Source organism: Achroia grisella, unplaced genomic scaffold, assembly GCF_030625045.1.
Source record: "Achroia grisella isolate CSIRO2021 unplaced genomic scaffold, CSIRO_AGI_Agris_v1 utg18268, whole genome shotgun sequence".
Taxonomy (NCBI): Eukaryota; Metazoa; Arthropoda; class Insecta; order Lepidoptera; family Pyralidae; genus Achroia; species Achroia grisella.
The window spans coordinates 1-138,831 of record NW_026712685.1 but is presented as its reverse complement, the minus strand read 5'-3'; the positions used below and the strand labels follow the sequence as shown (position 1 = coordinate 138,831).

Below are 138,831 nucleotides of genomic sequence, written 5' to 3'. Positions count from 1 at the left end.
TCATATTATAAAGACTAAAGAAATAATAATAATATTTCAGGACAATTCACACAGCGCCATCTAATCCCAAGCTAAGCAGAGCTTGTTTATGGGTACTTTGTTGGCCAGTATAAAAACATGGATACATTTTTTTTTAAATAATTAAATATTATACATAGAAAACACCCAGACCGATATAAACAATCATACTCATGAATACAAATGTTTATGCCGTGCGAGGAATCGAACCCACGACCATCGGATAGTAAAGCGGTGTGCTAAACCACTAGACCACCGGGCTGTCAAAAATATAATATAATATTAATTTTAATCATTGTATCACGACCATTTTATTTATTAATATAGTGAGATAATAATAATTTATTTTATTTCATGCGAGAAACAGTTTAAGTATACATGTGCCCTTAAAGTATATACTTTGACCTAAAATATATAATATTATTTTATAGGTACCTACGTAAAACATAACAAGTGACCTTTCAGAAATAAGCAATATAATGTTTGAATTTTGTGAAGTACAAGTACAGGAGTTAAATTTCCTGCATAAACACTCTTTATTATTTTCGCAACTCTATAACTGAATTTAATGTATATAATATTGTTATTATATAATAAACAACATGGAATAATAGAATACACAAACGAAGAAATAAAACATCCATGGAAAAAATATATGGTTGTATGAATAAAATCTTATGTTATTATTATTATTTATTAGGATTTTCTTACTAGTTTGCACTAACATTGCAACGAAAGTGTATACGTGAGTTATTTTATATATAGGGTAATCTCTGGATTTTATCATCATCATACATTACATATATTGAAAAAAGCACCAGTAGAGTAATACATAATTACATATGGACAACAGGACTAAGACGAAATAAAAATAATGATGATGATATATTATCAGTAACACAGGACGATTTACACAGCGCCATCTGGTCCCAAGCTAAGCAGAGCTGTAATATCTACAAACAAGCTTATGTTATGGATACTAAATACAAAATATCTATTGTCCATAACACGAGCTAGCTTATACAAATACTAAAATGCATTTTTATAAATGTCTATACATTCATAAAAATGCATTTTAGTACATTTACAAAAACCCAGATATATACAAACATAGTATAAAATAAAAATATACTGCCTCGGTTCCTCGCACGCATGCTCACATATGTTTGCATCGTGCGACAAAAAAATATAAAAAAAAAAGTATAGAAATTACTAGAAAATTTTACGTCTTCAACGTAATGTAATGTGTATCTAACTATATATGTAGTTACAGATTTGCACACAAAGACTTATACCATCGCACTCCAGTTTGCCAACTAACCTAACGAGATTTAGAAAGGTGGTAGCTTTTATGAAAAGAACTTCCTTTGAGACGTGATTTTCCATATTATTAAATATTTTACATCTATGAGTATTATACAATATATGATGTAGATACTCATAAAATAACAAAATAATGTTATAGTATAATATTTCGAAATGAAAATAGAAAAATTATAATTAATAATATATATATATTAATTACCATGTATTGCAAAAGAAACTGTGTTTGTATCATACAGTGGTCGGTGAACTTATAGATTGGCTATTTTAATTTCACCCGCTTCTTTACCTCCCCCTTTTCATTTCCTTATCAATACAGAACAAAAAAGGCTTTTCCCAGATATTTTATAAAGATTCGACTGATGAAACTATTACACAAAATGCATTTTAAAGCATTTATACTCTAGTCAGTCAGCGGGTCACTGATGTCACAATAGCAATTCAGCCACTCAGGATATTTCTTTAACATACATATACATAGATTTGATCAAGATAGTATTTTCTTGCTGTTTGGCAATTTGTAATTCTCATTATATTAGTGTAAATTTGTACACATTTGTTTAAAAGAGCAACAGGCAAGTTTTTGTTCCATTGATCTTGACTGATCAAGATAAGAAATGAATTGAATCGACCTAGAATAAAGATTGTTTCCATTTCTATAACTTCTATAATATAATTCCTTTAGGCATCTGTCAATCTGTTTAAGCATTATTTTAATATTGCTTTATTTATGTGAACGTAGAACATAACTTCAACACTTTTCGTCTTACACTTGGATGATTATATAAAATAAGACAATCGTGTTCCATCTCAGAAAGAAACAATATTTTACAAATTCAGACAATCCACATTCCCGAGAAGTTATCATTAGGGTTTGTTAAAATTAGATTTATTTCCCCTCAAAGTCGCGCCGGCTGAAGGTGAACAGTGGCGACTTTTTAATTCGTTTCGTTTTCTGTGGCCCTTCCTAATAATAAAGAATCTAATTAAGGCAAATTTAATAACATTCCCTGTCTATTGTACAAAAAATATTCACATTTTATATCCGACGTTTTAATGTGTTGTGAATATTTGTTTTCTTTATCAAAACGTAACAATGGGTATTCATACTAATATTATAAATTCCAATGTGTGTATGTCTCTGTTTGCTACATTTCAAACTTGTCTGGGCCGACTATAATATTGTTAAAAAGTGGGTTTTTAAAAACAAATTAAATATAATAAATAGTTTTTAATAATACTAATTATAGTATATAATATTTATTTTATAAAGAAAAACAGTTGACATAAGACACAAACTTTACAAGCATTGATCTTAACCTATGACAATTAAACAAAGTCATCAGTTATGTTTATTTACAACGGTCTCTGCACTAAGAGTAACTTATTTTGCAAGGGCTTACTATGTTTTACCTATTACTTTACTCTTTTAGGACGGTCAGTTCTGATGTAATTTAAATTTTAATCTAATAATAATAATATAATATCCCTGAACAATTCACACAGCGCCATCTAATCCCATGGCAGGTAAGCAGAGCTTGTTATATGGGGACTGGATATAAATACTTAGATGTATATTTTTTTGCCGATATCAATCATACTCATGGTTACAAATATTCTCTGACAATCGGAAGTAAAGCAGTGTGCTAAACCGCTAGACCACTGCCATTAATCTAACTGCAAAAAGTTTAAATCTGTTTTTAGATTTAGTGGTAATTTATTCATTAATATAAAGAAAAACATATCGCATATTTACGTATAACAGTATATACAATAATAATAATCTACATATGTATTATCAAACTATCTAATTATCACATAATATGTATATACACAGCAAACTCAGTAGGTAAGTGTTACAATAAGTTTAGGGTCTGGACTGACAATTAAGCTAAATGAGGGCTATTGTGCCCAGTACATTCTCTGTATACATATATACAGAGAATGTGATCTCTCTTTGATACATAGTAGGCTACATGCTTTGAATTCAGCGCCTGTTTCTACACTACAACGACTATTATATATGTCTTAACAAACAGATTGTTAAATACGTAAATCTACGTAATGTTGAATTATAGTAAATAATGCCTTAATTTTTATACGGAGTTACGTACGTATAGTTAGTATAAGCACAGATAACATAATATTACATAGTATAAGTACGTAAAAACCAAACGTACGTAATGTATAAGATATAGGTACCAAGGTAAAACCTAGTTAGGTAAATAATGAAACCTAGAAAATCTGAATATTAATTTTGAACTTATCATCCGCAATCGTTAGATACAAACAATGGCCACATGACTGTTCTTTTCATATAATTATAAAAAATATAGATATATATATATTATATATTTTTAATTTTTACATCTTATTTCAATATCGATTTCATACTATCACTAGCCTCCTGTTTAGTATACACATCTACAATTGACTCTACATGTATATATACATTCGGTACTCGTTTGTTAATCTATTTTAAGATCTATACCAAAATATCAAAAATATAGCATATGTATGTACCATATATGTAATGCATCTCATGCAAATTACAAATATTGTAAAATAATCGCAAAAGTTTTAAATTTAAAAATTTATTTCAAAAATTTGTAATTTTTGAGTTATTGTAATATTGTACTTAAGACTACGAAATATATCTAAATGATGTTTACCTAATGGTAATGAAAATATAATCTTACAGGTGTAATCTGAACCATAAATAAATATTGCCTATTCGTCTTAGCTATCGACATATATTATAGAAACACAAATTTAGAATTGAAAGGCTCGTTTCAAATATTTGTAATGTTTGAGTTAATGCAATGTTATGAATGCGAAAAATGGCTGAAGGATAAATATTTACCTAATCATTTTAGATGCCCATTATCATTACCTAGGTATGTATTTCCTATACAAAATAAATATTTTTTTACCGTTCGCATACCTATTATAAAAAATTATTAGTGATTATACTGAACTAATATAAAATATTTTTGTACTTATAATAATTGTTATTTCATTTAGATATTTTTAATATCTTCGTGTAAGTTGAGCAAGATATTTATGATTTAAAAAATTATATTTTAATACTTTCAAAGCACATGAGACAAAATTCTAAAAAGTAGTTCAAGTGAATGTAGATTTTAGTTTAATACCTATTCATATTTCACTGGTTATAGTACAATAACAATATAGTATAACAGTGCCTCCCTCTAAGAGTGTCTCCGTGTTGTATGACTATATTAAACACAATTTCGATTAATTGAAAATAAATTATATTTATATGTTGGCAAAAAGAAAAAAATATGTTAATATTTAATAATTTATTTAACAACTGAAATTATATGATTTCTGAAAATAAAAAAGCTATTGTAAAAATTCAACAAAGTACCTTCAGGGCAGAAACAGTCCGTAAACTTTAAGCGCCTTGATAAAATACTGTCTCTATTTCCTTGGCAAGTATCAGAATAAACACAACATCTACTCTAGTCACAAAACTTTTTTCTATTCCGACACGAATTTATTTGTATTTAACAGACAGAAAGCACGTACTCCCTATTCGGATACCGTGCGAGACTGATTTGCTCGAGCTGCCAGTTTGTAGAATCCATTTTCCCTACCCTTTCCCTCATTCGCCTCGACTTTTACAAGCAATAACATTTCTGGGTTCGTTCGGTACCACTAGATAAGTCCCCGTGATAATCGAGCAATGAACGCGAGACAATACAATCTTTTCATGCGACATTTTCGTCAAGTGATGTTTAGTAAATGTATCGGCCTGATTTCTTACTACCATCCTATGTTAGTCCTCTTTATTCCATCATGCTGAAATTTGTATTGCAGGTTTGCAAGGTGAGCTTTTCAATCAAACAGCCTTTCGATTCTATAGAAATTGCCTAGACGCCATTAATATCAGGCGTTAATTAACTCTTGATGGCCGGCCACTATTCATTTACCATTAATAGCATAGAATCAAAACACTGTTTACTTACTGTTCTATAGTTCGGTATTCATTAATACAGATAGTAATACTCGACTACCTACAGCCGACTTCAAAATGAGGGAATTGTAATTTATAGTAACAGTTTATTTTTTGTAAGTATTAACTGCATTTTATTTGTATTGGTCCTACGTTATATATGGTACATTCATCAATTTTGATATTCTTTAAAGAAAATTCTACTTGCCTTTGTAAGACAGTAGGTACATTGTGTTAATTGCCGACGTAATAAAGCAATAACGAACACTTTAGACTTTTAATAAATACTTATTATTAGCCTCATTAAAGTAATTACCCATTACTATTTATTTATATTTACCATTAGTATAAATGTAAATTTCAATAGTGATGGTCTCCATAGTGAAACTGTTTACCTCACCGCTTTACTTCCCATTATTGCCGGTTCGATTCCTCGCGCAATATACGTAGGTATGTATAAAAATTTATCCGTTTACAAAAAAAAATACTTGGGACTGAATGGTACTGCGTGAACTGTTACTAGTTTATTCTGGAAATTATCATGATTACCTAATTTATAATGGATTTGTTGTGTTAGGATTGGGATGAAATCAGGTACATCATCTTAAATTCTTAATCCCATCATCTTCCACTGGTATCTATCACCACATACCACACTATTATCGTTCTATAAAAAAGGTACATGGATTTTAAAAAGGTAGGTATAATACTGATACAGTTAATAGGAATATTGATTACCAATAGATATACCTACCGCTGTTTTTGTAAACTATCGATTAAAAAAAAACTTTTTTTGTAGAAATAAAAGACAACGAAGTCTTTTATGTCTACAAAAAAAGATACATTCGTTATGAATATTATTTTTTTACTTAATCTCTTTCATGTATATCTGTGGCAGATTTTTTACGTACGTGTTAAATAAAACAAAATCATTAAAAGGTTTGTCGTTTACAAAAATGTCCATTAGAACCCTCCTCAAATTCTATCTAAGCTAGCGGATCAAGGCTTTGTCTTTTGCGATATTTTTTCGAGGCTCTTTTTGGGCCCGTCGACTCCTGTTACCCTCCTCTTTTGTAAAGCGACGCATGGAAATAAGTACATACACATTTTGTGAACCTTCTACATGTTTTGTTATGTACAGTCATCTACGAGGGTAGGATTTGGACAACCTAAAGTTAACTAAGTCTGTCTATTTTATTTTTACGGTTAGAATGCTGACCCATTATTACGTTAACAAGAAAAATATTTACAATTAATTTGGCTCTATAATTGAGATAAGGTGTAGTTTCTAATTAATGTTTTATTATGTTTTATGAATTCAAATTACTAAGTTTTAAAGGTACCTAAATGAAACAAAAATAATTTACGGTGAATGTTATCTGAAAAAGCCAGAAGGTTGTGGTACTTATTTTTGGACGGCATAAAGTTCTTACTTATTTTAAGATGATTTTTAAATAATCGAATTAGTTTGAATTTATATTAATACAAAGTAAGTAAACGTATAAAACAGCGTATATAATCTAATTTTTTAATGTTCTATAAAATATATGTACATACAATAAATTAATCCGTAGGCGATATAATAAACTCAAGAAAAACATAAACAAATAATAAATAATTACTGGCCGCGTCATTATTGTATAAATTAGAGAGCCGTATCCACGTAATTTAATTAGATTTAAAACGAACCTTTAATTTTTAACGTCGAAACAGGATTTCACCGCATCACCCGTCCCGTCCGGCTTGAAAATATTGTCTGATGGCCGTACCCAAAAAGCTATTTTCGTAAATCGTTAATCAGTCGTCGGAGCGGAAAACTGATAAGGCAGACCTTTCGCCAATTAACTTAATGGTGATTCTTTTTCGGCCTTGGCGTAAATGGCCAGTTTATTTGGTGGCCAGTGTAACCGATCGGCAGATGTCACTGAGGTTTATATATATAGGTAATGTAATTGATTTATGTTAAACCCTATATCTATTAACCTATGCAAATCGTGATGATATTGTGGCACCAATTTTTTCATTTACAGTCATTTAAAATGCAGTGATACCTAACAACATCGTTCAATGGTTATGCATAATTGCTTGAATTAATTAATATGACTTGCAAAAATAGTATTTTCTCGTTTACATTTATAAAAATGTGACGCAGTAGTAATGAGAAGTAGGTAAGAGCGGAATATCTGCAAAGTCAGACTATCAATATTTATGTTGTGTGTTGCTCACAGATAAAATATATTTCAACTTACAAATAAATTAAAATGAAGCGTCTGTTTGTAATTTCAAATTAACAGCTTTTCACTAAATGGATATGAAAGCATATAAGATACTTACATAAAAAATTAATTTAAATATAAATTATCTGTCTGTCTGTTTATCTTTTTGTTCTAGCTAATGTTACAAGAAGTAACTTTAGTTACTTTATTTTTTAAAAGAAGTTAAATTTCACGCAGATAAACTATCGGCTAACAGCAAGTAATAAATAAATTTAATGAAAACTACTACTACTAGATAATATTGGGATTTTAATTTTGAATAAGGCAACAACATTTTTCTAAGAGACTCACAGCCTTTTTTTTCAAATAATAAGCTTTCTTTATATATATAAATATAAATATATGGCATTAAAATAATAAGGAGTTCTATATCTAACAGATAACTTCAAGATTTTAATTATTTCTTTATACAGTTGAGAAATATTTTAGGTTTCCACCTACGCAAACGCAAATTTCTGTTGACACGCTTTTCTAAATTTAGATGACATCAAAGTTTCTTGTTCATTATATGTCGTACCCATTAAGAATATTTAATGTGGTATGTAGCTACACCACATACTCGTAATTACTGAACTGTACTTAACTATAGATTTAACCTTAATCAAAATGGTTTAAAATACATATTAAAGTTTATAGTGTATTAAAGATTTTATTAACTGAAAAATAATGAAAATAAATGACGATTTTAAGGTCAATATTACTAAAAACAAGATTTAAGTGTCCGTCATTCTCATTTCAATTTAGGTTTATCAAAGTTGAGCTCCCAAATTTGTTGCGGAAGGGAAATATAAATTTTCACAAAATTAGATTGTTTTGCTCGAGAGTTTTTAAAGCTACAAGGCACTTTAAAAATAATTGGTAATTTTATTTTAATTATGTATAATATAGTAGCAATTATTGTGAAATAAAAAAATGTTTTCGTTTCATAAAAACGTAACGATGTTTCTAAAATCTTTTACAATATTTAATACTTTTATTATTATAAATAGTCGCAATCAATGTAATCATCAAAATACATAATAAAAAATATTCAATTTTGTAATAAATTTCCTGATGTTCTGCTTGGTATATCCATATTGGTCTTCCAACTTATTAAGGTATACTTAATTTACTTTTCATTGGTTTGGTTTTGCAAATATATAAATGAAACATATAAATAAATTAAGCAAGGTTTACCTGTTTGCGTTGGGATCATGCCTATAGTAGTCAGTATGGGAACTGCTTGCCGTTTTTTAACACTGCAATAAAACAAGAATTATACATATACACCTAGTCATATGTAATTTGTTGTATGTACAAAATAACGCTTTTTTTTCCAATCGCTATGTTCCGTCAAATACATTGCCTGCTAGGAATGGAGAGAAAATAGTCAATAGGATGCACTAGGTCCTCAAAGACCTATCTTTGAGGACCTTATATATTTTGAATCAAAATTGACATACGGTCTATGAGACCCAATAAAAAGACCGTCCAGTCAATTAATTACTATATATAACTTAAGTGGATATGTAATATTTATTTATACGTATTTAACTAATACAGTTATTACGTGTCTGGAAAAAACTCCTTAAGGACTCCGTATAGGTAAATTTGAAACGTTTTAATAAAAGGTAAAAGAATATAGAAACTCAGACTTCATGATTCCACCATAAATATCCACAAACTAAGCTCGATTTAAGGCAATGGATAATATATTCTTTATATCCAACAGTTTTAGTAGTTTAAGCAGTAGTTTTATTGTCTAGGTAAGTAGTGTCGACAGCTTTATGACTGTGGAAGGAACATAAATAATATTCCCGATGTCATTTCAACCAAATGCGAACATTAAGTTCAAATAAATGCACGAAAATTGTAATGATAAAACGTTTCGGTGCTTCTAGTATTGATATTTATTGATTAAATATTACTACATATAATAAGTTTATAAAACCAAAGTTAAACTCAAAATTTTAATAATAATTAGTTCATATTACATGATGGTTTAGTTAAAGATAAAGTTGCCTGCGGAATACCTATATTAAAATCTTCCCATACCAAAATAATAATACTTGTAGTAATGGAAAATTTCATCACTATGTACGCAGAAGTTTCAGGTCAATATTAATTAATTATTTAAGGATCAAACTCTACATATATCACGATTAAGTCTAATGTCTCGCCTATTTTTAAATTCCATTTTTTTCTAGTAACGACGTTATAAATATTACGTCTGTTTCCAAAAGTAATACATTTGGGAGACTAAATTATGATATAATATATAATTTAGTATCCCGAGAAAATTCGAGAAAAAATATGTAAATTTACAGATAGTGAGTTCTTACAGAAGTTGTTGGTTAAGCTCATATTGTGGTAACAAATAATGCTAGGCTAGACATGTGCACATTTTAATTATATTTTAAAAAAATACACAGGGTGAGTAAAGCTGTCTCTAGAATGATTATATTATGTTATCAGTATTTTTCATAATCACTCATGAAAATTCCCGAATAAAAAATTGGTGACATAAGCTTACCTGAAGAAGTATATATGTAAAAACTATATTGTTATCAAGTATGTTTACCGTCGGTTATATTAGGTTCAAAACCCGCATTTATTTTTGTATAATATTTTGTTATATACAAACAGTATTATAACAAAATATTATGTAAAAATATAAACCTCTTTTTATATTATTATTACTTATCTTAACAATGCTGATTTTTATCTGGATAAATATGTATAATATAAACAGGTACATTTTAAATCCAGCACCCGCTTTTTATTGCGAATATCATCTTAATTTTAAATATCTAATGATGACCACAAATACAATACATATCTATCTAACAATTATTTGTATAATTTCTAGTGTAAGAACTGAAATGACTGGGTATATTATTATTTAATTTAATACGTTATTAATATTAATTTATTATTAATTATTAATTTATTATTATTTAATTCTATTCACATTTTTATATTATATTTTTAAATATCAGTAAACTTTTATAAACTTCTCTCTTAAAAATAGCTTCTAGTGACGAGTATTATAAAATGAAAAGAGTATAAAAAATATTGATATTATAAAAAACATTGTAAACTTTTGTATTGGAGACATGGATACGACATAAAATTATTTAATCGCTTTCATCCTATCCCTTTTAATATCATTTTTATGACACAATATTTTAGCAGTAAATTATATCCGATGCTATACGTAACAAAAACGCCTGACACGGTAATAAAAGTGTCAATTATTAGTACCCTCATCAAACTGTCCATAAACTTAAATACTTTATTACGGAGTACTTTATACAACTTAATGAACTCCTTTACTGAAATATATTGTCTCTACGCAAATAAAGCAACATTTCATAGAAGGAAGGAAGTTTTCATATTTTTATAGTCGTCCCATGATTTTTTCTTAATGAATGTAAAATATTTGAGTTTGCTTCGACGTTTCATTGTTTATTTTTGAACGATGATGTTAAACTGTTTATATACATATATATTATGAAGTGCATATAAAATATTCATTTTTTTATTTAGATTCATCTGGAGTCAAATTGTTCAGACGCTATTCAGACGTTGTCTTATATTTCCGTAAACGGTATTCTGTTCATCTTTGAACCAAATGTATCGGGTGTACTGGTAAAAGAAGCTGTCATTGAGTTGAATTGCTTCCTTAACAGAAGAATTGTCAATAAATGTTGCATTTGCAATTTATTCTTATATATTAGACATAAGCAGTGAGTAAAACCTAGCGATAAATAAATACGATACATTAAAAGAGTTTAATAATAAAAATTTAATCAAAAGATCTTTCGAACTTCTAAAAGCAAAAAACCCAACATCCGAAATAAATGGGACTTGTTTGATTCAGTACAGTGCGCTAACCGCAACCGTTTTACTAAGTTAAAACAAAATAAAGGCTCCACTGCAAAATCAGTAGCCTTGCGGTCTAACTTCGCCGTTTGTCTACTTCAGTTCGAATAAACGTGGTGGTTTTTAATTAAAACCGAGTCGCAATGGAAAAGTCTGTTCGACTTCTTGCTATGCCGTCATTAGAGCCATGGTCAGGGACTAACTGAGGGTGCGATATTCTTATAACACAAGATAATGTTCTATCTTTCCACATAACCAGAAAAAATGTTTAATACAAAGATATAGTTCTACAATATACAATTCATTAATCAGTTCAGATAATTTTAAGTCACCAAAAAGAAGGATTCCATATATGACTTTTATTTATGTGATTTTTAGTTATTTACATGTCATCTCATATCATCACTGTCTATATATAATTGAAACTGAATGCACTCATTGTAATACATATAGTTGTTGACATCAATTGACGTTATGAAAGCACTGGTAGGTAGAAACATTTACCGGTACGTGTACTGTATATGAAAATAAATGTTTTATTTTTTTGTGTTTTTTAATGGTATTAACCAATATTTATTACTAGTATTTACATAACCTAATTGTACAACTAAGAACCTAAAATTAAAAAGCTTAAAAAAAATATAATATGATGACTGAAATATATTATTAAATAATGTTATTTATTCATATTTACATATAAATATCCATAAATGTTTTAACAATATGGAAGAGTTTTGTCCTATCCACTATATACTATACTTAAGTGTGTTCTTAACCTTAGTCTTGTTACGAATTGTCAATTTTAGCATATATAGATATAAGAATATATATGTATACAGCAACAAAGCAAGAGCTATCAGTAATAATTAGGATTTTCGCGGCTAAACATGTTAAACATGTTTTACTAAATATATTATCTTGAATGTCAAATACGTCTCTGGTATTTTCCAATCTGAATTCAATACCAACTTGTGATACAAAGAACTTAAACAAGCACAATTCATTAAGTTAGCATTAAAGGATATCGCAAATCGGTTATTAAGTACCGAAGTTTATTTCATGCACTCCCAGGAAGCGTTAATAGTTAGCGCTAGTAATGTTTAAATAAAAGGTTACCAATATTGTGAAAAAGTTTAAAAAGTCGATAATCCAAGTGCTTCAGTAAATATCTAAACGCGATTTGAATTAGAACGAGTCCCCATTGGATTAAACGGCAAAGTATCGAATTTACTTATGTAAATCTTACGTGACTCGGGAGACAACTCTATTTCGGTTCTAATTAACTTTCGCTTAGAAAACCTGTTTTATTTACTTTAGGTACAATATAGGAAAAAACCTACACAAGGTGTATATTAATCATGCTATGTGACATAAAAATACATTTGACTTCAACTGTAAATATAGTAATAAATCTTACTTAGTCGAATATTTTTTTAATTAATTAGAATATTAATTATTAAATCGATTGAAGTCACTAGGTCTTACAAATTTTATTTTTTAATTTAGTTTCACAGTAATTTTCCAAATTAAGTACTAGGTAAATCGGGGGCACATACATATATACTACTGAATTTTAAATAAATAATAATTTTTAATTATTAATGTATTACAATATTTTATGTACCTTCAATAGTTGCAACTAAATATACGTACATGGCTTCGATTTGGTATTTTTTATTTATTAGTATATATACGCAAAAGTTATTGAGAGTAAATTATTTACGTTGGATAATTTTAGATTTTTTTCTTTTTATTTGATTCTCGTTTCTAAATACTCAGAACAAATTATAATTAATGTTTATTTGGAGAAAATAAGTTTGTCAAGAATGCATTAGTTGTCCAAACATGAGAATATCAATTTTGCACGCCTAATGGAATATCACTTACACATATGTATGTACCTATGACATTTGTCCCATAAAGTCTATAGATACATTTAGTATCCTGATACAAACGTTGTTATATTATTTTTATGTCAAATGGTAGATTGTAAATTTTATAATATTTTTAACAGAATCGAAAACAGAAAGGAAAAAATAGGAAATAAATACACATAAGATATAGAATACAGTATTCTTCTCTAGTATCTCGAATACAAGTATTATGACATAATATGTAATCAGTGGAGTAATAAAATTAAAATTATTTACATATTTAATGTTATTTTTTTAACAAATTTTAACTTTAATTGTATTATTGTAGTAAATAATAACAAATTTACAATGGATTTTTTTTACCAGAATAAGGACTAAAATCTATTAAAAATTGTATCAAAAAGAAAAATAGGGATCTACATTACTCAGTTCTAAGAAATCGCTAAAGAATAACGTGAAAACTGTGAAAACAACCCAAACAAAAAGTGAAAGATGACGCCACCTTATCTCTGTAAACCTCATTTGTTCGAACAGATGTTCCTAATCCATCAAAATGCCATTTTCGAGGCGTATCGTGCTTAGTTTAAAAAATACATTTCGCCACAGTTGGCTAGCGTGATTTTTTCATATTTTATGTTATGATAATGCAGACGTAAGGAAATGTAAATCAGTTAGGTTGCAAAAAATGTATATACCGATGTATATTTAAATTTGCAAAATACATATCTTTATATAATACATTATAGATTTTTCCAGTATATGATGTTATTTTTTGTGTTTAATTTTTTACTCCGAAGTAAGTACTTCCTTCAGCTATCTGCTACTTGTACCTCTACAAAAAGTACTCAATGGTATCACAGAAAATAAGTATAGTAAGAATAGCTATTGGAATAGTGACGGGCTATTAGCTATCCCTTGTCTATCTCACAGTTTTGAACATGAATTCGCTAAATATCTCCTAATGTAAAGGATTGTCATTAATGTACCATGTTTAAGTAACCTCCACGTAATAATTGTTCACGCTTAGTAACCAAACTTCATCTACATACGAATCATCTTCTACTGGTTCCCAAGCTATTATCCTAGAAAAAAAAAACAAAAAATCGAACTATTTACTAAATTTACACAGAAAAAAAAACAACATTCACTGCTTTTTTATACGCAACAGGCATTAGAGACAGTGTTTGACGACAAAAATACGACCACCACATAATCTTAGAATACTTAGATATATCCTCCTGGAGCACCTTGGAACAGTATTAGCATCACGGTGAGGAAGATTACGTAGACACTTAGACTCCTGCCATCAAATAGTTTGCATATTTATAAATACTACTACTACTCATATAGTATTCAAAGTCAATTCATATAAAAAAACTAGGTTTTTTAATATCACTCTGCTATATATGTTACTAATATTATAAACGCGAAAGTTTCTGAGTATGTTTGTTAGTCTTTCACGCAAAAACTATTGAATCGATTTTGATTAAACTTTATGGTGACGTCGCTTATAAATCACATATAGGCTATAATTTAAATATTATATTATGTAAATTAGGCGAAATATAATGATCTCAAGTAAGTGATGAAGTTGCGCGAATCAGCTAGTATTAAATATGCTATAAATAAATATATCAGATATTCTAAACGGTAATAGACATCTGATATGATTTGAATACCATTTTGTAAGATATTAAAAAAAAATATTTAGCAACCGTTCTCATTCATTTATAAGTATTTTTTATACATAAGTAAGTAGCTCTAATTATTCTATCGAAAAGGAAAATTTGAAAACTTACATCTTACGTAACTAATGAACCAATATTCACGGTTTGCCGTAATTCAAATCGAGCTGAGCTACGAATAGCTACGCTCTTCCGTTTCGCTGCCGCTACAGACAGTTTAATTCAATTCTCATTATTTTCACCCTAATAATAATATTCCAATCATTTTGTATACACTTAAAGTGTGCATAATAAATAAAATAAAATAAAATAAAAAAGCCTTTTATTTTCCAAAATAATGATATTACATGCATTTCTTTAATTATATTACTATTTAACTTATATTATTCTGATAATTTTTATTCACTTTATTTATATATTTTTGTTAACTTATTATTAGCATGCAATAATTATTAGAATTACACCAATTATCCATTTCTCTTTTTTATTTGGGTATCCATTTAAGGATATAGGCCTCTTCCGACCTTTTCCATTTTACCATTGGCAATTTTTTTTTTTTTTTTTAATTTTAATAGTCGCACACAAGTGACTATAGACATAAAATCTTATATGTACAGACATTAAATCATTTGTTTTCATTTTTTTTTTTCATATTATTATTATTATTATTATTACTATTTATTTATGTTTTCTGTCCAATTTTTGCATATTGGGGTGCGTAAATATTTACAATTTATTATCTTAAAATAGTTACTTTGCTTAAGGTTGGAAGGTTTTGGTCTACTATTCCCACGGGGACCGGCCGTATTGGGAAAGAACTTGTGGTTCTATAAGTGTCTGTTTGTGTTCCGGTTAGAGGAGGCGCTGCTGGATGCTATGTTATATATCTATATCTCTATCCGAGTCCTGTGAATCTGTAGCTTGCTGTCTATTCCTAGTTTGATATGAGATAAATTGAGTTATATTTCTATTTTCATTTGTTATTTTATGTTTTTTAGTCATTCTACGTGTTACTTCTTTTGCATTTTTATTATACGTAGTACCATAAGATGATTGATCTAACGTCCGCTTTTTGCTTTGGTTTTGAGTCATTAAACTATCATGGGTATTGTCTTTATTAGGTAGGATAATTAATTTGTTATATTTTATGATAGCTTTATTTCCTTTTTCTAGTTCACATCTCAATTCTTCTTGTAATCTTTTCCTTTCGTTTAATATTTTTTTCGGATAATCTTCTTTTACATACATAGTGGTACTAACAAGTTTAGATTTATTTTTTAATATTTGTACCTTTTTTCCTAAAGTGGTTAAACTAATGTTAATTGGTCTTATTTTATTTTCATCTTTCTTGCCAATGCGTCTTGCATATTGAATTTCTTCTCTCGTACAATTTATGTTTATATTACTATTTATAATATTTAGTATTGTATCCTCCAGTTCAGAATATGACCGTTCTTTCTCTTCAATACCGAAGAAAACAAGATTCCGAAGCCGTATATCTCTCTCTAATTGGTCTAATCGTACTTCTTGATTTTCAGATCGTCTAACTCAATCTTGTACTCGATTAATTTTTCGTTCAACTTGTCGATTTTCAATGATAATTTGGTGTCAATTTTATTCAGCTGTTCTCCAACATTTTTAATAGCTGTTAGTATTTCATCCATTTTAACTCTGATTTGTTTTTATGAGTCGTTATTAACAAATATAAGTGGCGTGTAAGTGACGCTCTTCGGAAAGACAAATAATACTACGCAATGTTGGGTCAAATTCACAGTGTTAGGATATGATATACGGTACAGTAATTATTATGTAAACAATTACAGAAAATATGCAGTTAGTTATGTACATATGTATGTATGTATACTCATAATATTTCTTCCATCGCTTGTTTACTTTTTCTCATACAAAGATAAACATCCACACAAATCGCTTTCTGTCTACCCTACAAGGGATCGAGAGCAATATATTATTTTTGATGTACTTAATTTAATATTATTCTATTATCAATTTCGATTATTTTTAATGCGAGCACTTTGTAATAGATGTTTTGTTTATTGCTTACTTGTGTTTACATTGCAAATTCCCACAGTTTTCACAACACAATCTTCTAAATCACTTTTCTCTGTTAATGATTTATTTCGACTTCGTAATTTTAATCATTATTCATTACTTTAAGAGTCACTAACACTGTCACATTATAATTGTATGAGGATACATATATTTAGCCTATAATTCATAAGTTTTACTAATAATTAATATTTTTAAAACAATATTGTTTACGAGCTTGTTGTTTACTGCGGAGGCAGCGCCGCATAACTCCATAATACGCAATCGATATTATGTCTAAGTTCAGTACAAGCAATCTGTAGCTGATGTAAATACTTAAATTCATTTTTTGTTAATACATACATCATTACATAGTATAAAACAAAGTCGCTGTCGCTGTCTGTCTGTCCCTATGTATGCTTAAATCTCTAAAACTACGCAACGGATTTTGAAGCGGTTTTTTTTTAATAGATAGAGTGATTGTAGAGGAAGGTTTTGTATGTATAATACATTATTATATATTATACACTCGGGCGAAGCCGGGGCGAGTAGCTAGTAATATATATAGAAAACGCCCAGGCCGATAGAAACACTCAAACTCATGAATACAGAAGCATGTACGGTGCGAGAAATCGAATTCGCGATCATCGGAAGTAAAGCGGTGTGCTAAGTTGCTAGACCTCCGAGGCCGTCGCTTAGCTTCTTCGCTTTAAAATTTCATGTAAGTACTTTTTATTAGTTATAGTATGTAATATTATGTTATTATAGTATATGTGGTTATAGTATTTGTGCAGGTTATATACAGTGAACATAAAAACTGTTAATGCAGCAAACAAATTATTTTTTTCTATTTATTTGCTATAAAAGAACCTTCGTTATGAAGACACAAAATACCTTTAAACATCAAAGCAAATTCGTTCGTATCTTTCATAGAAATAAAGTTACTATAGGTATTTTAAGTTTGAATTGTTAAGAATTTTGCTTATTTATTCAAAAGCGGGAGCTGAGTTTAGTTCAAGAAAACTTTAAGATAGTTAAAACACTTCAGAAAACTTGGTAGCGTTTGAAATGAAACAGAGGCCATGAATGTATTTTGAAATAAAGGCATTTAGAATATAAAATTTATTTACACTACACATTTATATAATAAAAACGTACATGGAATATGAAGAAACTATGGCAATATAACTTACATAACAGAACTCAAATCATCCACCACCTTCTGTGTTTTCTCCTGGTTGTAAGGAAGAAATCGCTTAAACGATAAGACCGTTTATTGTTCCTACATACTCTAAATATTCTGATTTCTTTTGTATTTTCTTTAAGGTGCAATAAAAAGTAATAAATAAAAAACACATTATTAAGTTTTTTCGTTTGTTTGACTGTGTATTATAACGCGGTTACCTCAAAAAATCTTAACCAATTTGTATGCGGTTGGTATTCACTAATAAAGTGTGGTGGCTTATTCTAAAATTTTATATTTAGTCTATTTCAAACGATTTACATATAAAAATGTTGTAAACTATTCTTACTCCAAATACAACGAGCAACACGTCATGATAGGTGGTGAGCTCAGCCTAATGTGTTACAAGAAATAGTAAGAGCAAGTCTACACAAATAATAATACATACCTAACATCAAATCTTTCAAAATTCATATTAAAAATTTATTTAAAAAAAATGTTTAATGTTTATTACAAAGTAGATGTTACACGGAGGCGTAATTACAATACTTGCCGTAGGTTGTGATATTTAGATTCATAAGCTCAGAACATTTACTTAGGCCTTGATTAGATCGTGATCTTACTTACTGATTAATGGTTGTAAACTCCATTGTATATTAATTTATATAACTTTCATTAATAATATAAAAACTTAAATAGGGGAATGTTGTTACCACCTACATCTTTACCTGAATAATGAAATTAGGGCCGATAGGTAATTTGGACGGTAATTTAATTAAATATTATGTCATGCATATAAAGATCTATTCGTCTGTCTGTCTGTCTCTCTGTCTCTCACTGTTTGTTACCTATCACGACTTAATGTATGAACGTATCTTAATGAAAATTACCGTGAAGATAGATTGTATCAAGAAGATAATCTTTTATCTCATAAAAAGTAGAAGAAGTTGCGCGAAACAGCTAGTTCACAATAAATAACAAACCACTGCTGTACGTTACTAGATGAAACAAGTATGTTGTACATAATTTAATATTTTCGACAACAATCTGCCTAAGCTGAATGCGTTAACAATATAATTATGAGACCGCGAGACTCCCAAAGAGATTTATGAGGCCTCGCCTATCGCTTAATCGCATTATATCCGGAACAGAAGCAAATTTACTTTACTAATACCGAGTTAGAGGTTATTTTTCGTCAGTCCCTGTAGAGTAGGGCTAGCCTTAGGCTCAAGTAATAATAATACGACTACATAATTATTAAACTCCCAAAAAGCCTACTGGTAAAACTTATGTTTTACCAGTAAGCTTTACTAAAACTTACTTTATACTGTCGTGAATATTAGTGCGCGCTAGTGTACTTTCTGTCGAGTGGCATAGTCATATACTATTTATTGAACCTTTAGTTCTTCACTAATGTCAAAAATTCTACGACCGATACAAGATGCAAGTAAAATAAGATATTTTAAAAATAAAATAATACTATAGTTGCAGATTGTTACAGTTTTTGTTGAAACTTTAAGAATAAAATTAACAAATAGACGTTTACTGTTGTTACAAAATCATGATATTCAGAAATAAAAAATAAGTTAGATAAGATATGAATATACAGTTAGTGTATGAATAGAATTGTTGGATATATGTATTACAACTTCTAAGTTCAAAGACACACAAAGCTTTGTAAAACAATACCAATAGTGCGTCGCACTCCTATTCGTTAAGCAATGTCATTAATTAAAAGTTAGGTGATTAACGAATACTTATTCGGCAGCTCAAAACCCTTTGTCAACTGTCTTTGAACTTCTTACCTACTTTATATTATGAAAACATACATAGTAATATTACTACAAATAAACGCAGGACGCTATCAAATGCGATGTGTTTACTATTTCCATATATATGCAATAAAAATAGAATTGAATCGTGTGTTTGTAATTTCAAATTAACAGCTTTTCACTAAATGAATGATAGTATATACGCAGATACAAAAAAAAAAATTTAGTAAGTTTGTCTGTCTGTCTGTCTTGATATTTGTTTGTTCTTTATATTCTCTGAAACGGTTGGACCAACATTGATGCGATTTTTATTCGCAGGTAACTAATGTTATAAAGAATAACTTGGCTACTTTTATTCTAGAAATTTTATATATTTAATTCAACTATTCACTGATTAAAATTTTATAAATTTTAAGTAATAAATAGTAGAAATCCATACGTATATGATGGCAGGTAAAAGCTAGTATAGTAGCTAAAATATTCCTTTAAGATGTTTGATAAGATGAACTTTTATTTAAAAAATATTATTATCTAACAGTTTACATAGTTGCACATAAAATTATGCATAAAGTTAGTGTAACACAAAAAAAATTGTGTGACAATTTTTAATTCTAACTATGTAATATTATGTTATCTGTGATTCTAACTGACTCACCTGTGATAAAACCACTAGATTCGCCCACATGAGCTTACGTTCACACTATGTCGACTTGACTACCCTATGTTCTGAATTTATAAAGTAACGTTCAATGTAATATTTACGGATACTATTTTAAAGATATTTAAGTAATAGTTTAAAATTAATCTTATTACTTACTAAAAATTGTAACGTATAAATAAAAGTAGATAAAATCAGAATTAACATATTAATCAGCTAAGATTCAGCGTAGAGTCCTCCGTACAATTTTCGATCATAAATTAAAGTAGCGACAGAGTATTAACTAGCCGAAGTACATGGCAGCTAAAATACAATTAATTTTACTATGCGTTGAGAGGAATGAACATCGTCGTAACGTCGTTCAGGGTAGATAAAAAATAAAAGCAAAGCAATATTTAATTTAGAATGTTCCATAAGAATTGTGCTTATAAGTCGTGAATATTATATCTTCTACTTGAAAAGCCAGTTCTGTCAAAATAGACTCTAGAAAAACCATTATTCCTTTACTCTATATTTTTATCTCGTCTATCCAGGCACGAAAAAAAATCTTCACATAATATTTTATCATGAAATTTACAATTTCCAAGTTACTGCTCTATTTCACAGCATTGAGTTAAATCATGGTTCATTTCTGTGAAATTGAATGCCTTTCGAATGCTTATGAAAGAAAAATTTACAAAAGGCTATATTATTTCCTGAAAGAAACGCTGTAATTGGTCTAAACCAGGAAACCGTACCAATTAGCAGAATCGCTGACGTGAAAAAAAGTCTCTCCCGCCGAAGTGCGACCCTACCTGTAGCTTACTTTTTTTCTACCAGAATTCCCTTCACGGGGAATGGATATGATCACGTTAAGTACGGTATTTTTCCCGCATTCATTAAACGCGGATTATTTTTTTCAACAAATTAAATTTCCTGGGATAATAAACTGACTTTAAAAAATGCGTTACATTTTGTACGTACTACTGCCTCTCCAACTTTGTTCCCGTTAAACACTGTATGCGTATAATATTTTAAAAAAAGTTTAAATGTTCAAAAGAAATAAGCAAAAAACCAGACAGATACAGACAGCGACTTTTTTCTTCCTCAATAATTTATAATTTTCAATGCATTCCAAATTATAAATTAATGAAATAAAATGAATTTGTTTAAATAGTAGGTAATCTTAAACTTATGTAATTATTAAATATATACTTTAGATACTATTCTTAGAGCAATTAGACTAAAACAGAAAAAGCATTCGTCTGAAAGAAATAGTTTGTTATGCAAAACTTCGATCGTTTGTACAAACAGGGCGCAATAGTTATATCTACAAGAGAAGCCAAGTAATGCCACATTTTGTAAACACTTTTTATTAACTCTCCTTTATATGTATAGCATTGTATAGGTTCATTATTATTAATAGATAATAATAATAGCTTATTGTCAGACAACATAGTAAATTTTATTATTATTAACTATATTTTAGTGGAAACAATTTTTTCAGAATCGATATAACATTTTGTCGCTAGTTGTCATAAAATATTTATAAATACTCTACACATAAATATTACAACTGTATATTATATTATAGCATCAAATTAAGTTTTATTATTTTGGTTTTGTCGATATACATTGTTTAGTGTAATCCCAAACAAAGTATGAGTATGTCTTTGTGGATGTCGTTTCTCATACACTCGATTTGCTACTACCACAGATAACATAATATTACATACTACTACTAATAATACAATAACTACACAACAGAGCTAAACACAAAAATGTATTTAAAACTCATAGTTAAAAAATAGCGACGATCTAATGTGTGTATATGTTATATTTAGAGGCTTATTAATTGAGTTATATTTGTAAATACATATATAGAAAAGCCAGCTTAAATAGGTATCATTCACAGTATTCCTAGCATTAGCGATGTCCCACTTCTACTCGTATTTCAAACTGCAATAAGTTGTGCGAGAATTGCAATGTTTACTTTCCTCCCACTTGCTAAGTCCTAGACCAAGATAAATTCCTTGTTTCCCTCTGTGGGATTAAAATTTTACATCTCATTGTTTGTGTACAAATTCGCTGTTGCAAACCATTTTCATCCTCGACATGATTTTATTTTCAACCAAATGTCTATTTGTCATTCTAGTATTTATATACATTACTATTAAATGTTTAAGACCTTATAATAAGATCTTAAATATGAATTAAGTAGGATTCTTTCAAGAGTTTGTTTTTTAATATTTTTAATGCACAGACTGATGGTCTGAACTCTTATAGATTTATATTGTCTTTTTAATTTATTTTTACTATATCTCTATCATTGTATTATGCTTCTCATGAAAGTTTCCTATTTTTTTGTTGGGCAAGTTCTTTGTCCAAGAGTTTAGTCGTGAAAAAGTAACATATTAATATACAGATAGACATACATAGTTTTGAATTATATTCAACTAGATTCCAATGGTTTCCATTTAGGAATCAATGACTGATATTTATCAGGAAGGTTATAATGAAAAACACTTCATTACGACTCGTCGAACAACGCAGGTACATAGTGACTATGGAGAATTTTTCCCCAACGCCTTATTTAACGATAGGTATCTTGCTATCACGCAAGCTCTACCGTGAGTTGAATTTCACACGTTATAAATCATTATGTTCTGACAGGAACGTACGTTGTAAGGTTATTTATTGTACAATAGTACTTCACCATTATTCGACTGCAACGGAAAAAAATATGTATAAAAAAATATAAACTTTCAACATTTTCGAGAAATTCTACAACAGAGTATACTCATATAGATTTATTAAAGTCTATGTTTTGGTTTAAAGAGTGAGATTTGAAAGTGAAAATATAGGATTCAGGAATTCCAACGCATAAGGAGTATGTAAAACAGGCATTATGACGACGCGTGCAATCTGTTCCAGTATATAGACAACAGCTGCCACTGTGTTTAATATAAAAGAAGTTATACGAAGTTATGATAGTTGTACAGAAATATTACGAACTAATGTCGATATCGCCATTCAAGTCTAGAGAGTGGTGATGTGCACAATATTCTTCGTATTTTTCAAGCAATTCAAGTTTTCACGCTGTTCTTTTATTCTACTTTCTATTAATATTATAAATGTGATGTAAAATCTAATGTATAACTTTTATTAAATATTTAATTTCATAGGTGACAAACGAGTTTGCGGCTCATTTGGAGAAGGAATAAGCACTTTTCTTAAATGTTTAAATTTCATACTGATTATGAAATGCCACTGTGAGAAGGTGATTATACAATGTGGATTGGCATGCCAATTTTTGTGATCAATTAGTTTTAATTTATAGAACAGTAGAAGTAGAATTACTTCATTAAATAAAAGAAAATTAAAGGTCTGTAATAGAGCCGTCTGAGTTAAATTATTTATATGACATTTTAATCTGACATTTAAGAATGGAATAACTTTTAAATACTTTTAATAGTAGGTATTCAATTACTTTTTGGGGAAATAAGTATAGTGGGCATCGTTATGCATACAGTGATAAAAAAATTAACTATATTTTTATATATTTAATCAAACAGCGTGGGGTGTGGACTCAATAACGGTCGGAATTTGATCGCCACTGGAGAAGGTCGTAGCGCTGGTTAGGTTTCCACACTGAATATTTGTACTACATATGTTAATTGTAGCGGAATTAAACAAAATAATATAAATCCATCGAGTAGTATGTTTTTATATACATTCATAAACTATAATTAAAACTGTTGATGAAATTACGAAAAAATGCTCAGTGTGTAACGTTATGAATTAGTGGAGTTGTAAACTGTAGGTTAGCCACAGATGGCGCCATCTGTCGGAGATAGCTCTGAGGTTTCATTCCGTTTTTTTGCGTTAAGTCATCCCACCCCTCCGTGACATATGACGGTGCTTATCCCTCCAAACTACTGTAATTTCTGAAATCCAATTCAGGGATTGTAGTAAAGACCAGTATCACCGAAATCACTTTCATCTCATCGTTTCCAATACCGATTACAATATGATTTCGGACATTGCAGTAATAAGTACAAGAGGGGTACTTATCCTCTAAAATTCATTAATAACTATAATTTACAATTTTACAGAGTAATAATGATACCATTTCTAAACTCACTGTATTTCTATGTCAAACTGTGATTTTAGATTACATGCAATCAATTGTCATTCTTCTACATTGATATAAAAAGGACATGGGCACATTAGTATGAAATCTATATCCACGGCCTACAGGAAATAATAGAGTAGCAAGTTTAGATAAACATGTCTAGTTACATATATATTATTTCGTATTAATGCAGATAATGGGATTCAGGCCAAAAATAAAAATGTAAAATAATATGTAAGGTTAATTATAATAAGACACTACATGATGCTAAGTTCCTAGTAAATGGCAAAATTATATTGTAGAAGAACCGTACGGTCTTACTACCGATAGTCGCGAGTACTGCATGGTTCCTAAAACAATGTAAACATTTGTATTCGTGAGAATGATTGTTTGTATTGGTTTTGGTGTTTTCTATGTATATTATGTATATATTTACAAAAGAAAATGAATGTAAGTATTTCTATTAGTTGTCTAATATCCATAATATTCAGGGTAACATCCAAGGTCATTCACTCTATTTTATTTTAGTAGTATCTATAGATAATTTAGCTATATACTTGTCTAAATAAGATGAGCCAATTCTTTTCCGCTTTAATTTACTTGATTTCATATTCATAATGTAAATCAGAAACCTAATAAGAATATTCATTGAATTCACATGAATTAGTCTTCATCTCAGTTACTTAGCGTATAATTTATAATGATAAGTGAAAGTTAATTAATCCGTCTCGAGTTAGGTAAGGATAGTATATATCAATATTATATTAGTATTATCACATCAACCCATTACCATTACATCATCATTATCAGAACTGCAATATACTTGTAATTAAAAAAATAACTTTTAGTGACTACTACTAGTGAAGGGTTCTTATTATGTCTTAATAAACTATTTTCCCAAGGTAGTATTGTACAAAATCCTTCAGTATCACCAATTTTTTCAAAGAAAATTGCATAAATTCCATTACTGAAAGAATTTATAAAATTGGTCTCTAATAATTAATAATTCATTACAAACTTAACAAAATCAAATGTTCCCTCTTTATAATATTAGTATAGATGACAGTAATTAAACAATTATGAGTTTTATTTTCAAATTCACAATAATTGTGCGAAATAATATATCCAGTTTGTCAACTGATGCTATCAAAATGAAAAGAAGCTAAGTGGAAAGGCACACATTTCTTGTGGCTCAAATCAAACATTTAATTTCACTTTGGTGGGCACATATGTATATAATGTAAGCGCGTTATAAGTAGAAAGAGCTGTAAAAATTGAATAGATTTCCACAAGATTCAATATTTCCTTCTTTCAATAAAGTCTTGTCGCTGATACGACTGTCACTTGGTAACATATTGACTATGACAGTTTTATTGAAATGCTATCAAATGGAAAAACGAAGTTATCCCACCTAAAGGAATATACATTTCCATGAATTTAAGTAAAAATGTTATTTATACATACATTAAGATTATTTTTGTTATATTTATTAGTCATGGTATAATTTAATTTAACACTCACGAAATTACAAAATGAATTCCTTTTCTACATAATAGAATAGCGAGATGTCGTTACCTATTCTTGCTTTTCAATCTTGTAAATCTAATTTCGGGAAACGCTGAAAATGTGACAAAAGCTTTCAATATTTAATCGTATTTTTCGTACCTCCAATGTGTGAAAAGGTAAATGAATTAAAAATAAAGTAACAAATACCTACCACAAAGAAAAGAAACAACTAAAAATTGCCTTTGTTTTTCACGTATCTTTTTCTTTATGTCTAAATACCAATTTGTAATTTTAGGACAGAAAAATAAACTGTTAAATTGAATAATCTTGTACACCCAGTCGGAATATTTTATAAATATACTCGTAAGTAAATTAAGTTAATGTAAGATTTCCATTAATATTTCCAAAAAATTATCAACTTCATAAGCAGTAGGTACATCTTAGTATACAGAATGACACTTCAGATCATTAAATATAATAAGTAATTTAAATTTTATTAAATATAATAGTAATAAACAATTTATTTATTTCACACCAAATATACATTAATATTCTTTCAACTATTTTCTACTTTTGTTTACTTGTTGTATACATTGCAGAGTTTTTTACGACTAGTATCTAAACTAGCCCATTGAAACATTGAAGAATCAAATCAAATCAAATTATATTTATTAATGTAAGTCTATTCCTCAACCTGCTCAGATCCAGAAAGGCGGGAGAATAAACCGGGACCAAGCCCAGTGCAGCAAGCAGCACTTGAGCAATATATAAAGTTATTTTTCGAACTATTCTATTGTTGTTGGCCATACCTGGCCTTTACGGCTATGTCGAACGAGAGCAGAGTACTTCTTCTAAGATCTTTTTCCAAGCGATTATTTTTTGATGATATATTGCCAATATTTTTTATTGTATAAAGTCTCTGTTAACGATTATTTTGATGATAACCTTATGATAAGAGAAGAAATACCAAGAATGCTAATAAGACGCCGAAAGGTCTTATATATAATTTAAACAATATTTAATAAAATCTAAATCTAATATCATTTATAAGTATATAAATGATACTACTACTAATATATTGTTCTAAAATGTTTCCCAACGTTAATTATGATGAAATTTGTATAGAACATGCATTTGTAAATTATTTGCTGTAAAAAAAAAATTAGGATTCGATCTAAAGTAACTGAAGATAGTATAGTGGAATTAGGCGCCCTCTTTTAGTCTATGCGTTTAAAATTTTGTATAGAATTAAAGAAGATATCCATAAAGGAACATAAAAAAGTAGTATAAAAACAGATCCCTACCCCTCGTCGATACCTATAACCGTTGCTAGTAGACTACGACCGTAATCAAACTCCGACTATTATTCAGTCTACATCCATATTGCGGCACCAGTTTCGTCACTGAAGTTTCGTCACTAAAAATAAATAAATAATGTTTAACAAACTAGAAAAACAATTGTAACAAGATTATTACAATTGTTGCAAATTTATTTTTACATTATTAATAACATAAAAAAGGTAAATATTGTGGCAGACCACATAAAGAAGAGAAGAGTTCTCTTCTTTAAAAACATATTAATGAAAGTTGATTTTTTATTCCCAGTACTCTGTTTAAGATACTGTATCAATATTGACTACAAAAAGAGATCAAGGAGTTAAAATATTCAAATAGTGATCCATCAGCACCTTTTCAAGCTTAAACATGAAAGAGCAGTTTGCTTACGAGAGCACCAGGCTGCTTCGGCAAATGGCGTCGGATCCATTAATTACCAAAACAGTCTGGCTTTATACTTAAAAGAGCTCGTAACCAAAAACCGCATCATGGGCGTAGGCAGGGTAAAACATACTGGGGCACTTAAATTTTATCTCGATTATTTATTAATTTCATAAGATGAGAAAATGCAGATAACGACTTCATTGCAAATAATACAAAAATGACCCCTGCAATGTTCCGAATTAGACTTTGTTCTTAGTCTCACCTATTTTAGCAGGCAAGCAGCTTCCTTTATAAGGAGTATTTTTTAAGTGTAAAAGTTAAGTGTAAAAGATAAGACAATGTAATCAAAGGATAGGAGGCATAACGTGATGTCCGTAGTTTATTTTATTTGTGTACAGATGGTAGTTAGTTAGTTATAGTGTGTCTATATGTAACTAGCACAAGTGATAATTATTTTTACTCTATACCCTTCAAAATTTTGTTAATTTTAATTGGAATAAACTATTCTATTTATAAAATATTTTTGAAATTTATTTCAAAATTAATCATTATACATTAATAATCATTCTGTGCAGTGAATTCCAATTATAACTTCATTATATAACCTGCAGTAACTGTAATTTCAGGCCCCCTAACTTGCCCTAAGTCATATCCTGTCTACGTCCATAACCACAATTAAGTATAGGAATAAATAAATTTAGAAGAGCGTCACGTCAGAAATATAATCTGAGGTTGATAAATTGCCCCCAGCGATGCCGATGCCTTAAGGAAGGGTTTCCGTTGGGAGTAATACTTTGTTTGTTTCGAAAATTTATAGGCATCTTATGTTGAAACTGTATGTAACACTTTATTTTGCACTTTACCATTCTAATTTGTTTACAAGGACCTAATATTAATGGGTATGATTATTTGTATATGGTATTTTCTATATATATTATGTATATAATATTAAATTAAAAGAATTTTACAATATTTTTAAACATATCTATAAACTTTTGGAAACTGTTGCAATGATGGTCTAGCTGTTTAGCAGTCCGCTAACTTCGAATAGTTGCAGGTTCTATTTTTACAATTGGAAAACGAATTGCAGTTCAAACTATCATACTCATGCACAACCATACCTATATGCTTGAGTATGATTGTTTGGTATACATGTATAATAAAAAAACTAAAATATAATACCTTAATTATGACTTCTAATTGGACTGGACCTAGATAGCGCTGTGTTAATTGGGGTTTTTATTTTTAGTATAATAAATGTGAAACTGAAATCAGTGAACATGAAAAACGCTTCAATCATGAAATTGATACTAATTAATGCTGGTATTAATAAAAATCTCTAATAATGTTAAATAATTTTTCGCTTTAATATAGATACCTATCTATAGAGCAAAATGGGTATATAACGCGCCGACCGCAAAGTTATTATGAACATTTATTTCTCCGAAAAACCAGGCCACGTAAATTACTTTAGTATCTTCCGAAGCAAAAACATAATTAATGTTGTTTGTAATCAAACAGCTAAGTGGTACAGTAAACAGATGGTTCCTCCTTATTTCTTACACCATTTGTTTCGCCACTCTTGAACGGGGATGTTTTACCTATATTAGTCATATTGGTTATGAATAGAATATAATTAATGTCTTAATGAGTTAATTCGTAGGATTCCGAAAAATAATATAAAAAGAAATACAATGCATATTGTGTGGGTTGCTCTATTTTTCCTTCTATAGTTCGTTCTACAATTACTTTACTATACCTACATATTTCAAAACCTACCAATGCTAACGACCGGACTTTAGAATATAGGTACGTTAATTATATACCTACTGTTGATCCCATCTTGGAACCCAAAATATACAAGCCAGAATATACTAGCCGACTCGGCATGTATATAACGTATTTCTACAATGAAAATTAATAAAATTTTATATATTATAGAAATATTGTAAGTATAAAATGAGAACACTACATTTAGAAAATTATATAAAAGTTGCGCTATTTTTCTCAAATTAGTTTTTATTCTTGTATGCCTCATATTTGGAATAAAAATACAATAAAAGAAATATATACATGGACATAACAATTGTTTTATTGTCCTTAAGCTATAAAAAACAAGGTCTTCCAGTGCTGATCAGGCTCAACTAGAGATAAACGAATGTGTTTATACCCTTGGCGAGCAAATTGACGCATACCCGAACGGATATCTCCATGTCGTCCAAATTGAAATGCCAATCATTGTCCCCTCGAAGAATACTATCGGTATTTACACACAACGTTGTTCTAAAAGAATATTGGGATTCTTTTAAATTACATGTTTGCAACAATTTGTAAGATGGACTTTGATGATTTCGTTTTGAGACAAATTGAGATTGGTTCCCTATATTTATCTTACAACTTTAAACTAGCCATGTGCTGAATTACATTATAATTGGTCCAGTAATTAAATTTTCAAATTTTATTTCAACATACTTGCATAAAATAGTTTTGGTTTACATTAGTTTTCGTTAATCCTATTTTACTATAAGGTAGTAATCACTTTAGAATTGTACACTGTACCTTATTGAAAGTGGATTTTTTTGATAACATCGTTACAGCACAGGGGCTGTCATCATTACAGTTTTTCTGAGAAAATATAGTTCAATGAGAGACTTCAAACGAACAACGAATGTAATTCGATATTTTCAAAGACATTCAAGTCACGTAGTTATTTATGTTCGGTCAGCACCTAATTTGGAAACTCGGTCGTCTAGAATCTGAATTGGACTATAAAAACATATTCTTCATTCGATAAGAATAATATATTCTTTTTCTTAATGATCATGATTTAATTTATATAGAAATAGTTGAATGATATATTCTGTGTACTGTAATGCCAAATGTCAAAAATATTGAATAACTCATTTAGAGGTAAATAAGTAGTAAATAGTAAATACCAAGGTATTATATTTATTCTTGAGTCTCCCTAGTCTTTGCATTGTCAGTAAACCTTTTAATCATTTTTAAATGATGAAATCAAAATATACTCTTACTCTTATTAAAAACTATTTTGATCCCATTTATATTATTAAAATGTGTAAAGTATTTTTTTTAATATGGTTGATAATTAACCATATTAACAAATTGAGAAATATGAACGTTTGTTACTTAATCGCGCTAACACGGCTGGATATATTTGAATAAAAATTGATATACCTATACATATACATATCTACATTAATACATGCCTGTGATTAAAACTCGCATGTATATTTCATACTGTAAGTTTGAAAACAAATACTCCTAATGGTAATATAAAGGCATTATCGATATGGTCAAAAATGCTTGTGTATGTATATGTACATATTCCTATAGATAGATTTGCCACGTTCATAAATAATCAATTTTTATCTAACTGTTTTAATCGATCTTATTAACAACTAAATATTTAACTAATTACGCAAAATACCTTTACCGTCAGAGTTTAGAAGTTTCAAGAACTTTGAAAATCGTTTAAGTCATCTCATTAATAAGATTGAGGTTAGTTTCAGGTCGAGTTGACAACTTCCTCACACAAGTTTGGTGATACCTTGTCGCTGCAGAAACTGTCTTCAAGGATTTATTGAGATTCACCCAACTTTATCAAGCTTGTCTTATACATTTATCAAATTATTGTGTGTGAGTACAAACAATTCGTCTTTACTAGTTTACATTTTATTATAAAAAGTATTAAATTAACCCAGAAGATTAAAATAATATATATATATATATATTAATAGCACGGCATGTTGGTGATAAATTTAATTTTAATAATTGCCACATACATGAGTGTACTAGAAATCGACATGATATTTTTCTTCCTTAATTTTTGTTGCTAACTTACTCGTTCACAAAACATAACCAAATCATAACTTACAAAATATACTAAAGTTTTTACGAACATAGTCATTATACATGTATTTTTTAAGTATTTTCAATAATAAAGATAAATATTAACTGAAAATTTAAACCTAATTATTTCAACTATAATATTAAGTAGGTAAAAGACAGACAAGCACTTTGTTTATGTGTTTTAACAATCTACTTTATAATTTACAACAATTAGAAATCGTCATCTTATCTACAAGTATCGAATGAAAACAACTCAAATTTCTTAAATTAGGTACTTTATTGGATAGAAATGTTCAACAAGCATTGAGCTACCATCAATAAACTCGTTGAAACCAATTAAAGCCGATATTTTAATGGGAATCAGTGTAATAAACGATTTAATTTGAAAAGTCTAGAATGGGCTCGCTAAAACTCTATTAAAAGCTAATAGAAGGAATTCCAACATTTCAAAATAATTAACTCAGGAACATCTAATTAATAATTGAAATTTAGATTAAGTACACTTTATTTTGTTTATTGCGTACGTAAGACTGGGTTTGATTGTAAATTTATAGAACAATATTTTTTCTATCATCATTGTAATTATAAGGATTTATTTTTTCCGTCCCACTATTTGTCATAGGTTGGCAGCAATGTAAGTCAGATAATAATTATATATTTGTAAAGGCGAAACTTCCTTATTTTAATAGAAAGTATTAATAAATAACCCTGGACAATTAACACAGCACCAACTAGTCACAAGATAAGCAGAGCTCGTGTTATGGGTACTAGACAACTGATATAAATACTGAGATATATATTTTTTGTAAATATATATGTATAATTAATATACAATACATAGAAAATCTGATACAAGCAAAGTCTGATACAAGCAATCATACTCATAAATACAAATTTTTGCATAGGAATCGAACCCGCGACTATCGCAAGTGAAGCAGTATGCTAAATTAGACCACCAAGGCCGTCATGTTTAAGACAAACGTTCGAATTACAACTCATACTTCAATAGCTTGTTATATACGCTGCATTACAATAACCTACACTACTATACAAAATAGTAGTACCTATAGTAGGAGAGAAAATGACGCTTTTTGTCCAACCACCCGGTGCCAAGACCACTAATTACTGAACGTATTTAGTATAAACTCTTCCGAAACCATTATACATTAATGAACTTCTATTTATAAACATTGATAGAGCCAAAATGTTAAGTATAAAAATGGTTTTAAGTATTTATAATATCTAGTTTTTATAATATTAATATATTTATAATATTATATTTCTATAAAATTTAATCAAAACACTAACTATAGTTTAGGATATTCTCTTATCTGTGATTTCGGTGTCAATTTCTGTGTAACTAACCGTGGTTTAAAAATTTAAAATTACAATCTTTGTAATAAACTATGTACCTACTATTTAACTCTGGAACGCTAAAGATCGCTACTTTTATTACTATGGCTGAATGTTTTTAATTACATTAGTAATTATATGCTATTATTTATTTCAATATCAACTCATTACTCCTAATGAGACTGCGTGAAAAAGTATGGTCTTGGAGATCAAATTTCAGCGGCAAAACAAAGGTCACAATTTTATTATCTTAACTCTAGCGGGACGTAAAGGCCAAGATAAACAATTCGTACAAAATTTTATTATGATAAACGTATTAGCTTGCTTCATTATACGGTTGCTCGTAAATCTCCGACTTTCATAAGCAAGATAAAATGCGGTGATAACAGAAGATGTTTTCTACGGCAGTAAATTGCCTCAACCCTCCTATGGACCATCCGATGAGTCTTATCATGCCGTTGTTTATGCTATCAGGGTTTTAAAGGGTATCTCTAAATTAAAATGTGGGTAATGAAGTCTCATTATAACATAAAGTAATGTTTGTTCCAGCAATCACCCATACAAATTTTACAGCATGTTTTATATATTATGAAACTATTAAACTGGTTTATCTATAAGTTGCATACATTTAGATGAAAATTTATGCATATTATTGACGAGAATAAATTATTTTTTTATAATGTATTTCCCTCGATACATGTAATAAAAGTAAATATAGGTAACGCGATGATATACATGTAATAATTACTATAACTTGGTAAGCATGATATATTGTATAAGCATAGATTCTTTAGCCTGCCCCGGTGCAGAACCTAACATTCTGATCATGCACCACTCCTAAGAGCCTTCCGTATGCTTAATGAGGCATCTGTATTTTTCCACTTGACATATTTAACTGAACTGCCACAGAGTTTCACAAAGCAGTAACAATTTTTTTGGTGGCATAGTATTAGAGAAGTATTAGGATCTAGATTATTATATTCATTGTAATTTGTTGTTGTTGTTTTCTATTTTTTTATGTGTACCTTTGTTCCTTGGTGAGTGCATTTGTATTATACATAAAAATATAAGAGAAATTCGTCAACGTAAATCTTTGTAAATTAGGGTGATGTACTACAATAAAAAATACTACCCAAACATATTACCTATGTTAGAGATACTCTTTTTAGTATTCGTTACGCTCATGCTCAACGGTATTCACAAGAATCTTCCTGCCTCAATGTGGAAATTTAATTAAACTGAATACCACAGGCGCCTCTACTGGACTTAATATTCCAAAAGCGTCTAACTACTTCCAGATTTACCTATAATACTTATATAGAGGAAGTAATTCGCAAGATAGAGAATTTTAGTTTGGTTGACGAGCGTATTATTTCAAATAATAGACTTTATTACTGGTATCTTATTTATAAACTCATTATTTTGCGAATTGAAATATTTACACAAATCCAATTTATAATAGTCCCACTTATAAAATGTACTTAATATAGTTTTCAATATACCTAACACATAATTACAATTAGATACGGGTATAATCATATGACGGCCTTGGGGGTTTAGCGGTTTATATTAATTTGGATATTTCTATATATTATGTAAGTATGTATGTATTTACAAAAATAATATATTTAAGTATTTCTATCAATTGCCTAATATCCATAACATAATTTTTGCCTTGCAATATATTATTGATTACCAGAATCTCACCACCAACGGAATGACAACCTAGAATAATAAAGAAAAGAAAGTAAACATGAGTTAACCTCCAATACAAATTGTACCGAAAATCCTGTCGCATATACATACGTATATATATATATATATCTTATAAGCTGTATGAAATTACACTGTGTATGCTGAAACTAGGTATGTTAAAAAATTATATACATCACCTTTACGATCATACACCTCCTTGATCATACGATACGATAAATGGTCATAGTATATTGCACTTATCTAATCACTTGACTTATTATACAGATATATCGGTTCATAGATTATGATCAAGGCTATATAATTGTTAATATTTGATATTAGTACAATAAATATATGTTAAAAATTTTAGAATTTAAACCAAATTGGATTGAAATACTTGAAATAGTTGAAATCTGTGCATCTCTATAACTTCAAAGCGCGTCCTGATTGGAAGTACGGCTGAGTGCTGTAATTGCATTGGAGGGCTTGCATTAAGAAAAGGAAGCTATAGGCCTGAGAGAAGTCAGAGTTTAGGTTGAACCTATATATGTCAATAATTAATTATGCAGATATTAAAAACAAATTTTATATATTAGCTTAAATTAATTAAACTAATGAATTATATTATTTGAAGTTATTCCTATGATCTCTTTAAAATGAAAGAATGATAAGTAGAATATTCCGCTTAATGAAATTCTGGAAAATAGGTTTACGTTAGCAAATGCAGCCCAAATGAGCGAGGAATCTCATTTAGGACAGCACAGAGACTTTGACTAGCCTAACGTGACAAGATTTTTTTTCATTAAGAAAATACGCTCGCACGTTCCTACATACGTAACATTTTTCGACTCGACTTAAAAACCAAAGAATTAAATAACGTTTTCATTGTGTAACTCAATGATATAGTAAGATCAATTTAGAAATTACTAAGTTTTAATTAAAATTATTTTATTATTTGCCATTGTTTTTCTTTTGTCGTGGACGAAGCAAGAGCACCGCTCTTTTTTCATTTCTACGGTATCGTAAGAAGAATCAAAGCCAAGCGAAACAAATTACAGTTGTTAAGTTATTCAGCTACCGGGTAGTAAACAAGAATTATCATTTCGTAATATGCCAGTATCTACTGGCAAAAATAAATATTTTTTTATTTCAAATCATGATAAAATATACAATTCGTTTTACTAAAATTGTCAAAAACCAAGATGAATATGCGAATACCTAAATGTAGATGTTTATTAAACAACGACTAAATGTTAAACTCGCAATTTCGCAGATGCGATATTCATATAGGTATGTTATATACGAATAAGTTTTTTTTTGTAACCTGATTGGAAGCACAAATAAGGTAATATTATTACACATTGGAATGAAACAATCACTAAATGTTGCAAGAAACTCCTGAGATGATCCTGCACAAATGTATAGGTAAATAGATATAAACGCTATATATGTTTTGTTAACTCGTTAACGTAAGTACTACGTTTTTTGAAAAAAAAATCAATGTAGGTAAAATGCTTCTTGAGTACGTATTAATAACATGACCTAATTCAATAATGATATGGCATTTTTATAAGGCAAGAGCTGTACCAATAAGTGACTTGAAGTATATTCAATCCATACTTCAAGTCACTTATGGTATATTACAATATCGTATATTAGTGAGTGTATCTAAAATAGATAAACTAAAAGTACTTTGCTTTTATCATTTTACTCTCATGATAACAATAGTGAAAGCCCATAATCCCTTTGTCCCAGCAAGAGATCGAAAAATCCTTTATCCCTCAAAGTAGCTAAGCCCTTTTATTCAGGCCATCTGCGGGTCGACTAGAAAAAACATCCGATCACTCTTTACTTACGTTGATTGAGATATTCTATTGTTGATTTTATGTACGTAACTGTTGTTCCATATTACAATACTTTATATTTTTGTATTTCATACGTTAAAAAGCATTCAAAATTCATTATCTGGTATGTAAACGGACAATGAATTTTATTTATTTATTTAATTTGAATCATTATTATTTAAATTCTTAAAAATCTGATTACATACCATTTCCTGATTTATGGCATTACAAGTACCTTCTTAATTTATACTTCACGTCCGTCCGTCCATTCGTATGGTTGTCTGTCTCTCTATTAATACGTTTTCAAAATAAACAGTAGAAGATGTGGTCACATATAACAATTAGTGATAATATAATATTTTAATGTACAAAAACATAAATCTTTCAATAAGAATTACATAAAAGTAAAGATCAGTAAAATAAAATATCAGGAGATATCTTAGTTTATTGGATCTTTATATACGTGAGAATTTTCTGAAATCATTTCAAAGGCTTCAGATCCGTTACAGTGTCGTTGTGAAAAGTGCAAGGGGAGGATTATTCTGAGCACGCAGTTACCTTTTTTTACACAAGACCATCACTGTCACCAAAGGAGCATGTGCACAGAACGTTTGTTCACTGCATTTGCATTGCAGATTCGTAGAGCATCGCTATCTCGTACCACTCACATACGACGTGCAGGATTTAGCACTCAGATTATAGTACCAAATTAGCATGAAACCTAAACAAGCTTGACAATAGTGCAAATGGAGTGAGCTAAGCTCCCGTTAGTCAAATTTATTCATATACATTAATATACTACTTCAACTAAATGGTACTTTATATGTAAATTTAATCTAAGTCTAAATAATGGCTAGATATTTGCAAATTTAATATTATTGTTGACTAAAGTTTATACAATATATTTAATGTCAAGTATTTTATTTTAGTTACAAAATTTGTCTACAGGCTTCACAAGTTAACAACATCGTTATCGTTTCCAAGGCTATTGAGATTGGAATCTATGTATATTATGGCTATTTTAGCTTGTCATTTACAGCACACTTGAATTCAGCAGTCACCTAGTCTCAGTAGTCTTAGACAGATTACAATTAATTTATTATCATTATGTTACGAGTATTTTATCTGTGTAGTTAGCTCACATTTACAATTTATTTTTATTAGTTACTAACCTATTTACCGGCCTATGTGTCCGATGTTGTCCGTTGATGCCATAAGTGTTTTATATGATAGTTTATTATTTTTTAAACAGAATGTATGTAGTTGTTGTTTGTTTTTAAACAAAATGTTAAAGTTCTAACCCAAAAGTTTGTGCTATGATTGACTGATCAGTCTAGTCTGTAAGAAGTTATAAGGAATCTGAAACTACTACTTGTTTGCTACCTTTTCACGACCAAATAGTTCAACGTAACTTAAATTCGATGTGCTAATATATGATGATATGTTGAGGACGGATATAGGCTATCTTTTATCTTTTTTATTGTTTATAGATACCAAATCTATTTTTATATAATTCATCATCGTCATCATCTCAGCCCGGAAGACGTCCACTGCTGAACTAAGGCCTCCCCCAAAGATATCCACGACGATCGGTCCTGCGCTGCTTGCCCCAATGCCTTCCAGCGATCTTAACCAGATCATCGGTCCACCTTGCTGGAGGCCTTCCCACGCTGCGTCTTCCGGTCCGTGGTCGCCACTCGAGGACTTTACTGCCCCAACTAATTAAATTATATATATTAATATACCTATATTGATTTACTCTTTATTGCACCGGAAGTATTTTACAAAGAAAATTAATAAAATAGACTTGTTTGCTGGAGGAATATTGCAGTGGTTGATTTGTTTAAATTGAAATTAATTGAAATAAATTAAAAGAATATTTTAAATGTATTGTACGTTGATTTTAATAATGACGCCACGGAAATTTGAAATTTGATATTTTATTTTTAAATAAAGTAAAGGGCTATTTGCGATCACAAACATGCTCCCGGCCTAACGAAGTTCCCTTAGCACTACTTAATGTTAATCGTCAAGCACAGATTACATTAGCTTATAATAGACTTATAAAGAATACAAATAGCTGCATAATAAAAAGAAATTACAATTATTGTGTGGACTGTATTTACATAAACTTAATGTTAAAAATTATAACTATAAGTTACAAAAACAACTACTGTTCTACTAATAATACAAGCTTCTATATAGGACGGTGATATTCCCCAGTGGCAGTTTTTATAATTGCAGACCGAACTAAGTTATCGCTACTATTTTTGTAGACATTAATAATTATGCCAAGCGGCAACAGGCAGGTGGAGTATTCTCGTCCTTAATTAAAACAACACTTCCTACTTCTAGATTATTACACTTCTGCCTAACCACATAGATCTAATCTGTAGTTCAGACATCTGTTTGAAGCGAGTAATCCTTTGAAACAATGACACTCTGTTTTCGTTAACATTACATATATTTGGTTCTGTAAGTCCACAATAGGCGTCCCTATGAGAAAGTGTGCCGGAGTTAGCACGGCATATCATAATGTGATAAAAGAATGCGTGGAGAGATTACCAACAAGTTCCAAATGAATAGCACGCGTAGCCAAACAGATTATTAGACATATGTATCCCTTAGTGTATTTACAATTGCGTTGCATATTACTCCTAATATTAATGGCACCACTAAAATCAATGCCGACCTGCGTGAACGCACTCACTAGAAACACCCTGGGACTCGGCAGCGAAGACATTTGTTGCTCACAAGTTTGCGCTTTAAACCTTATGCACCGTACACAGCGGTGAATCACCTTTTTAACTTCGACTCTACCATTTATAGGCCAGTATCGCAGTCTTACATTGGCAAGAGTGTTTTGGATGCCCGAGGGGAAAGGTCTGTAGTAATACTGTTCTATGATCAAGGATATAATGTGTGACTGTGGATGTAAAATGATCGGGTGTGTATGATTATATTGAAAAGTTGAATGTTTAATCCTTTCCGTTAAAACTAATAATACTTACGTCGTCTAGAAAATATTTGAGCTTTCGTAATGAACTAGTTTTAAAAGTAAATGTGTATTTATTTGTGTTTATACTTTCCAAGGTTACTAATTCTTTCGTTTTTTTACTAAAGTAATGTTCTTGTAACATTCGAATAATAAAATTATGCGAAAAATCTATCAGACACTGAAAGATAGTGACGGTCCTTTTCTTTAATGCAGGAATATTTGATAAATCTAAATAAGTATGACATAACTCTATTAAGTTTAGTAAAATTAGAATACTTACAAAGATAATCTAAATATAGTGTAGAAGGTATAGTTACTGTATGCGCGGTTTGTGCTTAAACTTCAATTAATTCTAAGTTTCTGTCCTGTTCTGAAAGTAACTGTGGCGTAGAAATGGGCCACTCATTGCTATTGTAGTAGATCCAATTGGGTCTATGCCACGACAAAAAAGGTGACAATAACTCATTTGTTCTAATGACATGTGTGAGTAAATTTTTATATTTTTTGTATAAATTAGAATATTTGAGAAACCTTGCCTCTAATTGTAATAAACAACGGTATGCCGTAATCAATGAGTTCCCTAGATTATTATCAATTAAACTTTCATTGATTGGCATGTTAACGGTGTATCGGCCTCTGTTATCGACAGTTGTGGTGTTTAGAAACAACTGCTCACAGTAGAGTTGGTCAGGAGTAAATACTGGCTTACTATTAACAATCTCTTCTTGTTTCCAAAAACGTGATAGTATCTTATTATAACTATTATTAATTGAAAGTAGACTTATTCGTTGATAGTTGTGCATGTACGATAGGCTGCTTGTTTATCAAGAACTAAAGTGCCAGAAATAATCCAACCGAATACAGAATAAATTAAATGTGGTAAATTTGTACCTAGAGTCATGTGACCTTGTGTAATGATGGAATAAAATAAAATTGACAACCTATAAGTATATCGATTTCACTAGATATGTGAAAAGTCGGATCTGCCAGTGTGCGAGCTTGTAGTTTAGGTATGTTCCAATTGTCAGTATGGATGTAAAAGTGAGGTTGAGATACGGTAATCTTGTCCATAACTAAGCATGTGATATTGGCTATAAAATTACTCGTGCGTGATGCAATGTTTGTTTTAATACAAACATTTGATTGTTGGTGAGATGCACCAATACCTAAAATAGAATTCAGAGTATTATCCAGTTTACACTTAAGTTTGAGCGCTAACCTGCTTGTAATGAGGTTTACCTCGCTGCCGGAATCCAAGAGGTCTCGAACAGTGTGCCACTGTCCAGTCGCATCTTGAATCCTTATGATAGCTGTAGATAACAGTACATGTATGTCACTGTTAGTACTCGTATGAGTTGTGTGAACAACAGGAGGCCTGTTGTCAACGTGGTCACTGTATGTCGGCATCAGTTGAGGGGTTAAGTTACAGTTGAGGGCAGGCACAGTGGGCACGGAGGCCGTCGGCGCGCCTGTCATAGTGGGTGCTGCAGATGCGAGCGGTAAAATTGCTACAGGTGCAGGCGTAGATGGTTGTTCAATATTATTAGATTGAGAAATTAATGAGTTAACTAACATCGGACGGCTTTGCATATGCAACATAGTATGATGTCGGCCACGACAAGTAAGACATTTATGTTTTGAACATCTATGATTAAACTTATAAGGCTTTAAACAATTGAAGCAAAGAGTATTAGTTTTAACAAACTCGTTACGTTGCACCGGAGACAATTCCATGAACTGTGGACATTTATATAGAAAGTGTTCACCTTTACACATAACACACACACTATCGCAGGTAATGACAGATGCGTTATACGATACCTTAGTGTGCACGACGCACCTTTTTAGACTTTTATTATATTTTTTTATATATATATTTAAATATTTTATGCTTCGTTCGATTTTTATTGTCAATTTGAAATATATGTCTTTTACCATCAGCGACCATAGTTTCTCTTAAAACTAAAATTATAATATAAAATATATACAGTCCTTAAGAAACTATTAATAATTAAAATATTGGTCCTCTCGCCAACAAAGAACCCCTTTCCCACCATTCAACACGGAAGCCCTAACATCCCCACACCGACTGCAATCGCTAACATGTAACATCGCTGAAATCGTCAGCGACACCGCTAGTTCCGTTTCAGTTAGAAGGTACCATAAATAGGCAAACTTTAAAAATTGAAGCAGATGCGCAAAAACTTGCAATGTTGGAACGCACTATTTTGGAACGTCTCGTTATGGAACATGAGCGCGCTGCCTTGGAACTTCGCAAGCAAGCACAGATCGCCGCTTTAGAGGAAAAAGCTAGCGTACGTACATATTAGCCGACGCTCTAACAATTATATTTCTGACAGGGAGGTACGAAAATGGTTTGACACAGTTTTAGATGCAGCTATAACTGCAGTAGAAGTAGATACAACGCAGAACGTTAAAATAAATTTCTCTTGTGTAGAAATCGCTAATGTATAATAAATCGTTCTGCGGCATCTTCGGCACCTTTACAGATACATAATAGCATCTACTGCTATGCCTGCACGAATTCTCAATATTATTTTCGTCCTATCTGAAAAGAACATAATATAACTAATGATTTAGTTAATAAAAGGTCTTCTGTTGATAAGACTTGACAGAGCATTATCAACATAGACAATTCTGCTTCAATATCAAACGATAATAAACTGAAGACAAAATCTGGAGATGGGCGTTTTTCATTCTTTGATGGAAGCCCTCATACTGGTTTTTCGCCAAATGTGTCTACGACAACGCAAAACAACATACTCAGCTGCTGGCAACAACTGGAAGTGGGATGGCGCTGCGAGGGAGCTGCACATGATTCTGAAGGCATTGCTGTTAGCTTCTGTTCGAGATCTCATTAAAGTAATGCTGATTTCTGTAATAACAGCACCAGCTTTGTGGGTGTACATAGAGAGCTAAGGATATTGTATTAAAAGACGACCTCAGGTCTTATTGTTGCACCAGTTATCTGCACTGCGTACTCAGCTAGTCCCTATTTGCTAAAACGGGAGCATGTGCACGACGCGCACCTTTTTAGATATTTTTATATATATATATTTAAATATTTTATGTTTCGTTCGATGTTTATTGTCAATTTGAAATATATGTCTTTTACCATCAGCGACCGTAGTTTCTCTTGAAATAAAATTATAATATAAAATATATACAGTCCTTAAGAAACTATTAATAATTAAAACTTAGGTTTTGAAGTAGTTTGAGGCTTGCTATCACTTCCTTTGTCATTAATAAGACCATATGACGTCATTCGCAAATTCAAGAATTGTAGCAGCTCCTTAAGTGTAGGTATATTGCTATCATTTCTGCTCAGTTCCCACGATGGACTTAATGAACTGTCCAGCTTCTGAGTGATTAAGAAGACTAACAGGACATCCCAGCTATCCGTGTTAACATTCAGAGCAATTAGAGAATCTAGGTTTTGTTGTAAGATGTTAAGGAACTCTTTTAAATTATTTCGAGTGATAGTTGCGTGATTGAGAAATGACTTTAAATGTGTTTTACTACGATAACTTTATTGTCATACCTGGTAATCAATATGTCCATAGCTTTTTGAAAATTGTCGTCGGAAATAAGCAATGCGCTTACTAACTTGGCAGAAAACCGGCGTTAAGCGTTATTGCGTTTCGCATGGTGAGCTGTAGGTTCCGGATGCCCCTCCCCCTCCCCCTATCCCTTTCCTACTTCCTTCCCCTACCCACCCCTTTCTTACATACCATGGCAGCGGAATATAAGAGATTTTTACCCCAGGGTGGTACCAGTAACCGTGTTACTGGAGAATCCACCCCTGAGATATCAAACTCAGGCTGCCCTGCGTATTCTGGGGTGGGCAATACTCCGCTCAATTTGACCAACAGGAAACCGAGCAAATCTCCATCGACATTTCCCTTGCTCAGAGTCAGTTTTTGCAACATCAGGGGAATTCATTCCAATCTCAACGCCGTCCACCACCACCTAGAGACGGCGAGGCCGGCTTTGCTCTTCCTTACGGAGACGCAAATATCCTGTCCCGACGAAATTTCGTACCTGACCTACCCTGGATATAGATTGGAACACCATTTTATTCCATGGACCGATGTGTGCGCTTATGTCAGATTGGATTTTTGCTGTCGCCGTCTTGGTACACTTGAAGGTACTGACCTGTCCATTTTATGGTTGCGTGTAGATTGCTATGACCACCGCATCTATGCATGCTTATACAGGTCCCATAGCGGTAACACCGAAACTGACCGACTCATTGAACACGTCCAAATGGCTACAGATTTTTGCTCCAACAGATTCCCTCCGCTGAGGTCGTGATTCTTGGTGACTTTAACGCCCATCACGCTGAATGGATCGGTTCACGTACCACCGACTATGCGGGGAGATCTGTTCATGGCTTTGCTTTGGCATATGGTTTGACGCAACTGGTATCCACGCCAACGCGAATACCTGATATTGCTGACCATATTCACTGTTGACACCTTCACTGTTGGACCTTCTGCTGACTTCTCATCTGGACGGCTATCAGTTCTCTGTGGAAGCCCCATTGGGATCCTCTGATCATTGTCTGATACGGAGCGAAGTGCCTCTCACGCGTCCTTCTTTGCCGCGATCTACTGGTCGACGTCGTGTTTGGCATTTTTAGTCGGCAGATTGGGATGAGATGCGTAGTTTTTTGCATCTTACCCATGGGGGCGAGTTAGCTTCGCACTGGACGATCCTGATGTAATAGCTGAATCTGTCACCGATGTAGTACTTCAGGGAATGGAGATGTTTATTCCAAATTCCCTGGTACCTGTTGGTGGTAGATCTCAGTCCTGGTATGGCGGATCCTGTAGATCGGCGTCTCGCCATAAGCAGGAATGCTTCCGTGCCTGGATTGCAGCTGTGAAGTCGAGTGATCCAGATACCAGTGCCCATAAAAGGAAGTATAACTCTGCTTCCAGGTCCTTCAAAAGAGTTATTGCCACAGCAAAGTCGGAGCACATCAGTAGAATTGGTAAGAGACTAAACAGTCTTCCATCTGGATCCCGGGCTTTTTGGTCTCTTGCCAAAGCTGCTCAGGGAAATTTCTTTCAGCCGTTTTTCCACCAATGCGCAAAGAGGATAACTCGTTGGCCCAACATGCTAAAGAGAAGGCCGATCTCCTTGGGTCTCTTTTTGCATCCAACTCAACACTGGACGATAGGGAGTAATCACCGCCGGTCATCTCGTGGTGTGTCTTTTATGCCAGAGGTAAAATATACCCAAAAGCGTAAGTCTCTTTTCTCCCTTGATATCCACACGTCGAGTGGGCCTGATGGTATTCCTGCAATTGTACTCAGGACGTGTGCACCTGAATTGGCTCCGGTACTAACGCGTCTTTTCCGGTACTGCTACTCTACAGGTGTAGTCCCGAAACTTTGGAAGACGGCTTTGGTTCATCCGATCCCTAAGAAGGGAGATCGCTCAGATCCAGCTAACTATAGGCCCATAGCCATCACCTCCTTATTCACAAAGACCATGGAGTAAATTGTCAACCGTCAACTCCTACGATACCTAGAAGTGAACCAGTTGATTTCTGATCGTCAGTATATGAAGTCGCTCAGCTGGTGATCTTCTAGTGTATTTAACACATCGATAGAGGCTATTGAGAGTAAGGAGGCCCTTACTCTCAATAGCCGTAAATAAATACACTAGAAGATCACCAGCTGAGCGACCCTGGCGAAGCTGTTAGTCTGGATATTGCGAAGGCCTTTGATCGGGTTTGGCACAAAGCTCTTCTTTCAAAGCTACCATCCTTCGGGTTATCTGCGAAGTTATGCAAATGGGTCGCCAGCTCGCTGATCGGAGCATCAAGATCGTTGTCGATGGTGCTTGCTCCGACCCACATTCTGTGAATGCTGGTGTTCCACAAGGTTGTGTGCTGTCTCCGACTCTGTTCCTTCTGCTTATCAATGACATGTTACAAATCAACAACATTCATTGCTATGCGGATGACAGTACCGGAGATGCCTTGTACAGCGGCCATGCTAATATGTCGCAGGCAAAAGTTATAGAGTACCGGAACAAACTTGTGTCCGAAATCGAAACTTCACTCCATCAAGTTTCGGTTTGGGGTCTGAAAAATTGTGTTCAATTCAACCCCAAGAAGACACAAGTTTGCGTGTTTACCGCTAAAAGAATCCATTTATCGGTCTCTCAGTTTCAAAACACTCTCCTGATGTGAAGCCAAATCTCGAGGTCCTTGGCGTTGATATATCCAGTGACGTTCAGTTTTGCGGTCATTTGGAGGACAAGGCTAAAATAGCCTCCAAAAAGCTTGGTGTGCTCAGTAGAGTGAGACGGTATTTCACGGCGGCCCATCGCTTGCAATTATACAAGGCGCAGATCCGGCCGCACATGGAATACTGTTCTCACCTCTGGGCGGGAGCAACACAATACCAGCTATTTCCATTTGACCGCATTCAGAACCGAGCAGCCAGAATCATTGGTAATCAACGTCTATGTGACAGACCCGACCCATTGGCTTTGCGGCGAGATATTGCATCTTTGTGCATTTTCTACTGCATACATCACGGGGAGTGTTCTGAGCAATTGTTCGGATTAATACCAGCTGCTGAGTTTCACCACCGTACCACCCGCCAGAAACCTGATCATCTGGATGAATGGCGGTCTTCCACAGTGCGGTTTTCAGAAACTTTTTGCCTCGCACAACCACATTATAGAACACCTTCCAGCAATGGTATTTCCGAACCGATACGATATTGAAACCTTCAAGAAAAGAGCTTATTCCTTTTTAAAAGGCCGACAACGTACTTGCAATTCCCCTGGTGTTGCGGGTGCTCATGGGCGGCGGTAATCACTTACAATTTTATAACACAGGACAAACGAGCCGCATGCTCGTTTGTCCCCTGTGTTATAAAAAAAAAAAACTAAGCCAGCTGCCTCTCCTTTAAGCACCGTTTTCAGGAATTGAAGTTTTCTCGCTGGTAACATGTTGCTGTTACCAATTGTCGTCATGAAGATGTTCTTGAAGGTCGGCCATTCGGATATCTTGTTTTCGAAGGTGGGTAAGGAGAGCTTGGGAAGAAGTACGTCATTACTGATGTGGCGGTCACATGATGGGGCACTTGAAAAGCTTGATCCGCTTGTAGGCAATCGGTGAGCATCAATAACTTTTTGTAGCGCCGCTCTTGTTGTATAATACCTAGTCTCAACCGCGCTCCGGTCCTCTTCATTTGCAGCTGACTGGTCGCCATCCTGGCTTCCATCGTCCTTCATCTCAATTAATGTCTGAAGTTCATCATACCTTTCTATTAACTTCTCAGTTCCGCGTTGCGTGTAATATATTCATTGATATCGAATCCTTCCTTTTGTTGTTGTACAAAATTATATATTCTAGTTATTCGTCCTTTTATTGCGTTGCGTTGTGCTTTTATTCTAGAATATTCCTCCGCCATTTTATTACGTAATGACGATCGTATTGCAGATATATTGAATAAATATTAATTATTGTAGATATATATGTATTTCACAGAATGCACTAGTTAATTCGACTCCTTGAGACCAAAATGTTTGCTGGAGGAATATTGCAGTGGTTGATTTGTTTTAAATTTAAATAAAAAGAATATTTTGAATGTATAGTACGTTGATTTTAATAATGACGCCACGGAATGTTCGAGAAGGAGTGCAAAATTGTATATAAAATATCATCGATGTTCTGTGCCTGACGTTCGAAATTTGAAATTTTATTTTTAAATAAAGTAAAGGGCTATTTGCGATCGCAAACAAGACTGTAAAATAAGAAAAAGTAACAAAAGTACAAACGTCTTATAATCTCCCATAAGCATTCTTTTCAACACAACCTACATGTAGATGGAACATGAATGAACTAGAGAGATATAAGAAGGCATAAGAATAATATATAAATACTACATGCTACTTGCATACAAATACCATACAGATTATACCTATAACAATAAATTAAAATAATAATGCAAAACGCGGTTAGGAATGAGCTAAGAGGGAAGAAGGGTATCAGAATAAGCATAGTTTACATGGAAACGTGTGATTTAATAAAGTTCTTGTAAAGGAGTAGCATAGAGTATACTAGAGTAGTACATTGTATCAGGTACATTCAGGGCGAAACACTTAAGAGTTTATGGAAACTAACACCTCACTACTCACTCCTTACCCTCTAAGCTGATTATTTACTTTGAACGGAAAGCTTTGTTTTCCTTTTGTCCGAAAGCGGGAACCTTTGTCTATTATAAGAAATTTAAGTAGCTCCCAAAGTTGTAGACGTATAATCTGTTTTATTGAAACTTAGTATCTTTTGTTGGCTTGTATTACCTAGATTTTTTAAGTTGAAAAAAACCTTTAATGTTTTCTTATTAATTGAGTTTAAAACTTACTTAGCCAAAAAAGTAGATAGATCTTTACTGTTTCAAAAGAAATAGAAGACAGTTGAAAGTCGAAAGACAAAAATTGAAACAGTCTTTTAAAACCTTCATACAATTCGCAGCGGTCACGTGACCTTCAATAATTTATTTTCAAATTTCCACATTGTTTTTTTAGCGAATATGATTAAGTTTCAAGCGTGTTCTACCTGGCTTTTGTCTTGGTATAGCTTTTTTATGGTTAACTAAGTATATACTATACTAACAGGTCGACCTACACACAGTACTTTCTTAAACGTAAACATCGTATCTTTAAACCATAGAAATATTTGCATGTATTTCGTTGTTTCGCACTCACATTGAGCTAAGTGATTTCGTCCTCAATTAACCTTAACAACAACAATTTAGTCAGTAGACTTACAAATCTATGATCATACACAAAAAAAAAAACATTTATATACCTACAACAATCTGTGTAATTATTATATTTTTTTATATAAGTCTTTACAGTTACAGAACATATATAAATAAGGATGTATTTAAAAAAAACAGTACGTTACAACTTTTTCAAAATAAACAACAGTTCAGAACAAGAAATTTATTGTTAACGTCGAACGAAAATGAAATTCATTGTATTCAAAAATCGTTTTCTGTGCGTCCCGTAAATCACGGGATTAAAAAGCTGAAAACGGCACTGGGATCGGGTCAGCAATATATTATCATGGCAAGGTACTTGATCGGTCGTCGAAAAACAAAAGTGAGTTCTGCAGTTGTCTTAAAGCGTCATGAGGCGGCACAATTTTATTAAAGTTTTCTACATTTTAACCGTTCTTATCATCTTGCATTTTATACATCATAACTTTGTTTTATCTATAATTGAATTCTCATGATATGGTGTTAGTAGGAATTTATATGTCGCCTGATTAAGGTGAAATATTCGAAATTTCTACGTTAACAGATGCTTATGGTATAAAATAAACCTATTTTTCCAATTCTTTCTTTCTATATTTAAGATATCAGGTATTTTTTTATATATTTTTTTCACCTTACAAAATCTAATACAAGTCATTAAAAACTAAGTTTCAATAAAACAGATTATATGTCTACAACTTTGGGAGCTACTTAAATTTCTTATAATAGACAAAGGTTCCCGCTTTCGGACAAAAGGAAAACAAAGCTTTCCGTTCAAAGTAAATAATCAGCTTAGAGGGTAAGGAGTGAGTGTGAGGTGTTAGTTTCCATAAACTCTTAAGTGTTTCGCCCTGAATGTACCTGATATACATATATATTTTATAAGTATAGAGTACCATACTACATATACAAATATTTACTAACAAAGGTTAAGCAGATACTTAATGTATATTAAACCTATTGTTATGAAATACTACTTTATACAGTTACATTTAAATATATATTTTGTTTACAAATCGAAACGAAATAGTTATAGCCTACCAAAAGCACGCATGTAACAAACTTATTTGGTTACACAAAGGTTATTCACATAACATTAGAAGTTTTTCTTTGGGAAATCCCACGGGAACAATTGTCCGCAGGCAAAGCCGTAAGTACTTCTAATAATAGTAATTTATTTATTTCTTCAGGGTCAGCAACGTGCACCTGACATCCCTAATTTGCTAGTGTCCTTTAGGCATAGAATCATATTAATATTATTAACTATCTGATCAGTGAAACTTCGTCACTTTTTTGCAATATTTTTTATTGTGGCACCATTCCTATTAGTCAGTTCGTGATATTATATTCCCTCTATAAATAGGCTATCAAACTCTAAAAGTTTTTCAAAATCAGACAAGTAATACTAGAGAATACCCTGAAAATCACAAACTTTACCTCTTTATTTTATAAGTATGGATGGAAAGTTTATGTCCTTAGACATGAATTTCATGAGTATATATAATAGTCATGAGTTATACTCACAAAATAGAGACATTAACCATCACTAGGAATTCATATTTCCTAGTGTTTTTAATTTAAATGGCAAATAAGTTGATATGGTACTATATATACATTTTATCATCACGCGTCCAGCCAGTGAAATAACACATTTGCATTTCTGTAGTATCACTGTCTTTTCGCACTCTACAACCAAAAGACAACTTAGGAAACTGATAAGTAAGATCGAAGTATCTACGTAGCGACCTTTAAAAAGTCTACCTCGGTGCTAGCAATATACCATGTCCAGTCGACGTCCACGTTATCCCCTTTGGAAAACATTGGGTTTCCAATCCAATCTTAATTCCTGTAGAATTTGGGCTAACTGGTATAACCTTATGATCATTTTATCATCTACCGCTGGCACACCGCCAGGGTAACCGTTTTTATAGTGGGTCGTTAAAAAATACATACAACCCTAAATTTTCACCTTCCTATCACCCACCCCTATTTTTGTAAATAGCAATTTTAATTTATATGGCCAAACAACGTTTGCTTGGGCAGCTATAATATATATACATATATTATAGTATTATCTAGGTCCACTCAGAGAGTCTGTTCTAAATATTGGAAAAATTATTATTATCTAATATTGAGTGAATACTTTTAAAAATTTTTGAACTCAAAACTAGATACATATTAAAATTGACTTTAAATTCAGTTTTCAGTTGAATTTTTCTATTTATGCAGACTTGTTTATATTTATATGTAATATTTTATTATTACGTAATGCGTATTCATTTAATTTCTGTATCTATATCCTTGTGATAATAGATAGATGATAGATATCAATAGCCTGCCTACCCACCTGCCAAAATAGAAAAGATTTATAGGTTTTTTTTCTCATTTCAATCTTGACTAATGAGTTAATTCTCAAAGGCTACAGGTGAGAAAGCAATCAGAAAAGGTAATTTTTCACAAAATTTTATATTCTATACTCTCTCTATATGTACTTACTAAATAAACTTTATTGAATTATAATTTATATCTGGTAACTATATGATAAAGTTTACTATATATTAAATAAAGACTTATCTATCTCATTACCGGTAGACATCTGTTGATTTGATAATCAATAGATTAATTAAATAACTATTGCCTAATGGTGATCTGTAGGTATACGATATTCAAAAACTTTTTTAATGTAATAAGTAATAGTAGTAGTATAGTAATAAGGATCTACCTTATGTTTTTATTGGATACTGTGGTGTCTATACAAGTCATATATAAAAACTAAACTGTACAGTAACGTTTATTTAATTATAATTTGGCCACTTTTTATCGCAATCTAGCAACTCGTCGGTACGAGCCGTCTGACTCTTATCGTAAATGTGTGGCCTTCATACTTAGAATGAGTTGACATGACATAACCTTCAAAATGTACTATTGCAAAGTACACAAATTATAAATTAATCAGTTTTTGAATTTATCAATAATAATTTTATAATACGAAAGTTAAGAATGTATAAGCAATCTTGGATAAAAATAAACCGTTATCATTCTAAATTTAAAATGGTAATATAACATATTAATGTTTCCTCGTAATAATAATAATAACAAAAATCAAAGGAAAGTTCCTAAATTACAACTATCTCATTTATCAGAGACCAAAACGAGGCATCCAATAGTTTCCCTTTGAAAGTATAACACACGAGTACGCACCTAATCATTTGGGCCGATGCGGGTGTAATTCAGTAGGTATCGCAGGGTACCATTATTGTGTGACCTCTCACATAGCTATCAAAGGGATGCTGTGAAAGAAAATAATAAAGAAGGCAGGGGTTCAACCATGAATAGACATGTTGCGTCTTTGTTTCACAGGCCATAAGTATGTAACAACCACTTTTTATTGCAAGCCCATAAAGTAAAACAAAACATCTGGCCCACAAATTACTAAAACTCGTAAATAGCAATGCAAATAAAATTTATATTAACATCGTACTACGTTATTTCAACCATTAGATTTATTATTACAAATTATGATAGAATATACTTATTTAATAAAGTCAGACTGTGAATGAATTACCTAATAATAAAAATATGGTATGTGTTTTCAACAACAGTAGTTACTCAGTAAAGAATTTTATAATTGACTTATATTTTTATTGTGACTAAGGAAGTACTAAACTTAATACTCTTATTGTAAAAAATAAACAGTAAAGCTCATAATATCTACCTGAGTACAGAATATATGTAAAAAATACTGCAAAGAAGCATAATTATTAGTCCATTGACATTAATCGAGTAGTGTTGTTTATGAGATTACATCACTGAAAAATTTAGAATTAATGTATAATGTATTGTTTTCTTTAATGACTATGGTATGGCTTTGTACTATGGCACCTGTATGATACTTGTACGGCATGAGATTGACATGACAGGATCTGTTGTACACTTTCTGTTCCTAAAATGATGAAATCAAAAATAATGTTATACCTATTGTATTATGTAGAAGAATTACACAACAAGTGAAACTGTGCCGACAAGTAGGTAACAAACTTCAAAACTCAAATTTTGCAAATCGCTCCAACGAATACGCACGGCTTGAAACTCCGTGAAAAGTTTATATGAATTGCGTTTTAATGCCCTCTTAGTACAAAATTGATCGCAAACGTTTGAGTTTATTTTAGGTACAAGAAAATGTACATTACCTTTAGAAATCACTTGCATAAAAAGTTTTATCACATTATATTCAAATCAAAATATCTTTATTCATGTAGGCCTATTATAGACTCTTATGATATGTCAACTCGAAGTGTTTTCTCTTATTAATTCTCTCTGCTTCTTCTACTTATGAAAGTGGAAAAAGATAAAAGAGATATAAAATCTCTCCTTTAAATAAATAATAGCAGACTCCTAGATCTCTACCTACCTGCGCTTTCAGTTTTATTGATTGTTAGTATATTACCAAAATTAAACTATAGATATTGTAGCGCGGTGTAGCTACATAATTTATTGTTTATTTAGCTACACCGCGCTACATTATCTATAGTTTAGTAGTGTAGTACAAACTCACTCACTTACTCTATAAAGGAGTCTGTATACAGGTAAAATAATTGTACTGTTTATTGTACATGAGTAAGTTCATTTGGTAGTGTGGTTCATGGCTTATTAATAGGTAACGCGTACTTTGGACGTGTAGTCGTAATGTGGACTAACTATTAACTGAATTTAAACCTATATTCTCTATATATATAAACGAATGGAATGGTCTTGAGTGTTGACAGAAATATTACGAGTGTAGGCATATCGCCAATAGTCCATTTTTTATGTTATTGAAATGGCAAGGAAGCTGACACGAACAGCACTACGTATATCAGGATTTGTCATGTGACGCAAGCGATACATACATGTGTTGTTATTGCGGAGGTCTAATATATTGTACCTCTAAATTTGATAGCCTTATCTCGTCCTTCAACAGAAACATAGCTTACAAAGCAAGCTGATTGACCGCTGTATGTAGACAGGGTTACCTACGCACAAACTTTCTACACATTGTAACTCAGTGAACATGCGCATGAAAAAAGTATAGAAACATGCATTAATTAATATTAATAAAATAAAGAATGTAAAAATTTTATTATTAAGTTCCATTTCTCACGTACAAATGAATAAACTAACAACTCATGATAGAGTTGATGGAATAAGTGATTAACTCATTCCAACAACTGATTAAAACAAACTTTGCGAAGCTGAAAATACGAAAATAATTGAAAATGAAGATTTCAAAACGGAATGTTATAATGAAGTGCAGGTGAAGTTACAATTAATTTTATGAACTCCAATACCTAACTCGTTAGTGATATTCTTGATGCATAATAATATTATTATCCTTCACTGTCAATATAATAATGTATTGTATACCATACTTATTTGTATACCTTTTCTTTTTTGCATAACTCAATATAGATTTTTTTTTAAATTACAATTCTGTGCTTTAAATTAAAAAATAAAAATAAAATTTCACAACCATTATCTTGAGCTATAGTGCGACGCTCGATTAATTACTAAATCGGTGTTTAATTTAAAACAGCAATGAACATTTTTTATGATAGGGGAGACAATACATAGGTAGCGCACGTAGAGCTATTAACACAGATATATATTATCTGTGTATATAGTATCTCTACGTGCTCGTATATTCCCATCAGTATACATACACTGATTTTCCAATTAATAAATATTTTATACTCGTTGATGCGTAAAATGCAGAATTGCTTTGCTCACCATATGACCCCTCGTTCGCGTAAAAAATGTATAATTTATATTTTTACAGCAGCGCACCATATTAGCATATTGCGGATACCGGCACATAGAAATTAAATCTGAATGTAAATCCTGGTAATAATATGACGTAACGACGGCATGTGCCTAGGCCATTTTCATTTGGCCTCTTTTATGTTTCACTTTAACGCCATTATTCAAAGCAAAACAACATTTTGAGAACGTCTTATTAAATTGAATAATAATACTATAGCTTTGCACTTAGCTTGAAATAAAGAATTCTTAAGACTTAATGTATTGTTTTTAAATGTGCAAAAATATCAATACTACCTACACAATACTGACCCCTCTATCATGTAATATGTAGTATTTTTATTGCTGAAGTATTTATTATAATTCGGTATATACCTATTCGTCATTAGATATGCAACCAATACTTGTGTTTAATTTCCTAATTACATCTTCCATTAAGGTGTATTATTCCACTGATCAGTTACAAGGAACCAAAAAAATTTATCTGGTTATTATTTAGTACTACACTTAGAAACAGTATAGATGTAGATGGACAATATTGTGCCTTAGGGGGTTATTACTTCAACTTGCAACGAAATGTCGGAGTTCAAATCTGGCCTAGATTTATACTTTGACTTATTCTTTAGTGGTGGAAACATCAATATGTTAATGAAAATATCAAACAAAAACGGTAAAATTAACGGTAGACCTGTATTATGACGTTAAATTCAATATATCCAGCCAAATGTAGGCGAATTTCATTATTATAAAAAAGAAAGTCATGTTAAAACATGTTACAATGCACTAAATAATTTTCACTGCACTTGTTAAGTTAGGTAGCTGTTTTTCTATATGGTATTCCCTTAAAAGCTTTCACCGACAGCAGTGCCGGAACGAGCTGCAAGCTCGCTAAAACCCTTTACGAGATGACTTGTAATTATTTCTTAAAACAATTAACATAGCGCTATACCAACTTAATTACCTCTGAAGCTTTCCAAAATGGTGTAGCATAGCCGGCCGCTTAAGAGATTAGACCAACTACTTTAGTGCTGTCATAAAATTTAAATATTCTTAGTAACTTTGTAACGACTTAATAAAAGTACTACAGCTTACGTACTTTTTAAGGCCTAAAACAATGCAAGTAATAAAAACAAACTTATATCATAATTCAAACGGACCATTCCTCTCCTGAATAACAATGCGATGAAATTTATTACTCAATGAGCTGTGGATTTATATTACGAAGAATCCCAGGAGAGAACTTTCAAAACTCTCTGAAATGATTTGCGGACTCAGCTTAATGTTGGGGCAAAGGGAATTTCCGTTCAAGTAATAGAATCTATACTACTTTCTTTTAATAATATTGTTATAACTTATAACTACTTAGAGATAACAAATAATAAACATCTAAATAATAGAACTATATCTCATTCTTTCTCAATTTTTTAAAGACCTATAAACTTTTGAGGAGAGTGCATTCTGCAGCTCTTTGTGTATAGTGTAAATGATATGTTTTCATTTATTTTTTTCTGCACGTCAACATTGGGTCTAAGAATAATCTTAAAACTTTCTTCATCATAAACATTTGGTGAATCATCATTATAATTTAAAGCCTCGCAGACCCTGCAGTAGTGATACGATTTCATGCCGAAGTATCCATGTTCGTTCACAACTTGGAAATCATTTCTCCACCGGTGATACCTGAATATTGTTTCATTGTTTGACTAATATGTATTAGTTCATTTGCTAGTTTTTCTGGAGTGTCAAAAATTGTCCGTGTGTATGTACGACATGGGCGGTAAGAGTTGTTCACAGTCTTCAATTGATGGCCTCAATATGACAGGAATAGCACCTTTGGAATAGGCATTTGAAAATTTTTCAGTCAGGGTATTGAGAGCAAAATGAATTTTCAAAGGAGAAATAAAAAATATATTCAGATAACATATCACAATCCGATTTGAAGTGACCCGGACAACTGAAAAAAGTAAGAATATTTTGTTTGTATCCTAACATACATACATGTATCCCTAGTTTTTTATTAATTATGGGAAGATGTGATAACAAACACAAAGCTAGACTGAAGCTTTTATACGGACGATGTTCCCAGTTCGATTATATCTATTATTTTATGAAGGAATTAATTAGAATTGTAATTAATTACAATGAATGGCAAGACGTTAAAACACGTGTAAGAACATAGTAAGTGTTAATCATTCCTTATGCACAGGCATCAAGTTATTATTTGGCGGGCTGAAATAGGTACTCACGTAGACAACTTTGTACAAAATGCAGGTCGGTGAAACTACTATAAATAATAATATAGAAAATTCTTAATTCAAATTAACTTACATTACAGTATTTTGAATAGCCATTACTTATTTTTTAATCTACCGTTCATTCTGAAAGATGTCTCATCAAAAGAAGAATGAGCAAGTAACTTGCGTGTTTATCTTTAAACAATTATTTACTTTACATTATTAACTTGAAATGTGCGAATAGAAGACCCTACAACCAAAAATTAACTTAATCTTAATAATAGTACCTACTATGGGCCAATAAGACGAAGCTATTTAAAAGAGGAAATATTACAAAAAAATTCAAAAAAATGCTGCAAAGCGTTAAGAAAATTAATACTAACGTTTTCTTGTTTAAAGTTGAACACTTGCCAATAATGTCAATGTCTATAAAATTCTGTAACTTCTTCAAATATTCCATCCTCCAAGACACGCAATTGGAAATAAGAACAACTGCATGTATATCTCGACGTTTTTTATTCCAATTAGGAATGAATTCTGCTAAAGTATCGGATGTCAAGTTATCGGCCAGCGGTTCCTTCAAAGATATAGTACGTCCATATGGTACAGGAATATCAGCATCACTTCTGTAAATGTTTATAAATAATACATGTTTGAGCTTTCGTTGTAATGATATATCTTATATATATTATATATATATATATATAATTCTCATTTAATCATTCTAATTCTGTGTCACAATGTTAGTACCATACGCCTCCCAAACGGCTTGATCGATTTTTATGAAATTTTATATTCAAATTCAGTAGGTCTGAGAATTGGCTTCTATCTATTTTTCATACCCTAAGTGATAAAGGTTCACCCCTAATAATATTTTTTTTATTTTTTGGGCAAAATTTTTATTTATATTTTTTATTATGTGTCATTAAAAATACATACAACCCTAAATTTTCACCCTTCTATCACCAACCCCTATTTTTTTATAGCGTTATTAATTTATATGACAAAACAACGTTTGCCGTGCATCTGAAATACATAAAACTAACTAGTTATATCTACGTTTATGTATTTCTGATGCAAATACTGTTTATCTCCTCTATGTGTAGGCTAACATTATACAAATCGATAATGATAAAATAACCCTAATAAGTGTGTACCTATTTCAATAAGATGATAACACCTAGAATGGATAGAATGGGAAGGGGATTAATATTAATGAGGAATAGTTGCCCTTTTATAGCCATGTTTGTACCCCTGGAAACCATAGTGATTCATTCGTATTGGATTCCTTAGGATAGGCTAACTGATCTGACTTTATGCTTATCCTATCATGCTATACTAACACTGTCACTGTATACTAAATACCTAGATACCTTCTAGATTCTAATGCTCTATATAATATGGATGAGTCAAGTTTTATATTGCCCATTAAACAAAATGTACATATTTACTCCTATTACAACTCTAATTTTAATCCCTTCTACCATCAAGCCCTATTTTTTAATAGCAATATTATTTTATATGGCAATACAATATTTGCTCGGTCAGCTAATTTATATATTTAACTCGCCTGTAAGTCATGGACCAATTAAAAATATTTGCCAAATCTGATAACTTTGGTTTAACTTTTTGCCATGGTAAATGAGTGCAATGGAGATTCATCATTTAGAAATATCCATCTCTGGTTAGTGTTTCTATTTTTACCATCCGGTATTAAGCCATGTTGCATATGAATTACAACTGCATCAGCCGTACCTAATTGATTGTTATCTCCTGTAAATTTACAATTCTTCACACTGCAATACTCAAGGGGATCGTTTCTGTAAAAATAAATTATCGATTTATTTAATAGCCGTACTATAAACTTTCCCATAGAAGTGATAAGTACCTTCTACAATCTCAGAATATAAGTAATTAGCAGGTATAGTGCACTTATCTTCTTAAGAATAATAACGTAATCTTTATTATAACTAGTAATTAGTAGAGTCTAACAAGCCTAGGCAGAATATTTTAATTTGAACATTGCAAAATCGCGCGACACAAACGTTCGGTAGCATTATTATATTACTGTAATAATAAAGAGATTTACGTAAGAAGTGTGATGTATAATATTATATTATTGTAAGTATAATTTGTCGGATCATTATCCACAGAAATCTATTGCATCTGCTCGTATGTGTAAAATAAAACGATGCAAAATGGTAAATTATATATGTATATAGTATATTTTTATAATAACACAATATAACAAACAAAATGACATAAATGTTTTTATAGTAAAAAAGTCGCTTTTTAAGTAGCCGATGAGATACCATGGAGTCCACTACATACATAAGCACACATCTGTCTGTAATATACCGCAACAAGTGTGAAGTATATGTTTAAAAACCAACCTTTTCGTATTATAGTTTTGAATATGTCGACTCTTCAACCAGTTCCAATACTTCCATATCAATACGACAAATGTTTTATTTTCTCTAGGTACTCCGTATTTTTTGTCCTTGAATAAAATTAATCCCAATTTAGAAGTCGTCCAATTCTGAAATAACTCTTCTAATTATTTATTGAAATTTAATTAGTTTTTACAAATGAAAATTCAATAGAGTTTCAGCTTACACTATCTAATAGATGCCATATCATTGGAAGATGTTAAGATGTGCATACAGTCAGTTCCGTTAGTCCATCATGGCGAATTCACAAGGAAATAACTCGAATGGTTTCCAGTAGTGACCACATAGATCAACTAAGTAGGGTAATTTGTTAGAAATTGGACCATTAGTCCCTAGTTGACAGTTTGATATATCTACTTGTGTTGTGATGATTCAATAATTAAAACATAAATAGAAATAGTAGAAGGATATTATATTGTGTTCTTCTAACAGCAGCACCATACAATGTATGTATTGTGTGAATATTTGCGATTTTTATAAAATTTGTGCATAACAATTAATTTATATGTAATATTACAATATGTGCAAATATACAATATGGACCTTGACCCAGGAACAGGTCAATGTGACCAATTTCCTCCCAGTTTAAAACTTCTTTATTAGTTAATTAAGTTGTATTATGGAGCCTCAACGTCAGCTGTATGTACCATGTCAGGTCGACCTCCACGCGGTTCCCCCTGAAACCATCGCGTTAAATTCCTGCTGAATTTGTCACGATGGGCTAACTGACCTCACCTCATGCTCATCTTATCATCCTTTACTGGTGCCCTGCCAGCGTAAACCGTTAGCGCAGGCGGGTGCACCATTCCATTATCATCCAAAAAAAAAACGTCAGCTGTAGTTCCGAGGGTGGTTAAGGATTAGGACATTCACAATCTTTTGAAATTGTTACATATTTTATAAGGACATATACATAGTTTAATAAGGACAACAATCTTAACCGCTTTAAAAGTATTCGGCAAAAAAGAAAAGATTGAAATTAGACTTTGCCTCGAGCACTAATACAAGGCCTATTGACATGTTTGTTATTTTCCATTGCCGAATCGTAACCATGCAAGGGTCTTTTCGCGAAGCGTAAATCAATTCTTGTGTATAAACATAGAGGTGCCTGTATTTTGTCTATAAAGTTCTGTTAATGTGAAAAAATGTATTTAAATAGGTATGTTAACGTCTTGTCTTGTTTCTCTGATATTTTTTTTTATGAAATCTACTTGATATTCGATTATTTCTCACTTCAACATATTCTTCACAAGTATTCATGGACTTTAAGAGCTTCATCAATTCATTTCACATTTTTAGATTCTTACTAACTGAAATATTAATTATTTCAGTAGGTACAAGATTTTCACCTAATATAATATTTAATAGATGAATGCATGAAATGCATGCAATGAAAAATTAATTAAAAACAAATTACATATTTCAATTAAAATAATCGGTTTTGTTAGAATAATGAGTAGACTACACTATGAACCTAAATTGTGAAATTTAATGCAACATAACGCCTAAAATAACGTTAATCACAATTATGATATTTTAACACATAACTCTTCTTACACTGTCCTTAGATACAAATCACCACATTACCTTGACGAATTGAAAAAAAGTATCATTCAAAAGTCAGGTACTATGGCCTGTGTAATGTAATGTACATATGTGTAATGTAACCTATGAAATAAAAATACTTGGTCCATTTTCTGTGAATTGTTTGACTACTTCAGAAGTGCAAAGAAGATCAACTGTTATATACCTACTAGTATGTTAAATAGTTCAGTAGTAAATTGTTATTCTGGTATCTAATATGTTCGGTAAAGTTTCACAGAGTACAATCGAAATTAAGAAATCTAATGGGTAAATAAGAAAAGAAGAAATAACAGCATTGAAAATCCATTAAAAACTGTAAGCCAAGCACTTGTAAACGATCCAGTTCAGTAGCTCGCTTTTTTTTAATATAAAAGGATTTATTAAGATATGAAATAGGATAGCTTATAACATTTATGGTATAGTCACTCACCTCTCGTTTTTTGTAATAATTGTTCACTGTCATATTGTGCTCATAAATAGATCGGCTACTTAAAAAATAATTTTGTTGTATTCCATTGTGAAGATTATTGTTAATACGTTTACTGGTGTACACCAAATACTCACTTGCAATTAAAACCAAAGTTACAAATATTAATAATAATAAAACCTTTTGAACATATGTTCTTCCAATAAACTGACTGTAAATCATGTCACTTTTTAAATGTTTGTTATAACTTATATATGAACCTTGTAGCGGTACTTGTGTGTATAATACAATAAACTATACAAAAGTATATTCTACATAGCACTCACTGATCATCTAATATCATATCGTTTATCATAGTTAATTTTATGTTATCATAACGATCCGTAAATTTTATGCCAATATAGCTTAGTACACCTGTAACGTTTTTTATCGTGAACTGAACAGGTAGATTAAATTCAAAACTATACGTGTATTACAATGACTGCTATGGTAATGACGATTATAATACATAGGTGTACGAGATAATATCTTCATTGTTTTCAGAATGTAAACCTGCTATGGCAATTTCGATCAAACAATGCTGTAAATATATAATGTCACATATATACCTATAGTTTTTTGTTCAAAATTGTTTAGAAACTGGAACGATATGAGTTTACTTATGTATTAGATACAGTAAGAGAAACGTGTACATTAGTCGTGAAACGTATATCAACTGAACAACTTTCTCAAAGAAGTCGAAAGTAAAAAAAAATAAAACCATCATACAAACTGTGTGCTCCAGAAAATAATTTTGTATAAAATTTTCAATGTGAATTTTCAGTTTTCTAATTTACTTCGTAGAGGAAGTGGCCCAATCCTGTTTTGGTTGGTTTCAAATAAGCCTACATACGTACTATTGAAAATACATATCTACACTAATAAAAAGCAAGTTGTGTTATCTAATGTCAACTAATTTATCTACAATACCTTCCTATAATTGTAGCAGACCTTAACCTATTTTTGCTATAAAAATCAAATCCAAAGTAAATTGCCCTCGATAGGCTATTTGTTTTGATTTTATATATATATATATATTTTCACCTTTAATGAACTTAATACATTCCAAAAGTAAACTAATTCGAGCCCATTTTGGGCTCGAATTAGTTTACTTTTGGAATGTATTAAGTTCATTAAAGGAAATTATTGAAACCACTGATAGAATTATATGTCTACCTCCATTTAGTATGAACTACGTAGGTACATATAAATATATAAATAACTTATTATTATGTAGTGAATTCACCAGGAATTGACAAAGATGGTTTTCAACTCAATATTACCGACTAGATAGTGAACACTAGTCCCTGTTCATGGTGTTACTAGTTCACATTATTCTCATTACACCCATTAGGTGTAATGAGAATAATGTGATTTACAGGAATAGAGTGCCTACAATTATCTATATTAAAGTAACGAACAAACGATACTTTTCTATGATTGTTAGCTTCAGTACATAAAGAAATAACTTGAAATAAATAAGGTGGAACCACCTTATCACATCATACCTAACTCTACAGTGGTGAGGTTATAACCACCGCGATACACTATCATTAAAATGAATAAATTCGCGGTTGACATGTATTTCGTTATTAAATACTTTACAAACCTATACCAAATATTTTTGTAAATGTCGGGACTAAAGAGGAAATCCCTTGTTTAGGACATTCGATAGAGAAACGAAATCGAGCATTTCTTACAATTTAGATACATATTTTCTCACTGTAAATGTGTTGTTGAAAACTATTTTTATACCTTTTTTATTATGTATATTTTTTATAATATTATATTGTTTTTATATGACATAGGTCAATTAAATATACAAAAAATATTCTACAACTACAACGGTGCCGTTTTACTTTTTGCTCGTCATCTTGATCTCCATCCTTCACATTTGGTCCTTCGAGCCGACCTTCACATTTGGTCTTCAAGCCGACCTTCACATTTGGTCTTCGAGCCGACCTTCATATTTTGGTCTTCGAGCCGACCTTCATATTTTGGTCTTCGAGCCGACCTTCATATTTTGGTCTTCGAGCCGACCTTCATATTTTGGTCCTCTATCGCCGTAGTATTTACGAGGACAATCATGCAAACGGGATTGAAGACACAAAAATATACGCAAGCGAGGGATACTAGCGAAGTATGTTCGGAGTCTGATATGCTCGTCGCGGGTGGGTTCGGTCGGTCAGAAACGATGGACTTGTGCGAGTAGCTGATGTGGCCTCCAAAGGGAGCACGCTGAGGAAACCCATGCTGGACAAAAAGGCCCTACTCCATGAGGACATAATTGTATAGCACAATGCTACAAGGGTGGGACTATTTTGAAAACTATTTTATATACCTTTTTCATTGTCTATATTTTTTATAATATTATATTGTTTTTATATGACATAAGTCAATTTAATACAAAAAATATTCTACAACTACAACGGTGCCGTTTTACTTTTTACTCGTCATCTTGATCTCCATCCTTCACATGTGTAAAGTGTAAAAAATGGTCGGATATCATCGGAATGATTGCATTTTAAATATATAGGAATACGAGTTCGTTATTGAATCATATAAAAACAATAGCACTCAAATAAGAAGAGTTGATCTGCATATATGTATGCGCTCCGTAAATCCTTTCGCGGGTTTGAAGTGTCATTTCTACTCGCTCCTATAACTCGGTGTAGCTGTCAAGGCCAGCTGCGGCCAAAAATTTAAATTGTTTTAAAAATAAACAGATTATTTCAGATAAGTCGAGTTAACTTGTGTCATGTTTAATACGAGTTAGCACATCTCTATATGAATTATCTACCGTCAGTGTAAAAGATTGAACAACTGACAGCAGTAACGTATACTGACATACCTACTGACACTGACAGCTCAGTTTCGATCAAATATCAATTTCAGTGTTTTAATTACGTTAATTATCATAATAATATTTTCCATGAAAAAGGCGGGAAACATAGAATTTGGTGGTCGTGTTTTTTTTTGATAAGATTTAAATAAAAATTTAATAGTGATCAGTTAAGTTAGATATTGTAGATATTTTCACTCTTTTATATATATTTTATTTGTTTATTAGTGTAATTATAGTAGCTGTAACATAGGTAAGTCATAATTATTTAATTTATATATGGACCCTCCTGAGGATCCTGGGGGCACAGGCCCTCAGGTGGGCCTCCACGTAACTATTAGCAATAATGAAAATGATTCCATGGATACTGACTGCTCTTTTACCCTAGTGGAGAATTTGAAAGTTAAACGAAAACGTATATCTGCTACTCATGTGTGTAAACACTGTAACAAAAAGCGAAGAAGAAATCGCGGTTCTAAAGGAAACTCTAAAAATCAAGAGAACACTTGTCAATGCGCTGTTGTAAATGAAGGTGATCAACCTTCTTCTAATACATGTACAAATATAGAGGATAATGAGAATAAGGTCGAGCAACCTCCTGTGACATGTGCAAATAATGAGGATAAAATGGATAATGCTGGTTCAAGTCAGTTACGACCATCAGTAGCTAGGCTTTATTATCAATCAGGTGATGCGGCACCTTATGTAGTCCATATCCAAAAGGAGCAGTCTTCGCCGGATGACAGAATTACTGTACACCCAATTGCCTTTGGTAGCCTCTTAAAAAATTGTGCTTATAAAAATGTTATTAATGGTAGTTTGAAAAAAATTGGTAGGAATAGACTAGCTTTGTCATTCTCTAATTTTATTGATGCCAATTCCTTCATTGACTGTGACCGTTTAAAACAACAGAACTATAAAGCATTTGTCCCCTCTTTTAATCTTACTAGAATAGGAATTATTAAGGGTGTTCCCTCAACTTGGTCCCCTGAAGAGGTAATAAGTAACATTTCTGTCCCACTTGGCTGTGGAGAAATACTTAAAGTTAGAAGGATTAGACGTAAGAATATTATTAATGATGAATCCATATTTGTTGACACAGAAACTGTTATTATAACTTTTGATGGTCAAATACTTCCTAAACGTGTATTTATGTGTTACAACTCATTACCTGTAGATATTTACATATACCCAACAATACAATGTTATAACTGTTGTCGATATGGTCATGTTAAGGATCAATGCCGTTCTACACCACGGTGCTATAAATGTAGTAAAGGACATTCAGGTGAAAACTGTACGCAGCAAGAAGACTTCTGCTGCTGTCTATGTCTTGGTGATCATCAAGCTAACAGTAAAAACTGCCCGGAACTATGGAGACAAAAAGCAATAAAAGAAACTATGGCTAAAAGCTGTATATCTTATGCAGAAGCCAGCAAATTGCATGGTCCTGTAACAAAATCATATGCTGACACAGTTAAAACTAATTCTTCTATCATAACTGCGGAACATTTAAATAATACTAAACCCCAAAATTCTCTATCTTCTAATATAATCAATAGATCATATAAAAAAACCATTATACAAAAACCCCGTCAATCTCCAAAATTATCGCATGGTTATGATGTAAACATGCATAAGCAATTAATAAAAGATTATAATCCTCCTACTCCTGCAGATGGCTGCGGTTATAAATCTGTAGCTGATCAGAATTTACCAAATCAATTTACAGAATTAATCATGGCTTTAATTAAATTGCTGACTGAGTCTAATTCTATTGTACCGTCCAACGCTGCTTCTCTATTTAGTGCTCTTCTTCAAATCTTCAACAACAATGGCTCCATTGGCCAAAGTTCTCCAGTGGAACTGTCGTAGTATTATTAATAAAAAAAGTGAATTATTTCATATTTTAAATAAAAATAAACCTTTTATTTGTGCCCTTCAGGAGACATGGCTGAAACCCATATCTACTTTTAAGATACCGGGTTATGCTTGTCTCAGAGAAGATAGGACAGATGGGTATGGTGGTGTCGCTATACTCGTCCGACATTTAGTTCCTTATTCACATATACCTATTGATCATAGCAGTAATTTTTCCATATTAGCTGTCCAAGTTAACAACATTTGTTATGTATCTTTATATATACCTCATCCATCAACTTCTATTTTTAATGAACTTAATAATATTCTTTCTGCCCTTCCCAAACCTTTATTAATACTAGGAGATTTAAATTCACAACATCAGTCCTGGGGTAGTACAACAAACAATTCATATGGCCACCAAGTTTTAGAAATATTAGATACCCTTAACCTGTGTGTATTAAATACTGGCCAACCTACACGTCGTACTCCACCTAATGAAGGAAATATAGTGTTCCTGATCTTTCCATCTGTTCACCTACTCTAGCAACATCCCTTACTTGGTGCCCCTTGTCACTGTCATTTGGAAGTGATCATTTCCCTCTTATTATTTCTTTTCCTTTTATTGATAAACCACTACCAAAATATGAACCAAGGATGAAATATAAGCTAAATAATGCTGATTGGGATACTTTCAATAACGTCATTGCATCTAAAATCTCATCACTGCCTATTATTACTCAAGGCACTGAAACCATTTGCTCTAATGCATTCACTGAAGTATTAATACAGGCTGCTAATGAAGTTTTTCCTAAAAAATCTTCTTCTAAGAATACAATACCTTCACCACCATGGTGGGACAGTGAATGTACTGAAGCTATTAGGAAAAGAAAAATGCTGAAAAACAATACAATTTACACTCTACATTGGAAAACTTTGATATCTTCTGTAATATATCCATAACTACCCGTAAATTGTTAAGAGATAAGAAATTAACAGGTTGGAAGAAATTCTGTTCATCTATTTCTCCCAATGTGAATGCATCTATAGTCTGGAATAATATAAGAAGATTTAGAAATGCATTCCACGATTCTAAATCAAATGTACTTCCTCCTCATATGGTTGAATGTTTCCTAGACAAGTTAGCCCCTCCCTCAGTTCCTGAAAAAGTTTTGTTGGATAAAGTTGTAATTACCTCTGATATAGGTAATTTCTCTAAATTAAATGCTCCATTTTCGTTACCAGAGCTTAAGGGAGTACTTACAAAAGTTAAAGATTCTGCACCTGGAGAAGATGGAATACCATATTCTTTTTTTTCACACTTAGATAGTACATCTCTCTCCTATTTCTTAGATATCATTAACTCAATTATGATATCTGGTAATATTCCTGCTTTATGGAAGACTCAAAATATAATCCCCATTCTAAAACCTGACAAAACTCCATCTGACATTACTTCCTACCGTCCTTTAGCGCTATCTTCAGTTCTGCTTAAACTGTCAGAACATCTGATCAAAAACCGTCTGGAATGGTATATTGAAAGTAACCACTATTTATCAGATAGTCAATATGGCTTTAGAAGAGGGAAATGTACTCTTGATAGTTTAAGTTTGTTTATAACGGATATTCGTTTAGCCTTTTCCAGAAATGACTCTGTACTTGCAACCTTTTTAGACATAGAATCTGCTTATGATAATGTTTCTTTGCCAATACTTAAGCAGAAACTTGATATATTACATATTCCAGTTAGACTGTCAACTTTTATAATTAATATTCTTACTGAAAGAACTATTATTATAAATTCTGATGACACTGGAATCTCATCTAGAGTAGTATGGAAAGGACTCCCACAAGGTTCAGTTCTTAGCCCCTTATTATACAACCTATTCACTTATGATTTAGAAAAGGCTGTTTTAAGTAATATGAATAATAATATTTTTATTTTACAATATGCAGACGATCTGCTTTTTTATGCCATAGACAAATCTTTTCAAAAATGCTGTTTGAATTTGACATCTGCATTAAAATATCTAAAGCTTTGGTTTGATCAGAATGCATTGCAGTTGTCACTTAACAAAAGCAATGCAGTTTTGTTCTCCAGAATGCGTATGCCTCCTCCTATTTCTATATATTATAATAATTGTCTTTTAGCTGTAAAAGTTAAAGCAAATTTTTAGGAGTAATACTAGATTCAAAACTAAGTGGACTTCCCCATTGCGAATACATTACTTTAAGATGTGAACGATTATTAAATATTCTTCGATGTTTGTCTGGAACTTGGTGGGCGCTCATCCGTGTTCACTCAAACTGTTATATAACGCCATTATTAGAAGTATATTGGATTACGGCACATTTCTACTAGAGCCGGGTAGCTCAGCTGGTCTTAAAAAACTGGATGGCATACAATCAAAGGCTTTACGAATTGTAACTAGGGCTATGCGATCAAGCCCTATAAATGCATTGCAAGTGGAATGCTCAGATCCGCCATTGTATTTAAGACGTCAATATCTTTCTGATAAATTTTTATTTCGCAGTGCACAATGTACTACTCATCCCCTATTTAGTAAATTAAAATTATTATTTAATTATATTAATAATTCTGAATACTGGCGCCATAAATCTATTCCTTGTATTATAAAGAGCTTCCAGAAATTTTCATCTCTTACATCTCCTACTCATCGTTCACAATATTTTCCCATCTTCTGTACGAATTATGAATCATTAATTCTTGAACCAAGTATAATTTTTGACCTTAATATTCATAAAAATCACGACTCAAATATAGAATTTAACTCAACTGTAGACAAGAAATGGCGGAATTGGCACCGAATTTTTTGTGATGCATCTAAACATCATCCAACTGGATGTGTTGGGATCGGAGTTTACCATTCAAAATATAAAATAGTCCAAAAAATAAAACTTCCTCCAGAAACATCTGTATTTACTGGTGAATGTTTTGGTATTTACAAAGCTCTCGAATATATATTAATTATGAAACTTCAGCAAACAATAGTGTGTACTGATTCCAGAAGTGCACTGTTAGCTCTTCAAAAATTTCCATTTAAATCAAATATTAATTATCCTATTATCATAGAAATCAGAAAATTGCTGGAGTTATGTAACTCGAGGGGGTTCTCTGTCTCGCTTACGTGGATTCCAGGACATACTGGCATACATGGGAATGAGATAGCAGATCGCTTAGCGAACGAGGCAATTGGATGCGGTGATATTGTTCCATATAAAAATTATTGTCATGATCTGGCTGCTCTCCCAGGATTATATCTACATAATGCTTGGAGTGAATTTTAGCCTAATAGCTGCCAGAATAAGGCACGACATTATTTTAACATTCAACCAACTATTCAGTTTAAACCTTGGTTCTTCAAAATTAATTTGAACAAAAGCGAGACTACGTCAATAATTAGAATGAGATTGGGGCATGTATGCTCTCCTGCACATCTAGCTAAGCTAAAAATTGTAGATAATGATATATGTAGCTGTGGTACAGAAGTGGGTGACTTGAACCATATCATTTTCAGTTGTCCTCTGTATGATCATTCCTACCTTTTTAATAATCTCCTATCTCACCGAATTCCTTTACCTACATCAATTCCAATTTTATTATATCTTAATGATATTGATGTGTATAAAAGTATTTCGATTTTTCTAAGTAGTAATAATATAAAATTGTAAATATAAAACTGACTGCCTCTATATAAATATATCATATGTAAATAGTTGTCTGTTAATATACTAAGGTCTTATATAAGTATAATGACATATTGTATATAATTAATATGTATAGTGTAGTACCTTAGTCTAATCCTTATAATTAATCCTATTGTCAACTTACCTGTAGGTCTACCACGAAAGTTACTGCCGATTATCGCGTAACGAAACGAAAGACGACCGAAATACTACTTTAAAGGAACCATGAAGTTTCTTCGGAATAAGATATTTCGGACGGGTACCATAGACTATGATCGTGAACGAATGAAAGATGAGAGGTCTTTTATTATACACTCTTAAATTAAGAAAAAAATAAAGTGGTATACTCCGGATAAAATAAAATGTACAGTCGTTTATATTTAAATGTATTGAAATTACAAACTTCTAAAATTAGTAATATTTTATGTCATAAGGAAACGTCAAACCTCTATTTATATTTGAAAGTAACGTTGCTGCGTATTACAAATATTTTTGTTTTTATTTTTATATATAAACTTAAGAATTATCATCACAAGTGTTTTTAAATAATTTTTTATTGCTAAATTTGTTCGTTAAACATCAATGAAAATGAACATGTAATAACTTTGATTTTATTTATTAGTTTCTATTTATGACAAGCGCTAACAAATGTATTTATGCATTTAGATCAGTAATCCCACTGTGGAACAAGTGCATACACTCCTAACATTCCTAGCAGAGCACCAGGAGTTGGCTCGTGGCCACTGTAGAAATGCAGAAGGGCGAACAAGATCCACCCAATTATGGGTTCGTCTCACAGACGAACTCAATGCATTGGGTGGATGCACTAAAACTGTAAAGCAGTGGCAGAAGGTAAGCACTTTTCTTGATATTTTAGTACGTGATATGCATTTAAAATGTTAAATAATTTTGTTATTAAATAAAATTTTCCAATACTGATACTTTATAAATTTTATAAATTTTAGGTATGGGCTGACAAAAAATATCTAACTAAAAAAGCTGCTACTGCTGCTCGAAGGTCTGCCACAGCCACTGGGGTAGGGCCATCATCTGCTGATCCTTTAAACCCAATACAGTGCAGAATATTGGGTATTATGGGAGAGAGCTTTGGAGAACCTCAGTCGGATGCACATGTTCCTGCATTTCCAGAGGTATGTTGTAAAACCATTACTAAAATAGTGCTAACTGTTATCTCTAGACATATATAACATAATGGATGTCATCAAAATACATGGTGACTTCCATAGTATTCCTCATGCATTACCATTCCTTTTATTTCTGTATATAAGGTACCTAAATAGCCTTTTCCCACCTTTCAAACTGAAATACAGCTATGCAAGAACAGCTGCTTCATAGCAGAAATATGAGTTGAGACAGAGTTGGTACCTTTTTATATATACACAGTTTTTCAATGTTAACTAAGAAGTAAAGATAAGACAGTACTAATAAATAACACTTACTTATACCTTATTATTGATTAAAAAATTTATATCATAATAAATTATTGTTATATGAAAATATTTCTGTAAATATTAAGATTATTAGTAATGGGGGCTTATAGTCCTAATCACTAGTATATTCCTAGACATCAAGTCTGGTATTAGTACCAATCATGCATACCGAAAACAATAATGATAATAATTATTTAAAAAAAAACTTTTTTAGAACTTCAACGGCTACTACACGTCCAGAGCGACGACGCCGTCGAGCAGACGCCATTGGACCTCGCAGTGTACGCAGGCGTTTGTTCGAAATGGAGGAGCGGCGAATCGCAGCGGAGGATCGACGGGTGGTAGAGTCAGGGCTGATTCGCCAATCACTCCAGGAATTAAATGTATTAATAAGGGATCGATTGGATGGTCTACAAATAGAATTAAGACGACTGAATAGATGAAATTTTGTTTTTTTTTTGTATTTGACATGATTAATGTAGATTTGTGTTAGTTTGTTGATTTGTTAAATAATGAGTATAAAAAAAGTTACTTAGCTTTAGATATATCATTGTTGATTTGTTGAATTACGTTAGTTTGTTGATTTGTTAAATAATGAGTATAAAAAAGTTAGTTAGCTTTAGATATATCATTGTTGATTTGTTGAATTCTGTTAGTTTGTTGATTTGTTAAATAATGAGTATAAAAAAGTTACTTAGCTTTATATATATCATTGTTGATTTGTTGAATTATGTTAGTTTGTTGATTTGTTAAATAATGAGTATAAAAATGTTACTTAGCTTTATATAAGTATTAACAAAGACACAAAGTACTAAACTACAGTTTTTTACTGGTCATTAATTTAATGCGCCTTGAACTACACTACTTAGTTTGCATATACTTATACAACATTTTTCTGAATGAATGTTTAATCATTTATAATTAGTGTTATTTTAAAAAATGTTTAATATACAATTTTGATTTTACTTTTATCTATATATATATATATACCTACATATATGTGATTATAAAATAAAAATATTTTATTGTAAAAAGTTTTTAATTTTGTAAATAAGTAATGCCTTAACTTCTAATAGAATAGAATAGAAAATCATTTATTCAAATAAACTTATTATATTGCTGTCATCTATGAATTCATCTATCCTATAATAGGCTTTTTTACATAACATTTGTTTAATATCAATTTTAACAGCATTTAGGTAAAATTAGTATATTTTTATTGCATAAGTTTCTACTTGTACAGTCTTTAAGTTTCTTGAAACTATCTAAGTTTTTCCTTGTATACATAATATTTCATAAATGTACTGTGAGGCAACGGTGAGGATATTTGATTCTTTAAAGCCTTGATATAATGACTATCTCGAACCCATACCATAAATAGAATGTATGGCTCTCTTCTAATCTTTATATACCTGAAAGAAAAGAAAACATACTTAACTGTGAGACTTGGAATTTGATAAATGCACTTGATAGCTTATAGACTATTCAATATAATATCAGCTAATAATATTTAACATAAAAAATACTGAAATACAATCTATAATCATCTTTTATGACATCCTAATAATGAAAAGGAATGACAAAACATTGTATTCTTGTTTGTTCACCAATTTTATATGTAGTACAACTACAAAGTTAACAATTACGATTTATTTACCCAGCAAATAAGTTGTTTCTCCTTGAAGACTCTCCAAATGATCTTTGATCTCGTTATGCTCCCAAATGAATGCATCATGAGTGGCACCACCATAAGAGGCGTCAATATTCATAATTTTTAAATTACTGTCAGCAATCTAAAAAATAGGACAAACATTATAAAGATATTTGCAGATAGTGACAAATATGAATAACTTGAGAATTATTTATACACTATGCAAATTTTACATAAAATACTGTACTTACAACTTGAACATTTAAAGAGTGGTAATGTTTTCTATTGAAAAATCTCTCTTCATTGACTGTTGGCCGAATTATAGCTACATGGGTGCTGTCGATACATCCTATAACACCAGGGATACCATACTGTGTAGCAAAACTGAAAAAGAAATATAAACTACTGATTATTTAAACATCAATTAACTTATGCTGATTCCTGAAATTAACAACAATATCATTTATAAATTTACAGCTACAAATAGTTGACTGAACTAAATTAATAGTATATGTATTATAAATCGACAAAGAGCATAAAATTCTATAAAGTTAAATCTTAATCATATTTAATATACATAAACTTACTTTCTCTTCAATATGTTCCTGTCTTCCCTGGACTGAGGAAATCTTATATATTTCCTTAGTATATAGGGTGTATTTAGGGCATCTGTTACATCCCTGATGCAGTTTGAGACAGACTGCTGAGCCATAGTGGTGTCTAAATTTTGTCCGACTGCACCCTGGTAGCTACCACTGGCATAAAAATTTAATGCAGTGAGAATCTGAAAAAAAAATAGATATGGGAATACTAAATAATAGGTAAATACTAAATTTTTTCATCTACAAAATGTACATAAGATCTTACTTTGGTTATTGGATCGATTGCTCAACTATTTTTAGGCAGGGGTAATAATCGTACCACATACTGACAAAGATTCTCGAAGACTTCCCGACTGAGTCTGTATTTAGATACAAACTCGAAGTCGGGAATGGATCTTTAGAGGTACGCATTTTTCTTTTAAACCTGCGTCTTTCAATTTCTTCTTCATTGAGGGCTTCTAAAATTCCAGCCAATCTTGGCATAATGAAACTAAATCAAAATAAAGTAATGCTAAGTTGTAGGTTATATTGAACACAATAATATTTAAAAACACTAATTAGTTTAACTTTTATCACATTATTCACTGTAACACATTAACTGAATTATTAATTAATCACTTTTTTATATATTACAGCACTTATATACGTAAAATCCATACTTACGAAAGTAAAAAGTTAACTATTTAGGTTTCGTCTACTTCGCACTTTAAATCACGATAAACGTGCTGTCAAAACGTCATAATAACGTACGAACGGATACTTCATGGTACGATTTGGGACGATCGAAACGATATTCTCCGTTTTCGGGCACGATTTCGGAATGAACGTTTTTCATGGTACGAATCACACGAAATATCGATCCGAAATTTCGGAATTGCACTTCGTGGTAGACCTACTGTTTCCCAAATTTTGTATATTGGCAAATGCACAGACGTGCCAAGCCATAAAGAAGAAAAAAAAAAATTTTCCATTACTGATATGAATATAGTATTGAATTATTAATTAAAACTAGATTTACCCATTATTAGGCTTTAATAAACTAAAAATTGTACACGACTATTTGACAGATAAAATGTAACTAAAATCTTCTTCTTATATTTAATGGCTTCACGACATTCACCCGTGCCTTAGAAATCTGTTTGATAATCTTGGAACCGATTAGGTGGGCGACGTAGCCTGGTGGAACGACGTGAAGATATATTTGCCTCAGCAGGGGATGGAAGTGCAGGAAATTGATCTGTAAGAGATTGATTAGTAGGAGATTCTTCTGCGGGAGATTGGTCTGTTAGAAATTGGTCAGCAGTAGATTGATCAGTATTAAATGATTCAGTTTCTGCGTTCGGGTTCTGTTCTCTTACAGGTTCATTTAACAAAGGAGGATTAGCTGGAGCCAAGTACCTATTTGAAATTGTAGTTTCTCGACCATTCTGCAAACGCACTTGAGAATAATGTGGGTTTACATTAAGTACCTCTACTTCTTCTACAAACGGATCGTACTTACTCTTCCTCACAAGATTTTTCATGAACACTGTACTTCCTTCCGTTAGCCATGTTGGCATTGATTGGCCATTGGATGACCTTCGTGGATGAGAAAACATTCTCTCGTGGGGTGTGCACCCAGTACTGGTGCATAATAATGAACGAATGCAATGTAATGTCTGAGTAATAACTGACTCCCAAGCACTTATAGGTAGCTTAAGAGACATAAGTGATAGTTGAATAGTTTTCCAAATAATCCCATTATAACGCTCTGTTTGGCCATTTCCTTGAGGATTATAAGGTGATGAATAACTTGTAGCTACTCCTAAGCTACATAAAATTCCTTTAATTCTGATGAGACAAAGGATGTTCCTCGATCAGAATGCACAAAGGTGGGTACTCCAAAGATTGCAAATAATTGAGTTAATTTTCTTTTAACGGTTTCAGCTGTTAAATCTGGACATGGAAAGGCAAATGGGAAACGAGAATATTCGTCTACTACAGTTAGAATATACTTATTTTGAGTTCTACTTGGAAGAGGCCCCTTAAAGTCCATTGAAATTCGCTCAAATGGTGTAGTAGCCTTTATTAAAGTCCCAGAAGATTTTATGAATCTAGGTTTAATTTCAGCACATACGGGACATAATGTATTTATGCGTTTGATTTCTTCAACAGAAAAGGACAAATTTTTAGTTCTTACCCAATGTACCATCCGTGTAATACCCGGGTGACAAAGACTGTTATGTAAATCCATTAATGAATTTCTCGATGTCGAAGCTATGACAGTATTTGCTCGTGACAATGCGTCGGCCACGACATTTTCTCTTCCCGGTCGATATATGATGTCAAAGTTGTAACTACTTAATTCAAGACGCCAACGCTGTATCTTCTCATTTTTGATCTTTGATGTATGTTGCTGGTTAAACATGAATGATATAGAACGTTGATCTGTAATCAGTTTGAATGTTCGTCCTATTAGTAATTGTCTCCATTTTCTCAAACTTTCTACAATTGCCGAGGCCTCCTTTTCAATAGCAGGGTGACCCCTTTCGGTAGCAGAAAGTGTTCTTGAAAAGAAAGCTACTGGCCGACCTTCTTGAGATAACGTAGCTGCAATAGCGTAATCTGAAGCGTCAGTTTCTACAGTCATTTGTATGCCGCTTTCAATAGCAGCTACTGTAGATTTAGCTATCTCTATTTTAAGATCTTCAAATGCTTTTATAGCGTCCTCCGTAAGCGGAAATGTATTATGATTGACAAATGGTTGTATTTTGTATGAGAATTTAGGAATCCATTTAGCATAGTGCGCAAACATACCTAGTGCTCGTCGCAAAGAAACAGAATCAGTAGGAATTGGTAGTTCTAGGAGAGGGCGTAAACGTTCCGGATCAGGTTTAATCACTCCGTTACATATGTTGTATCCCAGAAGATTTATAGTAGTCTTTGAAAATTCACTTTTTGTCACGTTTAATGTAAGATTATATTTTGTAGAAATTTCTTCAAATTTTTTAAGTTTTTCATCGTGATCAGTCTGATTTATACCACAAATCGTGATATCATCGAGATAAGCATAAACTCCTTCTAATTGCTCTGATTTTATGATATTATTAATTGCACGTTGAAATGCGGCCACTCCATTGGTGACACCAAACGGAATTCGTCGAAACTGATATAAATTTCCTCCTGCTTCGAAGGCAGTATATGATTTTTCGCTTTCCAATATAGGTACTTGATGATACGCGCTTTTAAGGTCTATTTTACTGAATATTTTATGCTTAGATACCTTAGCTATAACATCTTCAATAGAAGGGAGTGGATATGCATCTAATAAAGTAAATCTATTTATTGTTTGTGAATAATCTATAACCATACGTTTTTTATGGTGTTCACTACTAGTAACAAGGACTTGTGCTCGCCATGGAGACTGACTAGGTTCAATTATTTTATCTTTTAATAACTTTTGTATCTCTTCATCTATAAATTTTTGATCCATCTCTGACTGTTTCCTAGATCGAATCGCAATAGGTTTCTCGAAAGGTAGTAAATTACTGAATAAGCTAACAGGTTTTATTTTGGCTTCTATAAGAGTACATAGTTGAAGCGAGGGTTTAAAACCACCAAATTGCATTTCTAATGATTTATGTTCACTTAACATATCATGACCGAGAATAACATCAGAACATAATCCTTCCATCACCATAAGATTGACTTCCACCTTTTGTTTTTGTATTTCTATAGTTAATGCACATCTGCTTTTTACATGTGATATAAGGTTTGACTTGGCCATTGTTATCTTTTGGTGATATGGTGTTTCAATTAAATCATAGTGGTTAACCAGTCGTTTGTCAATAAAACTAGCTGTACTGCCTGTATCTATTAGTGCTCTAGCCATAATTTTGTTATTGATAATAATAGGAACAGTCGCTTTACTTAAATCTGCAGCAGATAGTATGCAGGAGAGTGTTTCGATTGACTGATTTTCGTTGGAGGTAGCTGCGTTGCGTTGAGATTTATTTCGACAGACTTTAGCAAAATGACCCCTCTTACCACATGAAAGACACGTTGAACTGGCTGCTGGACAGAATCTTCGTGGATGTCTTTTTTCTCCACAAAAGTAACAAGACTCAAACGTATTTCTATAATTTGGTGTTGCAGCAACGGTGACATCAGTATTCTTATTGTCAGCAGACATAGAATCCTTTAAAACTGGAATATTAGAACAGTTATTTGTATTATTTATTACAGGATTAGTGTCACGTAGATAATTCTGATTATGAATTTCTGCTAACTCCAGTGATTGAGCTTGCTGGAAGGCCGCATCTAGGGTTAAAGTACTATTTTCTAACAGTCTTTGTCGTCTGAGTAATAACTGACTCCCAAGCACTTATAGGTAGCTTATAAGTGATAGTTGAATAGTTTTCCAAATAATCCCATTATAACGCTCTGTTTGGCCATTTCCTTGAGGATTATAAGGTGATGAATAACTTGTAGCTACTCCTAGATGAGACAAAGGATGTTCCTCGATCAGAATGCACAAAGGTGGGTACTCCAAAGATTGCAAATAATTGAGTTAATTTTCTTTTAACGGTTTCAGCTGTTAAATCTGGACATGGAAAGGCAAATGGGAAACGAGAATATTCGTCTACTACAAGAATATACTTATTTTGAGTTCTACTTGGAAGAGGCCCCTTAAAGTCCATTGAAATTCGCTCAAATGGTGTAGTAGCCTTTATTAAAGTCCCAGAAGATTTTATGAATCTAGGTTTAATTTCAGCACATACGGGACATAATGTATTTATGCGTTTGATTTCTTCAACAGAAAAGGGCAAATTTTTAGTTCTTACCCAATGTACCATCCGTGTAATACCCGGGTGACAAAGACTGTTATGTAAATCCATTAATGAATTTCTCGATGTCGAAGCTATGACAGTATTTGCTCGTGACAATGCGTCGGCCACGACATTTTCTCTTCCCGGTCGATATATGATGTCAAAGTTGTAACTACTTAATTCAAGACGCCAACGCTGTATCTTCTCATTTTTGATCTTTGATGTATGTTGCTGGTTAAACATGAATGATATAGAACGTTGATCTGTAATCAGTTTGAATGTTCGTCCTATTAGTAATTGTCTCCATTTTCTCAAACTTTCTACAATTGCCGAGGCCTCCTTTTCAATAGCAGGGTGACCCCTTTCGGTAGCAGAAAGTGTTCTTGAAAAAGAAAGCTACTGGCCGACCTTCTTGAGATAACGTAGCTGCAATAGCGTAATCTGAAGCGTCAGTTTCTACAGTCATTTGTATGCCGCTTTCAATAGCAGCTACTGTAGATTTAGCTATCTCTATTTTAAGATCTTCAAATGCTTTTATAGCGTCCTCCCGTAAGCGGAAATGTATTATGATTGACAAATGGTTGTATTTTGTATGAGAATTTAGGAATCCATTTAGCATAGTGCGCAAACATACCTAGTGCTCGTCGCAAAGAAACAGAATCAGTAGGAATTGGTAGTTCTAGGAGAGGGCGTAAACGTTCCGGATCAGGTTTAATCACTCCGTTACATATGTTGTATCCCAGAAGATTTATAGTAGTCTTTGAAAATTCACTTTTTGTCACGTTTAATGTAAGATTATATTTTGTAGAAATTTCTTCAAATTTTTTAAGTTTTTCATCGTGATCAGTCTGATTTATCCCACAAATCGTGATATCATCGAGATAAGCATAAACTCCTTCTAATTGCTCTGATTTTATGATATTATTAATTGCACGTTGAAATGCGGCCACTCCATTGGTGACACCAAACGGAATTCGTCGAAACTGATATAAATTTCCTCCTGCTTCGAAGGCAGTATATGATTTTTCGCTTTCCAATATAGGTACTTGATGATACGCGCTTTTAAGGTCTATTTTACTGAATATTTTATGTTTAGATACCTTAGCTATAACATCTTCAATAGAAGGGAGTGGATATGCATCTAATAAAGTAAATCTATTTATTGTTTGTGAATAATCTATAACCATACGTTTTTTATGGTGTTCACTACTAGTAACAAGGACTTGTGCTCGCCATGGAGACTGACTAGGTTCAATTATTTTATCTTTTAATAACTTTTGTATCTCTTCATCTATAAATTTTTGATCCATCTCTGACTGTTTCCTAGATCGAATCGCAATAGGTTTCTCGAAAGGTAGTAAATTACTGAATAAGCTAACAGGTTTTATTTTGGCTTCTATAAGAGTACATAGTTGAAGCGAGGGTTTAAAACCACCAAATTGCATTTCTAATGATTTATGTTCACTTAACATATCATGACCGAGAATAACATCAGAACATAATCCTTCCATCACCATAAGATTGACTTCCACCTTTTGTTTTTGTATTTCTATAGTTAATGCACATCTGCTTTTTACATGTGATATAAGGTTTGACTTGGCCATTGTTATCTTTTGGTGATATGGTGTTTCAATTAAATCATAGTGGTTAACCAGTCGTTTGTCAATAAAACTAGCTGTACTGCCTGTATCTATTAGTGCTCTAGCCATAATTTTGTTATTGATAATAATAGGAACAGTCGCTTTACTTAAATCTGCAGCAGATAGTATGCAGGAGAGTGTTTCGATTGACTGATTTTCGTTGGAGGTAGCTGCGTTGCGTTGAGATTTATTTCGACAGACTTTAGCAAAATGACCCCTCTTACCACATGAAAGACACGTTGAACTGGCTGCTGGACAGAATCTTCGTGGATGTCTTTTTTTTTTCCACAAAAGTAACAAGACTCAAACTGAATAATAACTGACTAACGATTAGGTGGGCGACGTAGCCTGGTGGAACGACGTGAAGATATATTTGCCTCAGCAGGGGATGGAAGTGCAGGAAATTGATCTGTAAGAGATTGATTAGTAGGAGATTCTTCTGCGGGAGATTGGTCTGTTAGAAATTGGTCAGCAGTAGATTGATCAGTATTAAATGATTCAGTTTGCGTTCGGGTTCTGTTCTCTTACAGGTTCATTTAACAAAGGAGGATTAGCTGGAGCCAAGTACCTATTTGAAATTGTAGTTTCTCGACCATTCTGCAAACGCACTTGAGAATAATGTGGGTTTACATTAAGTACCTCTACTTCTTCTACAAACGGATCGTACTTACTCTTCCTCACAAGATTTTTCATGAACACTGTACTTCCTTCCGTTAGCCATGTTGGCATTGATTGGCCATTGGATGACCTTCGTGGATGAGAAAACATTCTCTCGTGGGGTGTGCACCCAGTACTGGTGCATAATAATGAACGAATGCAATGTAATGTCTGAGTAATAACTGACTCCCAAGCACTTATAGGTAGCTTAAGAGACATAAGTGATAGTTGAATAGTTTTCCAAATAATCCCATTATAACGCTCTGTTTGGCCATTTCCTTGAGGATTATAAGGTGATGAATAACTTGTAGCTACTACATAAAAATTCCTTTAATTCTGATGAGACAAAGGATGTTCCTCGATCAGAATGCACAAAGGTGGGTACTCCAAAGATTGCAAATAATTGAGTTAATTTTCTTTTAACGGTTTCAGCTGTTAAATCTGGACATGGAAAGGCAAATGGGAAACGAGAATATTCGTCTACTACAGTTAGAATATACTTATTTTGAGTTCTACTTGGAAGAGGCCCCTTAAAGTCCATTGAAATTCGCTCAAATGGTGTAGTAGCCTTTATTAAAGTCCCAGAAGATTTTATGAATCTAGGTTTAATTTCAGCACATACGGGACATAATGTATTTATGCGTTTGATTTCTTCAACAGAAAAGGGCAAATTTTTAGTTCTTACCCAATGTACCATCCGTGTAATACCCGGGTGACAAAGACTGTTATGTAAATCCATTAATGAATTTCTCGATGTCGAAGCTATGACAGTATTTGCTCGTGACAATGCGTCGGCCACGACATTTTCTCTTCCCGGTCGATATATGATGTCAAAGTTGTAACTACTTAATTCAAGACGCCAACGCTGTATCTTCTCATTTTTGATCTTTGATGTATGTTGCTGGTTAAACATGAATGATATAGAACGTTGATCTGTAATCAGTTTGAATGTTCGTCCTATTAGTAATTGTCTCCATTTTCTCAAACTTTCTACAATTGCCGAGGCCTCCTTTTCAATAGCAGGGTGACCCCTTTCGGTAGCAGAAAGTGTTCTTGAAAAGAAAGCTACTGGCCGACCTTCTTGAGATAACGTAGCTGCAATAGCGTAATCTGAAGCGTCAGTTTCTACAGTCATTTGTATGCCGCTTTCAATAGCAGCTACTGTAGATTTAGCTATCTCTATTTTAAGATCTTCAAATGCTTTTATAGCGTCCTCCGTAAGCGGAAATGTATTATGATTGACAAATGGTTGTATTTTGTATGAGAATTTAGGAATCCATTTAGCATAGTGCGCAAACATACCTAGTGCTCGTCGCAAAGAAACAGAATCAGTAGGAATTGGTAGTTCTAGGAGAGGGCGTAAACGTTCCGGATCAGGTTTAATCACTCCGTTACATATGTTGTATCCCAGAAGATTTATAGTAGTCTTTGAAAAATCACTTTTTGTCACGTTTAATGTAAGATTATATTTTGTAGAAATTTCTTCAAATTTTTTAAGTTTTTCATCGTGATCAGTCTGATTTATCCCACAAATCGTGATATCATCGAGATAAGCATAAACTCCTTCTAATTGCTCTGATTTTATGATATTATTAATTGCACGTTGAAATGCGGCCACTCCATTGGTGACACCAAACGGAATTCGTCGAAACTGATATAAATTTCCTCCTGCTTCGAAGGCAGTATATGATTTTTCGCTTTCCAATATAGGTACTTGATGATACGCGCTTTTAAGGTCTATTTTACTGAATATTTTATGTTTAGATACCTTAGCTATAACATCTTCAATAGAAGGAGTGGATATGCATCTAATAAAGTAAATCTATTTATTGTTTGTGAATAATCTATAACCATACGTTTTTTATGGTGTTCACTACTAGTAACAAGGACTTGTGCTCGCCATGGAGACTGACTAGGTTCAATTATTTTATCTTTTAATAACTTTTGTATCTCTTCATCTATAAATTTTTGATCCATCTCTGACTGTTTCCTAGATCGAATCGCAATAGGTTTCTCGAAAGGTAGTAAATTACTGAATAAGCTAACAGGTTTTATTTTGGCTTCTATAAGAGTACATAGTTGAAGCGAGGGTTTAAAACCACCAAATTGCATTTCTAATGATTTATGTTCACTTAACATATCATGACCGAGAATAACATCAGAACATAATCCTTCCATCACCATAAGATTGACTTCCACCTTTTGTTTTTGTATTTCTATAGTTAATGCACATCTGCTTTTTACATGTGATATAAGGTTTGACTTGGCCATTGTTATCTTTTGGTGATATGGTGTTTCAATTAAATCATAGTGGTTAACCAGTCGTTTGTCAATAAAACTAGCTGTACTGCCTGTATCTATTAGTGCTCTAGCCATAATTTTGTTATTGATAATAATAGGAACAGTCGCTTTACTTAAATCTGCAGCAGATAGTATGCAGGAGAGTGTTTCGATTGACTGATTTTCGTTGGAGGTAGCTGCGTTGCGTTGAGATTTATTTCGACAGACTTTAGCAAAATGACCCCTCTTACCACATGAAAGACACGTTGAACTGGCTGCTGGACAGAATCTTCGTGGATGTCTTTTTTCTCCACAAAAGTAACAAGACTCAAACGTATTTCTATAATTTGGTGTTGCAGCAACGGTGACATCATTGATATGAATATAGTATTGAATTATTAATTAAAACTAGATTTACCCATTATTAGGCTTTAATAAACTAAAAATTGTACACGACTATTTGACAGATAAAATGTAACTAAAATCTTGTTCTTATATTTAATGGCTTCACGACATTCACCCGTGTTAGAAATCTGTTTGATAATCTTGGAACCGATTAGGTGGGCGACGTAGCCTGGTGGAACGACGTGAAGATATATTTGCCTCAGCAGGGGATGGAAGTGCAGGAAATTGATCTGTAAGAGATTGATTAGTAGGAGATTCTTCTGCGGGAGATTGGTCTGTTAGAAATTGGTCAGCAGTAGATTGATCAGTATTAAATTTTTTCTGCGTTCGGGTTCTGTTCTCTTACAGTTCATTTAACAAAGGAGGATTACAGTACCTATTTGAAATTGTAGTTTCTCGACCATTCTGCAAACGCACTTGAGAATAATGTGGGTTTACATTAAGTACCTCTACTTCTTCTACAAACGGATCGTACTTACTCTTCCTCACAAGATTTTTCATGAACACTGTACTTCCTTCCGTTAGCCATGTTGGCATTGATTGGCCATTGGATGACCTTCGTGGATGAGAAAACATTCTCTCGTGGGGTGTGCACCCAGTACTGGTGCATAATAATGAACGAATGCAATGTAATGTCTGAGTAATAACTGACTCCCAAGCACTTATAGGTAGCTTAAGAGACATAAGTGATAGTTGAATAGTTTTCCAAATAATCCCATTATAACGCTCTGTTTGGCCACTTCCTTGAGGATTATAAGGTGATGAATAACTTGTAGCTACTCCTAAGCTACATAAAAATTCCTTTAATTATGATGAGACAAAGGATGTTCCTCGATCAGAATGCACAAAGGTGGGTTCCAAAGATTGCAAATAATTGATTAATTTTCTTTTAACGGTTTCAGCTGTTAAATCTGGACATGGAAAGCAAATGGGAGAGAATATTCGTCTACTACAGTTAGAATATACTTATTTTGAGTTCTACTTGGAAGAGGCCCCTTAAAGTCCATTGAAATTCGCTCAAATGGTGTAGTAGCCTTTATTAAAGTCCCAGAAGATTTTATGAATCTAGTTTAATTTCAGCACATACGGGACATAATGTATTTATGCGTTTGATTTCTTCAACAGAAAAGGGCAAATTTTTAGTTCTTACCCAATGTACCATCCGTGTAATACCCGGGTGACAAAGACTGTTATGTAAATCCATTAATGAATTTCTCGATGTCGAAGCTATGACAGTATTTGCTCGTGACAATGCGTCGGCCACGACATTTTCTTCCCGGTCGATATATGATGTCAAAGTTGTAACTACTTAATTCAAGACGCCAACGCTGTATCTTCTCATTTTTGATCTTTGATGTATGTTGCTGGTTAAACATGAATGATATAGAACGTTGATCTGTAATCAGTTTGAATGTTCGTCCTATTAGTAATTGTCTCCATTTTCTCAAACTTTCTACAATTGCCGAGGCCTCCTTTTCAATAGCAGGGTGACCCCTTTCGGTAGCAGAAAGTGTTCTTGAAAAGAAAGCTACTGGCCGACCTTCTTGAGATAACGTAGCTGCAATAGCGTAATCTGAAGCGTCAGTTTCTACAGTCATTTGTATGCCGCTTTCAATAGCAGCTACTGTAGATTTAGCTATCTCTATTTTAAGATCTTCAAATGCTTTTATAGCGTCCTCCGTAAGCGGAAATGTATTATGATTGACAAATGGTTGTATTTTGTATGAGAATTTAGGAATCCATTTAGCATAGTGCGCAAACATACCTAGTGCTCGTCGCAAAGAAACAGAATCAGTAGGAATTGGTAGTTCTAGGAGAGGGCGTAAACGTTCCGGATCAGGTTTAATCACTCCGTTACATATGTTGTATCCCAGAAGATTTATAGTAGTCTTTGAAAATTCACTTTTTGTCACGTTTAATGTAAGATTATATTTTGTAGAAATTTCTTCAAATTTTTTAAGTTTTTCATCGTGATCAGTCTGATTTATCCCACAAATCGTGATATCATCGAGATAAGCATAAACTCCTTCTAATTGCTCTGATTTTATGATATTATTAATTGCACGTTGAAATGCGGCCACTCCATTGGTGACACCAAACGGAATTCGTCGAAACTGATATAAATTTCCTCCTGCTTCGAAGGCAGTATATGATTTTTCGCTTTCCAATATAGGTACTTGATGATACGCGCTTTTAAGGTCTATTTTACTGAATATTTTATGTTTAGATACCTTAGCTATAACATCTTCAATAGAAGGGAGTGGATATGCATCTAATAAAGTAAATCTATTTATTGTTTGTGAATAATCTATAACCATACGTTTTTTATGGTGTTCACTACTAGTAACAAGGACTTGTGCTCGCCATGGAGACTGACTAGGTTCAATTATTTTATCTTTTAATAACTTTTGTATCTCTTCATCTATAAATTTTTGATCCATCTCTGACTGTTTCCTAGATCGAATCGCAATAGGTTTCTCGAAAGGTAGTAAATTACTGAATAAGCTAACAGGTTTTATTTTGGCTTCTATAAGAGTACATAGTTGAAGCGAGGGTTTAAAACCACCAAATTGCATTTCTAATGATTTATGTTCACTTAACATATCATGACCGAGAATAACATCAGAACATAATCCTTCCATCACCATAAGATTGACTTCCACCTTTTGTTTTTGTATTTCTATAGTTAATGCACATCTGCTTTTTACATGTGATATAAGGTTTGACTTGGCCATTGTTATCTTTTGGTGATATGGTGTTTCAATTAAATCATAGTGGTTAACCAGTCGTTTGTCAATAAAACTAGCTGTACTGCCTGTATCTATTAGTGCTCTAGCCATAATTTTGTTATTGATAATAATAGGAACAGTCGCTTTACATAAATCTGCAGCAGATAGTATGCAGGAGAGTGTTTCGATTGACTGATTTTCGTTGGAGGTAGCTGCGTTGCGTTGAGATTTATTTCGACAGACTTTAGCAAAATGACCCCTCTTACCACATGAAAGACACGTTGAACTGGCTGCTGGACAGAATCTTCGTGGATGTCTTTTTCCTCCACAAAAGTAACAAGACTCAAACGTATTTCTATAATTTGGTGTTGCAGCAACGGTGACATCAGTATTCTTATTGTCAGCAGACATAGAATCCTTTAAAACTGGAATATTAGAACAGTTATTTGTATTATTTATTACAGGATTAGTGTCACGTAGATAATTCTGATTATGAATTTCTGCTAACTCCAGTGATTGAGCTTGCTGGAAGGCCGCATCTAGGGTTAAAGTACTATTTTCTAACAGTCTTTGACGTATTACAGGTGACACCAGTCCGCCTATGAAAGCGTCTCTTATGTATTCACTTTCATTCTGTTCTGCTGTAACTTTATGGAAGTTACATTCTTTCGACAATAGTTTAAGAGCTTGTATATATTGATGAACTGACTCACCGGATTGCTGATATCGCTTCATAAGACGATGTCTTGAATAGATTTCGTTTACAGGTTTTGTAAATAATTGATTTAATTTAAGAATCGCTGTAGTGTAGTTGTTACATTCTTTGATATGTGCATAAAGACATTCACCTAATGTCGTGAAGCCATTAAATATAAGAAGAAGATTTTAGTTACATTTTATCTGTCAAATAGTCGTGTACAATTTTTAGTTTATTAAAGCCTAATAATGGGTAAATCTAGTTTTAATTAATAATTCAATACTATATTCATATCAATTTAATAAACTAAAAATTACTTATAATCTATAATGGATAAGTATCTAAGACCCGAAAGATTCGATGCAGATCCGTCAGCAAATATTGATCAATCTCCGCTATGGATACATTGGAAACAAACTTTTGAGAATTTTATTAGTGCTATAAATACTAAGGATAATCCTATTACTCCAGAGCAGCAATACCAAGTACTCGTCAATTACTTATCGCCGATTCTTTATGCACATATCAAAGAATGTAACAACTACACTACAGCGATTCTTAAATTAAATCAATTATTTACAAAACCTGTAAACGAAATCTATTCAAGACATCGTCTTATGAAGCGATATCAGCAATCCGGTGAGTCAGTTCATCAATATATACAAGCTCTTAAACTATTGTCGAAAGAATGTAACTTCCATAAAGTTACAGCAGAACAGAATGAAAGTGAATACATAAGAGACGCTTTCATAGGCGGACTGGTGTCACCTGTAATACGTCAAAGACTGTTAGAAAATAGTACTTTAACCCTAGATGCGGCCTTCCAGCAAGCTCAATCACTGGAGTTAGCAGAAATTCATAATCAGAATTATCTACGTGACACTAATCCTGTAATAAATAATACAAATAACTGTTCTAATATTCCAGTTTTAAAGGATTCTATGTCTGCTGACAATAAGAATACTGATGTCACCGTTGCTGCAACACCAAATTATAGAAATACTTTTGAGTCTTGTTACTTTTGTGGAAAAAAGACATCCACGAAGATTCTGTCCAGCAGCCAGTTCAACGTGTCTTTCATGTGGTAAGAGGGGTCATTTTGCTAAAGTCTGTCGAAATAAATCTCAACGCAACGCAGCTACCTCCAACGAAAATCAGTCAATCGAAACACTCTCCTGCATACTATCTGCTGCAGATTTAAGTAAAGCGACTGTTCCTATTATTATCAATAACAAAATTATGGCTAGAGCACTAATAGATACAGGCAGTACAGCTAGTTTTATTGACAAACGACTGGTTAACCACTATGATTTAATTGAAACACCATATCACCAAAAGATAACAATGGCCAAGTCAAACCTTATATCACATATAAAAAGCAGATGTGCATTAACTATAGAAATACAAAACAAAAGGTGGAAGTCAATCTTATGGTGATGGAAGGATTATGTTCTGATGTTATTCTCGGTCATGATATGTTAAGTGAACATAAATCATTAGAAGGCAATTTGGTGGTTTTAAACCCTCGCTTCAACTATGTACTCTTATAGAAGCCAAAATAAAACCTGTTAGCTTATTCAGTAATTTACTACCTTTCGAGAAACCTATTGCGATTCGATCTAGGAAACAGTCAGAGATGGATCAAAAATTTATAGATGAAGAGATACAAAAGTTATTAAAAGATAAAATAATTGAACCTAGTCAGTCTCCATGGCGAGCACAAGTCCTTGTTACTAGTAGTGAACACCATAAAAAACGTATGGTTATAGATTATTCACAAACAATAAATAGATTTACTTTATTAGATGCATATCCACTCCCTTCTATTGAAGATGTTATAGCTAAGGTATCTAAACATAAAATATTCAGTAAAATAGACCTTAAAAGCGCGTATCATCAAGTACCTATATTGGAAAGCGAAAAATCATATACTGCCTTCGAAGCAGGAGGAAATTTATATCAGTTTCGACGAATTCCGTTTGGTGTCACCAATGGAGTGGCCATTTCAACGTGCAATTAATAATATCATAAAATCAGAGCAATTAGAAGGAGTTTATGCTTATCTCGATGATATCACGATTTGTGGGATAAATCAGACTGATCACGATGAAAAACTTAAAAAATTTGAAGAAATTTCTACAAAATATAATCTTACATTAAACGTGACAAAAAGTGAATTTTCAAAGACTACTATAAATCTTCTGGGATACAACATATGTAACGGAGTGATTAAACCTGATCCGGAACGTTTACGCCCTCTCCTAGAACTACCAATTCCTACTGATTCTGTTTCTTTGCGACGAGCACTAGGTATGTTTGCGCACTATGCTAAATGGATTCCTAAATTCTCATACAAAATACAACCATTTGTCAATCATAATACATTTCCGCTTACGGAGGACGCTATAAAAGCATTTGAAGATCTTAAAATAGAGATAGCTAAATCTACAGTAGCTGCTATTGAAAGCGGCATACAAATGACTGTAGAAACTGACGCTTCAGATTACGCTATTGCAGCTACGTTATCTCAAGAAGGTCGGCCAGTAGCTTTCTTTTCAAGAACACTTTCTGCTACCGAAAGGGGTCACCCTGCTATTGAAAAGGAGGCCTCGGCAATTGTAGAAAGTTTGAGAAAATGGAGACAATTACTAATAGGACGAACATTCAAACTGATTACAGATCAACGTTCTATATCATTCATGTTTAACCAGCAACATACATCAAAGATCAAAAATGAGAAGATACAGCGTTGGCGTCTTGAATTAAGTAGTTACAACTTTGACATGTCGAAACAAACTTTTGAGAATTTTTATTAGTGCTATAAATACTAAGGATAATCCTATTACTCCAGAGCAGCAATACCAAGTACTCGTCAATTACTTATCGCCGATTCTTTATGCACATATCAAAGAATGTAACAACTACACTACAGCGATTCTTAAATTAAATCAATTATTTACAAAACCTGTAAACGAAATCTATTCAAGACATCGTCTTATGAAGCGATATCAGCAATCCGGTGAGTCAGTTCATCAATATATACAAGCTCTTAAACTATTGTCGAAAGAATGTAACTTCCATAAAGTTACAGCAGAACAGAATGAAAGTGAATACATAAGAGACGCTTTCATAGGCGGACTGGTGTCACCTGTAATACGTCAAAGACTGTTAGAAAATAGTACTTTAACCCTAGATGCGGCCTTCCAGCAAGCTCAATCACTGGAGTTAAAAGAAATTCATAATCAGAATTATCTACGTGACACTAATCCTGTAATAAATAATACAAATAACTGTTCTAATATTCCAGTTTTAAAGGATTCTATGTCTGCTGACAATAAGAATACTGATGTCACCGTTGCTGCAACACCAAATTATAGAAATACGTTTGAGTCTTGTTACTTTTGTGGAGAAAAAAGACATCCACGAAGATTCTGTCCAGCAGCCAGTTCAACGTGTCTTTCATGTGGTAAGAGGGGTCATTTTGCTAAAGTCTGTCGAAATAAATCTCAACGCAACGCAGCTACTTCCAACGAAAATCAGTCAATCGAAACACTCTCCTGCATACTATCTGCTGCAGATTTAAGTAAAGCGACTGTTCCTATTATTATCAATAACAAAATTATGGCTAGAGCACTAATAGATACAGGCAGTACAGCTAGTTTTATTGACAAACGACTGGTTAACCACTATGATTTAATTGAAACACCATATCACCAAAAGATAACAATGGCCAAGTCAAACCTTATATCACATGTAAAAAGCAGATGTGCATTAACTATAGAAATACAAAAACAAAAGGTGGAAGTCAATCTTATGGTGATGGAAGGATTATGTTCTGATGTTATTCTCGGTCATGATATGTTAAGTGAACATAAATCATTAGAAATGCAATTTGGTGGTTTTAAACCCTCGCTTCAACTATGTACTCTTATAGAAGCCAAATAAAACCTGTTAGCTTATTCAGTAATTTACTACCTTTCGAGAAACCTATTGCGATTCGATCTAGGAAACAGTCAGAGATGGATCAAAAATTTATAGATGAAGAGATACAAAAGTTATTAAAAGATAAAATAATTGAACCTAGTCAGTCTCCATGGCGAGCACAAGTCCTTGTTACTAGTAGTGAACACCATAAAAAACGTATGGTTATAGATTATTCACAAACAATAAATAGATTTACTTTATTAGATGCATATCCACTCCCTTCTATTGAAGATGTTATAGCTAAGGTATCTAAACATAAAATATTCAGTAAAATAGACCTTAAAAGCGCGTATCATCAAGTACCTATATTGGAAAGCGAAAAATCATATACTGCCTTCGAAGCAGGAGGAAATTTATATCAGTTTCGACGAATTCCGTTTGGTGTCACCAATGGAGTGGCCGCATTTCAACGTGCAATTAATAATATCATAAAATCAGAGCAATTAGAAGGAGTTTATGCTTATCTCGATGATAGCTAAGGTATCTAAACATAAAATATTCAGTAAAATAGACCTTAAAAGCGCGTATCATCAAGTACCTATATTGGAAAGCGAAAAATCATATACTGCCTTCGAAGCAGGAGGAAATTTATATCAGTTTCGACGAATTCCGTTTGGTGTCACCAATGGAGTGGCCGCATTTCAACGTGCAATTAATAATATCATAAAATCAGAGCAATTAGAAGGAGTTTATGCTTATCTCGATGATATCACGATTTGTGGGATAAATCAGACTGATCACGATGAAAAACTTAAAAAATTTGAAGAAATTTCTACAAAATATAATCTTACATTAAACGTGACAAAAAGTGAATTTTCAAAGACTACTATAAATCTTCTGGGATACAACATATGTAACGGAGTGATTAAACCTGATCCGGAACGTTTACGCCCTCTCCTAGAACTACCAATTCCTACTGATTCTGTTTCTTTGCGACGAGCACTAGGTATGTTTGCGCACTATGCTAAATGGATTCCTAAATTCTCATACAAAATACAACCATTTGTCAATCATAATACATTTCCGCTTACGGAGGACGCTATAAAAGCATTTGAAGATCTTAAAATAGAGATAGCTAAATCTACAGTAGCTGCTATTGAAAGCGGCATACAAATGACTGTAGAAACTGACGCTTCAGATTACGCTATTGCAGCTACGTTATCTCAAGAAGGTCGGCCAGTAGCTTTCTTTTCAAGAACACTTTCTGCTACCGAAAGGGGTCACCCTGCTATTGAAAAGGAGGCCTCGGCAATTGTAGAAAGTTTGAGAAATTGGAGACAATTACTAATAGGACGAACATTCAAACTGATTACAGATCAACGTTCTATATCATTCATGTTTAACCAGCAACATACATCAAAGATCAAAAATGAGAAGATACAGCGTTGGCGTCTTGAATTAAGTAGTTACAACTTTGACATCATATATCGACCGGGAAGAGAAAATGTCGTGGCCGACGCATTGTCACGAGCAAATACTGTCATAGCTTCGACATCGAGAAATTCATTAATGGATTTACATAACAGTCTTTGTCACCCGGGTATTACACGGATGGTACATTGGGTAAGAACTAAAAATTTGCCCTTTTCTGTTGAAGAAATCAAACGCATAAATACATTATGTCCCGTATGTGCTGAAATTAAACCTAGATTCATAAAATCTTCTGGGACTTTAATAAAGGCTACTACACCATTTGAGCGAATTTCAATGGACTTTAAGGGGCCTCTTCCAAGTAGAACTCAAAATAAGTATATTCTAACTGTAGTAGACGAATATTCTCGTTTCCCATTTGCCTTTCCATGTCCAGATTTAACAGCTGAAACCGTTAAAAGAAAATTAACTCAATTATTTGCAATCTTTGGAGTACCCACCTTTGTGCATTCTGATCGAGGAACATCCTTTGTCTCATCAGAATTAAAGGAATTTTATGTAGCTTAGGAGTAGCTACAAGTTATTCATCACCTTATAATCCTCAAGGAAATGGCCAAACAGAGCGTTATAATGGGATTATTTGGAAAACTATTCAACTATCACTTATGTCTCTTAAGCTACCTATAAGTGCTTGGGAGTCAGTTATTACTCAGACATTACATTGCATTCGTTCATTATTATGCACCAGTACTGGGTGCACACCCCACGAGAGAATGTTTTCTCATCCACGAAGGTCATCCAATGGCCAATCAATGCCAACATGGCTAACGGAAGGAAGTACAGTGTTCATGAAAAATCTTGTGAGGAAGAGTAAGTACGATCCGTTTGTAGAAGAAGTAGAGGTACTTAATGTAAACCCACATTATTCTCAAGTGCGTTTGCAGAATGGTCGAGAAACTACAATTTCAAATAGGTACTTGGCTCCAGCTAATCCTCCTTTGTTAAATGAACCTGTAAGAGAACAGAACCCGAACGCAGAAACTGAATCATTTAATACTGATCAATCTACTGCTATATGAATTATAATATAGACATTGATATGAATATAGTATTGAATTATTAATTAAAACTAGATTTACCCATTATTAGGCTTTAATAAACTAAAAATTGTACACGACTATTTGACAGATAAAATGTAACTAAAATCTTCTTCTTATATTTAATGGCTTCACGACATTCACCCGTGCCTTAGAAATCTGTTTGATAATCTTGGAACCGATTAGGTGGGCGACGTAGCCTGGTGGAACGACGTGAAGATATATTTGCCTCAGCAGGGGATGGAAGTGCAGGAAATTGATCTGTAAGAGATTGATTAGTAGGAGATTCTTCTGCGGGAGATTGGTCTGTTAGAAATTGGTCAGCAGTAGATTGATCAGTATTAAATGATTCAGTTTCTGCGTTCGGGTTCTGTTCTCTTACAGGTTCATTTAACAAAGGAGGATTAGCTGGAGCCAAGTACCTATTTGAAATTGTAGTTTCTCGACCATTCTGCAAACGCACTTGAGAATAATGTGGGTTTACATTAAGTACCTCTACTTCTTCTACAAACGGATCGTACTTACTCTTCCTCACAAGATTTTTCATGAACACTGTACTTCCTTCCGTTAGCCATGTTGGCATTGATTGGCCATTGGATGACCTTCGTGGATGAGAAAACATTCTCTCGTGGGGTGTGCACCCAGTACTGGTGCATAATAATGAACGAATGCAATGTAATGTCTGAGTAATAACTGACTCCCAAGCACTTATAGGTAGCTTAAGAGACATAAGTGATAGTTGAATAGTTTTCCAAATAATCCCATTATAACGCTCTGTTTGGCCATTTCCTTGAGGATTATAAGGTGATGAATAACTTGTAGCTACTCCTAAGCTACATAAAAATTCCTTTAATTCTGATGAGACAAAGGATGTTCCTCGATCAGAATGCACAAAGGTGGGTACTCCAAAGATTGCAAATAATTGAGTTAATTTTCTTTTAACGGTTTCAGCTGTTAAATCTGGACATGGAAAGGCAAATGGGAAACGAGAATATTCGTCTACTACAGTTAGAATATACTTATTTTGAGTTCTACTTGGAAGAGGCCCCTTAAAGTCCATTGAAATTCGCTCAAATGGTGTAGTAGCCTTTATTAAAGTCCCAGAAGATTTTATGAATCTAGGTTTAATTTCAGCACATACGGGACATAATGTATTTATGCGTTTGATTTCTTCAACAGAAAAGGGCAAATTTTTAGTTCTTACCCAATGTACCATCCGTGTAATACCCGGGTGACAAAGACTGTTATGTAAATCCATTAATGAATTTCTCGATGTCGAAGCTATGACAGTATTTGCTCGTGACAATGCGTCGGCCACGACATTTTCTCTTCCCGGTCGATATATGATGTCAAAGTTGTAACTACTTAATTCAAGACGCCAACGCTGTATCTTCTCATTTTTGATCTTTGATGTATGTTGCTGGTTAAACATGAATGATATAGAACGTTGATCTGTAATCAGTTTGAATGTTCGTCCTATTAGTAATTGTCTCCATTTTCTCAAACTTTCTACAATTGCCGAGGCCTCCTTTTCAATAGCAGGGTGACCCCTTTCGGTAGCAGAAAGTGTTCTTGAAAAGAAAGCTACTGGCCGACCTTCTTGAGATAACGTAGCTGCAATAGCGTAATCTGAAGCGTCAGTTTCTACAGTCATTTGTATGCCGCTTTCAATAGCAGCTACTGTAGATTTAGCTATCTCTATTTTAAGATCTTCAAATGCTTTTATAGCGTCCTCCGTAAGCGGAAATGTATTATGATTGACAAATGGTTGTATTTTGTATGAGAATTTAGGAATCCATTTAGCATAGTGCGCAAACATACCTAGTGCTCGTCGCAAAGAAACAGAATCAGTAGGAATTGGTAGTTCTAGGAGAGGGCGTAAACGTTCCGGATCAGGTTTAATCACTCCGTTACATATGTTGTATCCCAGAAGATTTATAGTAGTCTTTGAAAATTCACTTTTTGTCACGTTTAATGTAAGATTATATTTTGTAGAAATTTCTTCAAATTTTTTAAGTTTTTCATCGTGATCAGTCTGATTTATCCCACAAATCGTGATATCATCGAGATAAGCATAAACTCCTTCTAATTGCTCTGATTTTATGATATTATTAATTGCACGTTGAAATGCGGCCACTCCATTGGTGACACCAAACGGAATTCGTCGAAACTGATATAAATTTCCTCCTGCTTCGAAGGCAGTATATGATTTTTCGCTTTCCAATATAGGTACTTGATGATACGCGCTTTTAAGGTCTATTTTACTGAATATTTTATGTTTAGATACCTTAGCTATAACATCTTCAATAGAAGGGAGTGGATATGCATCTAATAAAGTAAATCTATTTATTGTTTGTGAATAATCTATAACCATACGTTTTTTATGGTGTTCACTACTAGTAACAAGGACTTGTGCTCGCCATGGAGACTGACTAGGTTCAATTATTTTATCTTTTAATAACTTTTGTATCTCTTCATCTATAAATTTTTGATCCATCTCTGACTGTTTCCTAGATCGAATCGCAATAGGTTTCTCGAAAGGTAGTAAATTACTGAATAAGCTAACAGGTTTTATTTTGGCTTCTATAAGAGTACATAGTTGAAGCGAGGGTTTAAAACCACCAAATTGCATTTCTAATGATTTATGTTCACTTAACATATCATGACCGAGAATAACATCAGAACATAATCCTTCCATCACCATAAGATTGACTTCCACCTTTTGTTTTTGTATTTCTATAGTTAATGCACATCTGCTTTTTACATGTGATATAAGGTTTGACTTGGCCATTGTTATCTTTTGGTGATATGGTGTTTCAATTAAATCATAGTGGTTAACCAGTCGTTTGTCAATAAAACTAGCTGTACTGCCTGTATCTATTAGTGCTCTAGCCATAATTTTGTTATTGATAATAATAGGAACAGTCGCTTTACTTAAATCTGCAGCAGATAGTATGCAGGAGAGTGTTTCGATTGACTGATTTTCGTTGGAGGTAGCTGCGTTGCGTTGAGATTTATTTCGACAGACTTTAGCAAAATGACCCCTCTTACCACATGAAAGACACGTTGAACTGGCTGCTGGACAGAATCTTCGTGGATGTCTTTTTTCTCCACAAAAGTAACAAGACTCAAACGTATTTCTATAATTTGGTGTTGCAGCAACGGTGACATCAGTATTCTTATTGTCAGCAGACATAGAATCCTTTAAAACTGGAATATTAGAACAGTTATTTGTATTATTTATTACAGGATTAGTGTCACGTAGATAATTCTGATTATGAATTTCTGCTAACTCCAGTGATTGAGCTTGCTGGAAGGCCGCATCTAGGGTTAAAGTACTATTTTCTAACAGTCTTTGACGTATTACAGGTGACACCAGTCCGCCTATGAAAGCGTCTCTTATGTATTCACTTTCATTCTGTTCTGCTGTAACTTTATGGAAGTTACATTCTTTCGACAATAGTTTAAGAGCTTGTATATATTGATGAACTGACTCACCGGATTGCTGATATCGCTTCATAAGACGATGTCTTGAATAGATTTCGTTTACAGGTTTTGTAAATAATTGATTTAATTTAAGAATCGCTGTAGTGTAGTTGTTACATTCTTTGATATGTGCATAAAGAATCGGCGATAAGTAATTGACGAGTACTTGGTATTGCTGCTCTGGAGTAATAGGATTATCCTTAGTATTTATAGCACTAATAAAATTCTCAAAAGTTTGTTTCCAATGTATCCATAGCGGAGATTGATCAATATTTGCTGACGGATCTGCATCGAATCTTTCGGGTCTTAGATACTTATCCATTATAGATTATAAGTAATTTTTAGTTTATTAAATTGATATGAATATAGTATTGAATTATTAATTAAAACTAGATTTACCCATTATTAGGCTTTAATAAACTAAAAATTGTACACGACTATTTGACAGATAAAATGTAACTAAAATCTTCTTCTTATATTTAATGGCTTCACGACATTAAATATAAGAAGAAGATTTTAGACAAGTACTCGTCAATTACTTATCGCCGATTCTTTATGCACATATCAAAGAATGTAACAACTACACTACAGCGATTCTTAAATTAAATCAATTATTTACAAAACCTGTAAACGAAATCTATTCAAGACATCGTCTTATGAAGCGATATCAGCAATCCGGTGAGTCAGTTCATCAATATATACAAGCTCTTAAACTATTGTCGAAAGAATGTAACTTCCATAAAGTTACAGCAGAACAGAATGAAAGTGAATACATAAGAGACGCTTTCATAGGCGGACTGGTGTCACCTGTAATACGTCAAAGACTGTTAGAAAATAGTACTTTAACCCTAGATGCGGCCTTCCAGCAAGCTCAATCACTGGAGTTAGCAGAAATTCATAATCAGAATTATCTACGTGACACTAATCCTGTAATAAATAATACAAATAACTGTTCTAATATTCCAGTTTTAAAGGATTCTATGTCTGCTGACAATAAGAATACTGATGTCACCGTTGCTGCAACACCAAATTATAGAAATACGTTTGAGTCTTGTTACTTTTGTGGAGAAAAAAGACATCCACGAAGATTCTGTCCAGCAGCCAGTTCAACGTGTCTTTCATGTGGTAAGAGGGGTCATTTTGCTAAAGTCTGTCGAAATAAATCTCAACGCAACGCAGCTACCTCCAACGAAAATCAGTCAATCGAAACACTCTCCTGCATACTATCTGCTGCAGATTTAAGTAAAGCGACTGTTCCTATTATTATCAATAACAAAATTATGGCTAGAGCACTAATAGATACAGGCAGTACAGCTAGTTTTATTGACAAACGACTGGTTAACCACTATGATTTAATTGAAACACCATATCACCAAAAGATAACAATGGCCAAGTCAAACCTTATATCACATGTAAAAAGCAGATGTGCATTAACTATAGAAATACAAAAACAAAAGGTGGAAGTCAATCTTATGGTGATGGAAGGATTATGTTCTGATGTTATTCTCGGTCATGATATGTTAAGTGAACATAAATCATTAGAAATGCAATTTGGTGGTTTTAAACCCTCGCTTCAACTATGTACTCTTATAGAAGCCAAAATAAAACCTGTTAGCTTATTCAGTAATTTACTACCTTTCGAGAAACCTATTGCGATTCGATCTAGGAAACAGTCAGAGATGGATCAAAAATTTATAGATGAAGAGATACAAAAGTTATTAAAAGATAAAATAATTGAACCTAGTCAGTCTCCATGGCGAGCACAAGTCCTTGTTACTAGTAGTGAACACCATAAAAAACGTATGGTTATAGATTATTCACAAACAATAAATAGATTTACTTTATTAGATGCATATCCACTCCCTTCTATTGAAGATGTTATAGCTAAGGTATCTAAACATAAAATATTCAGTAAAATAGACCTTAAAAGCGCGTATCATCAAGTACCTATATTGGAAAGCGAAAAATCATATACTGCCTTCGAAGCAGGAGGAAATTTATATCAGTTTCGACGAATTCCGTTTGGTGTCACCAATGGAGTGGCCGCATTTCAACGTGCAATTAATAATATCATAAAATCAGAGCAATTAGAAGGAGTTTATGCTTATCTCGATGATATCACGATTTGTGGGATAAATCAGACTGATCACGATGAAAAACTTAAAAAATTTGAAGAAATTTCTACAAAATATAATCTTACATTAAACGTGACAAAAAGTGAATTTTCAAAGACTACTATAAATCTTCTGGGATACAACATATGTAACGGAGTGATTAAACCTGATCCGGAACGTTTACGCCCTCTCCTAGAACTACCAATTCCTACTGATTCTGTTTCTTTGCGACGAGCACTAGGTATGTTTGCGCACTATGCTAAATGGATTCCTAAATTCTCATACAAAATACAACCATTTGTCAATCATAATACATTTCCGCTTACGGAGGACGCTATAAAAGCATTTGAAGATCTTAAAATAGAGATAGCTAAATCTACAGTAGCTGCTATTGAAAGCGGCATACAAATGACTGTAGAAACTGACGCTTCAGATTACGCTATTGCAGCTACGTTATCTCAAGAAGGTCGGCCAGTAGCTTTCTTTTCAAGAACACTTTCTGCTACCGAAAGGGGTCACCCTGCTATTGAAAAGGAGGCCTCGGCAATTGTAGAAAGTTTGAGAAAATGGAGACAATTACTAATAGGACGAACATTCAAACTGATTACAGATCAACGTTCTATATTATTCATGTTTAACAAGCAACATACATCAAAGATCAAAAATCAGAAGATACAGCGCTGGCGTCTTGAATTAAGTAGTTACAACTTTGACATGTCATTGGGTAAACTAAACTTTTGAGAATTTTATTAGTGCTATAAATACTAAGGATAATCCTATTACTCCATTTGAGCAGCAATACCAAGTACTCGTCAATTACTTATCGCCGATTCTTTATGCACATATCAAAGAATGTAACAACTACACTACAGCGATTCTTAAATTAAATCAATTATTTACAAAACCTGTAAACGAAATCTATTCAAGACATCGTCTTATGAAGCGATAACTCACTCAGCAATCCGGTGAGTCAGTTCATCAATATATACAAGCTCTTAAACTATTGTCGAAAGAATGTAACTTCCATAAAGTTACAGCAGAACAGAATGAAAGTGAATACATAAGAGACGCTTTCATAGGCGGACTGGTGTCACCTGTAATACGTCAAAGACTGTTAGAAAATAGTACTTTAACCCTAGATGCGGCCTTCCAGCAAGCTCAATCACTGGAGTTAGCAGAAATTCATAATCAGAATTATCTACGTGACACTAATCCTGTAATAAATAATACAAATAACTGTTCTAATATTCCAGTTTTAAAGGATTCTATGTCTGCTGACAATAAGAATACTGATGTCACCGTTGCTGCAACACCAAATTATAGAAATACGTTTGAGTCTTGTTACTTTTGTGGAGAAAAAAGACATCCACGAAGATTCTGTCCAGCAGCCAGTTCAACGTGTCTTTCATGTGGTAAGAGGGGTCATTTTGCTAAAGTCTGTCGAAATAAATCTCAACGCAACGCAGCTACCTCCAACGAAAATCAGTCAATCGAAACACTCTCCTGCATACTATCTGCTGCAGATTTAAGTAAAGCGACTGTTCCTATTATTATCAATAACAAAATTATGGCTAGAGCACTAATAGATACAGGCAGTACAGCTAGTTTTATTGACAAACGACTGGTTAACCACTATGATTTAATTGAAACACCATATCACCAAAAGATAACAATGGCCAAGTCAAACCTTATATCACATGTAAAAAGCAGATGTGCATTAACTATAGAAATACAAAAACAAAAGGTGGAAGTCAATCTTATGGTGATGGAAGGATTATGTTCTGATGTTATTCTCGGTCATGATATGTTAAGTGAACATAAATCATTAGAAATGCAATTTGGTGGTTTTAAACCCTCGCTTCAACTATGTACTCTTATAGAAGCCAAAATAAAACCTGTTAGCTTATTCAGTAATTTACTACCTTTCGAGAAACCTATTGCGATTCGATCTAGGAAACAGTCAGAGATGGATCAAAAATTTATAGATGAAGAGATACAAAAGTTATTAAAAGATAAAATAATTGAACCTAGTCAGTCTCCATGGCGAGCACAAGTCCTTGTTACTAGTAGTGAACACCATAAAAAACGTATGGTTATAGATTATTCACAAACAATAAATAGATTTACTTTATTAGATGCATATCCACTCCCTTCTATTGAAGATGTTATAGCTAAGGTATCTAAACATAAAATATTCAGTAAAATAGACCTTAAAAGCGCGTATCATCAAGTACCTATATTGGAAAGCGAAAAATCATATACTGCCTTCGAAGCAGGAGGAAATTTATATCAGTTTCGACGAATTCCGTTTGGTGTCACCAATGGAGTGGCCGCATTTCAACGTGCAATTAATAATATCATAAAATCAGAGCAATTAGAAGGAGTTTATGCTTATCTCGATGATATCACGATTTGTGGGATAAATCAGACTGATCACGATGAAAAACTTAAAAAATTTGAAGAAATTTCTACAAAATATAATCTTACATTAAACGTGACAAAAAGTGAATTTTCAAAGACTACTATAAATCTTCTGGGATACAACATATGTAACGGAGTGATTAAACCTGATCCGGAACGTTTACGCCCTCTCCTAGAACTACCAATTCCTACTGATTCTGTTTCTTTGCGACGAGCACTAGGTATGTTTGCGCACTATGCTAAATGGATTCCTAAATTCTCATACAAAATACAACCATTTGTCAATCATAATACATTTCCGCTTACGGAGGACGCTATAAAAGCATTTGAAGATCTTAAAATAGAGATAGCTAAATCTACAGTAGCTGCTATTGAAAGCGGCATACAAATGACTGTAGAAACTGACGCTTCAGATTACGCTATTGCAGCTACGTTATCTCAAGAAGGTCGGCCAGTAGCTTTCTTTTCAAGAACACTTTCTGCTACCGAAAGGGGTCACCCTGCTATTGAAAAGGAGGCCTCGGCAATTGTAGAAAGTTTGAGAAAATGGAGACAATTACTAATAGGACGAACATTCAAACTGATTACAGATCAACGTTCTATATCATTCATGTTTAACCAGCAACATACATCAAAGATCAAAAATGAGAAGATACAGCGTTGGCGTCTTGAATTAAGTAGTTACAACTTTGACATCATATATCGACCGGGAAGAGAAAATGTCGTGGCCGACGCATTGTCACGAGCAAATACTGTCATAGCTTCGACATCGAGAAATTCATTAATGGATTTACATAACAGTCTTTGTCACCCGGGTATTACACGGATGGTACATTGGGTAAGAACTAAAAATTTGCCCTTTTCTGTTGAAGAAATCAAACGCATAAATACATTATGTCCCGTATGTGCTGAAATTAAACCTAGATTCATAAAATCTTCTGGGACTTTAATAAAGGCTACTACACCATTTGAGCTTTCAATGGACTTTAAGGGGCCTCTTCTGGGTAGAACTCAAAATAAGTATATTCTAACTGTAGTAGACGAATATTCTCGTTTCCCATTTGCCTTTCCATGTCCAGTTTAACAGCTGAAACCGTTAAAAGAAAATTAACTCAATTATTTGCAATCTTTGGAGTACCCACCTTTCATTCTGATCGAGAACATCCTTTGTCTCATCAGAATTAAAGGAATTTTTATGTAGCTTAGGAGTAGCTACAAGTTATTCATCACCTTATAATCCTCAAGGAAATGGCCAAACAGAACTATCACTTAAATAAGTATATTATTACTAACTGTAGTATCCACGACATCCAATGAATAAGAACATGTATAAATAGTACTTTAACCCTAGATTTGCAGAATGGTCGAGAAACTTTTCAAATAGGTACTTGGCTCACAAATGACAAATAGCTCAACCCTAGATGCACAATTCAATCATTGGAAGCAGAAATTCATAATCAGAATTATCTACGTGACACTAATCCTGTAATAAATAATACAAATAACTGTTCTAATATTCCAGTTTTAAAGGATTCTATGTCTGCTGACAATAAGAATACTGATGTCACCGTTGCTGCAACACCAAATTATAGAAATACGTTTGAGTCTTGTTACTTTTGTGGAGAAAAAAGACATCCACGAAGATTCTGTCCAGCAGCCAGTTCAACGTGTCTTTCATGTGGTAAGAGGGGTCATTTTGCTAAAGTCTGTCGAAATAAATCTCAACGCAACGCAGCTACCTCCAACGAAAATCAGTCAATCGAAACACTCTCCTGCATACTATCTGCTGCAGATTTAAGTAAAGCGACTGTTCCTATTATTATCAATAACAAAATTATGGCTAGAGCACTAATAGATACAGGCAGTACAGCTAGTTTTATTGACAAACGACTGGTTAACCACTATGATTTAATTGAAACACCATATCACCAAAAGATAACAATGGCCAAGTCAAACCTTATATCACATGTAAAAAGCAGATGTGCATTAACTATAGAAATACAAAAACAAAAGGTGGAAGTCAATCTTATGGTGATGGAAGGATTATGTTCTGATGTTATTCTCGGTCATGATATGTTAAGTGAACATAAATCATTAGAAATGCAATTTGGTGGTTTTAAACCCTCGCTTCAACTATGTACTCTTATAGAAGCCAAAATAAAACCTGTTAGCTTATTCAGTAATTTACTACCTTTCGAGAAACCTATTGCGATTCGATCTAGGAAACAGTCAGAGATGGATCAAAAATTTATAGATGAAGAGATACAAAAGTTATTAAAAGATAAAATAATTGAACCTAGTCAGTCTCCATGGCGAGCACAAGTCCTTGTTACTAGTAGTGAACACCATAAAAAACGTATGGTTATAGATTATTCACAAACAATAAATAGATTTACTTTATTAGATGCATATCCACTCCCTTCTATTGAAGATGTTATAGCTAAGGTATCTAAACATAAAATATTCAGTAAAATAGACCTTAAAAGCGCGTATCATCAAGTACCTATATTGGAAAGCGAAAAATCATATACTGCCTTCGAAGCAGGAGGAAATTTATATCAGTTTCGACGAATTCCGTTTGGTGTCACCAATGGAGTGGCCGCATTTCAACGTGCAATTAATAATATCATAAAATCAGAGCAATTAGAAGGAGTTTATGCTTATCTCGATGATATCACGATTTGTGGGATAAATCAGACTGATCACGATGAAAAACTTAAAAAATTTGAAGAAATTTCTACAAAATATAATCTTACATTAAACGTGACAAAAAGTGAATTTTCAAAGACTACTATAAATCTTCTGGGATACAACATATGTAACGGAGTGATTAAACCTGATCCGGAACGTTTACGCCCTCTCCTAGAACTACCAATTCCTACTGATTCTGTTTCTTTGCGACGAGCACTAGGTATGTTTGCGCACTATGCTAAATGGATTCCTAAATTCTCATACAAAATACAACCATTTGTCAATCATAATACATTTCCGCTTACGGAGGACGCTATAAAAGCATTTGAAGATCTTAAAATAGAGATAGCTAAATCTACAGTAGCTGCTATTGAAAGCGGCATACAAATGACTGTAGAAACTGACGCTTCAGATTACGCTATTGCAGCTACGTTATCTCAAGAAGGTCGGCCAGTAGCTTTCTTTTCAAGAACACTTTCTGCTACCGAAAGGGGTCACCCTGCTATTGAAAAGGAGGCCTCGGCAATTGTAGAAAGTTTGAGAAAATGGAGACAATTACTAATAGGACGAACATTCAAACTGATTACAGATCAACGTTCTATATCATTCATGTTTAACCAGCAACATACATCAAAGATCAAAAATGAGAAGATACAGCGTTGGCGTCTTGAATTAAGTAGTTACAACTTTGACATCATATATCGACCGGGAAGAGAAAATGTCGTGGCCGACGCATTGTCACGAGCAAATACTGTCATAGCTTCGACATCGAGAAATTCATTAATGGATTTACATAACAGTCTTTGTCACCCGGGTATTACACGGATGGTACATTGGGTAAGAACTAAAAATTTGCCCTTTTCTGTTGAAGAAATCAAACGCATAAATACATTATGTCCCGTATGTGCTGAAATTAAACCTAGATTCATAAAATCTTCTGGGACTTTAATAAAGGCTACTACACCATTTGAGCGAATTTCAATGGACTTTAAGGGGCCTCTTCCAAGTAGAACTCAAAATAAGTATATTCTAACTGTAGTAGACGAATATTCTCGTTTCCCATTTGCCTTTCCATGTCCAGATTTAACAGCTGAAACCGTTAAAAGAAAATTAACTCAATTATTTGCAATCTTTGGAGTACCCACCTTTGTGCATTCTGATCGAGGAACATCCTTTGTCTCATCAGAATTAAAGGAATTTTTATGTAGCTTAGGAGTAGCTACAAGTTATTCATCACCTTATAATCCTCAAGGAAATGGCCAAACAGAGCGTTATAATGGGATTATTTGGAAAACTATTCAACTATCACTTATGTCTCTTAAGCTACCTATAAGTGCTTGGGAGTCAGTTATTACTCAGACATTACATTGCATTCGTTCATTATTATGCACCAGTACTGGGTGCACACCCCACGAGAGAATGTTTTCTCATCCACGAAGGTCATCCAATGGCCAATCAATGCCAACATGGCTAACGGAAGGAAGTACAGTGTTCATGAAAAATCTTGTGAGGAAGAGTAAGTACGATCCGTTTGTAGAAGAAGTAGAGGTACTTAATGTAAACCCACATTATTCTCAAGTGCGTTTGCAGAATGGTCGAGAAACTACAATTTCAAATAGGTACTTGGCTCCAGCTAATCCTCCTTTGTTAAATGAACCTGTAAGAGAACAGAACCCGAACGCAGAAACTGAATCATTTAATACTGATCAATCTACTGCTGACCAATTTCTAACAGACCAATCTCCCGCAGAAGAATCTCCTACTAATCAATCTCTTACAGATCAATTTCCTGCACTTCCATCCCCTGCTGAGGCAAAAATATCTTCACGTCGTTCCACCAGGCTACGTCGCCCACCTAATCGGTTCCAAGATTATCAAACAGATTTCTAAGGCACGGGTGAATGTCGTGAAGCCATTAAATATAAGAAGAAGATTTTAGTTACATTTTATCTGTCAAATAGTCGTGTACAATTTTTAGTTTATTAAAGCCTAATAATGGGTAAATCTAGTTTTAATTAATAATTCAATACTATATTCATATCAATGTCTATATTATAATTCATATAGCAGTAGATTGATCAGTATTAAATGATTCAGTTTCTGCGTTCGGGTTCTGTTCTCTTACAGGTTCATTTAACAAAGGAGGATTAGCTGGAGCCAAGTACCTATTTGAAATTGTAGTTTCTCGACCATTCTGCAAACGCACTTGAGAATAATGTGGGTTTACATTAAGTACCTCTACTTCTTCTACAAACGGATCGTACTTACTCTTCCTCACAAGATTTTTCATGAACACTGTACTTCCTTCCGTTAGCCATGTTGGCATTGATTGGCCATTGGATGACCTTCGTGGATGAGAAAACATTCTCTCGTGGGGTGTGCACCCAGTACTGGTGCATAATAATGAACGAATGCAATGTAATGTCTGAGTAATAACTGACTCCCAAGCACTTATAGGTAGCTTAAGAGACATAAGTGATAGTTGAATAGTTTTCCAAATAATCCCATTATAACGCTCTGTTTGGCCATTTCCTTGAGGATTATAAGGTGATGAATAACTTGTAGCTACTCCTAAGCTACATAAAAATTCCTTTAATTCTGATGAGACAAAGGATGTTCCTCGATCAGAATGCACAAAGGTGGGTACTCCAAAGATTGCAAATAATTGAGTTAATTTTCTTTTAACGGTTTCAGCTGTTAAATCTGGACATGGAAAGGCAAATGGGAAACGAGAATATTCGTCTACTACAGTTAGAATATACTTATTTTGAGTTCTACTTGGAAGAGGCCCCTTAAAGTCCATTGAAATTCGCTCAAATGGTGTAGTAGCCTTTATTAAAGTCCCAGAAGATTTTATGAATCTAGGTTTAATTTCAGCACATACGGGACATAATGTATTTATGCGTTTGATTTCTTCAACAGAAAAGGGCAAATTTTTAGTTCTTACCCAATGTACCATCCGTGTAATACCCGGGTGACAAAGACTGTTATGTAAATCCATTAATGAATTTCTCGATGTCGAAGCTATGACAGTATTTGCTCGTGACAATGCGTCGGCCACGACATTTTCTCTTCCCGGTCGATATATGATGTCAAAGTTGTAACTACTTAATTCAAGACGCCAACGCTGTATCTTCTCATTTTTGATCTTTGATGTATGTTGCTGGTTAAACATGAATGATATAGAACGTTGATCTGTAATCAGTTTGAATGTTCGTCCTATTAGTAATTGTCTCCATTTTCTCAAACTTTCTACAATTGCCGAGGCCTCCTTTTCAATAGCAGGGTGACCCCTTTCGGTAGCAGAAAGTGTTCTTGAAAAGAAAGCTACTGGCCGACCTTCTTGAGATAACGTAGCTGCAATAGCGTAATCTGAAGCGTCAGTTTCTACAGTCATTTGTATGCCGCTTTCAATAGCAGCTACTGTAGATTTAGCTATCTCTATTTTAAGATCTTCAAATGCTTTTATAGCGTCCTCCGTAAGCGGAAATGTATTATGATTGACAAATGGTTGTATTTTGTATGAGAATTTAGGAATCCATTTAGCATAGTGCGCAAACATACCTAGTGCTCGTCGCAAAGAAACAGAATCAGTAGGAATTGGTAGTTCTAGGAGAGGGCGTAAACGTTCCGGATCAGGTTTAATCACTCCGTTACATATGTTGTATCCCAGAAGATTTATAGTAGTCTTTGAAAATTCACTTTTTGTCACGTTTAATGTAAGATTATATTTTGTAGAAATTTCTTCAAATTTTTTAAGTTTTTCATCGTGATCAGTCTGATTTATCCCACAAATCGTGATATCATCGAGATAAGCATAAACTCCTTCTAATTGCTCTGATTTTATGATATTATTAATTGCACGTTGAAATGCGGCCACTCCATTGGTGACACCAAACGGAATTCGTCGAAACTGATATAAATTTCCTCCTGCTTCGAAGGCAGTATATGATTTTTCGCTTTCCAATATAGGTACTTGATGATACGCGCTTTTAAGGTCTATTTTACTGAATATTTTATGTTTAGATACCTTAGCTATCATCGAGATAAGCATAAACTCCTTCTAATTGCTCTGATTTTATGATATTATTAATTGCACGTTGAAATGCGGCCACTCCATTGGTGACACCAAACGGAATTCGTCGAAACTGATATAAATTTCCTCCTGCTTCGAAGGCAGTATATGATTTTTCGCTTTCCAATATAGGTACTTGATGATACGCGCTTTTAAGGTCTATTTTACTGAATATTTTATGTTTAGATACCTTAGCTATAACATCTTCAATAGAAGGGAGTGGATATGCATCTAATAAAGTAAATCTATTTATTGTTTGTGAATAATCTATAACCATACGTTTTTTATGGTGTTCACTACTAGTAACAAGGACTTGTGCTCGCCATGGAGACTGACTAGGTTCAATTATTTTATCTTTTAATAACTTTTGTATCTCTTCATCTATAAATTTTTGATCCATCTCTGACTGTTTCCTAGATCGAATCGCAATAGGTTTCTCGAAAGGTAGTAAATTACTGAATAAGCTAACAGGTTTTATTTTGGCTTCTATAAGAGTACATAGTTGAAGCGAGGGTTTAAAACCACCAAATTGCATTTCTAATGATTTATGTTCACTTAACATATCATGACCGAGAATAACATCAGAACATAATCCTTCCATCACCATAAGATTGACTTCCACCTTTTGTTTTTGTATTTCTATAGTTAATGCACATCTGCTTTTTACATGTGATATAAGGTTTGACTTGGCCATTGTTATCTTTTGGTGATATGGTGTTTCAATTAAATCATAGTGGTTAACCAGTCGTTTGTCAATAAAACTAGCTGTACTGCCTGTATCTATTAGTGCTCTAGCCATAATTTTGTTATTGATAATAATAGGAACAGTCGCTTTACTTAAATCTGCAGCAGATAGTATGCAGGAGAGTGTTTCGATTGACTGATTTTCGTTGGAGGTAGCTGCGTTGCGTTGAGATTTATTTCGACAGACTTTAGCAAAATGACCCCTCTTACCACATGAAAGACACGTTGAACTGGCTGCTGGACAGAATCTTCGTGGATGTCTTTTTTCTCCACAAAAGTAACAAGACTCAAACGTATTTCTATAATTTGGTGTTGCAGCAACGGTGACATCAGTATTCTTATTGTCAGCAGACATAGAATCCTTTAAAACTGGAATATTAGAACAGTTATTTGTATTATTTATTACAGGATTAGTGTCACGTAGATAATTCTGATTATGAATTTCTGCTAACTCCAGTGATTGAGCTTGCTGGAAGGCCGCATCTAGGGTTAAAGTACTATTTTCTAACAGTCTTTGACGTATTACAGGTGACACCAGTCCGCCTATGAAAGCGTCTCTTATGTATTCACTTTCATTCTGTTCTGCTGTAACTTTATGGAAGTTACATTCTTTCGACAATAGTTTAAGAGCTTGTATATATTGATGAACTGACTCACCGGATTGCTGATATCGCTTCATAAGACGATGTCTTGAATAGATTTCGTTTACAGGTTTTGTAAATAATTGATTTAATTTAAGAATCGCTGTAGTGTAGTTGTTACATTCTTTGATATGTGCATAAAGAATCGGCGATAAGTAATTGACGAGTACTTGGTATTGCTGCTCTGGAGTAATAGGATTATCCTTAGTATTTATAGCACTAATAAAATTCTCAAAAGTTTGTTTCCAATGTATCCATAGCGGAGATTGATCAATATTTGCTGACGGATCTGCATCGAATCTTTCGGGTCTTAGATACTTATCCATTATAGATTATAAGTAATTTTTAGTTTATTAAATTGATATGAATATAGTATTGAATTATTAATTAAAACTAGATTTACCCATTATTAGGCTTTAATAAACTAAAAATTGTACACGACTATTTGACAGATAAAATGTATAAATAGTTTAATACTATATTCATTGATTTTAGGCCACGACATTTTCTCTTCCCGGTCGATATATGATGTCAAAGTTGTAACTACTTAATTCAAGACGCCAACGCTGTATCTTCTCATTTTTGATCTTTGATGTATGTTGCTGGTTAAACATGAATGATATAGAACGTTGATCTGTAATCAGTTTGAATGTTCGTCCTATTAGTAATTGTCTCCATTTTCTCAAACTTTCTACAATTGCCGAGGCCTCCTTTTCAATAGCAGGGTGACCCCTTTCGGTAGCAGAAAGTGTTCTTGAAAAGAAAGCTACTGGCCGACCTTCTTGAGATAACGTAGCTGCAATAGCGTAATCTGAAGCGTCAGTTTCTACAGTCATTTGTATGCCGCTTTCAATAGCAGCTACTGTAGATTTAGCTATCTCTATTTTAAGATCTTCAAATGCTTTTATAGCGTCCTCCGTAAGCGGAAATGTATTATGATTGACAAATGGTTGTATTTTGTATGAGAATTTAGGAATCCATTTAGCATAGTGCGCAAACATACCTAGTGCTCGTCGCAAAGAAACAGAATCAGTAGGAATTGGTAGTTCTAGGAGAGGGCGTAAACGTTCCGGATCAGGTTTAATCACTCCGTTACATATGTTGTATCCCAGAAGATTTATAGTAGTCTTTGAAAATTCACTTTTTGTCACGTTTAATGTAAGATTATATTTTGTAGAAATTTCTTCAAATTTTTTAAGTTTTTCATCGTGATCAGTCTGATTTATCCCACAAATCGTGATATCATCGAGATAAGCATAAACTCCTTCTAATTGCTCTGATTTTATGATATTATTAATTGCACGTTGAAATGCGGCCACTCCATTGGTGACACCAAACGGAATTCGTCGAAACTGATATAAATTTCCTCCTGCTTCGAAGGCAGTATATGATTTTTCGCTTTCCAATATAGGTACTTGATGATACGCGCTTTTAAGGTCTATTTTACTGAATATTTTATGTTTAGATACCTTAGCTATAACATCTTCAATAGAAGGGAGTGGATATGCATCTAATAAAGTAAATCTATTTATTGTTTGTGAATAATCTATAACCATACGTTTTTTATGGTGTTCACTACTAGTAACAAGGACTTGTGCTCGCCATGGAGACTGACTAGGTTCAATTATTTTATCTTTTAATAACTTTTGTATCTCTTCATCTATAAATTTTTGATCCATCTCTGACTGTTTCCTAGATCGAATCGCAATAGGTTTCTCGAAAGGTAGTAAATTACTGAATAAGCTAACAGGTTTTATTTTTGGCTTCTATAAGAGTACATAGTTGAAGCGAGGGTTTAAAACCACCAAATTGCATTTCTAATGATTTATGTTCACTTAACATATCATGACCGAGAATAACATCAGAACATAATCCTTCCATCACCATAAGATTGACTTCCACCTTTTGTTTTTGTATTTCTATAGTTAATGCACATCTGCTTTTTACATGTGATATAAGGTTTGACTTGGCCATTGTTATCTTTTGGTGATATGGTGTTTCAATTAAATCATAGTGGTTAACCAGTCGTTTGTCAATAAAACTAGCTGTACTGCCTGTATCTATTAGTGCTCTAGCCATAATTTTGTTATTGATAATAATAGGAACAGTCGCTTTACTTAAATCTGCAGCAGATAGTATGCAGGAGAGTGTTTCGATTGACTGATTTTCGTTGGAGGTAGCTGCGTTGCGTTGAGATTTATTTCGACAGACTTTAGCAAAATGACCCCTCTTACCACATGAAAGACACGTTGAACTGGCTGCTGGACAGAATCTTCGTGGATGTCTTTTTTTTCCACAAAAGTAACAAGACTCAAACGTATTTCTATAATTTGGTGTTGCAGCAACGGTGACATCAGTATTCTTATTGTCAGCAGACATAGAATCCTTTAAAACTGGAATATTAGAACAGTTATTTGTATTATTTATTACAGGATTAGTGTCACGTAGATAATTCTGATTATGAATTTCTGCTAACTCCAGTGATTGAGCTTGCTGGAAGGCCGCATCTAGGGTTAAAGTACTATTTTCTAACAGTCTTTGACGTATTACAGGTGACACCAGTCCGCCTATGAAAGCGTCTCTTATGTATTCACTTTCATTCTGTTCTGCTGTAACTTTATGGAAGTTACATTCTTTCGACAATAGTTTAAGAGCTTGTATATATTGATGAACTGACTCACCGGATTGCTGATATCGCTTCATAAGACGATGTCTTGAATAGATTTCGTTTACAGGTTTTGTAAATAATTGATTTAATTTAAGAATCGCTGTAGTGTAGTTGTTACATTCTTTGATATGTGCATAAAGAATCGGCGATAAGTAATTGACGAGTACTTGGTATTGCTGCTCTGGAGTAATAGGATTATCCTTAGTATTTATAGCACTAATAAAATTCTCAAAAGTTTGTTTCCAATGTATCCATAGCGGAGATTGATCAATATTTGCTGACGGATCTGCATCGAATCTTTCGGGTCTTAGATACTTATCCATTATAGATTATAAGTAATTTTTAGTTTATTAAATTGATATGAATATAGTATTGAATTATTAATTAAAACTAGATTTACCCATTATTAGGCTTTAATAAACTAAAAATTGTACACGACTATTTGACAGATAAAATGTAACTAAAATCTTCTTCTTATATTTAATGGCTTCACGACATTCACCCGTGCCTTAGAAATCTGTTTGATAATCTTGGAACCGATTAGGTGGGCGACGTAGCCTGGTGGAACGACGTGAAGATATATTTGCCTCAGCAGGGGATGGAAGTGCAGGAAATTGATCTGTAAGAGATTGATTAGTAGGAGATTCTTCTGCGGGAGATTGGTCTGTTAGAAATTGGTCAGCAGTAGATTGATCAGTATTAAATGATTCAGTTTCTGCGTTCGGGTTCTGTTCTCTTACAGGTTCATTTAACAAAGGAGGATTAGCTGGAGCCAAGTACCTATTTGAAATTGTAGTTTCTCGACCATTCTGCAAACGCACTTGAGAATAATGTGGGTTTACATTAAGTACCTCTACTTCTTCTACAAACGGATCGTACTTACTCTTCCTCACAAGATTTTTCATGAACACTGTACTTCCTTCCGTTAGCCATGTTGGCATTGATTGGCCATTGGATGACCTTCGTGGATGAGAAAACATTCTCTCGTGGGGTGTGCACCCAGTACTGGTGCATAATAATGAACGAATGCAATGTAATGTCTGAGTAATAACTGACTCCCAAGCACTTATAGGTAGCTTAAGAGACATAAGTGATAGTTGAATAGTTTTCCAAATAATCCCATTATAACGCTCTGTTTGGCCATTTCCTTGAGGATTATAAGGTGATGAATAACTTGTAGCTACTCCTAAGCTACATAAAAATTCCTTTAATTCTGATGAGACAAAGGATGTTCCTCGATCAGAATGCACAAAGGTGGGTACTCCAAAGATTGCAAATAATTGAGTTAATTTTCTTTTAACGGTTTCAGCTGTTAAATCTGGACATGGAAAGGCAAATGGGAAACGAGAATATTCGTCTACTACAGTTAGAATATACTTATTTTGAGTTCTACTTGGAAGAGGCCCCTTAAAGTCCATTGAAATTCGCTCAAATGGTGTAGTAGCCTTTATTAAAGTCCCAGAAGATTTTATGAATCTAGGTTTAATTTCAGCACATACGGGACATAATGTATTTATGCGTTTGATTTCTTCAACAGAAAAGGGCAAATTTTTAGTTCTTACCCAATGTACCATCCGTGTAATACCCGGGTGACAAAGACTGTTATGTAAATCCATTAATGAATTTCTCGATGTCGAAGCTATGACAGTATTTGCTCGTGACAATGCGTCGGCCACGACATTTTCTCTTCCCGGTCGATATATGATGTCAAAGTTGTAACTACTTAATTCAAGACGCCAACGCTGTATCTTCTCATTTTTGATCTTTGATGTATGTTGCTGGTTAAACATGAATGATATAGAACGTTGATCTGTAATCAGTTTGAATGTTCGTCCTATTAGTAATTGTCTCCATTTTCTCAAACTTTCTACAATTGCCGAGGCCTCCTTTTCAATAGCAGGGTGACCCCTTTCGGTAGCAGAAAGTGTTCTTGAAAAGAAAGCTACTGGCCGACCTTCTTGAGATAACGTAGCTGCAATAGCGTAATCTGAAGCGTCAGTTTCTACAGTCATTTGTATGCCGCTTTCAATAGCAGCTACTGTAGATTTAGCTATCTCTATTTTAAGATCTTCAAATGCTTTTATAGCGTCCTCCGTAAGCGGAAATGTATTATGATTGACAAATGGTTGTATTTTGTATGAGAATTTAGGAATCCATTTAGCATAGTGCGCAAACATACCTAGTGCTCGTCGCAAAGAAACAGAATCAGTAGGAATTGGTAGTTCTAGGAGAGGGCGTAAACGTTCCGGATCAGGTTTAATCACTCCGTTACATATGTTGTATCCCAGAAGATTTATAGTAGTCTTTGAAAATTCACTTTTTGTCACGTTTAATGTAAGATTATATTTTGTAGAAATTTCTTCAAATTTTTTAAGTTTTTCATCGTGATCAGTCTGATTTATCCCACAAATCGTGATATCATCGAGATAAGCATAAACTCCTTCTAATTGCTCTGATTTTATGATATTATTAATTGCACGTTGAAATGCGGCCACTCCATTGGTGACACCAAACGGAATTCGTCGAAACTGATATAAATTTCCTCCTGCTTCGAAGGCAGTATATGATTTTTCGCTTTCCAATATAGGTACTTGATGATACGCGCTTTTAAGGTCTATTTTACTGAATATTTTATGTTTAGATACCTTAGCTATAACATCTTCAATAGAAGGGAGTGGATATGCATCTAATAAAGTAAATCTATTTATTGTTTGTGAATAATCTATAACCATACGTTTTTTATGGTGTTCACTACTAGTAACAAGGACTTGTGCTCGCCATGGAGACTGACTAGGTTCAATTATTTTATCTTTTAATAACTTTTGTATCTCTTCATCTATAAATTTTTGATCCATCTCTGACTGTTTCCTAGATCGAATCGCAATAGGTTTCTCGAAAGGTAGTAAATTACTGAATAAGCTAACAGGTTTTATTTTGGCTTCTATAAGAGTACATAGTTGAAGCGAGGGTTTAAAACCACCAAATTGCATTTCTAATGATTTATGTTCACTTAACATATCATGACCGAGAATAACATCAGAACATAATCCTTCCATCACCATAAGATTGACTTCCACCTTTTGTTTTTGTATTTCTATAGTTAATGCACATCTGCTTTTTACATGTGATATAAGGTTTGACTTGGCCATTGTTATCTTTTGGTGATATGGTGTTTCAATTAAATCATAGTGGTTAACCAGTCGTTTGTCAATAAAACTAGCTGTACTGCCTGTATCTATTAGTGCTCTAGCCATAATTTTGTTATTGATAATAATAGGAACAGTCGCTTTACTTAAATCTGCAGCAGATAGTATGCAGGAGAGTGTTTCGATTGACTGATTTTCGTTGGAGGTAGCTGCGTTGCGTTGAGATTTATTTCGACAGACTTTAGCAAAATGACCCCTCTTACCACATGAAAGACACGTTGAACTGGCTGCTGGACAGAATCTTCGTGGATGTCTTTTTTCTCCACAAAAGTAACAAGACTCAAACGTATTTCTATAATTTGGTGTTGCAGCAACGGTGACATCAGTATTCTTATTGTCAGCAGACATAGAATCCTTTAAAACTGGAATATTAGAACAGTTATTTGTATTATTTATTACAGGATTAGTGTCACGTAGATAATTCTGATTATGAATTTCTGCTAACTCCAGTGATTGAGCTTGCTGGAAGGCCGCATCTAGGGTTAAAGTACTATTTTCTAACAGTCTTTGACGTATTACAGGTGACACCAGTCCGCCTATGAAAGCGTCTCTTATGTATTCACTTTCATTCTGTTCTGCTGTAACTTTATGGAAGTTACATTCTTTCGACAATAGTTTAAGAGCTTGTATATATTGATGAACTGACTCACCGGATTGCTGATATCGCTTCATAAGACGATGTCTTGAATAGATTTCGTTTACAGGTTTTGTAAATAATTGATTTAATTTAAGAATCGCTGTAGTGTAGTTGTTACATTCTTTGATATGTGCATAAAGAATCGGCGATAAGTAATTGACGAGTACTTGGTATTGCTGCTCTGGAGTAATAGGATTATCCTTAGTATTTATAGCACTAATAAAATTCTCAAAAGTTTGTTTCCAATGTATCCATAGCGGAGATTGATCAATATTTGCTGACGGATCTGCATCGAATCTTTCGGGTCTTAGATACTTATCCATTATAGATTATAAGTAATTTTTAGTTTATTAAATTGATATGAATATAGTATTGAATTATTAATTAAAACTAGATTTACCCATTATTAGACTTTAATAAACTAAAAATTGTACACGACTATTTGACAGATAAAATGTAACTAAAATCTTCTTCTTATATTTAATGGCTTCACGACAATTACGTCTTAGGTTTTATTTGTGACTGTGAATTATATAGACAAAATAATTACTGAAACAAATATTATTGAGCATATTTTTTTAAAACAATATATATTTACAAAGGAATATCCGATCTACTATATACACTATTATTTAAAAGTAAGTCTATATTTTATTTATTTATTTAAGTCAACAAACAATAGTACAATGTTTGTTATGAAACTTATTAAATAAAATATTACATCATATCTTGAAAGTAAGTTTAATTATTCTTACTGCTGTCTAAAATATTTAATAATTATCCGAAATTGATGTCTGCTAACATGTTGTTGTACCAAAAAATGATAGCAATTTTGCATCTAGAACTGCTTATAAGTAAATATCAATTAATGGCAACTAATATTTACTTTGGAATTTGTTCTAAATACAATGCTTCACTTTAATTTAATCACATTTGCCGTCTTACATTTGGCCATGTTTCTTATCAAATACCTGTCTAATTAAATATATTATTCACGACAAATTCCTTTGATAATATAGTCTGGATAAGGCTTCTTTAGATCATGTTTCTTAGTCTTTCGTAACTCTCCTTTTTTAGTATTTAGTATGTCTTATGTACATTACTTATTAGAAATCCTGTCAGTACTGATGATAATATTTAGGCAAGTTACTAAGGAGAGCTGAAATATAATAATAAAATAAGGTCTACTGAGTGACCTTATTTTATCATCATGCCCAATTTTCCAGGGATTAATATCTGTAACATCTTTCTTGCAATGGCCAATAATTCTTACAGCTAGCAACCATCTTGGGGGAGAGGATAGTTTGTAATAAGACTAGTGGCTATGTTTCTAGAAATATATGATTTGTCGGATTCTATTTTCTGCATTTAGCTTCTCATTTGGACAAATGTGCATGTTACTAAATGTATTAGATTGATCTCCACATGTCCACTTTGGAAACCATTGTGATCAATTACTGCTGAAGTTGCTGCAACCAGCTGACCATCTTGACTTCATTAGTGCAGGCATGTGCACCATCCTATAATCATCTATTAAAAACCCTCAACCCCAGAATTATCACATGTGATAATAAGGTGAAATTTGGTTACTTACATATTAATTTATAATGTTTAATTATAACATGATAGGTCTATAAGAAAAAATAAAACTTTGAATTAAGATAAAAACCATTGTCTATAAGCATAAATGTAATAACAATGCTTTAGAAATAACACACTACATTATTAGCAGTGAATACCTTGTTATCAGTAATAGTCTAATTGATTATACCTACATGTATCTGAAGTGACAGTTTTATTAAGTCATCATATATAAATAGATCCTTGTTTATAATTTGATTATGAATCTTGACTCATCCACAGTTTGGCGTACTGGTGAACAGAGATAGCATGAAAGTCAAGTTCTGTGCAATAACTGTCCCAAGTTACTGATTGTAAACTTAGTTATTATGCTACCAAATTGTTTGCATTCTTGCACAGTGCATAGTATTAGATGTGGGCTTAAATTATTAGAATGATGGTACTTTATGTTCCAAATTCCATTAATTTATCTATACAAAAATATCTTTAATAAACATTCTGATTTGTATAAATTGGCCTTTAAAATCAGCTTTCATCAAATAATGATCTGGCAGACACTATAAGGGATCAATAAAATGCCTTAGTAACCTATAATAATAATAAAAACCTATTTACATCTTCAGTAGTACTGAAGATGTTTTTGTAAGATATGTTTTTTAATGTTACATTAAAAAAATATTTCTTACAATTTAATGCTGATAATTTATTATAAGATTACAAAGATTTCAATTTCAAATGTGTAAATGCAAAACTGTTCAACATTTTAAATAGACATATATAAAATAAAGTAATGTATACTCATAGGAAGAATATTGTAAAATTAATAATGAATTTTTATAATAATTTTCAGATAATGAATCAAAGTAATTCAGAGATACAACAGAGTGGCTTACTTTTAACTCCACAAATGGCCTTTGCCCCAGATGTCAATATGTGTGAGGAAATTGTAGATGCTATACCCCGCATGTCTCCAGTACAAATTCAACAAGAGTACTATGAAAATCTGCCTGATTGTGATTGGGTCCAGTGAGTGTTTTCCATATTTTCTTTTATATGATCAATGTATGTATATATCTTTGTATACAATAAATTCTTATCTAGTGATGCTGCAAAAACTGTCTGACATTCTGTGTTAAGGATTTGTGTAAAACCACCTGATGGAATAAGAATAAAATTTTCCCTCTTCCATCTCTTTATAAGTAAGAGTCTACAGTAATAAGTAAATAGAATTAAGGGATATGTAATTGCTTAATACTACTTAATATAGTAAATGTAATGTGTTGTATATATGTATGTTTTTACTTTTACAGTTATGAGAAAAGTAACAGAAACTACTTGTTACAAAATATTGCTTTTGCTTTATTTGGAGGACCAAGCAGCGAGGGAGAATTGGCGGCACTACCCAGTAATCAATTTGCACATCTGGAGGGATACACATCAAGACAAAAAGAGCAAGTTATGAAAATATTTCAGAAAGTGTCTGAACAGAGTAAGTATACTTATTATGTTAATAATAGTGTTACCAATTACCTTAATTTATTCTGTGACCTTTTTGTGATGTTTTATTTTACTAGTCAATAGTCAACACTGCTAATTCATAAAGTAATTTGTCAAAAAATTAATAAACCTATTAAATTATTTTGTCTTTTTCACTCAAGTATTTTTATTTATTATGAGGTAAGAGGCAAAGTAGTCAAGTAATACTCATATATTATTAGATTGATATATCATACTGTTATATGTAGATAGATAAGAACTTGCATACTATTTTTTGTAATATACAGGATATTACAAAAAATAGTATGCAAGTTCTTATCTATCTACATATATGTGATATACTATATTTAATTTCAGGTAAATATTCACAAAATAATGAAGACATTCTACTGTCAGTATTACTGGTAGTATGTGCGAAACCGAAACCTATAAAGTTCTATGAATTTGAGCCGTCCAATTATTGGCTTGATCTGCATCAGCGGACTGATATCGATATGTGGTGTACACCTGTGTTTAGAGTAAGGAAATGTATTCCTACCACTGTTGGTGGTAAGTATTGATAATGTAAAGGAGTCTGTTTATTTGTTTTGAAATAAAGGAGTCCCGTAGTTCCTCACCTATTAGAAAGGTATATCACATGGGCAAATATAACAAAATATTAGTAAATAGGTTTCTGCAACTGCATGATAAGAAACAGGACAGTATACTTTATCTTTTTAAGACCTTATGACTACAAGTAATTGGATCTAGCCAAAATATATGTATAAATAATTTTATGAAAGAATTTAGAGAGAATGACTTTACTTTCATTCTAAATATTTTAGAAACTTGTTAGTGCCCATAGATTCGTATAGAATTACGTAAGTAATTAATGTAGGAATTAATTTTTCAATTGTGGCTAACTAGTAAACCTTTAAGTGCAGTAATTAGTGTTGTTTGAAGTAGTTTTAATAAATACAATAATATTATTTTACAATATTACAGCTAAGTGTTGCAAAGTTTATATAGATGATAATGGAAGAGTATATTATGATTGGGAATCTTATATAATGAACAATACACAACCTAAATGTGTACTTATTGTGCCTGAAAATGGTGAATATAATGGGACCATTATAGAGGTAAGTAATATTTACTTTATTTAGTAATTATAAACCAACTACCAGCCAACCAATTTAATACAATATTATAAATACTATTGTATATATCCAGAATTGTGTATCTGTGTGTAAATTTTATTCATATCTGTTTAAGTGAGTTTGGCCAGCATACAAATGTATAATAAAAGCATGCTGTTTTAGTAGAAAGTTAAATGGTTCTGATTTTCCTTATTTAATTGTAATTTAATTATTGTTCCAACAAGAAAAGTACTTCAAAACTAAATTTAATGAAATAAATGTTCGCCCGAAACAGAAACTGATGTTTTATAAAATTAATTTTGTCAAGTCATGATAAATTCATTAAACTTTTATCAAATTTAATCTGGTAGTGATCAGTAGTTTTAAAATTGTCCAACTACTACTACAGGAAGAAAAAGCATTCGCTGTGAGATTGACGGTCGTACCATCGCCTACACTTGGTATAAAGGCACGAGTGCTTAGTTCAGCGGACACTGCCAGTACTGTCGCGTCAATAGGCGCTCTCGGTGTTCTGGGCGTAGCAGCGTTTACCCCGGTGGGTCCCGCAGTGCTAGCAGGCGCTGCTGTGGCGTCAGTTGCTACCGGAGTGTACGGCCTAATGCGCTCGTCTCTGCATCTGAGAGATAGAAGTGTCCATGAACAGGTGATTGTTTGATATCTGAATGTTATTAATTTTATTCTACTCATACCTTACCGTTATTCCGCAGGATAATCTTTGAACCTATATACAATCAATTTGCAGACAATCAGCCCGACGGACGCAGAAGCTCGCGGTAGCTGGCTGAATATCGCAGCGTCAAGCGTGGGTCTTGCCGCCGGTGCAGCTTCAAATATGCTGTCTCGCTCCGCTGCAGCCGGGACTAATCTCACTAAGGTACATATATAACAAACTTTTAAATTGAAATTATTTGTGCAGTACAAATAACAAAGATCTAAGACTGAATAACATGTTTCACTGCCTTCTGCAACTATGATTGAAGGAAAAAAGAACATATTATTCAACGATTTCATAAATAATTAATCTTCGTCATCTAGAAATTCATTTATATTATAATGATAGTTATCTTCTAATAAATATTTTCAAAGTTAATTTAAACTGTATAGTGTCATCAATAAGGTTTAGTCTTTTAGGTATTTTATTGCACACTCGGATTCTATTTTATATTTTATCTATCACTGAATAAACTTTGCAGGTTATAGTATTGGCTTAATTTGTATTGTATAAGTTAAATTTTTTGTGCACATCTTTAATTTTAGACGGGACAAGCTCTTGCGGTGTCTGTGGAAGTTCTTCGACATGCAAACTTGGTTACTGGCGGTGCTGGAGTCGTCAACAGTCTTGTGCATATAATTTCAAAGGTATTGTGTACATTTTTATGGATTAATAGAATAATGCAACTGGCGTTAACGGTACGCTTGCGAGCCGCCAATGAAGGATAAAATAGGAATAGGATAGATAGAATGTGAGTGTTATATATATGTAATGTTGAATTTCTTGTTCAATTAACCCATCGGGCGAATTGAACAAGAAATTACTATGATGGTTTTCAGGGGAAACCGCGTGAAATGTGAGAATGTTTGAAATAGTAGTTTGCTAGCGAGGATTTCATTAATTCCCGATGCTACTCCCTTCCAATCAAAATTACAATCACTTATTTGTTCAAGATTTCATCTTCTGGTTTTGTAACTAGTTTTGGACAAGTACAAAACTTAAATATTCGTGTGGTTAAGATTTCCGAAATAATTGAGTAAAATTAAAAATTAAAACTTGAGCAGAAATGAAATAATTCGTACATTAATTATTTTAAATATTGCATTACTCATTTTTCTGAGTTTTAGATGCATATACGGTACTTTATCAAAAAAATAATTTAATGATTTTTGTCTGTTTGTTATTGCTAATTTCGAAACGGCTAGACCGATTTTGGCGGGACATGCACTCGCAGACAGAATATAGAATAGGGAGTAACTTAAGCTACTTTTATTTTAGAATATTTATTTAGAAGAATTCCACTCGGTTTAAGTCTGGAGTAACAGCTAGTTAATTAATATAATAGTAGACGACGATTAAATTAATAATTCTCTTTTGGATATCTTTTTTAACATTTAAAATTCTCTTCATATATTCTGAATGTTGATCTACTTAATTTCATCCAAATTCCTTCAGCCTTTCGCCTTATTACATTTTTATTACATTATATGAATGACAAAGATATATATATACTATCTATCTATGAAAAGTTCGTCAGTTTATTACTAGGTAATGGATTTATAATTATATAATGAATATTATTTATACTATTTTTAGTATCAAATACACGGCGAGAAACCAACAAAATTAGAATTGTTCCAATTCACGGCAGCCACCTTGTTCTTCTGTAACGCTGTTATGTCCAATCGCACTGCTCAGAGCATTATCGAGGAGGCTCAGGCCACTACTATAAATAATTATCGTGCCAATCTACGGAGTAACAGACACAGGTATGGTAATCAATACGTTTTATTTTGAAATTAAACAATAAATAGGACAATATATTCAACAATTTATGATTTATTATAAAAACTATATAAATTCCCTTAACTTGGGTGTAGTTTCAATATTACAATACCGGCAACGATTTAAATCAGTTCTAAGGTATGAGCAATAATGGTCAACTAATTAGAAACAACAACAAAAAAGTATAAAAAACTATATTTTTTAAGTATTAGTAATTTGTATTATTATTTACGAGATAGCTACTACCCACAGCCTACCAATAGCTATAATTAATATTTAGTGGCATATCCTTATTTTTAATAACAGCACTGCAACGACATGGCATAGATTCAATCTATTTCATACATTTTTCTATAGAGGGAAAGAATTCCATGCTTCAACAAATGCTTCATATAGTTCGTTTTGACTGGTGTTACGTTTATTTAAGACTGTATTTTTAACAATATACCAGAGATTTTCTATTTTTGGCCAGTCTAAAACGGATGTATGCGGTTTGCTAAGAAAATATTTGGCGCTATTGACAGTGTTTTAGGGTCATTGTCATCCTGAAAGATCTAGTTTACAGGCAACGATAGTCCGAGTTGAGAATCATTCTGTGGTCTAACATATATTTGTACTGACATTGATTCATTGCAACTTCAATCTTCCAAATGGTATCAACTCCAAATCCGGAAAAACATCCCCAAACTATAATGTTAGCGCCACCGTGCTTGACCATACTCCTTGTGTATATATTATTAAAAGCATTATTTAAAGAACGTCTAACATAGCGGTTTCATCGGAATTTACCATATTTATTTTTGTTTCATCTGAAAATAACACTTTTTTCCTTTCTCGTACTGTCCAATTACTATATTCTTCAGCAAATAATAATTGCTTCTCTCGGTGTTGCTTGGTAAGAAGCGGTACCTTTCGAGAGGTTCATCCAAACAATTTAGCTTCCACTAATCTTTGGCGTATCAGTCTTGACGAGATGTTTCTCGGGTCATCAGACAAAAAACTTCATTTTTAATCTGGTTGGAGCCTTTAAATGGGTCTTTTTTAGCAACACGAACGATTAGCTTATCCTCTCTCGGAGAGATTTTCTTAACCTAACCTTTCTAAGACCATTTTCAACTGTTTCATCATTTCTATGTGTTTTCTATAGATCAATTGCATTAAAAACTTTATTAATATAACAATGTAAATGCTTAGCTATTCTTCTGTACGCCCATTTATGATCTACATGTGAATTTACAATTATTTGCCTAGTTGACGCGTCACAATTTTTATTTTTGCCCATTTTGAACAAAATACAATTCAGATAAAATTTTGAATTGCCACCAAAATAATAGAAAAAGTTAAGAAAGAAATATTATTTATCAATTTCAAAAAAAGAACGAGTTATGGATGTTTTTTTAAAATGTTTCTAATTAGGTGTCCAAGTGGCAAGTAACAGTAAAAAAACTCCTACATGTTTAAGACTTATTTTATAATTGAAAGTAAAATATGTTTTATATTTTATCCATTTAATGAGTTTTTAATTTAAGTGGCTATATTATTGCATGATTATTAATTATTGAATGTGTATATTTTATTATGATAATTTGTACGTTTAAGCTATACTTTCTTAATTCCTAAGAAGTGTTTCTAATTATATGACCACCACTGTGTATCATATTACAGGAGAATATTCGACAAGCTGAGTGCTGAATCTAGAAGAACTCAAGGCAATGTTCAAGGAAACACTGAAGTCATTAGAGGAATAAAGAACATTGTAGACAAAGATCAATATTTCGCAGATGTATTGAGAATAAATAAAGATGTGAATGAACACAAACTAAGAATTTCAATGACAGCTGATGGCAACGTCAATATAAATTCTCAACACAAATTCCATCCTTCGCAATTGGCTAACATTGCTAAAGAAGAGAGAACCCAATTATTTACCACATTAGGTCCAGCAACTGTCGATTCTGGTAATGTACCCACACGGATCGTAACTTCCACAACTGCTATTGGACCACGCATTAATGGCGAAGAAGAGAGTAACATAATGGTGGGCATACATCCTGGCGAAGTATTACGTATCGGCACATTATTAGTACGGGTTAGCGCGTCTGGTGCAGAAAATATTGCGTTGCTTCTAGAAAATCTTAGCCAAGATGTTTACGCGAATTTGATGACTGTCACATTCAATATGCTGTCTAAACTACTACCAGAAGAAATAGCAAAATTACGATTGCTTAGCCCAGAGGAAGACCTAATCGTTCAAGTAGTAAAATTTGTCTTCAACTATATGAAGCATGAGAGGCCTCTAGGAGATGTTTGTCAAGAAACTGATAATGGAATCTGTATTGTATTAAAACAGTTTTTCCAGGAGGGAGTTGTACGCCAAGACACTATTCTGTTCCTGAAGAACCGTCTTATGGAGTGGATTGATGAAGAAATTGATAAAATAAGTCAGATTTACCCCAGTAAGAATCAAATAATTTGTTCCATTTGTGAAGGTGTAAGGTTCGCTTGATGTATTGATTCAATCATTACCTTGCAAACACAAATTAACGGACATTAAAGATCTAAGGTGCAGTATGAGCTTTGATATTTTAAAAATTTATGTAAGTAATTATTGTTTTCTGTTAATATTAAACAACAATTTAAACCTTAATCTTATTGATTAGAGAGTAGTTGATTAGAAGGCACGTAATTTAGACTATGGCCTTATGTAATCAATTAGAAGATATACACATATATCTATAGATATACACATATGTCTACAATGAATTGAACAACACAAAGCATATTTGAAGTATAATATGTTAGCTTATTAAGTTGCTTTTGTGAAAAAATTATCTTAAAATAAAATTTTATGTAATACACACAATTTATTGTGATTCAGAAATTTTTCACTATTCATAGACAACTTGGTTAAAAATATTCTTTACAAGATGTAGTCACATCGTAATTAATCGTAGATAATTTAATATTACAGAATGATATTGAGATATTACCACAAAACGAAGATACATATGTATAAACATAAGAAAAATAATACATATCAATTTTACTGAAATTTATATACCTTTAAATATTTTTATTTTTTATAAATATTAATGAAGACACAAGCCGTGCCTTATAGAAGAGTATAACAATAAGAAAAAAATATAGTACCTTTTAAATTGATCTTTCATTGAGTTCACGAAGATAAATTCTTAAACATATTCTACTAGTCATTTTTGTACATAACATTGTGTGAATATTTTGTACAATAAAAAAAATATTAGAAGTAAACAAGCTTCATAATTTTTGTTATACACGATGTGCTCCTTAGAGAATGTTGTTATGTTTAATTTATGTTCCAGATGGAATTCAGACTGTTATACTTCGTCTTTTAATCCTCTTATGTGATATATATTTTTTAAATGGCATGTTATAAGTAAACTATAAACCTACAATCAGTGAAAAAGAACTGTTAAAAGAGTTTCTTGTTAATTGATAATGTATTATTATTGTTGATTTAGAATTTATATATTAATATATACCCCTGTTTTGTAAAAATATATAAAAGTATTTTCAAATGCGTATATATGTATAAATTATATTACGTCATAGAGACTATCATATCTAGTTTAGTATTTGTAATTTAGCTTGAAGCAGATCGCTTTTATGAGCTTCATAGTGTCATTGTCTATAATTATGTACGCGTCAGTTGAATCTGCTAATATAATCTCTCAAAATGATTATTATTTTTTGGTAGTCCTTATTTTTATCATATTCTTTTAATTTAAGATATAAGTATGCAAATATTATAGTTGTTGCATTGTTTGACTATGCAATGCATTAGAATATCTATATAAAAACTTATTTATTATATATTTTTTTATTTACAATTCTCATATTATGGAAATGATATAGATATAAAAATACCAACCAAAACCATGTGTATGAAGCAGTAATATTTATTATAATTTATAATATTTATTACGGGAAGAACTTAGGTACTTCTTGTTGCCAATTGATAATCTCATTTTGTTACATGTGCAGTTAGAAATATTGTAAGATTATTTCGATTTTTATTTTTAATAGAATTAGCAACACATGAAAAGCGTTACTGGCGTCGTAATGTACTTATATGAAGTAGATCTTCATATATCAGAAATATTCTATAATAACTTACATTCCTAAGAATATGATTATATTATTACTCTTTTGTATGTTATGTTGGGTTAGTTATTTTACTTTACAATTAGTTTCATTTTTATTGGATATTGAATCGAACACAATTAGTATTAAGAACACAAAACTTTCCTGATATGTAAGCACTAGCCATTGTTCCATATATATATAAATACTGCTGTGATAGTTAAAATACTGTGCCTTATTTATCTAAACTATTTCATTTTCTTATTGTAAATCCACATATAGTATATTTGGTAATTCAAACTTGACACTAAAATAAACTGTAATTATTCTTTGTTGATCTTTAACTTACTCATCTCTTTATGATAGCTACATAGAAAGTATTTAATGTCTTTCTATACAATGGTATCTATTTAGTGCAGTATCAGACAATGAAATGCGAATAATAATTAATTCTTTTTTTTAAACACTTTAGGAGCATAGACTATTATAAAACACGGGTAAAGAATGTGGGCTCACACGTCGCTGTAATATCCATTAAAAACCCCACCCCGTTCATTACCAACAATCGTCAAGGCATCGAAGTATGGAAATAAAAATAACGGCTATTATAATTTATAATAGGTGGATCCCTAGTATATATACTAGATACTTTCTGTAGTCGTATAAAAATATATAGAAGTGGTTTATCGAAAGTAACGACTTATGGATCGGGAATTGTCCCGATCCATAATGTCCGTTGTTTCTTTTCTATTGAGAAAAGAAACATGTGTATATCTGAAATATTTTAATAATAATAACTGGAATTTCAATCCACGCCATATGGTTCCAAGCTAAGCAAAACTTATGCAGGGACATTAGACAATGGATATAAATACTTAGATACATTTTTGTTGTATTTTAAGTGCATCTATAATATTTATAGAAAACACCCAGACCGACACAAAGAATCGTACTTACGTTTGCGAAGGATTGAACCCGTTACCATTAAAAGGCGGCGTGCTATAGATCACTGAGGCTTTCAGGTAAATAAATGAGTTATATATACATATATTAAAAAATAATAAAATGGCTGTTGTAAATGATAAAGGTAGGCGAGAAAGGGATTGCTAGTAATGTGGACTAATGATCTTATTGCTAGCAATGTAACATGTCAGGTTATCACCACAGGGTTTCTCCTAGAAATAAATTCTTTGATATTTTCACGATGGGCAAAAGTTGTGCTCATCTTGTCATTCTCCACTCGGCCTCGCCAGCGTAAACCGTTAACGCAGGCACGTGCACCATTCCATTATAATCCATAAAAAAAAATGTTAAGGGTGTAGAGTGCTTTTCTACATCATTTATTAATTATGTACTCCCAGCATTTACTCGTATAATTGTTATTTGGATACAGGACAACCAAAGAATATACTACTCAAGAGAGGACAACCAACAACGACAATGAGATGAGAACAGTTAACCACAGACAACGTAAATAGAGTATCTAGTAGATTTTTTATTTAAAGCACTAGAACACAATTTAATGGATTATTATATTCAACTGTAAATACAAAAATGTATTTACCTATCTATAAATCTTACAAGAAACCATCAATAACTTGTTCTTATTTTGGACCCCTCGCTTAGTTATTTTATACTAGTAAACTTGATAAGAGTATGTAATATTATGTTATCTGTGATAGTAGTCGTTAATTTGATAATCTCCTATTTAAAACTATTTTAAAATATGACATTATTTTCGAATAGTCCCTAACTCGTATTTACAAGATATGTAAATAAATACACTATGGAAGGACAACTAAAAACAAATACAGTTAATAAAAACCATTTATCTATTTACGATTAATTTATCGTTCTCTAGAATGTCACAAAATAAATTATATATATTATTAGTTAAAAATGATATGAAGCAAAAGATTTTAAGGTTGGCAACCCTGAATTGAAATACAAGAATACATTGGTGAATAATTTTATTTGTCACCTGGCAACATCTTGTGGTTATGCTTGGTGAGTCCCCGCCATATAATTACACATTCTGAAATACTGTCTATAGTATAGATACATTCTACAACAGCCAATCGCAGTTTGTTTTCGTACTACGCCGCATTTACTCGGTGAGTTGTCACGACTGTATTTTAATTATAAATATTAAATTAATTTAGTACAGTTTCATTATTGATTATTAGGATCATGGTAATCTTTAATTAATTATGTTATTTATCATTCATCATATCATTTTGGTGATGTCATAGTGAATTATAATATACCGATAAAATATTAAAAAAGTGTGTCACTAGTAAATGTAAATAATCTTTAGCAGGGTTGCCAACCATAATTATTCTCATACTGGTACTGTATATTTTGTGTTAAGTGATGTTTCGTTTTGCATGCAAGGGCATTATTTTTGTTATAGAATTTTGTATTTAATAATCTTTATTTTTTATATATTGCTTTATATATTGCTCATTAAACCCTAAACTTGATTGAATTTTATTCTAAAATTACACAATAATAGGTATTGGCATCCTTCCGAACCCATCAATGGTATTACGTGCGACACAATGTTAAAAAAATGTCCGTAATGTTGTCCATGTACATAGACAACGGTTACCAATTAGCATCAGCTGTACCATCAACGTATTGATCGTTCTATTTACACAAATATAAATGACATGTTATTACAAACGTACCAGTCTGAATATATAGACACGAAACGTTTTGCTTTTATAGGTAAAAAAACTTTTGATTGGCAACCCTGAACGTATACTACATGTATATAAGAAATTATAGTATACAAACTAGGTATGTTTTGTGTGTAGCATGTCGTGAATAAAACATGTTTAAAAGTAGCCATAGAGGAAAATGTATAAATAGTTGCAGTGGCGCGGCGGCCTGCGCCATGTGTTAAAATTGTCTATACCCTACTAGTATATTTTTATATAGTTTGCGATGTTAAAATTCTATACAAATCATAACATTAGTCTGTTTCAATTTAGAATAACATACTAAAATTGATTTTGACCTTGTAAGTTATTTATTTATGTAGTCTTTTTGGAGTCAGTAGCCAAATAAAACCGTGAAAAGCTATCACTAAAGATTAATATTAATAATCAATTAAAATCATACATTTCATCGATAATATAATACGATTATTACGATTTAAAATTGCTTTATTATGCATACTAACAAAATGTGATTAGTACTTTTTGTCGAAAGTTCAGACCGCATTATTTTTTTTTCTTTGTGTATATTGGGTAATACATACGTAAAATAGTAGTTAGAATTATTGCTATTTTCCGGCAAGTTTTATATTAACCTTAATAAAATATGTAATGTTACCTTGTCTGTGATAAAGGTAAGCGATTATTCACTTCAGGAATTGGGGTAGGTATCTCTTATTATTATATTGTTTTTATATTTTTATCTTAAGTCGAAAACTACGCATTATAAAAATCTTATTTGAATAAATTAAAGGAATATTACAATATCGATTTTAATTCCAAATATTAAATCAATGGTATTGCAAATTCAAAATTAGATCTGCGACTCACTGCGACAAATGGACGGACAGACAAACACCAAAACGATTCCATTTTACTTTTAATTTCAAATATTTTAAACATATAATAGTTGCGAAGTACTTTGTAATGTGAAATTCGCATTCAGTCAGATCACGATGCTGAATAATTGTATGGCTATAAATAAGTGTGACTTAACGTGAATGACTAATATTTGGCCCGTTGCCTCTGGTTATTAGAGCTGTTGCAAATGTTACGTACCTACTAAGTTCAAAGTAACGATTACGCATATAAAGAAGTTGTCGTTGCTTAGAATACAAAGCTACGACAACTTTATTAGTGAAATAAAACATTAAAAGAAAAATGTATTCCTAATAAAGAATACATTCCTTGTTTTAATGTTTTATTTCAATCAAATAATGTACCTAACACTTGGGTACTCTTGTACTTAGTTACTCCATAGTTACTTTGTAACTCGTGTACAGTATTTTGACAATAGTTTTTGTACGTACTAATCACAGTTATCTAACCTGTTACTCTAATAATATAGTATATTGTAGTATTATACTATATATACTTAATTACTGTGGGTAACCTACCTAGTTCCTTCATATTAATAATAACGATGGACGTAAAAATGTAACAATTAGTAGTAAAAATAAAGAGTGTCGGCCTAAAAAACAAATATAATAATCGGCCTAAATCCGATAGAACTCTGTCAAAATTATTTAGTAACTTAACAATACTGTTGTAAGGAATACTATTAGTTACTTAAGGGGGTCTTCCTATGTGATGGGTTGAAAAAATCGATTTTTTTTTTCATAAATTGCTCCCTTAACATGTCTAGAATACGGTAGTAAAGCGATTTTAGAAAATTCGAAGTCGTTTTAAAGATACAGCAGGTAAAAGAAAGAGCGGTTCGGAGCGGTGAGTTGGCAGTTAGAGACCGGGCCTATTGTGTACCGTCGGCTTTATACCTGGCCTCCCTTTTATTAATATATTTGTTTATACAAGTTTAGACACGTTTCTACAGACTTAAACAGAAATTTCTATTGTTATAATATTTTACCGAAGTTATTTTAGTCTTGGTTGAACTTCGAAGAGAGCAACAGCTACAAATTATTTTTTTTCATAATGAGTGGACGGAAAGGAAGTACGAGTGGAGATGTTCATCCTGGTCGTAGTAAAAAAAGAAAGTTTAGTGGAAAACCGTTTTACCCACCGAAATGATACTATTGTGTTTACATCAGTTTTTTTTTTTTTTTTTCAGATAAGCCGATCAGCCGGAATCGTGGAGGAAGTGGGAGCTCTTTTTTTCGAGGCGGGAGTGTTCAGAGCACTGTAACTCTAGTTTGACTGAATATTTTTAGCTGAAATTTTATATTTTATATTTACATAGGAAGACCCCCTTAAAGGATATTTTAGGATTTTTTTTCTACGACCAGTAAATATTTAGAGCTTCAAGTTTTTTATCATTTATTAACACATATTTGGACAGTATAAATATAAAATTTCAGCTAAAAATATTCAGTCAAACTAGAGTTACAGCGCTCTGAACACCCCCGCCTCGAAAAAAAAGAGCTCCCACTTCCTCCACGATTCCGGCTGATCGGCTTATCTGAAAAAAAAAAAAACGGCGTTTTAATTTGTAGGCTTAAAAGCACGGAATGACCTATAATCAAATGAATATAAAAAAAATTGGATTTTTGATAGACATTTGAAATAAAAGTTGCAAATTAGGCGTTTTTTTTTTTTTTTTTGTTTTTTTTTTTATAAAAAAATCGAAGTTTTGAAAATTTTCGATTGATAATAGTTCATTCCATGCGTTTACATATATTGAGTGTGCCCTGTAAATTTCAAGTAATTCGGTCCAGCCGTTTCTGAGATACAATGGAGGAAAGTTTGAAAAACACAGTTTTGAGAAAAACGCGTTTAAAGTTTCAAGTCCGTTAAAAACTATTAAAATATCAACTTACTCTTAATCGGCGATGCCTGGTCCATAGAGTATTCCTTCCTCTTCCTCGTGAAACTCTTTTAAAGCAGATTGTTCAGCTCTTGAGTCAATCCTGGCTTGTTTAACGACATCACTTACGCGCCGCTCAGAGCGTAAGATTCGCTTTTCATCCCGTTTCTCAACATATACGCTTGGGCTTCACGACCAAATCAGGCATCCCATAATCGACATAACTTTTAAAATACCTTGAAAACCTTCATTAAAGATAATAACTGCTAAGTAGCTAGCAATTTCAACAACTTTGGGACCAGAATGAATGTTTAGGAGCGAAAGTCCAAATCAAAGAATACAAAGATCGTTATTGTTTTGTGTCTCTGCTCCTAAACAACGAATTAATAATTCTTTCGATAAATCTTCGAAAACCGGTTTGATAGCTTCTTGGACTTGCGGAATTAGAGGTGGTTTATCGTGATGAAATTGGTCCAGTTCATTATTAGCTTCAGCCTTATGCCATTTACACCAACTGTCTTCGCCTTCTGGACAAAATTGATGCTGAGGGTTTTCATCAGAAGAACATTTGTGATAGTACGTTGCCCAAACTTCTTTTCTCATATCTTCAAGCGAATCTGGATGGCGTTGAATTGCTAATCCGTAGAATTTTGTAATTTCTTGGATAACTTTCTTGGATAGACTAAAATAACTTCGGTAAAATATTATAACAATAGAAATTTCTGTTTAAGTCTGTAGAAACGTGTCTAAACTTGTATAAACAAATATATTAATAAAAGGGAGGCCAGGTATAAAGCCGACGGTACACAATAGGCCCGGTCTCTAACTGCCAACTCACCGCTCCGAACCGCTCTTTCTTTTACCTGCTGTATCTTTAAAACGACTTCGAATTTTCTAAAATCGCTTTACTACCGTATTCTAGACATGTTAAGGGAGCAATTTATGAAAAAAAAAAAAACGATTTTTTCAACCCATCACATAGGAAGACCCCTTAAGTTACAAGTACGTACGGATACTGCATTTTTGTCATTACTTATAGCTCTATTTATTGCGTTACGTTTTATTATTCTCATATCTATGATTATACAAGGAACTAAAGAATTTTAATAGAACTACAAAACAAACAAGTAGTATTTAAATTCATAAATCCTATCCATATTATACTAAATATATCGCCTTAAATAACAACAACCTAGATATTGCATCTAGGTTGTATAACAATATTTTACAGTAAGTATCTTTACTACGTCCACCCTATACACAATACAATTTTCTTTATTTAAGGCGATATATTTAGTATTATTACTAATTATATCGCCTTAAATAAAGAACTACTAATATTATTTACTAATTTACTTTTTATAAACAACTTTATCCAATATAAAGGTTTATTTTCAATTTATTCATTATTCAATTATTCAAATTATTTACAGACTTAACAAACACTAATGAAATTTATACATATATTTATTTATTTATTTTATTAAGAAGATTAACGGTGTAATTTTCCATATTACTTGTCATATCAAATTATCTTATGCCAATTAATCTTCGCCAATAGTATTTTTAGATTAAATTTTTCATTATCCAATTTTAAGAAATCGAAGTAATCACGTGACAGTTTTTCAGTTCTAGTTATACAGTACAAGTAAATAGACTAACATACCCACAAGTAGCGATGTATCCACAGAACACACAAATAAAAAACGGCTATGTACCGTTAAAATTGGTTACATATTAGTTTGCTAACTGAGGCAGTGCTGGAACAAACAGGTCAATATCATGTGGTACTTGGTTAAAGGATTTACATGCTCGTAAAACGAAAGTGTTCTCTCTGTATCTGGTCCTGACTATAGGGACACTTAATATGGCTCTTTGTCTAAGTCTTAGGGTATTAGTTATTTTTGATAGCACTCCGAGCAATCAATTCTTCCGCAATATTCACTTAAGATAACAGATATATCGTTAATATTGCGTCTCATATACAGGTGTAGAAAGCGACACTTTCTACATCTGTCATAGTAATCTACAGAGCGTCGTTTTCATTTAAAATACAAGTACGCAAGAAATATTTTCTGGATGGCTTCTATACGGGATTTATAAACCACTCTAGTGCGGATTCCATATTTGGGATGCGTACTCTAAGTGACTTCGAACATATGCGCAATACAATACTTTTAAGGTTTTAATGTTGTTAAAGTTTATTGATCTACGTATGATAAACCCAAGAGCCTTAGAGGCCCTGCTAACAATATAATTTACATGTTTATCAAATAAGAGCTTGCTGTCGTGAATCACACCGAGGTCTCTAAATTCCGATATTTGTGCTATATTCTGATTTTTTAAAGTATAGCCCATGTTTAATGTTCGATGACATCGAGTAAATGACATGTAAAAACATTTCGATACATTGAGATCTAATTTGTTATTATTGCAATAAGACTCGAAGTTAACAAGGTGTGCTTGTAGATCTTTTATATCTTGACTACTGCGAATTACTTTCAGAATTTTCATAATACTAAAAACCCTTCTAATTCAGAATTGTATTTTCTTAACTCTTTCACTTTAGGTGATTAGTGTAGATAACGATAGGAGAATTACTCTGAAGAGAAATAAAGCAAAAGCTAAACTACTTACAAGAAATAAACAGTTCGAAAACAAAACCTAGCTTGGTATCGTGAAATGGACGGATAGTATTTTTATATAGTAGGTAGGTAGGTAATACTCATGTAGAGCTTACTGTCATCATTATAGTATCTAAACAGTTCCAAATTTCAAATGTATAATACCTACTTTCTTAAATATAGAGCTATGGTCTAAGAGCAATACTTTTAACGCAAATACTGAAGTATGTTAATGTTTTTAAGTATTTAAAAACATTATGTAAACAAAAGCAAAAGTATAGTGTAATGTTCACTATATAATTTGGTATGGTACAGTGTCTTAATTGATTATTTTCCTACAGGTTCCAACAAGATGGCAGAACCGCAACCTCCGCCATTATCAGCCGTTGAAATACAACAGCAATATTATGAAGCTGTGGGTGATGCCGATTGGGAATTGTAAGTATCTCCTTAACTCGATCCCTTTACGAAAGAAGTAATTAATACATATCTTTATCATTAATATGTCAGCTGATTAACGGACTCGGTGGTCTAGCGGTTTAGCACACCGCTTTACTTCCTATAATAGCGGGTTAGATTCGTCGCACGGTATTTGCATTCATATGTATGATTTTGTTATAGCATTTTGTGAATTGTCCAGAGATATTATTAAATATACTGTGACTCCCTGCAACGCTAATTTCTACATGTTTCTATCTAGTGGCGAATGACCTTATACTATGTGTTCGTTCGAGTAGAAGGTAGGTAGTAGTATACCACCAAGAATATTTTTGTGGATGTTAAGAGCATCGTACATCCGGCTACGCTAACAGTATAGGCTGGCAAGTACTATACTGGAAAGTCGCGGGATGAAGAAAGTTAGCATGAGCTAACTTTCTTATTCATTATGAAATGACGAATTCAATTAACTACGACAATTATCCAAGGGAATCGGCTTATAATAACAAGCTAAGAACTCGGCAAACATCATATTGTTTCTGTTAAGATTCATGTAATTTGGTATCAAGATCCCTATTGTTATTTATGTAGTAGTACACACATATATGTAGGCATTAAAATAAATTAATACTTTAATAAGGTAATTTTCTAGTTTCGGTAGCATTATTTTATCGAAAAGATAAAAATAATCCTAAGCAAACTGTGTCTGAAGTCTCATCAGCTGTATTATACACAAAACGCGGAATGTTTGAATTTTTTGAGGATATTTTTAATAGTTATGCAAAATTATAACATTATTAAAATGTATGTAATCCTATGCCCTATAGAAAGTAATATAGTTATAATTAATAAGTATATAATTTATTAGCACCCTATAAATTAATTTTCCGCCTCATATTGGACGGAAGTTATGTAACGTCGGGAATTACCCATATACTGATTTGTCTTATGAATTTAATTTTCTACGCATTACAGGTATGAGAAAAAGCAAAGAAAATACCTCCTGCAGAAAGTTGCTATAGCTTTATGTGGACCTCCAACAAAATCGGGCGATTTAGCAAAGGACACCGATAATCTAGAACTGCAAGGATACGAATTGAGAGACGAAGAAGCAATAATGACTGTTTTTAACAAGATTTGTGAACAATGTATAACTTATTTATTATTATTTGCTTTTAATTCATTACAAGGCTCTAAAATTGTGTATGCATCTATGTAGATGCATACATACATAGTTTATCCGTACATAATTCTGTTTTGTACTTTAATAACTACAGTTAAGAATTTACTTACTTCGAATTTGGGTCAGATAGTTGATAAAAGAAACAGCAAAATAAGCAAAGTGCCGTAATTTAGAGCTGTATTTGAATAATAGAATTTTCCATTTTTTTTCAGCAAAATATTCGCATAACGGTGACGACATTATAATATCTACACTGCGAGTAGTCTGCCTTATACCATGTGAAGAGATCCCATTTTATAAAATTACACCAGATGGTTATTGGGTTAATTTACATACGAAAAAAAAAGAAGGTGTAAATAAATTAATTTTTCACGTATTTTCCCTGAGAAAATGCGTTTCTACGAAAACAAATCGTAAGTTATTGCTGAAATAATATCGTTAGATTTTAACTTGAATTTGTACAGTGTTACTATAGAACTTCTGTTCTTTTAAAGAATTCTGACTATAGAACTTCTGTTACTTTGAACTTAGTAGGTACGTAACATTTGCAATATATAAAGTTGCTTATAATAACTTATTTTTTAATGTAACTGGAATGGCAAACATGCTGACTGTCCACCAGATGGTAAGCGGTAACCGTCATCTATATATATGGACAGAACTACGGACATCATGTTATTATGTGACACCCGTAACACCGCACATACATTGCCGTTCCAGAGGACTAAGATGCTATGTCAATGCATAATTGCAGCCTATAATCGAAACATATTATTACAATTAAGCTGCTTGGCGGCTGAAATTGGTGAGACTGTATTTTGATACGATACGACTGAAAAAATTAGACAAACCTAATAGGCAACAAGATACTTCGAGTGCAAAGTTAAAAATATAAAAATGTTTTCATAAAATAAAAAAAATTATATCAGTCCATTATTTATTATATTATTATTATTTATTTAGCGAATGGCTATTCCATTATTACCAAGTAATTTAAGTTTGGAGTAGCTAAAATAGAATATAGTACTTTTTAGACAAATGATGAAACAGGAAAGTACTTTTTTGGAACTAGAGACACTCTATTCGCAAAACACTAAAACAAATAAAAATCCTCTGGTACAATGAGTGTAGATATAATCGCAATTTAATTTAAATTTAACAAATTTATTATAGGTACAACAATTTGTACTTATGTATATATGTTAGTAATTTTTTTTGTACTTTTTAGAGAAAAGCTGTAGAATATTCATAGATCATGATGCTAGGGTATATCAAGATTGGAACGATTACTTGACTACTAATAATCTACCAAAATGTGTCATGGTTGTCCCTGCATCCGGCGAATACAGAGGATATTGTAAACCGGTAAGAATTCTTGATTAGGCATAGCTAAGTGACAATTAGGTATACTTCAGTACTACTACTTCATATGAACAGTTTCACCGGGTCATCCAGTGTCTATAATCAGTGTTTTAAACTAGAAGATTAAATTGACAGGCTGTAAAATTTAATAATTACATTAAATTTTACAATAATGACCAATTTAATCGATAATTAATGCAGGAATGTTGATTATGATTGATAATTTATATAATCAATTCATTTTAATTTTTTTAAATTTTTTGTATATGGATCCACGACAACGTTTTCTGTTATAAGAAATAGTTATTCCCATATAAAATACGTAATACAAAATACTTTTACGATTTTACAATTGTCTTTTTCTTACTTTTTTTTTTTAACATCCTTGTATTAATAATACCAATTAAAACAGGTAATTCGTTTATAGTTATGCCGATAGTAACGAACAGCGGGATCAATAAACATGGATAAATGTGTTAACGTTATAGATTTCACATGAACGGCTTTTATTGATTGGAAAATCGCCATCAATGGTTTTGTTTACAGGGTGCTACACCTGATAGTATGCCAGACGTGAAATTAAGCGTTAAGCCTTCACCAGCATTGGGAATAGGTGCTCGAGTTCTAGCTGTTTCAGATGGTGTTAGTACAGGTATTGCACATTATATTATAATTCTACCTCGAAGTGTCGATCACGACGATACTTATAGGGCAAACTATCCAGCTAGGTAGATTCAATTTCGAAGAGTCAATCTTCAGATCAACTCGGATGGGCAGCGTTCGGAAGCTCCGATATATCTTTTCGTCCAAATTTCCAAATCCAAATTTCGAAGGTTTACAACCAATGTGTGTTGCCAGTGACGGCACAGAGACGTGGTCGCTAACTATGGGCCCCATGTACAAGCTCAGAGGGCAATGGAGAGGGGCTATGCTCGGAGTTACTCTGCGTGATCGAATCAGAAATGAGGAGATCCGCAGAAGAACCAGAGTGACCGACATAGCCCGAAGAATTGCGACTTTGAAGTGGCGATGGGCAGGGCACATAGCTCGTAGGACAGATGGCCGTTGGGGCAGTAAAGTCCTCGAGTGGCGACCACGGACTGGAAGACGCAGCGTGGGAAGGCCTCCAGCAAGGTGGACCGCCGATCTGGTCAAGATCGCTGGAAGGCATTGGATGCGAGCAGCGCAGGACCGATCGTCGTGGAGATCTTTGGGGGAGGCCTATGTTCAGCAGTGGACGTCTTCCGGACTGAGATGATGATGATGATATAGCTTTTAAATATATACCTACGTACAGCAGGGTTTCTAATTTATTTAGTATCTAA

The 138,831-nt window shown here is 32.6% G+C and overlaps 12 protein-coding genes and 4 pseudogenes across 12 annotated transcripts; 7 read left to right on the top strand and 9 right to left on the bottom strand.

Moving 5' to 3' along the window:
* Positions 1 to 55,881: 55,881 nt before the first annotated feature.
* Positions 55,882 to 61,300, bottom strand: LOC131841539 (4-galactosyl-N-acetylglucosaminide 3-alpha-L-fucosyltransferase 9-like; annotated as a pseudogene).
* Positions 61,301 to 67,388: 6,088 nt separating this feature from the next.
* Positions 67,389 to 71,417, top strand: LOC131841537 (uncharacterized). The gene is made up of 4 exons (XM_059189851.1): positions 67,389 to 67,409; positions 70,194 to 70,379; positions 70,493 to 70,678; positions 71,193 to 71,417. Exons 1-4 carry the CDS (start codon positions 67,389 to 67,391, stop codon positions 71,415 to 71,417), a joined length of 618 nt encoding a protein of 205 aa, XP_059045834.1.
* A 597-nt stretch (positions 71,418 to 72,014) lies between these two features.
* On the bottom strand, positions 72,015 to 74,121 carry LOC131841523 (putative nuclease HARBI1; annotated as a pseudogene).
* A 237-nt stretch (positions 74,122 to 74,358) lies between these two features.
* On the bottom strand, positions 74,359 to 76,787 carry LOC131841536 (uncharacterized; annotated as a pseudogene).
* A 12,657-nt stretch (positions 76,788 to 89,444) lies between these two features.
* On the top strand, positions 89,445 to 90,392 carry LOC131841535 (uncharacterized). The gene has a single exon (XM_059189849.1). It carries the CDS (start codon positions 89,445 to 89,447, stop codon positions 90,390 to 90,392), a length of 948 nt encoding a protein of 315 aa, XP_059045832.1.
* A 532-nt stretch (positions 90,393 to 90,924) lies between these two features.
* On the top strand, positions 90,925 to 92,881 carry LOC131841534 (uncharacterized; annotated as a pseudogene).
* Positions 92,882 to 93,050: 169 nt separating this feature from the next.
* LOC131841533 (uncharacterized) lies at positions 93,051 to 95,485 on the bottom strand. Its single transcript, XM_059189848.1, has one exon. It carries the CDS (start codon positions 95,394 to 95,396, stop codon positions 93,051 to 93,053), a length of 2,346 nt encoding a protein of 781 aa, XP_059045831.1. The 5' UTR covers positions 95,397 to 95,485.
* A 19-nt stretch (positions 95,486 to 95,504) lies between these two features.
* Positions 95,505 to 96,838, bottom strand: LOC131841531 (uncharacterized; the record flags this gene model as incomplete). Its single annotated transcript, XM_059189847.1, has 1 exon — positions 95,505 to 96,838. A coding segment is annotated over exon 1 (1,203 nt), but the record flags the coding sequence as incomplete, so codon positions are not given.
* Positions 96,839 to 97,041: 203 nt separating this feature from the next.
* LOC131841530 (uncharacterized) lies at positions 97,042 to 97,883 on the top strand. Its single transcript, XM_059189846.1, has 2 exons — positions 97,042 to 97,693; positions 97,765 to 97,883. The coding sequence occupies exons 1-2, from the start codon at positions 97,042 to 97,044 to the stop codon at positions 97,881 to 97,883; spliced, it is 771 nt and encodes a 256-aa protein (XP_059045829.1).
* A 5,188-nt stretch (positions 97,884 to 103,071) lies between these two features.
* LOC131841529 (uncharacterized) lies at positions 103,072 to 105,501 on the top strand. The gene has a single exon (XM_059189843.1). The coding sequence runs from the start codon at positions 103,156 to 103,158 to the stop codon at positions 105,499 to 105,501; it is 2,346 nt and encodes a 781-aa protein (XP_059045826.1). The 5' UTR covers positions 103,072 to 103,155.
* Positions 105,502 to 105,670: 169 nt separating this feature from the next.
* On the bottom strand, positions 105,671 to 107,628 carry LOC131841528 (uncharacterized). Its single transcript, XM_059189842.1, has one exon. It carries the CDS (start codon positions 107,171 to 107,173, stop codon positions 105,671 to 105,673), a length of 1,503 nt encoding a protein of 500 aa, XP_059045825.1. The 5' UTR covers positions 107,174 to 107,628.
* Positions 107,629 to 110,932: 3,304 nt separating this feature from the next.
* LOC131841527 (uncharacterized) lies at positions 110,933 to 112,423 on the bottom strand. Its single transcript, XM_059189840.1, has 2 exons — positions 111,123 to 112,423; positions 110,933 to 111,051 (listed from the first exon to the last, which is right to left on the bottom strand). Exons 1-2 carry the CDS (start codon positions 112,060 to 112,062, stop codon positions 110,933 to 110,935), a joined length of 1,059 nt encoding a protein of 352 aa, XP_059045823.1. The 5' UTR covers positions 112,063 to 112,423.
* Positions 112,249 to 114,670, bottom strand: LOC131841526 (uncharacterized). Its single transcript, XM_059189839.1, has one exon. It carries the CDS (start codon positions 114,592 to 114,594, stop codon positions 112,249 to 112,251), a length of 2,346 nt encoding a protein of 781 aa, XP_059045822.1. The 5' UTR covers positions 114,595 to 114,670.
* Positions 114,671 to 114,672: 2 nt separating this feature from the next.
* LOC131841524 (uncharacterized) lies at positions 114,673 to 115,956 on the bottom strand (the record flags this gene model as incomplete). The annotated part of the gene is made up of 1 exon (XM_059189838.1): positions 114,673 to 115,956. A coding segment is annotated over exon 1 (1,233 nt), but the record flags the coding sequence as incomplete, so codon positions are not given.
* A 141-nt stretch (positions 115,957 to 116,097) lies between these two features.
* On the top strand, positions 116,098 to 125,722 carry LOC131841521 (uncharacterized). The gene is made up of 10 exons (XM_059189836.1): positions 116,098 to 116,220; positions 118,014 to 118,189; positions 118,474 to 118,652; positions 119,018 to 119,209; positions 119,645 to 119,781; positions 120,188 to 120,442; positions 120,542 to 120,673; positions 121,057 to 121,158; positions 122,108 to 122,280; positions 123,962 to 125,722. Exons 2-10 carry the CDS (start codon positions 118,017 to 118,019, stop codon positions 124,800 to 124,802), a joined length of 2,184 nt encoding a protein of 727 aa, XP_059045819.1. The 5' UTR covers positions 116,098 to 116,220; positions 118,014 to 118,016; the 3' UTR covers positions 124,803 to 125,722.
* Positions 125,723 to 134,753: 9,031 nt separating this feature from the next.
* LOC131841522 (uncharacterized) lies at positions 134,754 to 138,158 on the top strand (the record flags this gene model as incomplete). Its single annotated transcript, XM_059189837.1, has 5 exons — positions 134,754 to 134,961; positions 135,937 to 136,109; positions 136,357 to 136,557; positions 137,373 to 137,509; positions 138,053 to 138,158. Coding segments are annotated over exons 1-5 (703 nt in total), but the record flags the coding sequence as incomplete, so codon positions are not given.
* Between the last annotated feature and the right edge of the window lie 673 nt (positions 138,159 to 138,831).

What these genes read in the sequence shown, in the direction of transcription:
- LOC131841533 (XM_059189848.1), bottom strand. Translation starts at nt 95,396, where the DNA reads ATGGATCAAAAATTTATAGATGAAGAGATACAAAAGTTATTAAAAGAT.
- LOC131841526 (XM_059189839.1), bottom strand. Translation starts at nt 114,594, where the DNA reads ATGGATCAAAAATTTATAGATGAAGAGATACAAAAGTTATTAAAAGAT.
- LOC131841535 (XM_059189849.1), top strand. Translation starts at nt 89,445, where the DNA reads ATGAAGCGATATCAGCAATCCGGTGAGTCAGTTCATCAATATATACAA.
- LOC131841528 (XM_059189842.1), bottom strand. Translation starts at nt 107,173, where the DNA reads ATGTTTGCGCACTATGCTAAATGGATTCCTAAATTCTCATACAAAATA.
- LOC131841529 (XM_059189843.1), top strand. Translation starts at nt 103,156, where the DNA reads ATGGATCAAAAATTTATAGATGAAGAGATACAAAAGTTATTAAAAGAT.
- LOC131841521 (XM_059189836.1), top strand. Translation starts at nt 118,017, where the DNA reads ATGAATCAAAGTAATTCAGAGATACAACAGAGTGGCTTACTTTTAACT. An exon ending in ATAGAAGTGTCCATGAACAG is followed by an intron (nt 120,443 to 120,541) that starts GTGATTGTTTGA and finishes ATCAATTTGCAG; the next exon opens with ACAATCAGCCCGACGGACGC. An exon ending in TTGTGCATATAATTTCAAAG is followed by an intron (nt 121,159 to 122,107) that starts GTATTGTGTACA and finishes TACTATTTTTAG; the next exon opens with TATCAAATACACGGCGAGAA.
- LOC131841527 (XM_059189840.1), bottom strand. Translation starts at nt 112,062, where the DNA reads ATGGATAAGTATCTAAGACCCGAAAGATTCGATGCAGATCCGTCAGCA. An exon ending in AGCACTAATAGATACAGGCA is followed by an intron (nt 111,052 to 111,122) that starts GTACAGCTAGTT and finishes TATCACCAAAAG; the next exon opens with ATAACAATGGCCAAGTCAAA.
- LOC131841530 (XM_059189846.1), top strand. Translation starts at nt 97,042, where the DNA reads ATGAAGCGATATCAGCAATCCGGTGAGTCAGTTCATCAATATATACAA. An exon ending in AGCACTAATAGATACAGGCA is followed by an intron (nt 97,694 to 97,764) that starts GTACAGCTAGTT and finishes TATCACCAAAAG; the next exon opens with ATAACAATGGCCAAGTCAAA.
- LOC131841537 (XM_059189851.1), top strand. Translation starts at nt 67,389, where the DNA reads ATGGCTTTAGAAGAGGGAAAT. An exon ending in CTGTAAAGCAGTGGCAGAAG is followed by an intron (nt 70,380 to 70,492) that starts GTAAGCACTTTT and finishes TATAAATTTTAG; the next exon opens with GTATGGGCTGACAAAAAATA. An exon ending in ATGTTCCTGCATTTCCAGAG is followed by an intron (nt 70,679 to 71,192) that starts GTATGTTGTAAA and finishes AAACTTTTTTAG; the next exon opens with AACTTCAACGGCTACTACAC.